Raw genomic sequence first — 119,503 nt, forward strand, 5'->3', positions numbered from 1 at the left:
TTCAACGGTGCAATCTCGCCTCACCGCAACCTCTCCCTCCTGGGTTCAAGCAATTCTCCTGCCTCAGCCTCCTGAGTAGCTGGGATTACAGGCATGCACCGCCATGCCTGGCTGATTTTGTATTTTTAGTAGAGATGGGTTTTCTCCATGTTGGTCAGGCTGGTCTCGAACTCCCAACCTCAGGTGGTCCGCCTGCCTCTGCCTCCCAAAGTGCTGGGATTACAGGCGTGAGCCACTGCACCTGGCCAACGAATCTCTATTGAGAGGCTGTTGGGAGTACAGCTGTGAACAGTCCCTGCCCTGGCTGGGTTTCTAGCTGATACTACAGGCGCCCACCACCACGCCTGGCTAATTTTTTTGTATTTTTAGTAGAGACAGGGTTTCACTGTGTTAGCCAGGATGGTCTCGATCTCCTGACCTCGTGATCTGCCCACGTTGGCCTCCCAAAGTGCTAGGATTACAGGCATAAGCCACCGCGCCCAGCCTGTCTGCCTTTTGGTTGTTGTTGTTTTTTGAGACGAAGTCTTTCTGTGTTGCCAGGCAGGAGTGCAGTGGCACGATCTCGGCTCACCGCAACCTCTGCCTCCCAGCTTCAAGCGATTCTCCTGCCTCAGCCTCCTGAGTACCTGGGACTACAGGCGCGTGCCACCACTCCCAGCTAATTTTTGTATTTTTAGTAGAGACGGGGTTTCACCATGTTGGCCAGGATGGTCTCAATCTCTTGACCTCGTGATCCACCTGCTTCGGCCTCCCAAAGTGCTGGGATTACAGGCGTGAGCCACCATGCCCAGCACTCTGTCTGCCTTTGTACCACTTGAACGTTCCTTGTGACTGTGAAACCCAGTCCAAATACACACATACATGCTTACATGAACACACAGATAGATGACAGCTGGGAGAAAGCTGCAGCAGTTGCCCTGGATGCGCTGCCTGCATCCCTCAGCTTTCTGCCCCACCTATGAAAGCTGTTTACTGAGCTCTTTGGCAACTCTCTGCCTGAAGGTCTTTTTTCTGGCTGTGGGAGATTGGCTGGTCATGGCCACAGGGCAGGCTGGAGGTGCCAGGGAGTTAAGGCCACAGGGCAGGCTGGAGGTGCCAGGGAGTTAAGGCCCCAGAAGCAGCCTTCAAGCAATGACCGACCAGCAGTTGATGAAAAACCCTGCTGGGCACGGTGGCACACGACTAATCCTAGTGACTCAGTAGGCTGAGGTGGGAGGATCACTTGTGCCCAGGAGTCCAAGGCTGCAGTGAGCTATAATCCTGCCACTGCACTGCACTCAGGCCTGAACAACAGAGCAAGATCTTTTTTTTTTTTTTTTTTTTTTTTGAGACTGAGTTTCACTCTTGTTGCCCAGGCTGGAGTGCAATGGCGTGATCTTGGCTCACCGCAACCTCTGCCTCCCAGGTTCAAGCGATTCTCCTGCCTCAGCCTCCCTAGTAGCTGGGATTACAGGCATGAGCCACCATGCCCGGCTAATTTTGTATTTTTAGTAGAGGTGGGGTTTCTCCATGTTGGTCAGGCTGGCCTCAAACTCCCGACCTCAGGTGATCCACTTGCCTTGGCCTCCCAAAGTGCTGGGATTACAGGCATGAGCCACCGCACCCAGCCAAGTCTCACTCTGTCGCCCAGGCTGGAGTGCAGTGGCGCGACTGGGCTCACTGCAACCTCCACCTTCCAGGTTCAAACGATTATCCTGCCTCAGCCTCGCAAGTAGCTGGGATTACAGGCGTGTGCCACCACACCCAGCTGATTTTTGTATTTGTTTAGTAGATACGGGGTTTCACCATGTTGGCCAGGCTGGTCTCGAACTCCTGACCTCAGGTGATCCACCTGCCTTGGCCTCCCAAAGTGCTGGGATTACAAGCATGAGTCACCGTGCCTGGCCAAAAGATATTGCTAAAAAAAAGAGGCCGGGTGCAGAGTGGCTCATTGCTATAATCCCAGCACTTTGGGAGGCTGAGGCAGGAGGATTGCTTATGGCCAAGAGTTTGAGACCAGCCTGAGAAACATGAGATCACATCTCTACAAAAAGTAAAAAATTATCTGGGCGTGGTGGCACGCACCTATAGTCCCAGCTACTTGGGAGGCTGAGGCAGGAGGATCATTTGAGCCCAGGAGGTTGAGACCACAGTGACCCTTGATATTGCCACTGCACTGCAGCCTGGATGACAGAGCAAGACGCTGTCTCAAAATAATTAATTAATTAATTAAACTAGAAACCCCCTGCTGCCGGGCAGCTTGCTTGGGTCAACTCTGAGGCATATTCTCGCCTGGCTCCCTGAGCTCCCCAGAGGTAACTGGTTCGATGACACCTCCATTCTTGGCATCCTTCCCTCCCCTGCCTCACTTCTTCACTCCTCTGCTGGTGTTTGCCGTGGCCACCTCCATTCATGTGTGTGTCCTCTGACCTTTGTCTCAGGGTCTGCATTTTGGGGACCCCAAACCAAGACAGAGATACCAAGATGAGTCTTCAACAAACTTATAATCAGACTGAGAGGTGAAATCCACAGAGTTAGGATAATGAAGTACTATTAATAATAAGAGAGCATATATAATAAATTTAGCCACGATGACCTGCCTCTTTTAAGCACTGGCTCTGTGCCAGGAACGGATCACTGGGCTCAATGTCTGTTATCTTATTGAGTACTCACCAGAGTCCTTGTGTCACTCCATTTGCATTGCTATAAAGAAATACCTGAGACTGGGTAATTTATAAAGAAAAGAAGTTTCATTGGCTCATGGTTCTGCAGGCTGTATAGGAAGTATGACACCAGCATCTGTTCCTGGTGAGGGCCTCAAGAAGCTTCCAATCATGGTAGAAGGCAAAGGGGGAGCAGGTGTCTCACATGGTAAGAGAGACAGTGAGGGAGAGAAATAGGTGGTAGGTGCCACACACTTTTTTTTTTTTTTTTTGAGATGGAGTCTCGCTCTTGTCGCCCAGGCTGAAGTGTGATGGCACAATCTCAGCTCACTGCAACCTCCACCTCCCAGGTTCAAGCGATTCTCCTGTCTCAGCCTCCCAAGTACCTGGGATTACAGGCACCCACCACCACACCTGGCTAATTTTTTGTATTTTTAGTAGAAACGGGGTTTCACCGTGTTAGCTAGGGTGGCCTCAAACTCCTGACCTCAGGTGATCTGCCTGTCTCGGCCTCCCAAAGTGCTGGGATTACAGGCATGAGCCACCGTGTGCGGCCGGTGCCACACTCTTTTTAAACAACCAGATCTCACGTGAACTCAGAGCAAGAACTCACTTATCACTGCTAGGAGGGCACCAAGCCATTCATAAGGGATTCACCCCCATGACCCAAGCACCTCCCACCAGTCCCCACTTCCAACATTTGGGATTACATTTCAACATGAGATTTGGAGGGGACACATATCCAAACCATATCACATTGCCCCATGACCCCCCAAATCTCATATCCTTCTCACATTGCAAAACACAATCATTCCTTTCCAGTAGTCCCCAAAAGTCTTAACTTGTTCCACCATCAATCAATCAAAAGTCCCAAGTCCCAAGTCCAAGATCTCACCCGGAGATGAGTTTCTTCCACCTATGAGCCTGTGAAATCAAAGACAAGTTATTTATTTCCCAGATACAACGGTAATACAGGCATTGGGTAAACATTCTTATTCCCAAAGAGAGAAATGTACCAAAAGAAAGGGTCAAGACATCTCACACAAGCCCTAAATCCAGCAGGGCAGTCATTAAATTTTTTTTTTTTTTTTTTTTTTTTTTTGAGACAGAGTCTCACTCTGTCCCCCAGGCTGGAGTGCAATGGTGCGATCTTGGCTCACTGCAAACTCCGCCTCCCAGGTTCCAGCCATTCTCCTGCCTCAGGCTCCCAGGTAGCTGGGACTACAGGTGCCTGCCACCACGGCCACTAATTTTTGTATTTTTAATAGAGACGGAGTTTCACCTTGTTGGTCAGGCTGGTCTGGAACTCCTGACCTCAGGTGATCCACCACCCTCAGCCTCCCAAAGTGCTGGGATTATAGGCATGAGCTACGGAACCCAGCCCAGTCATTAAATCTTAAAGCTCCGAAATAATCTCCTTTGACTCCATGTCCTACATCCGGGGTAGCTCTGCCCTTGTGGCTTTGGAGGGTGCAGCCCCTGTGGGTGCTCTTCATTGAAGCTGAGTGCCTGCAGCTTTTCCAGGCTCAGTATGCAAGCTGCCGGTGGCTCTACCATTCTGAGGTCTGGAGCATGGCAGCCTCCTTCCCACAGCTCCACTAGGCAGTGCCCTGATAGGGACTCTGTGGGGATTCCATTTCCACATCTTTCCTCCCCTGTGGCAGGCTGTACCTCTGTGGCAGGCTTCTGCCTGGGCACCCAGCCATTCTCATACATTCTCTGACATCTAGGGGGAAGCTGTCAAGCCTCCTTCATGCTTGCACTCTGTTCACATGCAGACTTAACACCACATGGAAGCTGCCAAGGCTTACGGCTTGCACCCTCCAGAATGGCAGCCCAAGCCATACCTGGTGCCCTTTGAGCCACAGCTGGACATGGAGCAGCTGGGATGTGTGCAGCACTGTCTCAAAGCTGGGCAGGGCAGCAGGACCCTGGGCCTGGCCCAGAAAACCAGTCTTTCTTCCTAGGCCTCTGGGTCTGTGATGGGAGGGGCTGCCTCTAATGATTTCTGAAATGCCTTCGAGGCCTTTTTTTTTCCATTGTCTTGGATATTAGCACTTGGCTCCCTTTTAGTCTTGAAATTTTCTCTAGCAAGTGATTGCTCCACAGCCTGCATGTATTCCTCTTCTGAAAATGCTTTTTTCATGAGCCGGGCACAGTGGCTCACGCCTGTAAATCCAGCACTTTGGGAGGCTGAGGTGGGTGGATTGCCTGAGGTTAGGAGTTCAAGACCAGCCTGGCCAAAATAGTGAAACCTTGAGTCTACTAAAAATACAAAAAGTTAGCTGCCATGGTGGTGGGCGTCTGCAATCCCAGCTACTAGGGAGGCTGAAGCAGGAGAATCGCTTGAACCCAGGAGGCGGAGGTTGCAGTGAGCCAGGATCATGCCATTGCACTCCAGCCTGGGCAACAAGAGCAAAACTCCATCTCAAGAAAAGAAAATGCTTTTTTCTTTCTCTGCCACATGGTCAGGCTGCAAAGTTTCCAAACTTTTAAGCTCTGCTTCCCTTTTAAATATAAGTTCCAACTTTAAGTCATTTATTTGCTCCCATATCTGATTATAGGTTGTTAGAAGCAGTCAGGCCACATCTTGAATGCTTTACTGCTTAAAAATTTATTCCACCAGATGCCCCAGTCATCACTCTTAAGTTGAAACTTCCACAAATCCCTACAGCATGGAGACAATGCAACCAAGTTCTTTGCGAGGGCATAACACGGGTGACCTTTGCTCCAGTTCCCAATAAGTTCCTCATTTCCATCTGACATCTCATCAGCTTGGCATTCACTATCCATCTCACTATCAGCATTTTGGTCACAACCATTTGACCAGTCTCTAAGAAGTTCCAAACTTTCCCTCAACTTCCTGTCTTCCTCTTAGCCCTCCAAACTCTTCCAACCTCTACCCCATTATTCAGTTCCAAAGCCACTTTCACATCTTCAGGTATCTTTATAGCAATGCCCCACTCTTGGTGCCAGTTTTCTTCCCCTGTTGGTCCATTCTTGCATTGCTCTAAAAAAATACCTAAGACCATGTAATTTATAAAGAAAAGAGGTTTAATCGGCTCACAGTTCTGCAGGCTGTACAGGAAGCATGGCACCAGCATCTGCTCCTGGTGAGGGCCTCAGGAAACTTCCAATCATGGTGGAAGGCAGAGGGGGAGCAGGCATACCACATGGTGAAAGAGGAAGCAAGAGAGAGAGCAAGGAGAGAGGTGCCACATTTTTTTTAACAACCAGATATTGTACAAACCCAGAGTAAGAACTCACTCATTACCATGAGGGCACCAGTCATTCAAGAGGGATACACCCCCTTAACCCAAACACCTCCTACCAGGCCCCACCTCCAACATTGGAGATTACATTTCTTTTTTTTTTTTTTTTTTTTTGAGATGGAGTCTAGCTCTGTTACCCAGGCTGGAGTGCAGTGGCGCGATCTCAGCTCACTGCAACCTCTGCCTCCCAGGTTCAAGCGATTCTCCTGCCTCAGCCTCCCAAGTAGCTGGGACTACAGGTGGGTGCCATCATGCTCGGCTAATTTTTGTATTTTTAGTAGAGACAGGGTTTCACCATGTTGGCCAGGCTGGTCTCGAACTCCTGACCTCGTGATCTGCCCACCTCGACCTCCCAAAGTGCTGGGATTACAGGCGTGAGCCACTGCCCCTGGTGAGGATTACATTTCAACATGAGATATCCAAACAGTATCAGTCCTCTACAGTTGTTACTTCATAATCCCCATTTGACAGATAAGAAAGGTGAGGTTTAGAGAAGGCTTTTGTTCAAGGTTAAGAGCTATACTGGCCGGGCGTGGTGGCTCACACCTGTAATCCCAGCACTGTGGGAGGCTGAGACAGGTGTATCACAAGGTCAGGAGTTCAAGACCAGCCTGGCCAACATGGTGAAACCCCGTCTCTACTAAAAATACAAAAATTAGCCAGGCACAGAGGCAGGCGCCTGTATTCCCAGCTACTCGGGAGGCTGAGGCAGGAGAATCGCTTGAACCTGGGAGGCGGAGGTTGCAGTGAGCCAAGATCACGCCACTGCACTCCAGCTTGGGCGACAGAGCAAGACTCTGTCTCAAAAAAAAAAAAAAAAAAAGCTAGGCAGTGGCAGGTTGGCCTGGAGAGCCTAGGCCCCAAACAGGGGTGGTCCCTAAGCACTGACTGCATTGTGGAGAGCAGAAAAGAGAGAGGCTAGAGGTCCCTGGCGTGACCTTTCAGGAAGGGAGACATTTAAGCTGAGCCTTGAGGGATGGGCAGACGTTGGGAAGATGAAGAGTCCTGTGGAGGGCCTTCGGCCTCAGTTTTCTCATCTGTCAAGTAGGCCTAATAATAGTACCCCTCCCATAGGGCCATTTGGGGATTAAGTGAGTTGATATAGACATAAAGAGCCTGTAGTAAGTGTTCACTAAATGCTAATTATTATTGACTATGAATGGGAACAATGTGAGCTGTCGGGTGTGGTCCTGGTTGGAGGTCTGAACAGGTTCCAGAGGCAACCTTCCAGTTCCCAATCCCAGCACCCAGGCCCTGAAGGGAGAGAGCTGGAAAGGCCAAAAAAATAAATAAATAAATAAATAAAAAGGTTAATCAGTCTGGAGAGTCTGGAGCCCCTGAACTTGGGATTTTAGTCAGGCAGGCTGCATTCCTGCATTTTCCTTTTTCAAAGAACATCACAACCTCTGTCACCCAATCTTCACATCTCCGTTCCCGACAGCCTGGAAGTCCTCCCTGCTGTCTAACTTCTTGGCTTCCTCCTGTGCCTTTTGTGTGTGGGACAAAGGGAGAGCTAATGAATCTCAGTGATTGGCACTGGAGTTGGCTGGAAGCAGGACAGGTGGAGCCTGTGTGTGGTCCACAGACTGTGGTGCCAGAGAAAACTCACCCTGGGTTCAAAGGCCTGTCTGGCTCAGGATGGAGGGAGTGGGCCAGGGGCCCCCACTGGAAGGTGGAATCAGAGATCTTGGAGGCAGCTGCAGTTGGAGGCTGGAGACAGGCCTTGGTGAAGTCCCTGTCCCAGCTTCGAGGCTCCTCCCAGCCACTGCTGGGGAAGTGTTCGGGGCAGGGTCTGTGAGGGGTCCTCTGCCGGGCCGCTCTACCTTTGTCTGGGCATAGCTCCTGAGTGAAAAGACAATTCTCCTCCCAGATTCCCCAGCTGTGACCCTTCTGCAGCATGGAGGTGACGCCTCCGGGCTCTGGCGACAAGCAGACCCAAGTTTAAGTCACAGCTCTGTCACTTATTAGCTTGTGACGTTGAGCAAACCCCTTCACCTCCCTGAGCTTTCCGTATGTGAAAAATGAGGATGCCTTGCTGGCTGTACAGCCTTCACCAACCTGTTAAACAGCTGAGTTTCCATTCCCCATCTGGAGCATGGGAATGATCCATTAGCTGTTTGATCAGCAGCAAGTCCCAACAGCTTGGTAAGCCTCAGTTTCCTCATCTGTAAAATGGGGACTAGAATGAGTTAAGACTAAGCACCAACACACCCAAGCACCATGGCACCACCTAGGGGTGGGCATCAGGTGTTGGTGATGGTTGGTCATTTGTTCCTTCCTTCTGAATCCTCCCTATGTGCCTCACCCTGGGTAGCTTTTCTCTCTGCTCTCCCAGCCAACTCTGGACAAACACAGAGAGCTGCTGGTACACTGGGGTCACTCCTGGGAGTGGCTACATTTTGAAATAGAGCATAGAATGACAGCAGTGCCAACCACAGGAAGGAGCTGCTGATGTTCAGCTTGGCCCAATCCATGTCTATCACGGGCTTGCAGGGGGTCAGGAGCTGGATTGCAACTGGGGGTCATGGCAACCAGGGGCACCAAGGCCCTTGGGGAGTCCTCCCCCTCATGCCCCTGCTTTGGCTGGGAGGGGAGAGGAGACTGCCGGCGCAATGGTTCTTCAGGGTTGGTTCACCCGGGGACTCAGGCTGAGTGGGGGCAGTGCTTGGCAGGAATCCATCTCTGTCTTCTGGGAACCACACTTTGGAGCTCAAGGAGACTAATCACAGGCCCTTCTATCCCTGGGTACCCCCTTCCAGGGACCCTGAGATTCCACACTTTGCTGCTTCCTGCAGCAAAGTGACAGGGATCCCAATGTTTCCTGTGAAATGAGCCCCGCACAGGGCTGGCACACAGCAGGCCCCCACTGAGGGTCTATGGGATGAATGAGTGATTGGAGATGCCGAGGAAAAAGCAGAGGACCTAGCTTGGCCCTCAGCGCCCCTCCGAGTCCTTCCATGGACTCTACTAGGCTGCTCCTCTGTCCTGGGCTTCCTCCCTCTCCACAGGAACATGGGAATGCTGGGATTAACGTCCCCAGTACTACCCTCAACCAAAAAGCACAGGAGTTAGTGGTTAAACAACCTGCTCCCCACCTTGGCTCTCCCGCCCCTTGGTGGGACAACCTGAAGCTGTAGGGCATAGCCCCTGAGAATGTCGCCAGCAGGGTAGAGCCTCTGTGCCAACCAGGCTTGTGCTTCCCGGGATCTTCTCCCAAATAAACCGCTATCCCCAGGTCCTGGCCTCAGCGTCCACTTTAGAGGAACGCAAATGAACCCAGGGTCCCAAGCTTTGCTACTACCAGCTATGTGATGATGAACAAATGAAATAACATCTCTGAGCCTCAATTTCCTCACTCATCTGGTGTCTCCATGATGGCTGCTCTCCACCGTGGTGAGGGTAGTGGGGTAGCATTGCCTGGGAGGGTGGGGTGCAGTCTATGGACTGAGAGCACCTGGCTGGTTTCCTCTGGAATTGCTCTCCTGGGGTGGTGAAGCTGTCTGCGTACTGTAAAAATGGATGCATGACACTGCACATTTTTCAGAAGCCATGGAACTGCACAAAAAGAAAAATGAGCCCTCATGCAAACTGTGGTGTTTCATTAATGATAATGTATCAATATTGTTTCCACAGTTGTAACACACATATCACACCAGAGCACCACGGTAATCATAGGGGAATCTGTGAGAGGGTGAGGGGGGTATATGACAACTCTACATTATCTGCTCAATTTTTCTGTAAACCTAAAACTGTTCTGCAAAAATAAAGTCTCTTAATTAAAAAGAAAAAGAGCAATCTGTGGGCAGCCAGCGCAGGGCTTTCTTCGGAGTTGCTCTCCCAGGAGTCCCACCCACCCTGGATGAGGGTCAGAAGGGAGGAGGACGTTGGCTGGCCTGCCACATGCATGAGTTAATCAGCAGGATGATTAAGCCACTGGACTCCTTCCCTGCCCGGGATTCCAGGAGGGACTGGCGTGGTCACAATGTGGACTCAGGAGGTTAGAATTTTCCTGTGAACCAGGCGGATGCCCTGCCCGTCCCAAGGCCCTTGGGAGGCTGGGGAGGGGAAGCAGGTGTGGAGAGAGAATGAAAGCCACCTCCCCAAGCATGACAGCCTGTCTGGTTCTGTCAGCTCCTACACTGTGACATGCCCCATCACCCCCTCAGTCTAGGGGCCCCAGAGGGCAGAAAAGTCACCCTCACACCCCATATCCTGTTATCTCCAAGGACCGCTGTAATTTGCTCTTGACTCCCTTGAATCTGCCCACTTCTCTCCTTTCCTGTTTCCCTCCCCCACACCCAGCCCCAGCACCTGCTGCCTGGACCCTGTGGCAGCCCCTCCCAGCAGTGCTGCACTCAGAGACAGGGAGTGGGCTTCAAAACCCAGCTACCAGCCAGTCCTCCCAGGCAAAAGCCCTCCATGGCTTCTCATTGCTTAAGACAAAGACCAATCCCTTCCTGTGGCCCCAAGTCCTGCCTGGCCTTGGCCCCATCTCTTGCTGGGGCCCTTCCTGCTCCATTACAGCTGCGCTGCTTGCTCCTTCCTGGAGCATGTTCACTGTGTTCCTTCCTGCCTCTGGGCCTTTGCACTTTCCATTGCCCAATGCTTGGAATGTCAGTTCAAGTGTCACTTCCTCAGGGAATCCCTCCTGCCTCTCCCTACCTCCCCACCCATCCCCTACTGCTCTAGCCTCCCTTGGGAGAGCTCCAGTCTTGTATCATCACACCCTACTCTCCCACAGCACATGGCAAAGTTGCAATATAATTTAGGTAAGTGATTCAGACCTGCACCCAAACTTGAATTCCAAGAGGGCAGGGCTGCGTCTGCTTGGGGTCACTATAGTACCCCAGCATCCTGTACAGCACTTGGCACACAGCGCAGACTCAATAAATATTTGTCAAGTGGCAGAATGCAGCCCTCCACCCCAGATTGCTTGCCTCAAAAGTTAGAGGCTGGGTTTGGTCAACCACAGACTGGAGAGCCCCTTCCAGAGAAAACCTGCCCAACTTTGAAGGCCAGACTCTTGAGGATATTTGCAGCGCCAGGGCCTCAGCGCCTGGGGATGCTTCTGAGTGCCCTGGTTGCCTCGGCATTCTGGTGCCTGGCTGGGGGTTGGGGGTTGCACTCCTGCAGACCTCAGTCAGGTCTCCTCTGTTCTTAGGCTGGCCCAGCGGCCGGTGGGGCTGTGGGAGGAAGAGGCCGACTGCTCAGGCCAGGCCTGCTCTACATCTGGCCAGCAGCCTCCCCCGCTGCCCCAGAACAAGGGCCCCAGTGTCTGCTCAGCTTTTACAAACAGCAGGCCTTTCTCTCCCTCTCCACTCTGGAGCCTCAGCTGTGACCCCTCCCTGCCCCCTCGGAAGGCACAGCCCTGGATGCATGACCTTTTCCTTCTGAATGATTCGGAAACAGAGGCTGACAAACCCGGCGCAGGAGCAGGTCCTGTATAGTGGGTGAACCCCTCTATTTCATCCATTCCCAGCTTTGGCCGGGCAGCCAGGGCAAGGACTGGCTGGGAGGGCCTTAGTCCTGCCAAGGTGGGGTGGGGTGCAGCTAGAGGCCAGGCCCAGCCCAGGTGGACTTGACGTCATGCTTTTCACCTCTGTCTCTGTCAGACAAAGCCTGCTCCTTCCTGCCTGGCCCTGCCCCCGGGGAAGTTTTCCATGCTGCTCTCCTTTCTCAACAGGATCACAGGGCTGATGCTTCCCCTCCCAACCCACCTTTCTTGTTGGCAGGTGAAGTGCCAAGGCCTGGGCACACTCACAGAGACCTGCGCCGCTTCCCTCCTCATGCAGGGTCCCCCTTCGGAGTCTGGAGAAAGGAAGAATGGCCAGAGGCCACTCCCTCTCCTTGGGAGCTCCTGCCAGGATGCCAACCTGGGCTTCAGGATGGATGACCTCAGAGGGCAACTCGGAACTGTAATTAGCCTCCACTGTAATCCCCGCCACTCCCAACTCAGACTCAGAACTCAGGGGGCTTGGCAGCTCAGCCCAGACCCCCAGCTTCCTCCTCCTATCCAGCGGATGTAACAGGCACTCAAAAACTGATTACTAAACAGGGAAGGGGACTTGGAGGCCTGATTTGTGGAGATCTTGATAAAATCTTGCCTTATACATGTCCTATTCTTGGTCATCCATACAAAACAAAATTCCACCGTTAGATGGTCATTCCTTTAGATCTACACGCACTTGTCTTTTTTTTTTTTTTTAGAATCCTCAGATGTAGGCAAATAATGACAATTACAGACAATATTTGTTGACTGAGCTAGGTGTTTTACAAAGTAGTTACTTATGCTAGGTATTTCTATCTGCCCCTCCAGCTCCTCTGCCCACTCTTCTGCCCTGGCTCTGTGCCCCAAAAGGCTGACTTTTGTGGCCTGAATCACCCAGCTCCCCTGCCCTCTGGTTTCCCATTAAGCTCTGCCAATGGGAGGCACTGGTAAGAGACTGGAGGGCGGAGGAGAGAGAGAGGTGGGGGTATCTGTTCCATCAGGTCCCTGCTTCCAAGACCAGGCTGCCAGTGTCTGGTCCTTGCCCTCTGGAAGGCTGTATTCCCCTCCTTGGCCTTTTCAGGCCTGAGTGGTAACAGCTTCCTGCAGTTGCCAGCTCCAGGGTGCTGCACTACCCTTGGTGCCCACACCTCTGCAAATCCATCCATTCACTAACCTCTTTTTTTTTTTTTTTTTTTGAGACAGAGTCTCACTCTGTCACCCAGGCTGCAGTGCAGTGGTACGATCTTGGCTCACTGCAACCTCCGCCTCCCGGGTTCACATGATTCTTGTGCCTCAGCATCCCTAGTAGCTGGGACTACAGGCATGCACCACCACGCCTGGCTAATTTGTGTATTTTTAGTTAGAGACAGGTTTTCACTATGTTGGTCAGGCTGGTCTCGAACTCCTGACCTCAAGTGATCCACCTGCCTCGGCCTCCCAAAGTGCTGGGATTACAGGTATGAGCCACCATGCCAATCCACTAACCTCTCTTTAATCACCTGTTGGGGGTGTGTTGCCAACTTCCTGCCAGGACCTGGCAGATACAGGTCTATATTTTTATTTTACGTAGAAGGAAATGGAGACCCAGAGAGACTGGGAGCTTCTCTACCCAGTTAGTGGCTGGAGCTAGGACTCCAGTAATTTTGCTCCAGGACTTGTTTTTCTTTTTCTTTCTTTCTTTCCTTCCTTCCTGCCTACCTGCCTTCCTTCCTTCCTTCCTCCCTCCCTCCCTCCCTCCCTCCCTCCCTCTCTTTCTTTCTTTCTTTTTTTTTTTTTTTTTGACAGAGTCTTGCTCTGTCACCCAGGCTGGAGTGCAGTGGAGCAATCTCGGCTCACTGCAACCTCTGCCTCCTGGGTTCAAGCAATTCTCTGCCTCAGCCTCCTGAGTAGCTGGGATACAGGCTCCCACCACCACACCTGGCTAATTTTTGTATTTTTAGTAGAGATGGGGCTGTTGGCCATGGCTGGTCTTGAACTCCTGACCTTGTGATCCACCCACCTCATTCTCCCAGAGTGCTGGGATTACAGGTGTGAGCCACCGCACCCAGCCCAGGACTTGTTTTTCACTGTGACTGTGAAGGTGCCCCGGGAGATGTCATACCTACCCTATCACCTATCCTCTCAGGGGAGAGGAGGAGGGGGCACCTAGTAATGGAGTGACAACCTGGGGAAGACCTGGAGTAGCGGCCCCTTGGTTTCAGGACTCCAGCACCAGGGGGCTTATTCCAAGGCCAACACCAGAAGAGGGCAAGGGGCAGGCTTTCTTCTGTGGCTGGTGGGAATCTCGGCAGCGGCTGGCTTTCATCTTTTGCTTCATCAGGCTAGGACCACGTGTTGGAGTTAGCTGGCTGCATTCCTCCAGTCCCTTGCATGTGGTAGGTGGTTAGCAAATATCTGAAAGAAATAGATGTGGCATTGATGACTGGGGCATGGGGGTGGGGGTGAGGAAAACAGAACAAGTTCTGTCTCCTTTCTAGCCTTCCCAAGAAATCGGGTGTGCCAGTGTGTCTGAGTATGTGGATGAGAGTATGTGAGTGAAAGTGTTGGTGTATGAGTGTGAAAGTGTATAAGGGTGTGTGTGTGTGTGTGCGTGTAGGCTCCTGGGGCAGGAAGCCCTGTACACTCTCCCTGGCTGTGGCTAAATGGTTACTGTGGGCTGGGGTGCTTGCCCAGGGCAGCTTATGGCATGGGGAAGGAATTCTCTGGGAACCCCAGCGGGCCTGGATTGGCACCCCACCCACGGCGGGTGACCCAGCCGGATGGCTGCTACACTGAGTCAGGCCTTCTGGCCCGGCCTCGCCCTGCCCTGCTTGGCCCTGCTGTCAAATCAGGACTGAGGGTCAGAGGAGCCCTTGAGAACTCCCGATTATCTGCCCCCAACCACGAGACTATCTGTCTGCACAGCCAGCTGCCATAAAGAGGGTGTTATCCTACGCCTCCCTATCACAGTCAGAGAGGGCCAGTCAGAGCTTAAAGAACAGTCAGAGCCAAGGGTGGAATCTGGGAAGGTGATGTGAACCCTGTTTACAACAAGGTGGACACTGAGACTTAGAGAGGTCTGATCCTTGTGCAAAGCCACACAGCAGAGCTGAGAGCAAGTCTCTAGAAGATGGAGGGGAAAGAAGGACATTGGTGGAGGACACCTAGGTTCAGAGCTGCTTGCCCCTCCCCAGATCCCAGTCCCCTTCCCCGGCCCCAGTGTCCTCTCCTGAGTCAGGGAGAAGGTCTGGGCACTGCCTGCCTTCCTTTCCTTGCCTTCTCAGGCCCAGGGTGGATGCAGAGTGTAGGAGGAGGGTTTCCTGGGGGCGTTCTGCTGGCACTTGGAGCTTGGGGGTAATGCTTTGAACATCTTTATTTGTATCTATTTTTGGTATAGGTTATACAGCCACATAGTTTGAAATGTAAAAGTTTTAAAGCCAGGCGCAGTGGCTCACACCTGTAATCCCAGCACTTTGGGAGGCTGAGGCAGGTGGATCACCTAAGGACAGGAGTTTGAGACCAGCCTGCCAACATGATGAAACCCCATCTCTACTAAAAATACAAAAAATTAGCTGGGCTTGGTGGTGCATGCCTGTAATCCCAGCTACTCGGGAGGCTGAGGTAGGAGAATTGCTTGAACCCAGGAAGCGAGGTTGCAGTGAGCCGAAATTGTGCCATTGCCCTCCAACCTGGGCAACAAGAGCAAAACTCCGTCTCAAAAAAAAAAAGTTTTAAAAAGAGATAGGGTAAAAAGTGATCCTTTCACCAGTCTCTGGCCCCCAGACCTCCCACGCAGAGACCCCTAAAATCACTGGCTTCCTGGGAATCCTAATCAGAGCTTCTTCCCTTTGGGAGGTGGGGCTAGTGGGTGCTGGGAGATACCCAGCCATTGAGGTTGGGGCCTGGGCCGGGCAGATTGGTCATGAAGGGGATGATGGTGACCTCCTTCCTGGGCCTGAACTTGGCCCCAGCTTAACAGCATTCCACTCAAGCCACTCAGAAGAGGTGCAGCCCATCAGCTCTTCCCAATTCCTTCGAGCATCTCTGGGAGCTCTGTACTCCCCACCCAGGGGACCCAGGCACGTGACACCCCAAGCTGGGGCTCCCACAGTCTCCTTGTGTATGTATCTCCTGGTGTAGTTTATATACTTTCCCCACCTCTTTCTCCCTGACAGTTCAATTCCACACAGATTTATTGAGCACTTACTATTTTCTTTCTCTTTTTTTTTTTGAGAGGGAATTTTGCTCTTGTTACCCAGGCTGGAGTGCAATGGCACGATCTCGGCTCACTGCAACCTCTGCTTCCCAGGTTCAAGTGATTCTCCTGCCTCAGCCTCCCGAGAAGCTGGGACTACATGCGCCTGCCACCACATCTGGCTAACTTTTGTATTTTTAGTAGAGACAGGGTTTCACCATGTTGGCCAGGTTGATCTCGAACTCCTGACCTCAAGTGATCCACCTGCCTCGGCCTCCCAAAGTGCTGGGATTACAGGCGTGAGCCACCGCACCCGGCCTAATTTTTGTATTTTTATTATTTATTTATTTATTTATTTATTTATTTGAGATGGAGTCTCACTCTGTCGCCCAGGCTGGAGTGCAGTGGCACGATCTCGGCTCACTGCAAGCTCCACCTCCTGGGTTCACACCATTCTCCTGCCTCAGCCTCCCAAGTAGCTGGGACTACAGGCACCTGCCACCATGCCCAGCTAATTTTTTGTATTTTTAGTAGAGATGGGGTTTCACCATGTTAGCCAGGATGGTCTCGATCTCCTGACCTCAGGTGATCCACCTGCCTCGGCCTCCCAAAGTGCTGGGATTACAGGCATGAGCCACCCCGCTAGCCAATTTTTGTATTTTTAATAGAGATGGGGTTTCACCACGTTTGCCAGGCTGGTCTTGAGCTCTTGACCTCAAGTGATCTGTCCGCCTTGGCCTCCCAAAGTGCTGGGATTACAGGTGTGAGCCACTGCACCCTGCCAAGCAAGCACTTACTATTTTCCTGACTTGGTCTGGAGACACAAAGTGAAGTGAAGTGTTCCTTCATCTAGCTAACAGTTGGCTGAGGGAGCCCAGAAAGAACTGAGTGTTTCAATCCAAGATGGCTCATGATATGTTCTCTGATAGTGGGGGAATAAAGAAATCTCATGTTAAAAAGTCTGTGTTGGTGAGGATATGGTTCACTGGGCACATTCCCATGTAGCTGGCAAGAGGGTAAATTAGAACATCCAAGTTGGACAATAATTTGGCAACTCCTCGGAGGTTGACAGTGCACCTTCTCTATAATCCAGCAATTGTACTTTCTAAGTTTTTACTCTAGAGCAGGGCTTTTCCGTCTTTTTGACAAGTATCCTCAATAAGAAATATATTGTGACCCACAGCACACATACCACACAACAGACAACTTTCACCCTACTAGTTACACTGATGATGTGTTACAAACATTGATATTTCCTAGTCGATTTTGAGTTTTAAAAATGCTGATCTTGGCCGGGCACGGTGGCTCATGCCTGTAATCCTAGCACTTTGGGAGGCCAAGGCAGGCGGATCACGAGGGCAGGAGATCGAGACCATCCTGGCTAACATGGTGAAACTCCGTCTCTACTAAAAATATAAAAAATTAGCCGGGCATGGTGGCGGGCGCGTGTAATCCCAGCTACCTGGGAGGCTGAGGCAGGAGAATGGTGTGAACCAGGGAGGTGGAGCTTGCAGTGAGCCGAGATCGTGCCACTGCACTCCAGCCTGGGCGACAGAGCGAGACTCCATCTAAAAAAAAATAATAAAAAAAAAAAGCTGATCTTCACCCACTAAGTTGATTTCCTAACACATTAATGGGCCTCAATCCATAGTTTGAACAACATTGCCCTAGAGACACGCATGTCTGTGCATAAGGAGACAAGAATGTTTATTGCAAAATTGTTGCAATAGCAAAACTTTGATAAGTCTTTATCTGAGAACTGTCACCAGCAAAATGGATAAAGCAATTGTGATGTGGTCAGGAAGTAGACTATCACACAGTAGCTATGTGTCAAAGGATGCACACAGGGTGATAACATTTATACAAAATATAAGACCCTGCAAAGTGATATCATACATTGTTTATGGATACATTGAAATGCGATACAAACATAAAAAGCTGCATGAAATGAAACCCACCCAAATCAGGATAGTGGCTGTCTCTGGAGGGAGAGAATGTAGTTGGAGAAGGGTGCATAAGGAATTTCAACTGATCTTTTTTCTTTTTAAGACAGGATCTCACTCTGTCGCCCAGACTGGAGTGCGGTGGCATAATCATGGCTCACTGCAGCCTCCTTGATCTCCCTGGGCTCAGGTGATTCTCCCACCTCAGCTTCCCAAGTAGCTGGGACTACAGGTGCACACCACCATGCCTGGCTAATTTTTTTTTTTTTTTTTTTTTTTTTTTTTTTAGAGACAGTGTTTTGCCATGTTGCCCAGGCTGGTCTTGAACTCCTGGGCAAAAGTGATCCTCCAGACTCGGCCTCCCAAAGTGCTGGGATTAGATGTGAGCCACCTTGCCTGGACACAACTGAAATTTTTTAAGTTTTAATTCTTTTTTTTTTTTTTTTTTTGAGATTGAATTGCACTCTGTCGCCCAGGCTGCAGTGCAATGGCATGATCTCGGCTCACTGCAACCTCCACTTCCTGGGTTCAAGTGATTCTCTTACCTCAGCCTCCCGAGTAGCTGGGACTACAGGCATGTGCCACCATGCCTGGCTAATTTTTGTATTTTTGGTAGAGATGGGGTTTCACTATGTTGGCCAGGCTGGCCGTGAACTACTGACCTCAGGTGATCTGCCTGCCTTGGCTTCCCAAAGTGCTGGGATTACAGGCATGAGCCACCGTGCCCGGCCTAAGTTTTAATTCTTTAAAAAAAAAAAAAAAAGAACCAAATTTGGCAAAATACAAAGATTTGACAAAGCTAGAGGAAAGATACAGGCTGTATTTTTATCTATTACTTCTTAAAATATTTCATAATAGTACTTAAAAGATTGGTGCTCCAGTACTTTAGGGAAGAAGACTTTATTCTGACCACGGGAAATTGAAAAGGTTAAGTGCTAGAGAGAGCCACAGGAGCCCAGGCACAGGGGTATGAGTGGATGAGGTACTGGGGAAATGAGAAGGGACACACTGAGTCCTTCCTGCCTGGGATGCTGTGCTGATGGCTCACACTTCCTTCACATGTTGGTATGGTACTCTCTCCATTTAACAGATGAGCAAACAGGCTGAGAGAATGCCTGCTAGAAAGTGGCAGAGCTGGGACTCTAATCCAGGCCTGTAAGAGTCACAGTCCGGGCCAGGCGTGGTGGCTCACACCTGTAATCCCAGCACTTTGGGAGGCCGCAGTAGGCGGATCATGAGGTCAAGAGATTGAGACCATCCTGGCCAACATGGTGAAAACTTGTCTCTACTAAAAATAGAAAAATTAGCCGGGTGTGGTGGTGGGCACCTGTAATCCCAGCTACTCGGGAGGCCGAAGCAGGAGAATCGCTTGAACCTGGGAGGCGGAGGTTGCAGTGGGCTGAGATTGCACCACTGTACTCCAGCCTGGGCGACAGAGTGACACTCCGTCTAAAAAAAAAAAAAAAAAAAAAAGGGAGCCAGAGTCTGCACTCTTGGCCAGTCCACAGCATGGATCCTCCTTGAGGAGCAATTGTGTTTTCTGCAGAGGGTGGGAGGACAGCAAGACTTGAGGGTCCGGTGTGCTGGGCTCAGGTCTGTAGACTTCTGTGGGCAGTGAGGAGGCATAGGAAGGCTTCAAGCAGGAAGCAGGGGAGGGAACTCACTGGAGCTGTACCATCTGTTTCTTAAACTTTGGTCTTTGTTGTTGTTGTTTAACCAACAGAACCTTTCTTGAAACAAATTCTAACTCAGAACGCAGGTATATAAAATAGCTTACAGTGGAGCTGATTTGGAAGAAGCAGGTGACAGGGGCCCAGAGCCCTCACCTCTGAGACCTCCTGGTTGGTGGAGAGACAGAGGCTCTAAGTATTCCTAGGATGGGGAGGGGTGGGGAGAAACAAGCCCATGTGCTTTAGTCCAGAGAGACCCAAAGTGGAGTGACCTCCATTCCTGGCTGCTACACCTCGGCTGAGTTATGGAACCATCTATACGGATGTCAGGGGAGGAAGGAGGTGGATTCCTGGGTGTGGCTGTGGCACAAGTTCTGAGTGTGGCCACTGGAGGCAAGTTTTCAACTTGTCCCTCTTCATCCTCATGGTCTGGGGAAGGGAAAAAGGCAATTGGGCCCAGGCTGACAGCTTGATCAGAGCCTGGTGCCCAGCAGAGGCCTGACATAACAGGCCTTCAATAAATGCTTATGGAATGAAGGCATATTTTTCCCTTCTAACTTTTGGGGAAGATACAGGAGGCCTGACTCCTGGGAGCAAGTGAAACTGTCCCAGGGGCTGCCCCTTCTCAGTGAGGTTCCAGTGACCCATCGCTGTGGCTCAGTTGGTGTGGGGTAATAGGAGAATACCCGGCTAAAAATCAGAGGCTTGGTTGGCTTCTGCCTCCAGTTGCCAGGAACCTGCCGTGTGCCCTTGATGGGTGGTGTTCCTTCTCTGGGCTTTGGTCATCTCTTTTTGGCACAGTGGACTGGATGAGGTTTTTTAAACTGCAGTTTGCAACCCATTTGGGACATTAAAAAAACCAGTTCAGTGGGTTACAATCAGCATTAAAGCAACAACAAGAACACAACTGAAATAGAATAGAAAATATCAGCGTGCATCAAAGGTCATAAGAGTAAGTATTGTTTGGTGAACTATTGTTTTGCTTATATATAGACGAAGGTGTGGACTGGTCTGCTGTAAAACTTGTTACTGTTTGCCATGGTGAAAAAACAAAACAAAACTGTAAAACACGGTACTTAGCGATCCTGGAGGTGTCCTTCCCTCCCACATCGTTCCTGGGGATCTTCGTAAAACAAACAAACAAACAAACAAACAAACAACAACAACAACAAAAAACCCACTGCCTGGGGCTCTTCTCCTCCCAGGGTCAGCAGCTGTCTCTTTGCTTTTAGCTGTCTCCACCCCTCCCCTAGCCTCTCTTCTTCCTGCTTCAGTCACCGAGTCCCCTCCTCCCTTTCTCCCAGGGACAAACGCCCCCCCACAACTCAGGAAGTGGGGTTGGGGGGTCCGAAGGGAGCAAAAGTGATCGAATGGCGGTGGCAATGGGCACCCTATCTTAGGCGTTCAAATAAAGGACTAGGAAGCAAACACCCAAGCACCGGGGAACAGAACAGAAAGTAAGCGAGCCGGGGACGCGAATTGGAGGGCAGGACTTCGGGAGCCAGAGCCTGGCGGCGCTGCCGCAGCGGGTCACTCCCAGGGGGCCGGCACCCAGACTTGGCATCGTTAGCGCTTGGGTGCTCTGTCAACTAGCGAAGGTAATTTTCATCCCTGCTTTTTTTTTTTTTTTTTGAAAGGAAAGACGGAAGGAGCCAAGAGTTTTGGAGCCAACTCCTGGAGAGGGATCGGCTGAACTGATTCGGAAGTTGGATCTCTTTGTACACAGGAATGCGGAGAGAAAAAAAACAAAACCCACCCATTGCTTCATTTCCCCTCCAAGCCTGAGCACTTTCTATTGTGCAATGAAAAGGCTTTTCACGTTGAGAAAAATGAATCCCGAATTTGCTCTGCAAAGGGATGAGCACGCCTCTGGGCGCCAGCCTGCTCTCAGCTGGGCGCGGAGACCGCGCGGTGGCCGCAGGGCGGCCGCGGCCAGGGCGCTCCAGGGCGCGTCTTCCGCGAGCGGCTCCGGGGTGACGCCCGCCGGAGAGCTGGACTCCCCCTTCCGCGGGCGCCTGCACTGGCTCTTAGCCAGCCGAGGGCCCGGGTGCAGATAGTCCGGGAACCCCGAGGGCGGAGAGCTCCCCACTACGCCTGGGCCTCCCAGGGATGGCAGCTCCGAGAGACCCCTAGACCCGGTGCCTTGCAGGACGCCTCTGGGGATCAGGAGAGCTGGCGGCGCATTCGGCGTCCGGGAGGCCGGGCCCCGGACGCACGAGGAGCGCGGGGCGCGGGAAGGCGGGCGGGTGCACATGGGTGCCGGCGGGCGAGCTGCGGGGGAGGGGGGGCGGGGTGTGGCCTCCCCGCCTCCCGGGCGGGATTTGCATGTGTGTGGTGGCCCCAGACTTCCTGCTCCTTCTACGCTGCAGGTACGCGCGGGCCGGGCGGGGCGGGGCGGGGCGGGCGGGCGGCGGGCGCGCCAAGACGTGGGCACCTCCTCACCCGGACCCCGGGCCCCGCCGAGCCGCCTCCTGGCTCCCGTGGCAGCCAGCCCGCCCCGGCCGCACCGAGCGTCGGGCTCCGAGGTGGGAGCGTACCCCTCCCCGCTCCCCGGACGCCTCAGTCCTCCGCACTGAGCTTGGCCACGCGCCCCTAGGCGCCCCCCACGCCCTGGGCCCCGGAGGGCCGCAGCCATGAGTGAAATGTCCAGCTTTCTTCACATCGGGGACATCGTCTCCCTGTACGCCGAGGGCTCCGTCAATGGCTTCATCAGCACTTTGGGGTGAGTGAGCCGAGCTCGAGAGGGGCGCGGGTAAAGAGGGGGCGCCGCGGGCCCTGGTGCCAGCTGCGTGCGCCCAGCCGCCGCCCCCCGATAGAGGCCTGGACGTCCCCCTAGTCTCAAGGAGCGGGAACGGCTCGCCTCCTTCTTTTACAGAAAGGAAGTGAAGTGTTTGCTCAGGTAGGACTCGGGCTCCCTACTGGAGTTGGCAGGAGGAGCCTCCCTCGGCGGCGCAGCCTCTACCCTCCCGCGCACGCCTTTGGAGGGGGCGGAGGGACCGAGGCTTCCTTTGCAGGTGGTCCCGGGGGCGGGCAGGTGGGTGGCTGGAGGCTGAGTTGGGGAAGGGCAGCCGGGCCGAGACGTGCCCGGCTCTGAGGGTAGGGCGGAGCTGTCGGGAGTGGGCAGGCTCAGCTTGGAGCCCGTAATCCTCTATTACCGATCCCGTGGTGCCTTCGAGGGGTCGCACCTTCTCCTCACAGCTCTCTCCCTGTTCTTCCCAGCTTCAGTAGGAGTGTCTTCTCAGCCCTCCCCTTCCAGGCTTCAAGGTCCTGGCCAGCTGCCCCTTCTCCCCGCCTCTCCCATTCAATTTCCTGCGCCGGTCATCTGGCGCCCTTGGGTCCTTGGTTCTAGCTTCTCTCCAGCACTTCACAAACATTAATTAATTCTGGCCGCCACCTCCCAGGGTCTGGGCTGGATGAACAGGGAATCAGTTCACGTCCCTGGAGAGGGCCAGGCCTGTAGCAGGGAGAGGGCAGGAGAGAAATTAGGTAGAGAGGATGGGTTCATCTTCAGAGGAGCAGCTGGGTGTGATTCGCTGGATGGGAGCGTAGGTGGTTTCTCCAGCCAGACCCCAGGGCAGGGTCGGCTACCTTTGTCCCGTTTTCAGTCTGGGGGCCTGGGTTAAATTGTCTCATCCTCCCAACCACACATGGCTGTCCTCTAGGGTACACCCACCCTCCTCTGCTGATCCACTGAGTGGGACCAGCCAGCCGCGTGGTGCCTTCTCTCTGATGGCCTTGGAGGACAACCTGGCACCCTCAGCTCAGGACTGATGCTGGACAGGGCCCAGCTCACCCCAAGCCTGGGAGGTGAGGGGTCACTGGTCTCTCCCAGGGTTGCTGGGAGTTTAGCTTTCATCTTGGTGTAAAGGGAATGGATTGTGGGATTGGAGGGCTGGCTCTGCCAAGCAGGGAGTTCTCACCTGGCATTCCAGCGTGCCCTGCTCGCCTTCTCGCAGAACCATCCAGGTCCCTCCTGGTGCCCTCCCCTTCACACGTGGAATCCCTGCCTATTTGTCCCCACTTCCACTAGATCTAACTTCTTCCCAGCTCCCTAGAGGATGGGGGTGGAGCCACATCTGGGCCAGCATCTGTGCAGGCCTCCTCCAGAGAGCAGTGACTAGGCCCTGGCTGCCCTGAGGCCAGGGCTGCCCACAGTAGGTACAGAGTAAACACCTCTGATAAAGCTGAGGGAAGGAGGAGAGGGTGTGGGGACTGGGAGGGACATAGGGATCTATCGTGGAAGTCCCCTCCTAGTGTCTGAAGACCACCAGGGACTTTTGGGAAATGACCACCTCTGTTGCTTAGTGCCTGGCTTGGGGCTGAACACATGATGATTTTCAAGCGCCTGCGAGTTTTTGTTTTTGTTTTTTTTTTTAAGACAAGGTCTCACTTTCTCACTCAGGCTAGAATGCAGTGATGCAATCTCGGCTTACTGCAGCCTCGACCTCCGGGGTTCAAGCAATCCTCCTGCCTCAGCTCCCAAAACTAGCTGGGACTACAGGCACATCACCACACCCGGCTAATTTTTGTATTTTTTTTGTAGAGACTGGGTTTCACCATGTTGCCCAGGCTGGTCTCTAACTCCTGAGCTCAAGCAATCCGCCCACCCCAGCCTTCCAAAGTGCGTGAACCACCGTGCCCTGCCTAGCACCTGTGAGATTTAACAAGATCAGGGAAAACATCTTATTGCTTCTTCCCCTGCCCTCGTGCAGGCCTCACTCCCTCACAAAGGATTCCCTCTGTTGCCTCCAAAACTTCCTCCCACCTTGGCCCTTCCTGCCCCAGGAACTGCTTCCTCCAGTCCACCTTGATCCTGGGGCAGATCCTGGTGACCTCTAGAAAGCCCTTCTATGCCGGGATGCCCCCTCCCTCTGCAAACACCTCCAACATCTCCTGATGTTCCACCAGCGGATGCCTACCCTCCTAGCATGGCTTTCCAGCATCAGCCTGTGCAGGTCTGCATCGTAATTTTCTGGGCCTTTTTCACCTTCCCATACCTGGAACTCCAGGTGCACCACACGACTGCAACCTGTCCCGCGCTCTCAGTCTCTTTACCTTTGCTCTTGGGTTGTTCCCACCCTTTAGCAAGCAAGTCTCCACCTGGGTAAATCTGTCCCACCCTCTAAGGCTTAATGCAAAGTGGCCTCTTTTGAGAAATCCAGCTTCCCCAACCCCTAGGGCAGAATTAACCCTTCGTCCTCTATGCTTTTGAACTGCTTTGTACAAACGACTCTCTGGTGTTCCTCACATTGGAGGCTTCCCTGTAGGCCCATCTAATGCTGGGCACCTTGCCAGGATTAACACCATTCATATATTTAGCAGGTCTACAGGCACTGTACTGGGTGCTGGGGACTTGGTGGTGATTAAGGGAGCTGTGCTTCCTGCTTCCTTGGAAGTTAAGAGTCAAAGAAGGAATGATTTGTAAGTGCTGTAAGTAAGTAATCAGTCCAGCAGCTTCAGCGTCACCAGGAAGCTTGTCAGAAATGCAGAATCTCAGACCCCGTGCCCGTCCTACTGAATGAGAATCTGCATTTTATTAAGATCCCCAGGGGACTGGTGCATTAAAGTGTGAGGAGCGTTGCTCTTAGTGATTTTCTCTCTGCCCCATCCTCCTCAGAATCCTTCTGCCTCCTTTCTGAACTCTGGTCCCGTCTGCTTTTCCCGAGGCTGTTGGTGCCCATGTCTGTGAACCCATAGGCTGATTTGACTGAATTCCTGGGCTAACCCAGTGCCCAGTGTGTGGGCCCCAGGAGGTACCCAGTAAGGGCTGGATAAAAATGAATGTGTTGAAGGCAGGGGTGGCCTTGGTGGGCAGATGGGCCAGGTCACCTGGGAGATGGGAAGGGGGCATTGGTTGGGGAGGGCGGCAGAGGCAGCATTCAGATTCTGGCTAGAGCTCTTCAGTGCAAAGTGGAGGAGGCCAATTAGAGCCTCCTGGAGAATCAGAGGTCCTAGTGAAGATTGTACATTAACTCTAGGTGGGAAGGATGGGAGGGATCTGGGGAGTGGATCCAGGAGTGGTTGAGACTGCCGGCCGGCCAGCAAGGGAAAGCAGGCCCACGCCTGTTCTTGGCAGGAGAGCAAGGCCAATGCCACTGCTTTATCCCTTACCCTAGGTGGGAGCAGCAGAGGCCAGGGCTGGAGTAGCTGATTAGGGCCAACAAAAAGTGGAGGATTGAATGTGGCCTCAGGCCAGTGGCTAGGGAGAACTGGCCTTGGGTACACAGGGTGGACCCATCAGGATCTCAAGTCATCTCTTGAAGATCTCTTTTTTTATTTTGAGACAGAGTTTCACTCTTGTTGCCCAGGCTGGAGTACAATGGGGTGATCTTAGTTCACTGCAACCTCAGCCTCCTGGGTTCAAGCGATTCTTCTGCCTCAGCCTCCTGAGTAGCTGGGATTACAGGCATGTGCCTCCACACCCAACTAATTTTGTATTTTTAGTAGAGACTTGGTTTCTCCATGTTGGTCAGGCTGGTCTCAAACTCCCGACCTCAGGTGATCTGCCCGCCTCGGCCTCCCAAAGTGTTGGGATTACAGCCGTGAGCCACTGTGCCTGGTGAAGATCTCTTCTGAGTACCCAGAGAGGTGGCCCCAGACCCACAGAAAGTAAACTGGGGGAGTGCAGGTGAACTGGGTCTTGGAGCTGAGCTTTCAACATTTGTCAAAGTGCCTCTGCCCACCCATGGCTCAGCCTTGGAGCCTCACTTGGAGCTCTCAGGGCCTCTGGACCTGGATCACCCAGGGCTGGGTAATCATAGTGAGTAGGAGATGCTGCCTCTTACCCATGGGATTCTCTGTCTACCTGTCAGCCTGACCTGCTTCCCTGGAGGTCAGGACCCAAGAAGTATGGGGGTGAATATAGAGGAAGCCCCAGGTCTCCAGGCTCAGGATCCCTAGGTCGGAAACCTCAGAGGCATAGCTCTCAGGAAGGGTGTCTGTCTCATGTTCCATCACCAACTTGTTGGGTGGTTTCCGTTTTATTTTGTTTGAAATGGGGTCTTTGTCACCCAGGCTGGAATGCAGTAGTGTGATCTGGGTTCACTGCAGCCTTAATCTCCCAGGCTCAAGCAATCCTTACACCTCAGCCGCCCGAGTAGCTGGGACTACAGGCGTGTGCTACCGCATCTGGCTAGTTTTTGTATTTTTTATAGAGATGGGGTCTCCCCTTGCTGCCCAAGCTAATCTAAAACTCCTGGGCTCAAGTGATCCTCCCTCCTCTGCCTCCCAAAGTGCTGGGATTACAGGCATGAGCCGCCGTGCCTGGCCGTTGCTGGATGCTTTGAACAAGGCCCTGCCTTCTCAGAGTGAGTTTCCGTCAGCCTGCATTATCCTCTATGGTGCTCTGGCTGTACCTGAGAATCACCTGGGGATTAAAAAAAAAATTTCAGCTCCCAAGTCCCATGCCAGACCAATTGAATCACCATCTCTAGGGCTAAGGTCTGGGTGTTAGATTTTTAAAAAGTTCTCCAGGTGGTTTTAATGAGTACCTGGGGCCTGGATCCCTGATCTGGGGGCCCTCCCAGGCTGACAGGCTGTGAGGAAGCCTGCCTGCTAGGTCTACCTGCCCCTCAGCCCAGAAGGCCCATCTCTTTGCCCTCATCAGACTTCATAATGTCATTCAACAAACATTTATTAGGCATCTACCATGTGCTAGGCAAGGCACTGTTTTAGGCACTGCAGAATCAGTGGTAATCAAGGCACAGGTCCAGCTTGTTCCGTTCTGTACAGTGGGGCCCTTTGAGCCTTAAGTCTGAGACACATGTAATTCCAGGAGCAGGGGACTGCCTTTCCCTTGCTGATAGCATTCCCTGGGTGGATTTCAGACCTGTCTTGGCTTTCTTTCTTTTATTTTTTTGGAGAGAGTTTTGCTCTTGTTTTCCAGGCTGGAGTGCAATGGCACAATCTCAGCTCACCACAACCTCCGCCTCCCAGGTTCAAGCGATTCTCCTGCCTCAGCCTCCCGAGTAGCTGGGATTACAGGCATGTGCCACCACGCCCGGCTAATTTTTTTGTATTTTTAGTAGAGATGGGGTTTCTCCATGTTGGTCAAGCTGGTCTTGAACTGCTGACCTCAGGTGATCTGCCTGCCTCGGCTTCCCAAAGTGCTGGGATTACAGGCATGAGCCACTGTGCCCGGCTTGGCTTTCATTTAATTGTGATTTCATTGGAAGAAGATGTTAGACTTCTGTTCTGTACCTCAAGGCAGATTCTTGGTCTTAGCCTAATCCATGCAACTCATTTTTTGAAAATATATATATTTTTTCAGATTAAAAAAATATATACATTCCATGGAGAAAATGTGAAAAACTCAAAAAAATGATCTGTAATACCACTATGGCTTACATGAACATTCCCTATGACCTTCTAGCCTTTTATATTCATAAATGAACATTTACAAACAATATCAAACTGCACGTATGGCTTTGTACCCTGTCCTTTTTTGCATATATATAGTGAGCTGTATTTTCCCATGCCAACACACCATTGTTATGGCTGCACAGCCATGGTATGCTGTACCTTAATTTATTTAAGCAACTCTAGTATTCAACATTCAGGCTCTTTGTAAATTTTTGCTGTTAAGAACAATTTGCCCTGAACATCCTAGTGCATGCATGCCTGAACACTTGTCTAGTTATAGTTATCCTCTCAGGTAATACGTTCCCAGAAATGGAGATCAAAGACAAGATACACCTTTAACTCTTAGGCTGTCTAACTTTTTGTGTTTCTGTGGTGGTGGAGGGGTATAGGAACAGAACTTGGTGCCACAGAGGGTCAGACACGATTCATGTCATGTGTGAGTGTTGCACTAGCATGTGGGGAGTAAGACCAGCCTCTGCCCTCAAGGTTAGGTACCAGGCACTTCCCAGGCAGTGCGAGGATGTGATGGAGAAGGGATGAAGTGGAGAGGGGGTGGCGCAGGGTTGGCTCAGCCTAGAACCAGTGCCACACATCCACCTTGAGACTCCAGGGTCTCAGACTGCATCCAAATGCTCGGCCTGAATCCTGCCGGCCTGAAAGAATCCTGCTGGAGCCACTTGATTACACTCTGCCCTGCCCTACATTCCTGACCCCATATCCCCTCCCTAGCTTGGCCCACTGGGGCGGTGGCTTGGGTTGGGGGTGGGGACACATGCTGAGTTTTAGGGTGGGGCCACACCAGCTTTCTGTTTTCAGCTTAGGGGGAGGTTTCTGGGTTTGGATGACCTCTACACACATGCCTGGAGTCCCTGCATGTCCACCCCCAGCCCTGCTCTCTAGACTTCACCCCATGTGGGGCTGGGACACCCCTCTCTGGGAGTGAGGGCTGTGTGAGTGGAAGGGAAGAAACCTGGGGTGGGGGAAGGAGGAAAGCAGAACGCAGATCTCTACTAAGTTCATCACAGGCCTCTGAATGTGAGCTCTGAGCCCCCTGGGTATGTCAGGCTGGTCATGCGAAAGGTGCCAGTGACACCCAGCATTTGTACCTGCAGTCACAATTCCCTGCAGTCAGGACACCTGGCTTGGAGAGCTCGGGGTCACGCAGCAGGGGACTGAGGAGAGAAGGTTGTAGGGCCTTTCAGGCTAGGGACTGTGAGAGAAATCGTGGGTGCAGAAATGAGGCTGGGCGTTCACAACACAGTGAGTCCAGGGTGTGGGCTGGGGATGGAACTGGGTGGAGCCACATGCCACATTACAGAGGGATTTCCACTTGGGGAGACAGTCAGGAGAGACTCATTGCAGAGGCTTCAGCGAGGGAGTAAAATGACCAGAGTGGTATGTTTTTTTGGTCAGCAGGTGGGCAGAGCCGGAAGGGGCTGTCAACACAAATCTCAGTCCAGGAGCAGCTGCAGGTGCTTGAGGCAGACACCTGTGCATATTTGGTTAGCAAATTGCTCTCCCCATCGCTCAGCCAGCCAGCCCGCCAGCCAGGCAGCCATTAGCCCTTCCTGCACAGTGCAGGAGAGCCCTCTTCTCCAGTACGAGTCTAGAAATAGATGATGGGGGTGATATAGGTAATGGGAGGGAAAATTAAGTCTGTGTCTCAAAGATGATGATGATGATGGCAGTGGGTAGACTTTACAGATCACTTACATTGGGTGGCCCTGGCCTTTACCTATGCTCTCACAGCCTGAGGCATACATATAATTCAGGAAAAGTAGTGGGAAGCATTTAGAACACCAATTTGCTTACCACCTAGACTTAATCATTGTTTACAGTGGTCACATTTGATATTTGTATCTTTTGCTGAAGTATTTTATGATAAATTACATACATTGCATCTTTTTCACCTCTAAATATTTTATTATACATCCCTATGTAACTACAGTGTTGTGATCACACCAATTAATAGTTTCCTAATAGCATTCAGGGCCCAATCCATAGTCAGATGTGCCCATTGTCCTCAGTGGTGTGATCAGAGTTCACTGTAACCTCGAACTCCTGAGCTCAAGCGAGCCTCCTGTCTTGGCCTCCCAAAGTGCTGGGATTACAGCCACTGGGCCCAGGTTCAGTCTGTGTTTGACCGACCATTGGTTTCTTTTTTTTTTTTTTTTTTTTTTTTGAGATGGAGTTTCCCTCTTGTAGCCCAGGCTAGAGTGCAATGGTGCAATCTCGGCTCACTGCAGCCTCTGCCTCCCGGGTTTGAGTGATTCTCCTGCCTCAGCCTCCAGAGTAGCTGGGATTACCAGTGCCAGCCACCACGCCCAGCTAATTTTTGTATTTTTAGTAGAGACGGGTTTCACCATGTTGGGCAGGCTGGTCTTGAACTCCTAACCTCAGGTGATCTGCCCACCTCAGCCTCCCAAAGTGTTGGGATTACAGGCGTGAGCCACCACGCCAGGCCTGACCATTGGTTTCTTTAAATCAGGATCCTAGGCCGGGCGCAGTGACTCATGCCTGTAATCCCAGCTCTTTGGGAGGCTGAGGCAGGCGGATCACGAGGTCAAGAGATCAAGACCATCCTGGCCAACGTGGTGAAACTCCATCTCTACTAAAAATACAAGAATTAGCTGGGCATGGTGGCGCATGCCTGTGGTCCCAGCTACTCGGGAGGCTGAGGCAGGAGAATCACTTAAACCCGGGAGGTGGAGGTTGCAGTGAGCTGAGATCGCGCCACTGCACTCCAGCCTGGCAACAGAGTGAGACTCCGTCAAAAAAAAAAAAAAAAACCATCGAGATCCTGTCAAGGTACTCGTGTTACATTTTCTTATGCTTCTTCAGTTTCCTTTAATCTAAAACAGCGCCCCGCCCTCATCTCCTTTTCCACCATGAACACTGAGTTTCTGGCAAGGCGGGGTTGTGGTGTAGGCTGCTTCACTTTCTGGATTGATTTGTCAGGGCTGCCTTTGTTGCTTTGTTTCCCAGAGAGCTCTGCGGAGGTTTGGAGCCAGGGCGAGTTGGCCTGAGGGTCTGCCCTGCTGAGGGTCCTACAGCCTCAGTTACTCTGTCAAGTGAGAAAGACTGAGAGTCCAGTTCTGGGTTATGGAGAGTGGGAGACAAGCCTGGGGCTGGCAGGCCAAATATATGAGGCAAGGGCTGGCTGGCAGCCCATGGTTGCACCTTTTCTCCCTCTCTTCCCAGCTTTCCCTTTGGTCTCCTGCTCCCTGTCTTTCTTCTCCTTGGCCTTACAGATATGTCCTCCCATGCACCCAGCACCGCTGTAGAGACCCCAGGACTTGTCAGACAGCCCGCCTGACCCTGACAGCCAGAAACCCAGGCCTGTGGCAGAGGCAGGGTGGCACACTGGCCCCGACCTTTATTTCTACTGGGCCAAGTTTAGTTGTTCTTGCTATCTCCATTCTTCCTGGAGAGACTATTTGGGTTCTCTGCGTGTGCGGCTTATTGTCCTTTCTAGACTTTAAGCTTTCTGAAGGCTTTAGCTGTACTTGTTTTAAAATTCCATATATTCCATATACTGTCTGGCCCCCCGTTGGTTGGCACAGGGTGGATTCTTGGTAAAGATATGTAGAGGTAAAGGAAATGGTTGCTTTTGCAGGGATGCAGGAGTTAATTTCTTTTCTCTGATGAGCCAGGAGCCCCAACCAGTGAATCTGGGTTTCTCTCTTAACATTCCGCCTAGTAGGTGTGACTTTGGCTATCTGGAGAAAGGGCCCCCCAGGCTTCCCACCCACCACCAGCCCATCCCAGTGTTTTGACAGTGCCTGCTGTTGGAGTGGCCTCCTTGGGGCTGGCCTGCATAGGTCTAGCCCTACGGGGCTTAGTGGGTGTTCTCCCCATGTGCGGAGATGAGAGATTGTAATAAATAAAAGCACAAGACAAAGACATAAAGAAAAAACACCTGGGCCGGGGTGACCACTACCATCAAGACGCGGAGACCGGTAGTGGCCCCGAACGGCTGGGCTCACTGATATTTATTGCATACAAGACAAGGGGGCAGGGTAAGGAGGGTGAATCGTCTAAGTGATTGACAAGGTGAAGCAAGTCATGTGATTACAGGATAGGCGGCCCTTCCCTTTTAGGTAGCCGAAGCAGAGAGGGAAGGCAGCATATGTCAGCGTTTTCTTCTCTGCACTTGTAAGAAAGATCGAAGACTTTAAGACTTTCACTATTTCTTCTACCGCTATCTACTGCGCTCTTCAAAGAGGAACCAGGAGTACGGGAGGAGCATGAAAGTGGACAAGGAGTGGGATCATTGAAGCACAGCACCACAGGGAGGGGTTTAAGCCTCCGGATGACTGCACGCAGGCCTGGATAATATCCAGCCTTCCACAAGAAGTTGGTGGAGCAAAGTGTTCCCTGACTCTTCCAAGGAAAGGAGACTCCCTTTCGCGGTCTGCTAAGTAACGGGTGCCTTCCCAGACACTGGCGTTACCACTTGACCAAGGAGCCCTCAAGCGGCCCTTATGTGGGCGTGACAGAGGGCTCACCTCTTGCCTTCCAGGTCACTTCTCACAATGTCCCTTCAGCACCTGACCCTATACCCACTGGTTATTCCTAGGTTATATCAGTAATGCAACAAAGAGTAATATTAAAAGCTAAAGATTAATAGTGATTGCTAATTGTCCACGATCATCTCTATATCTAATTTGTATTATGACTATTCTTATTCTATTTTTTTTATTATACTGAAACAGTTTGTGCCTTCAGTCTCTTGCCTCGGCACCTGGGTAATCCTCCACCCACAGCCAGTGTCTGGGACTGGGAGCCAGAAGACCTGGGATCTGGAACTTGCTGTTCCATTAACTTGTGTGACCTGGGCGGGTCAGTTTCTCCTCCATGCCCCAGGGACAGTTTTCTCATCCACAGCTGAATGGGGGCGGGGGGGGGGTTGTTCAGGGTCCCTCGGGGATTTCCCCAGTCTGTCATTCCCCCAGTCTGTCATTCCCCCTCCCATGGTGCTCTGATGGTGGCCAAGCTGGTAGGTTTTGAGTCAGGCTCCTTGATAGTCACCTGCCCCACTTCTATCTAGCTCCTTTCCTCCTCCTTATCTAATCTTTCCAGACGGCACTGACCCGCCCTGCTACCTTTCCCATGGCGCCCACCTGGATCTCAAAGTCCACGCAGGGTGGAATGGGGTAGAATAGGATGCAGCTGTCTTCCTCTCCTACCTCAGATCAAGGTCTTGGGGTGTAGACCCCGTGGGCATTTCAGGGACTGTGCCCTCCTGCAACCCTAGAACAAGCTGTCAACCAGCTCCTCTCCAGAGGGCCCAGAACAGCCCTGCCTGCCCACAGGCCTCCAGCCAGGACCCTTTCCCTGTAGCCCCATCCTCCTGCTCCCTCTGCTGTTCAGACTGGTCTTGTGCCTCCCAGTGGATGGAAGGCGCACTGCAGGCACTGTCCTCTGGGCTCCTGAGCCTCTGCTGGGCTGGTCCTGGAGGGGAGAAGGGGACACACAGGTGTAGACAGGGCGCCTGTCCTCGGCACTCAGCGTGGTCGCAGGAGATCCCAGAGGGTGGGGACCACACCCAGCACATAGTAGGCTCGTGGTGAGGTCTGTCGAGTAGATGGAGGCCTGGGTTGTGTCTGTGCCATTCTCTGACCAGCTGTGTGGCTCAGGGGTTCCATCCACTCTGTGGGCCTCACTCTGGACTGTGGTAAGAACACAGTAAGATACTGGATGTAAAAACGATTGATAAACTATAGAGTCGCGCGATGGAGGGGCAGTTTTTGTGTGATCTTGGCTGGGGTACCACCGGCCTCTAGGTGAGGGGCGATGCCGGTGGTGGGCGTAGCGGGGCGTGGGCAGGGAACCACGCGGGAGCCTCAGCTTGGCCTTGAGATGGCAGGAGTGGGATGGGGCGTCATCCTAGTAGAGGCTGGACAGTGAGAGATCGGTGGGCTGGTAAAGGGTGGGAACAGGTCTTTTCTGGGGCCCGTGGGTGGAGGGACCTTGTGGGGAGGGGTTGGGGAGAGGGGGGTGAAGCGAAGCGGCCACTTACCCCTGTAGAGCGCGGCTCTGGTGTCAGCGCCAGGTGCGCACTCAGCAGGGCACCTGTGGTCCGGCTAGTTTGACAAACACAGGTGCCCGCCATGAGGAAGAGTCGGGGTGGGGCGCTAAGGCCAGGGACGTCGGTGCCAGCAGGTGGGGAGGGGTACCCCGGGGCCGCCCTCCGCGGGCAGACGAGCGGGGGAGAGCAGGAAAGCGCGGGCGCAGCGGCACATCACCCGCCCCGCCCCCGGGCGCGTCTGGCGGAGGCGCGGCGTCCTGGCAGCGGCCGGCAGTCGGAGGCAGGCCGGGGCGAGGCCGCGCTGGCCCTCCCTTGGCGGCGGCGGCGCGTCGGGGGAGACGGCTGCACGTGGGACGGCGAGTTTCGCTTCGCCGCGGGGGCGGGGGCGGGGCCGGGGCCGGACGCCCGGAGCTCGCGGGCCGCGCCAGGCTGGGGGCGGGGCGGGCGCGGGGCGGGGCCGGGCCGGACCGGGGCGGGGCCAGGGAGGCCAGACCTACGCTCTCCGGAGCCACGCGGACCCAGAACCGCTCCCACCACGCAGCGATGGGGAGGTCGCGGCCTCGCCCAGTGAGGCTCCCTCTCCATGCAAACTTGCCTAACTTGTGTCCCGGCCCTCGGACCTCCCTCTGGCCCCAGGTCTCCCGACAGGCCATCTGATAAGAGCTTTCTTGCTTATCTATTAATGACTTCACGCGACGCTCCCTCCCGTCCCCTCCTGCTCCCCTGTCGCCGGAGATCACCTTCATGGGATCCCGTAGGCCTAATGAGTATGCACAGAGACACAGGTGAGGGGAGCTTGGGGGCACGGTGGGACCCTGCAAACATCTGCCCAGGGCCACCTTCTTTATCTCACACACCAGGTGGGGGCTGCGCTCAACTTCTGGAGAATAAAACAAGGAAGGCAAGGTGGCAAGGTGCCACCTCTTGGAGGTTCTTGGGGGACACAGAATGGAGCCTAGCATTCCCAGATGATGCCTGTTTTGCTGGTCCTGGCGGACCCGGGAGAAAATGCCCAAGGTCCCATCTCCTGCCTCCCAAGTCCTCACTCCTGGCCGACCCTCCCTGCTTTCCGTAGCCCTGCCCAGGGCTTGCTTCTCTGCTCCAGTCCCTTCCACAGACCGTTGTCGTCTGCTCAGCTGCACATCTGGGATGTTTTCCTTCCCAACCTTGTTTGAATTCCCCTCCGGAATCCGTGCTCCCCTTCTGACCGGTCCCTCCCTTCTCTAAGTGGCTTCTGTTTGCACTCCTTGCTTTGTGGACTGCTGGGCACTGGCATGGGGAGGGGCTGAGCTGGAGAGGCGGGGCTTCAGAAGCTGTGCCAGCGTGGGCTCGGACAAATGGACATCCACCTAATGACCAGGTGGGCTTGTCCAGAGGGGTGAGGAAAAACACTTTGGCCCCCAAATTTGCATGTCTTTCCTGCATGTGTGACCCAGACAAGGAGTTCCCAGGAGAGGCGTGGAGGGGTCAGGGATGAGGATGAGTTTTTTCCTCAGACAGGGACCCTCTGAGGAGGGGGACTCTGCGGCCTCTTCCTCTTTCCCCCGCTACAAGGCCCTGTGTACCGGTCAAGATGGGGGCTGTGGGGACTGCCGCCAGCCTCTCTTCAGCTGCACAACCTCCATGCTGCCCTGCGGCTCCATCACCCCAGTCAATGCTTTCTTTCTCTCACCATCAAAATTCATCCATCCTGTGTCCCCTCCCTTCAGGGCTTTGCTAAGAGACAACCAGCTAATCTGATTCACTAATATCTTACAGAAAATTCTATGAATTATTCAAGGCTCTGAGCAGTTCCTGCTTCTCCCACACCTTCTCTGATTGGTCAAGCAGTGACCTCTCCCTTCCCTGAATTCGGACGAAACCCACGGCTGGTACCACCAGTCGGCTCTGATACATATTCTTTATATTATTTATCTTCTGAGTATGTGATTTGTCTTCCCAATGAGATTTTAAACTACCTGAGGCGGGGACCTTGTCTTTTGCTTCTTGTGTACTTTACTGCACAGCTAGTAAAACGAATTAATTAACTCAGTATGTATTTTGTGTGTCCCCTCTCTGCACCAGGCAGTGGTTTGGGTGCTGAGGATACGGCAGGGAGCAAAACAGACACGTCTGTGCCCTCACGGCACTTAACATTCCATGGGGTCAGGCTAAGGGATAGTAAACAAAATAAGTAAACTAGCTAGCCAACCAGGTGGTGATAAAGGCTGTGGATAACAATTACACAGGGAGGTGCATACTGAGTGTGGCAGGAAGCAGTTTGCAATTTTTAATAAAAATGGGAGAGAGGGTCTCCAGTCTCCATGGGAACAGGCTTGTTTGAGCCCAGATCTGAAGGAGGTGAGGATCCTGGAGGTAGAGGGTTCTGGGCAGAGGAAGGAGCCAGTGCCCACTCCCCTGGGGGATTGAGGAGCCTGGAGGGGGCTCCAGGGCTGGAGCAGAGGGGTGAGGGGAAGGGGGATGGGGAGGAGATGAGATCAGAGAGGTGAGGGGGTGGACCACGTGGGTCTTTCAGGCCATATCAGTTCTTTGGTTTTATTCTGAGATGGGTGGTTCTGGCGAGTTCTGAGTGGAGTGCTGGCCTGATTTGACTTACCTTTTAAAGGGATCCCCTGGCCGGGTTCGGTGGCTCACGCCTGGAATCCCAGCACTTTGGGAGGCCGATGCAGGTGGATCACCTGAGGTCAGGAGATAGAGACCAGCCTGGCCAACGTGGTGAAACCCTGTCTCTACAAAAAAAAAAAAAAAAAAAAAAAAAAAAAATTAGCTGGGCATGGTGGCAGGCACCTGTAATCCCAGCTACTTGGGAGGCTGAGGCAGGAGAATTGCTTGAACCTTGGAGGCAGAGGTTGCAGTGAGCCAAGATCATGCCACTGCACTCCAGCCCGGGTGACAGAGTAAGACTCTGTCTCAAAAAAATAAAAAATTAAAGGGATCCCCCTGCTTCTGTGTGGGAAATAGGCTGAAGGGAGTGAAGGGGGAACCCAGGAGACCAGTGAGGAGGTAGTTACTGAAATCCAGGTGAGAGCTGGTGGGAGCCTGGACAATGTGGTGGTGAGAGTGACAAGAAGAGGTCCAATTCTGTACCTGATTGTGTATTTTGAAGATGCAGCCCACAGGATTTCCTGACAGGTTAGGTGTGAGGTGTGAGTGGAAGGGAGGAGCCAAGGATAGGTCCAAGGTTTTTGGACCAAGCAGTTGGAAGGATGGAGTTGCCATCGACTGAGATGGGGAGGACCTCTGGAGGAGCATGTTCCGGTGGGAGGCCAGGAGCTCAGCTTGCACAGGCTGAGTTTGCAATGCCTGTGGACACCCAAGCAGAGATGCCAAGTAGGCAGTTAGATCTCCGAGGCTGGAGTTCATGGGAGGTGAATGTGGGAGTTCTCAGTGAAGGTATTGGAGGTGCTTTTAAGTTCATGAGTGTGGTCAAGATGCCCAACGACGTGAGTGCAGATGGAGAAGGGAAGAGGGCCAGGGACTAAGCAGGTGCTGGAGGCCGGGAGAGAAAAGGAGACAGAGGACCCTCTGCCGTCCCGTCATTCTGCAGTCCTGCATAGCGCCTGCTCTGACGCCGGGCTGCCTGGCTTCAAAACCTGGTTCTGTGGATTGTTTAACATCTCTATACCCTGGTTTCTCTGCCTGCAAAATGGAAATAACAAAGTAGAATTAGAAACTTAAATAACAATATATGAAAACATGAGGCAGTTCTCCAGTACTCTGGGGACACCACCTGGATGTCCTGCAGTTCAATTCAATTCTGACACTATCTGCCTGGAGTCAGTGTCAGATCCCACAGGTGGAAAGCTCAGTCCCCCAAGACTAACATCACCTCAGATGCCAGTTGCAAGTCCGGGCTTCTGGTGCTTCTGACCAAACAGCCATAAATCTGGGGTTCCCACAACTCCCTCTTTATGTTTAATAATTTGCTAGAATGGCTCACAGAACTCAGAAAAACAGCCAGATGGAAGAGATTAATATGGAGCAGGAGATACAGAGCTTCCAGGCCCTCTCCAGGGGTGACCCCCTCCCAGTACCCACATGTGTTCACCAGCCCAGCTCTCTGAACCTGGTTTTTTGTTTGCTTGTTTGTTTGTTTTTTTTAACGGAGTCCCGCTCTTTTGCCCAGGCTGGAGTGCAATGGCTCGATCTCAGCACACTGCAACCTCTGGCTCTAGGGTTCAAGCGATTCTCCTGCCTCAGCCTCCTGAGTAGCTGGGGTTAGAGGCGTGTGCCACTACACCCAGCGATTTTTTTTTTTTTAGACGGAGTTTTGCTCTGTTGCCCAGGCTGGAGTGCAGTGACTCGATCTCGGCTCACTGCAACTCTGCCTCCCGGGTTCAAGCGATTCTCTTGCCTCAGCCTCCCGAGTAGCTGGGGTTACAAGAGTGCATGTGCCACCACACCTGGCTAATTTTTTCTTTCTTTCTTTCTTTTTTTTTTTTTTTTAGTAGAGATGGAGTTTCGCCATGTTGGCCAGGTTGGTCTCAAACTCCTGACCTCAGGTGATTAGCCTGCCTCGGCCTCCCAAAGTGCTAGGATTACAGGTGTGAGCCACTGGCGCCTGGCCCCTTTTGGGTTTTTACAGAGGCTGCCTTACCTAGGCACGTTTTTTGTTTTGTTTTGTTTTGTTTTTGTTGAGACGAAGTCTTGCTCTTTCGCCCAGGCTGAAGTGCAGTGGCGTGATCTCGGCTCACCACAACCTCTGCCTCCTGGGTTCAAGCGATTCTTCTGCCTCAGCTTCCTGTGTAGTTGGGATTACAGGCGTGCACCGCCACGCCCAGCTAATTTTTGTATTTTTAGTAGAGATGAGGTTTCACCATGTTGGTCAGGCGGGTCTCGAACTCCTGACTTAATGATCCACCCGCCTCAGCCTCCCAAAGTGCAGGGATTACAGGCATGAGCCACCGCGTCCATCCACATAGGCATGATTGATTAAACCATTGGCCATTGGTGGTCAACCTAACCTTCAGCGGCTCTCTCCTTCCAGGAGGAGGTCGTGACGGGGGTGGGGCTGAAAATGGGAACCCTCAAATTACACGGTTATTTCCCGGCAGCCCCATCCTCAGGGGCTTTCCAAAAGTCACCTCATTAACATAAAACCAGGTGTGGTTGAAAGAGGCTTGGAATGAACAAAATTCATGCCATTTCATCTTTATTGCTTCCGATCTATTTCAGGAACTGCATACAAAAATCTAAACATTGTAACTCGTCTTGCCTTTATCACTTAGGAAGTTACAAGGGCTTTAAGAGCTCTGGCCAGGAGCCGGGGTGAAGACCAAATATATATTTCTTATTATATCATTAACACTTTGCATTGTGCAAGGTGTTAATCATTACAAAGAAAACACACAGGGGCTCCGTTCTCAAGGAACTCACAGTGTAGACACAGCAAGTCAAGAAGTGGGGAGAGACACTGCCAGGACCAGGCGCCGGAACATGAAGGAGGGAGGCCCGTAGGGGCTGGCCAAGGAAGGCTTTGTAGAGTAGGAAAGCAGAGCTGAGGGTGGAAGGATGGAGTTTTGCTAGGCCTGTGGCTTCATGGGGCCAGAGTGGAGTGAGTATTAAGGCACTGCAGGCTGCCAGGACTGCCTCTGGAGAGATGAGAGCTCCAGGGACCTTGGGATCAACTGGAGGTTTAGTAGAGTTGGGGCAAGGAATGAGGCTAGCTAGGGAGTAGGTAGAGGTCAGATCACAAAAGACCTTGTTAGACTGGGCGTGGTGACTCACACCTGTAATCCCAGCACTTTGGGAGGCTGAGGCAGGTGGATCATGAGGTCAGGAGTTTGAGACCAGCCTGGCCAAGATGGTGAAACCCAGTCTTTACTAAAAATACAAAAATTAGCCAGGCGTGGTGGTGGGTGCCTGTAATCCAAGCTACTCAGGAGGCTGAGGCAGGAGAATTGCTTGAACCCGGGGGGCGGAGGTTGCAGTGAGTCGAGATTGCGCCACTGCACTCCAGTCTGGTCGACAGAGTGAGACTCTGTCTCAAAAAAAAAAAAACAGAGAAGACCTTGTTAACCAACCCAGGGAGAGGAGGTACAGAAGGAGCATGGGCTTTGAAATCAGCTCTGTGGGTTTAGGCAAGTTATTTAATATTCAGATTCGGTTTTCTCCTCAGTAAAATGGCACTAAAAACAAGCCCCTTGCTGGCAAGTTGGTGAGAATTCAGAGGTAACAGGCATGGGAGTGTTGAGATAGAGTTGGCCTTTGACACGGTGGGTGATCAGCATCACTTTATCTTAGAGGCTGGAGTGGCATTGACAAATTTTAAATGCAGGAAGGGTGGCTGGATGGGTAGATGGGTGGATGGGTGGATGGATGGGTGCATGGGTGGGTGGATGAATAGATGCATGATTGGGGGCTGGGTAGATGGATGGGTGGAGGGATGAGTGGATGGGTGGATAGATGGATGGGTAAATGAATGCCCTCAAGAGATGCAAGATTAATGCCAGCATGGCTATAAGAGGGAAATTGTCCTAGGGTGAACCAAAGAGGAGAATATGAAATGAGGCCTGACTGAGACTGGGAAGGCGTGAGAATCATCGTCCTTCCTTGGAGACCTAAAGACTCATGCTGCTAGTTTGGTGTCTCCTGTGCTTCTCTCATCTGTCTGTCTCTGGTCTCTCTCTGCTTCTGTTTCTTACGCTTTTTGTCTTTCTGACTCTCTGTCTCCCTCCCTTCCGCTCCTCTACGCTTTTGTTTTTCTCCTTCTCTCCTGCCCCCTTCACCCACTGCCCATCCCATCAGGGCAGCAGGGTCTCAGGGCTGGGACAGGAGATACACCTGCAGCATGTGACAGGCCCGACTGGTGGCAGAGTCCCCCCAGGACAGCTGCAGCTCCAGTCAGGGGGCTGGGGTGGGCTGGGTGTGCTTCTGTGTTCTTCCTGGGGTTCTCCCCGCCCCCAAGAGACACCTTGCCTTTCAACGGTGGTGCCAGGAAAGAATGACTTGATGGTGGGGAGCTTGTTAGAGGTGGAGGAATTATCTTAGGGGCTCACTGGTACCCTGGCATCCCCTGCTCTAAGGGAGGGATGCTGTGGGAGATAGGTCTCTTCTCTCCTGCTGACCGAGCTGCTTTGTTCCCCAGGCTGGTGGATGACCGCTGTGTGGTGGAGCCCGCGGCCGGGGACCTGGACAACCCCCCTAAGAAGTTCCGAGGTAAGACCTCCGCTTCCTCTGCCCCCGCCCCTCCCAGGCTGCAGGGTCCTGGACCTGCGACTGAATTTATTCAACTGCATTCAGCCCCAGTGGCTGGATTCGATGTGGCGCTGCCCTGCAGACCTCACTCTGCTGTCAGCGGAATCCCCCTTGGCTTGCACTGCTGCCATCTTGGCACAGACGTGCCATTCCCTTCATTTTCCGGGGCCACACCCCACTTCTCAGGGGCACACCCACTTCTGGCCGGGGGCCCATTCTCCCCCAAAAATCCCCACAGCCACAGGGCTTTCTTTGTCTGTGTGACTGGATGTTTTCTGAGGGAACGGGTGGAAAAGAGAATTGTCTTAGACTTTAGGAGGCCCTGGTGACAGCCCTTCCCTGTGCCTCAGTTCCTCATCTGCATGGTAAGAGATTTGGACCCCATGGTTTCCAGAACTCTTCTGACCCTGGCTGTGTCCTCAGCCCCCTCCTGTGTGTGAGTCCTGCCCTGCAGGAGGCTCTAATAACAAAGCCCCTTGGTGGGAAGTTGGTGAGAATTCACCTTGGGCAAGTGACTTCGTTCACGGGACCTTGTCCTGAGTGGTCAGTGGGCTCCTCGGGCCGCCCAACAGGCTGAGGGCTTTTGTGGGGATTAAACAATATCCTGGCTGTCATTATGCCAAGCCAGGGTGAGGTGCTATTGTTGTGCTTACCTGTGAGGGCTGAGACCGACTGACAGTCAGACAGTCAGGTCCTGGGTGTGTTGGGCAGGGTGGGAGCAGGCAGCAACACGCTGGGCCTGCTGCCACCAAGTCTGCCCGCATGGCTGCTCCTCTGGGGAGAGCTTAGCTGGGATTGTCCTCGCGGGGGATGCTGGAAGGGGAGCGGGATTTAAGACAATCCGACGGCATCCTTGGCTGGCTGGCTGGCGGGCGGCCGGGGTCCTTGCCCATCACTTGGAACCTGCAGAGGGGCCCCCTGTCTGCAATTCTGTTCCTGCTTCCATCACGGGGCTCTGAGTGAGGGTTTTGGCTGGTGGAGGTCTTAGGTGGGAACTGCCCTGGCCCTGGACGAACCGCACCACCATAAGGCCCCTTCACCCTACACCGTTGGCCCCTGCTGCCTCTCCACCTCATCCTCTCCCCCTTGCCCCCTCCCACTTCCCTGCAACCACACCAGCCTCCCTGCCATTCCTCACAGTCACCAGCCACACTCCCGCCTCCACATCTTTGCTGTTCCCTCTGCCCTGAACGTTCTTTCTCCAAATATCCACGCAGCCCAGATGCTCAGCAGCTTTAGGTCTCACATCTTCAGCGAGGCCTTCCCTGACCACTCAATACAAAATCGCACTGCTGGCCCCACCTCCCTTCCCTGCTTTCTTTTTCTCTGTAGCATGAATCTGCTGTGCTCAGTGTATTTTATTTATTTGTGTTTGCCATTTTTATGCCCCACTAGAATGTCAGTTCCACCAGGGGAGGGATTTCTGTGTTTTTGTTGTTGTTGTTTGCTGTTTTACCTGCAGTGTCTGCCACACGGCAGATCCCCGAGCACATTTGAGTAATCAATGCATGCACAGGGCCCCTCCCCAGCGTCCTCTTGCCCTGCCCCTCACTGAGGCCTGGCTGCTCCATGTCCTGTTGTTGTGACCCACCCAGAATTTCCCCAGTGGAGCCCAGCCTCTGTGGGTTTAATGTGCTCACTTGGAGGCACAGGTCTGACCTCGCCTGTCCCAGTTCCCTGAAGGATGGATGGGTAGAGAAAGGAGGCCTGGGCCTCTCCTGGAGTCAGAAATGGGAGGGCGTTGAGGCTGCAGATGGAGGGTAGATTGCCGTCTAGTAGGAGGATTTAGTCTAGTTCTTGGAAAGAACTTAGAGACAGAGAGAAAGAGAGAGAGAGGTGAGGGTCCCAAGGGTGGGCTCTGCCAGGACCGGAAGGGGAAGCTTTGCATGTGTGTCGAGGTGTGTGTGGGCAGCTGTGTGGTGTGACAGGCTGGTGACAGGGAGGTGGGTGTGACCAAGGAAGACTTGCCCTAAGCTTCTAGTGGACAGTTTGGGGCCAATTTTTGACAACAACAAAGCCACTTAGCAGAACAAATGCGCCTTTGACTTCTTGCCCTCCTCTGTCCTCATTGCGCCTTCCCTCTCCCTCCTCCCGCAGGCCCCTCATCTCATCTCCATTTTCCCAAAGCCTGTGAATGAGGCCCACCCCAGGATACCTGGGCCACCCCGTGGTCCCATATCCTCGCTGGGTCCATCCAGCAAAGTGATGTGGAAGAGAAAGGTTCAGACTCCATCTCCTTCCCCCTCTTCTCTGCCCCAGCTCCTGGTTCCTTGATGTCTTGGTGAGGTGGGTAGAGGCCCCTCTGGACTCCCTATGGCCCTGTTGGGACCTGAGCGGAGCCAACCTTCTGGAACAGAGCCAGGCCTCCGTACACCCTTTGGCTGGCGAGTACAAGTTGGGGCATTAGAATGTGGGATGAGAGACATGGACTATAGCCTCTTCAGTTTTGACACTGGAGCCCAGAAAAGACAAAGATGGAGCTTGGCCTCAAGCCAGGAGTCCTGGCTTTCACTGTTTCCACTGGCCCTGGAGGGTGGGACCCAGCAAGGGGGTGGGGTTATGGCAGGCGTTTTAGAAGTTGGCTGGTGGTCATCAGAAATGGCCTTGTCCTGAAGACTCCCAGAAGTTCTGCCCCCCACCATCTTGGGATGAGCCTGGCCATTGCTGGGACTCCCAGCTCCCTGCCCGGCTCCCTGCCAGCCCCCCTTTCACTTGCTGACCCTGGAGGCTGGACTCGCAAAGCCCCCACCACCCCCACCTCGGGAAGGAATCCCTGCATGGCTCCTTGCTTGTGGCTTCAGCTCCAGCCACCTTCGAAGCCACCCTAAGCCCCAACATGTTCAGGGAATTATTTCCAGAGCTGGCAAGGCCCTGGGAAGCCCAGGCTGCTGATGCCCTGGTATGTGTGGCACCCACGCTAGGCCAGCCCTTGAACTCTGCCTGGCTGAGTTTCGGGCTGTGGCTGCCGTGAGTCCCAAGCTGCTGACTGGGCTGAGCCTGGGGCACATTCCCTCTCCTAGCCCTTTTTCCTTCTTTTCCTCCTCCTGTTGGGGCAAGGGACTTGGGTAGCCCTTGTCTCCAGGTCTACCTCAGGGAAGCTCAGAGCCTGCACCCCCAGCCCCAGTGCCCCCAAGACATGTGTGTGGGGGCAGGTGCCAGGGAGGAGAGTGATGAGGTGACTGCCCTCCGTTTGCATGACTGGATGCCCCCTTCCCTAGCCTACACCTCCTCTACCTGTCCATGCTCCAAGCCCGGCTTATTGTTGTTGTGATTAAGATATATTTCAAATCTACACGATAGTAAAGAGAAAAATAGGGCTGGGCACGGTGGCTCATGCCTGTAACTGCAGCACTTGGGAGGCCGAGGCAGTCAGGTCACGAGGTCCAGAGTTTGAGACCAGCCTAGCCAACATGGTGAAACCCTGTCTCTACTAAGAACACAAAAATTAGCCAGGCATGGTGGCATGTGCCTGTAATCCCAGCTACTTGGTAAGCAGAGGCAGAAGAATTGCTTGAACCCAAGAAGCAGAGTTTGCAGTGAGCTGAGATTGTGCCACCGCACTCCAAGCTGGGTGACAGAGCAAGACTCTGTCTCAGGGGAAAAAAAGAAAGAGAAAAGTGACACACACCCCATGCACCCACTGCTGAGCTTTGTCAAATCCTTTTTGCTACGTTTATTTCAGATCTTTTTACTTTTTTTTTTTTTTAAGTAGAGATGGGGTTTCACCTTGTTGTCCAGGCTGGTCTGGAACTCCTGACCTCAGGCAATCCGCCCATCTCAGCCTTCCAAAGTGCTGGGATTACAGGCGTGAGCCACTGCGCCTGGCCCAGATCTTTTTACTTTTAAAGAATATAGCTGTAGCCGAAGCCCCCTACATCTTCCTCCCTTCCCCTTCCTCTCCTGCCTTCTCCAGAGGTAAACACTTGTCAGAAATTGGTGTGCATCATTCAAGGGCCTGTTTTATTTTTATTTTTTACTCATGCCTAACACAAAGCTTTGACCAGGGGTCTGTTTTAATGCTTTTGCTATTAATGCATAGGGATGTAACTGTGCACAATATAGGTTTTTTTTTTTTTTTTGAGACAGAGTCTCGCTCTGTTGCCCAGGCTGGAGCACAGTGGTGCAATCAAGGCTCACTGCAACATCTCCCTCCTGGGTTCAAGTGTTTCTCCCACCTCAGCCTCCCAAGTATCTGGGATTACAGGTGCGTGCCACCACGCCCAGCTAATTTTTGTATTTTTAGTACAGATGGGGTTTCATCATGTTGGCCAGGCTGGTCTTAAACTCCTGACCTCAGGTGATCCACCCGCCTTGGCCTCCCAAAGTGTTGGGATTACAGGTATGAGCCACTGCACCTGGCTAAGTTTTTATATTTTTTAAATCCCATATATTAAAGGTAGCCTCCTGGACAAATCCTTTTGCACTTTTAAAATTCTATACTGGTTCCTGGCCAGGCATAGTGGCTCACGCCTATAATCCCAGCACTTTGGGAGGCCAAGGCAGGTGGATCACCTGAGGTCAGGAGTTTGAGACCAGCCAGGCCAACATGGTGAAACCCCCGTCTCTACTAAAAATACAAATATTGGCCGGGTGTGGTGGTGGGCACCTGTACTCCCAGCTACTCAGGAGGCTAAGGCAGGAGAATCGCTTGAACCCGGGAGGCGGAGGTTGCAGTGAGCCAAGATCACGCCACTGCACTCCAGCCTGGGTGACACAGGGAGACGCTGTCTCAAACAAACAAACAAAAAATTAATAAAATAAAAATAAATTCAGTACTGTTTTCAAGATTTATCTGAGTTGATACACATGGCTGTAGTTCATGTGTTTAATTGCAATGTTGCATTCCATTGGGCGATAAACTGAATCCCTTCATTGGCACTCCTGTTGATGGACTTTCAGCTCATTTCCAGCTTTTGGCAATTGCCTGCGATGCTGCAGTGAGCCTCCTTAGGCTCGTGTGCTCGGGTTCCTCTGGTATGTTCTGAGTGGGGGGATTACTAGGTGAGAGGGATGCGCCTCCATGGCATGAGAAGTGACCCTGTGGCGACTGTGGGGGCAGCTCCCTTCGCTCTGCCCACATCCTTGCCACCCTTGGTCTTGTCCCACTTAAATTTCTTCCAGCCTGCTGGGTGTGAAATGGCATCTTACTGTGGTTTTAATTTACATTTCTCTGACTACTAGTGAGGTTGGGCACCTTTTCATAAGTTTTTTGGTCACTAAAAATGTACTCTTTTTTTTTTCTTTCGTTTTTTGAGATGGAGTCTCACTCTGTCACCCAGGCTGGAGTGCAATGGCATGATCTCAGCTCACCGCAACCTCTGCCTCCTGGATTCAAGCGATTCTTCAGCCTCAGCCTCCTGAGTAGCTGGGATTACAGGCATGTGCCACCACACCTGGCTAATTTTTGTATTTTTAGTAGAGACAGAGTTTCACTATGTTGGTCAGGCTGGTGTCGAACTCCTGACCCCGTGATCCACCCGCCTCGGTCTCCCAAAGTGTTAGGATTACAGGCGTGAGCCACCACGCCTGGCCGAAAATGTACTCTTATTCCTTTTTTTCCTTTTTATAAAAGTAAGACAAATACATGATCTAGGATCCCCCACTCTACCCTGGTCCTCCACTCTGCCCTCCTCACTCAACCTCCTTTCCCCTTCTCCAGGGGCAACCATATAAGAAAATCTAACTAGGTAATTTATTCATTCTGTTAAAACATCAAAACACCATACAAACACAGACTGAGAGTCTGCTCCCACCCTCTTCCCACCCCCCACCCCCTCCACCACTGCCTCTTTAGGTCATCACTGTCTTTAATTGCTTATGTCTCTTCCAGTGTTCCATTCTGCAAATACAAACGTATATCCAGATTTTCCCTTTTCTTATAGAAAGATAGCATTCTATATACACTATTCTGTTTTTTTGCTGGTTTCGCTTTATAAATCTTGCTGTAGACAGACCCTTCTGGAGATCTTTCTCTCTGAATATGTAGAAGCTCAAACTTCCTCTCTCTCTCTTTCATTAATTATATTCACTTTAGCCAGGTGTGGTGGCTCATGCCTGTAATCCCAGCAGTTTGGGACACCCAGGTAGGTGGATTGCTTGAGCCTAGGAGTTTGAGACCAGCCTGGGCAACATGGCGAAACCCCGTCCCTACAAAAATACAAAAATTAGCTGGATGTGGTGGCACACCCCTGTAGTCTCAGCTACACAGGAGACTGAGGTGGGAGGATCGCATGAGGCCAGGAGGTCAAGTCTGCAGTGAGCCGTGATTGCACCACTGCTTTCCAACCTGGGTGACATAGTGAGATCCTGTCTCAAAAAAAAAGATGAAAAAAAGTATATTCATTTTAGTTGCATATCGTGGACAACCACGAGAAAATAGTCTCCTACAAGTTACATAGTAATTTGTCTTAAACATTAAAAAAGGTTATTTATTTATTTATTAAGACAGGGTCTTGCTTTGTTGCCCAGGTCAGAGTGCAGTGACACCATGGCTCACTGCAACCCTGACCTCCTGGACTCAAGCAATCCTGCCTCACCTTCCAGAGCAGCTGGGACTACAGGTACGTGCCACCATGCTTGGCTAATTTATTTATTTTTTGTAGAGACAGGGTTTCACTGTGTTGCCTAGGCTGGAAAATAAGCAAACTCTTGGACTCAAGCAATCTGCCCGCTTCAACCTCCCAAAATATTGGGATTACAGGTGTGAGCCACTGTGCCTGGCAAAAGTCACTTATTTTTAATTGTGGTAAGATTCACATAACAAGGAGTTTCCCATCTTAACCATCGTTAAGCATACAGTTGAGCAGCATTCCGTACATTTTCATTTCTGTGCAACTATTACCACCATCCATCCACAGACCTTTTTTCATCTTGCAAAACTGAAACTCAGTACCCATTAAACAATAACTCCCCATTTCCTCCTCCCCCCAGCCCTTGCAACTACCATTCTACTCTCTGTTTCTATGAATTTGATTACTCTTGGTACCTTATACAAGTGGAATCATGCAGTGTTTGCCCTTTTGTGACTGGCTTATTTCACTTAGCATAATGGGTTCATCCATGTTGCAGCATCTGTCAGAATTTCTCTCTTTCTTATGGCTACATAGCATTCCACACATAGAGTTATGTGGCTCTATTGTAATTTGTTTCAGCAGTCCCCCTGATGGACTCTTGGGCTGTTTCAAGTCTTTTATTATTCCTGTTGGTGCTGCAGCAAAGACCCTCTTCTGTGGTCATTTTATGTAAGAGCAGGTGCGCTCCGACAATGCAAGCCCAGCACTGAGGTTGCTGAGGCAGAGGGCGGGAGCTCAGTGATTGCCACTTGCCCCCCACTGCCGTTGTATCATTTTGCACCCTCACCAGCAATGTAATAAGAGAAAGCAACCCCTTTTAACTCTTTTCATGGTTTCTTCTGCTAGCTACCCCTGTGTCTCCAAATGTTATGATTATTCTATTTCTTTTTCTTTTTCTTTTTTTTTGAGACAGAGTCTTGCTCTGTCATCCAGGCTGGAGTGCAGTGGCGCAATCATGGCTCGCTGCAGCCTTGACCTCCCAGGCTCAAGCCATCCTCCCACCTCAGCCTCCTGAGCAGCTGGGATTACAGGTGTGCGTCACCACGCCTGGCTAATTTTTTAATTTTTTGTAGAGATGAGGTCTCACTGTGTTGCCCAGGCTCGTCTCAAATTCCTGCGCTCAAGCAATCCTCTTGCCTTGGTCTCCCAGAGTGTTAGGATTACAGGCATGAGCCACAGTGCCCGGCCACTACTGCTTGATTTACCAATTTTAGAGTATCTGTTGGTGCCCTTCTAAGATAGATGATAATTTAGCTTTCATGACCTGCTTTTCCATTGCCCCCCTCATCCTCCCAACAGCATCCTGTGGCCTGTAGATTCTCTAGGGTCACATTTATAAACCTGAGAGTCTCAGTTACCCTTTTTTTTTCTTCCTCATTCTGTCAATTCCTCCAAGCACTCTGTCCATGTCTCCCTCCCACTACTGCCATGTGTATTTTTCTTCTTTTCTGAGACAGGGTCTGGAGTGCAGTGGCACAATCATGGCTCACTGCAGCCTGGACCTCCAGGGCTCAAGCAATCCTCCCGCCTCAAGCCTCCCAAGTAGCTGGATCACAGGTGCGTGTCAACAGGCCCGGCTAGTTTTTAAATTTTTTTGTAGAAATTGGGGGTCTCACCAAGTTGCCCAGGCTGGTCTTGAACTCCTAGGCTCAGTGATCCTCTTGCCTTGGACTTCCAAAGTACTGGGATTACAGGTGTGAGCCACCACGCCCAGGCTGCCATGTGTATTTTTTTTTTTTTTTCCAAGACGGAGTCTCGCTCTGTTTCCCAGGCTGGAGTGCAGTGGCGCAATCTCAGCTCACTGCAACCTCTGCCTCCCAGGCAGGTTCAAGCAATTTTCTGCCTCAGCCTCCTGAGTAGCTGAGATTATAGGCTTGCGCCACCATGTCTGGCTAATTTTTTTGTATTTTCAGTAGAGACCGGGTTTCACCATCTTGGCCAGGCTGGTCTTGAACTCCTGACCCCGTGATCCACCTGCCTCAGCCTCCCAAAGTGCTGGGACTACAGGTGTGAGCCATTGCGCCTGGCCTATGCCACATGTATTTTTATTTTTATTTTGTTTTTGTTTTGAGATGGAGTTTCACTCTTGTTGCCCAGGCTGGAATGCAATGGTGCGATCTCGGCTCACTGCAACCTCTGCCTCCCAGGTTCAAGCGATTCTCCTGTCTCAGTCTCCCAAGTAGCTGGGCTTGCAGGTGCCTGCCACCACGGCCAACTAATTTTGTATTTTTGGTAGAGACTGAGTTTCTCCATGTTGGTCAGGCTAGTCTCAAACTCTTGACCTCAGGTGATCCGCCTGCCTTGGCCTCCCAAAGTGCTGGGATTATAGGCGTGAGCCACCGCGCCCAACCTATTTTTATTTTTAAGTCATCAGGACTGAATGACCTTTCCATCCTCTTCCGTAACCACAATGATATCTTGGGTGTTTTGTTCTATAGGTTGAGTCTAAACATTGAAGATGATTGGAAGCAGATGCAGGCATTATTTCTTGCAGAGCTTGTACATTACTGCAATCGTATAACTTGCTTTGCTCTCTGTCCTTGACTTGGATCCTCTACTCTGGTGCTTGGTTGAGCAGCAGAACCATGTGGGGTAGAAAGGGAGTGGGGGAGAGGTGCCTTTAAAAATGCATATTCCTAGACCTCACCCCAGACCTGCCAAGATCTGTGGAGGACCTGGGAGTTTGTGTATTTTAAAGCTATCCCCCTTGCCCTGGAATGATGGTATGCAGTGGCAGTGGGCATTTGGAGTGGTAGGCACCTTAGTCAGTATTGGATGAATGTTGACTGACCTTATTTAATAAATGAATAGCCTCTTGCCTGCAGCCTCACCAGCCCTGTGCCCCTTCATCCACAGGTACACACCCCGGGACACACAATCCTTACTTTAGGAAACCTCCCTGGACCCTCCACCTTTTCTCATGGTCTTTGATGCTGCAACTCCTGTGTGGGCCCAGTCTCCTGGCTACCCATCCACCCTCCTTCTCTCTGCCCTTCAGCCCTGTGGTTTAGTGACAGGGAAGGCTCAGGCCCCTTCTGGGGTTCTGACAGGGCTGCCTTTGGGCAAGGAGCACAGCGCAGTAGAAGCATGGGATGTGTATGGCGACGGGCCCCGAGTCTACCCACTTGTTTATTCATTCACTCAGCATCTTCTGGCATGTGTATGTGTGGGCAAGGCTCTGAGGGAGGATCTATGTGAGAGAAAAAGTTGAATCTTACAAGTTCCAGGTATTAAGTTTCCAAGAAAGATACGGAGGAGTCAGGAGGAGCAGGGAGGGCTCTTTTCTGACTTCACTGCTCTCCCGGGGATGCTTCAGGGCAGTGTGTCTCATGCAGGCACAGGCTCTGACCCGCTAGTGGGCTGTGAAGTCACTTGAATGGGCTCAGCCATCATCGACAGAAATGGATAGGATAGAATTGGAATGCATCCACCCTATAAGGGCTGTTATGGTTTCATTAATTCTTTCTTCAGCTCTGGCTATTCTCTGGTTAAATATGTCCAGTGAGTTTTAAATTTTGGTTATTGAAGCTTTTTTTATTTCTAGAAGTTCTACTTGGTTCTTTTTTCAGTCTGCTATGTCATTTTTTTTATCGTTTTCTGTTCTCTGCAGGGATCTTCAAGCTTTTTTTTTTTTTAATTGATTGAAGCAGAGAAGACATATCTGTTTTACAGGTGATGTCTGCGTCTGAAGTCTCTGCCTGTGTCTGTTTTTAGTGTCTATTTTGTGGGCTTGTTCTCCCTCGCGGTGTCTGGTTCCCAAGGATCCCTGCTTTTCTTTGAGCATATACTGGTTATTGCATTTGAAAAGTCTGGTTTGAGTTGCCGGGCGGGGTGGCTCATGCCTGTAATCCCAGCACTTTGGGAGGCCGAGGCGGGTGGATCACGAGGTCAGGAGATCGAGACCATCCTGGCTAACATGGTGAAACCCCGTCTCTACTGAAAAATACAAAAAATTAGCCGGGCGTGGTGGCACGCGCCTGTAATCCCAGCTACTCAGGAGGCTGAGGCAGGAGAATGGTGTGAACCCGGGAGGCGGAGCTTGCAGTGAGCCGAGATCGCGCCACTGCACTCCAGCCTGGGCGACAGAGTGAGACTCCGTCTCAAAAAAAAAAAAAAAAAAAAAAAAAAAAAGAAAAGTCTGGTTTGAGTCTAGGATGAAGGTACCTTCCTCCAGGAAGGCCCTGGTGTTCCTTCTGCCAGACTCCTGAGGGTCTCACCAGTTCAAGCCCACTTGAAGCCCAGCTCGTTTGGGGTTACTTGAACCATCTGGGGGATTCCAACTAGTATCTTTAGCTCCTGACATGAGCTGTTCTACTGTAGGCTCAGCCCTTGTCTGAGACTGTATCCCTATAGGGTCCCGGTCTCCTGTTCACCCCTCACCTTCTGTGGGCCTCGGCATGGACCTCTGATCCTTCCATCTGAAGAAGCTGTCAAAATAAAAGTCCATGCTTCCGGGAATCAGGAAGTCGCCTCAAGGCAAAAGTAGCTGAGTGTTTCTATATCTGTTTTGTTTTCCTTTCTATCTTCTCTTTTTGGTGGGTAAGTCTTCACCATCTTGTTGATTCTTTAAGTCTTAGCATAACACACATTTTAAAAATCCCGTTGTTTTAGTTGCTTTCTGTCACCATAGAAGGTCACCATGGTTCTCAGCCCTGTCAGACCTGGAGCCTGGTACCATGACCAGGGACAGGGAGTCCTCATGCCGTTTTAAGCAGTGGTGATCTAAGTTTTATTTCTTAGGTGAGTCAAGGTCGGAAAAGCTTGAGACCCCTGCTCTAGGGGCTGTACCTGTCCCTTTCTGCCTTTTCTCCTGTCTGGACTAGGGTTCGAAGGGGCTGGTGGGCCATGTGGAGACCAAGTAGCTGACAATCCCCAGGACCTGTGGGCTCAGACACAGGGCCCTGCACCTCTCAGCCCTTCCGGTCTCAGCTCAGCACCTCCCTTGCCTGGCCCCTCTTTCCTGCATGAGCTCCCTGCCCCTGCCAGGAGGAACCTCTGTCCTGTTTCTAGATGTGCCATATCCTCTCCCACCTCCTGCTCTTTCCTCCAGTTGTGTGTCTCGTAACCTCTTCCTACCTCCAAGGCTAAATCAAACCCTACCTCCTTATACAGGAGGAAGTAATTTCTGGGTTGATGTATGCATCCGGCAGATTCATGCTGAGCCAACAGGTTAGGGGCTGGAGAAACAGTGATGAGCTTAACCAGGCCCTGCCAGCCTGCCCACCCTGAGTCTGGTGAGGGTAGCAAAAACCATAAAGTGGAATTGATAAATAATATAATCTATCCATATCCATATTTTTATTTTTTATTTTTTGGGACGAAGTCTTGCTCTGTCACCCAGGCTGGAGTGCAGTGGTGTGATCTCAGCTCACTGCAGCCTCCGCCCCCGACCCCCGGTTCAAGTGATTCTCCTGCCTCAGCCTCCTGAGTAGCTGGGATTACAGGTGCGTGCCACCATGCCCGACTAATTTTTGTATTTTTAGTAGAGATGGGGTTTCACCATGTTGGTCAGGCTGGTCTCGAACTCCTGACCTCGTGATCTGCCCGCCTTGGCCTCCCAAAGTGCTGGGATTACAGGCATGAGCCACCGTGCCTGGCCTATATATCCATATTTATATAATGCAAAATGGTGGCGGTCTAGAGCCAGGGTCTGAGTGAGCCTGGAGCCAGGGGGAGGGAATGAGGTAGTTTAATGTCCTCAGTGTGACAAAAAAGAGAAAAGAAAGGAAAGTAACTTTAAAAATATATATATTTTAGTTTTTAGACAGGGTCTTGCTCTGTCACCCAGGCTGGAGTGCAGTGGCATGATCAGGGCTCACTGCAGCCTTGACTTCCTGGTTTCAAGTGATTCTTCTGCCTCAGTCCTCCAAGTAGCTGGGACTACAGGCATGTACCACCATGCCCAGCTAATTTTTTTGAATTTTAGTAGAGACAATGTCTCGCTATGTTGCCAAGGCTGGTCTTGAAATCTTGGCTCAAGCGAACCTCCTGCCTCAACCTCTTGAGCAGCTGGGATTACAGATGCACACCACCATGCCTGGCTAATTTTTTATTTTTTTTAATTATTTTTATTTTTTCCCACCACTTGCTGCCTGTTGATAATTTTTTATTAAAATTTTTTTTTTTTTTTTTGTAAAGACAGGATTTCGTCATGTTGCCCAGGCCAGTCTCGAACTCCTGGCCTCAAGTGATCCTCCTGCCTCAGCTTCCCATAGTGCTGGAATTACAGGCGTGAGCCACTGCGCCCAGCCCACTTACCTTTAAATCATGAATGTGGCAGCCACACATGCACCCATTTGGTGTGGCCATGAGTGATGTATTTTCTGAAATAGCAGAAAACTCCTGGGAAAATTCGAACAACACAAAGGACAGCTTTCCCTCAGTTTATATTGGAGTTGCATTCCTGGAAAATTCAGTGTTTGCTAAATCCATGCAAAAAAATTTGTGCCTCTGTGTATAGCTCTAGGCCCAGAACACTGCTCATAGATGTCCACCTATGCGTGTGGGCAGGACATTTGCCATCAGGCATCACCCAGGATAATCTCTGTGGTGCAGGCGTCCAGCAACCCTGTTCTGCTCACTAAGTGCCACTGTGACAATTGATGGTACAACCCAAATCACTCCCTGCCCACTGAATTTCCGGAACATTCCCTGGTGTGTCCCATTCCCCACCACTCTGTTGGGAATTGCCTGCCTCTAACAAGGCACTGAGATCCACAAAATGATGTGGGGAAACCCTGGGAGTGCCAACCCAGCCTGAAGAGGCAGGAGGACCCCAGCTGCCTCCTGAGGGCCGAGCCGAACCCATAAAGATGCACTCTCTGCGGGGCGTGGTGGCTCACGCCTGTAATCCCAGCACTTTTGTAGGCCGAAGTGGGTGGATCACTTGAGGTCAGGAGTTTGAGACCAGCTTGGGCAATATGGCAAAACCCCGTCTCTACTAAAAATACAAAAATTAGCCAGGCATGGTGGTGCATGCCTGTAATCCCAGCTACTTGGGAGGCTGGGACAGGAGAATTGCTTGAGCCTGGGAGGTGGAGGTTGCAGTGAGCCGAGATTGCATCACTGCACTCCAGCCTGAGCTACAGAGTGAGACCGTGTCTCAAAAAAAAAAAGACACACTCTCTCCAACGAACTGAGTGCTCTTTCGGAAGTGATGTCCACTCATGCTGGCAATGCTGAGGGGCCTGGGTGGGGCAGCCCTTGGTGGCTCCATCTGCTTGTGGAATTGCCATTTTTCCCTTTTCTTTCTAGGAAGTTCTGTCTTCCTTGATCTTTGGTTCACTCTGTTTCTACTCCCGATGGTCCCATGGAGCTTTTGCCTCCTTATGAACTGGATGGAAAATCTAATTTTTCTTTGGTCCCTTGGGACTGGATGACCAGCTTTGACCAGAGAAAAGACACAGCTTTCTTAGAGGGAACAGGAAAGGACCTGAAGAAGGGGTTTTGTTTCTGGGACCCTCAAGTGGCTCTCTCCTCTCCAGTCTCCCCACACAGCCATCTCCTTTCTGTTCCACACTGCCAGAGCATTGTACAATCAGGGACTCACACAGCTGCAGCATGAGACGGATCTCAGGGCCACTGAGTCCTGCTCCGTGCCCAGGCTGTGGATCCCTCCTGTGATGGGGAGCTCACTGCTTCCCAGCCCAGCCCAGGCTATTGTCACACAGGCCCAGTCACCCACACCAGCCCCTCACCAGCACCCAGAATCCTCCCTCCCCTCCTACCAAGCTTTCGAACAGGCTTTTCCAACTCCTGCCTCCTTTGGATAAGCAGAAAAATTGGACACCCTTCCTGCAGCTTAGGCTTATGGGAATGACACTTGTTTTATCTACTTGCCAAAATAAAAATTGTACTAGAGAACATGTTTCTGGAATTTGGATTTGCCTTGTCTTAGGTCAGATTCCTAGAAGCAGAGCCTAAGATGGGTGAATTCTTGAGGAAGTTCTCAGGAGAACACAGTGAGGGAGACTCTTCCTCTTTGTATAGGGCAGGAGAAGAAGCTGAGCAAGGGTGTGGTTTCAGGGGAAGATGCGCCTCAGCCTGACCCCTCGGGGAGCTCAGGATTGTGAGCTGCTCCTCGGACTGTCCCCTCCAGAGGCTGGGCTGTTCTATGCCTGTGTCAGTCACTGGATAGGGGCTGCCCCTGGGAAGAGGGGTATGTCATTTCCCAGGCATCTGTGTGCAAGATAGTTTCCATCAGCCAAGGCAATTAGCTAAAGAGGATGCAGATGTGAGCTGTTAGCTGCCAATACTCACAAAAGCTGGGCACAGACATGGCATAAGGGTGAGGCCCCAGCAGCCTCTGGTAAATCTCCTAGGGGAAGAGGGCACGTGTCCACCCCACCAAGTGAGATGCACTGCTCTCAAACCTGCCTCTGAGCCTCCCCATTCTACTCAGCATATTCCAGGATGCTCCAAATTCTGTGAGGTTCTTCCAACCGCTTCCTCTCTACCTGCAGCGGGGAACGGGGGTGGGGAAGGGTTGGGAGAGAAGAGCTGCAGGCTGGGGTTTTCTCCAGGGAGGGCCCTGAGCCCCAGATGAACCATTCCCCTCACCCCCAACCTGCCCCACCACAGACTGCCTCTTCAAGGTGTGCCCCATGAACCGCTACTCAGCTCAGAAGCAGTACTGGAAGGCCAAGCAGACTAAGCAGGACAAGGAGAAGATCGCTGACGTGGTGTTGCTGCAGAAGCTGCAGGTATGTGTGTGTGTGCAGGCGTGCATCTGTGCACATGTACCAGGAACCTGGGTACACAAGCAGCGGTGCTGCTTATCGGAGCCAGTAGGGGCTCTGTGGCTGAGCTGAGTGGTTTCTAAAACTCGTATGGGCGTGACGGTTCACACCTGTAATTCCAGCACTTTGGGAGGCCAAGGCAGGAGGATTGCTTGAGGCCAGGAGTTTGAGAGCAGCTTGGGCAACATAGCAAGACCCTATCTCTACAAAAAATTAATAAAAATAAATAAATAAATAAATTCCAATATGCAAGAGATTGGTGTGAATTGCTGTGAAGGAGGGGATGTGGGGGGAGTAGGATCCCTTCCCAGTGACCCACCAGTCTGTATAACTCTGTTGTGTCAATGAGAAGAAAGTGCCCCTTCCTCCAGGCTGGCACAGCCCTGTGCCAGGGTGCATGGCTCAGAGAGTGGAATGTCGACACCATAGAGCAGTGAACAACCTGTACAGCTGTCCATGGAGTTCCCAGTGGCTCCTGGAGACAGTGGCTCTGGGGAACCCAATTTGGGAGCCCTGGATCTAGTCTTAACCTCTCCCCTTGTTTTATAGAGTTGGAGCCTGGGGCCCTTAGATGGGACTGGTCTGTCCATGGTCTGTCCATCCTGTAAGTCTGCAGTAGAGCCTAGATGGCCCCCAGGTCTCTGACTCACCCTGGCTTCCTCAGACATGTGGATCGTGCCATGATGCTGGAATGTGGTGGTCGCTCATGAGCCGCTTGTGGGCAGTGGCTCAGTTCACATCCTGGGCAGATCTCGGGGTCCCAACCCCGTTCCCCAAACCACAAAGAGAGTGGGAGGCTTTGGCCGTGATCAAGAACTTTGTAGCCTGGGCCCTGGGCCCTGTTGCCCCACCCCTTGTCATACAAACCTTGCTTCTCTCTGTCCCCTTCCTCTAAGCCCCATGCCTAGAGGAGGTGGGTCTAGAATGGGGACATTGGGCTGCGCCTTATAGCTGTGGACTGGGCTGGAGAGAGGGAGCTGCAGGTGGCCTGCCTGAGCTCTAGTATTAATACCTCAGCTCTCTTCCTGGGATGGGGGCTGCAACAGGCTTCCTTCCTGCTGCCAGCAGGTAGAGGCTGAGCTGGGGATCTGGCCTCGGGGGAGGGCATTCACCTATGCAGAGCCACATAATCAGAACCGCAAGCGGTCACACAGCCACATGCTGTTGCTTTGTGGAAAGTCACATGGTCCATGGCAAGGCTCTCCTGCTGCCACCTTCGCCTCGGTCTCAGTAAAGGACTGAGGAGGAGGAAAGGACAGAGACCACTGCTCTCAGAGAGTGCCAGTCTGATGGAGGGGACAGGGCTCCTGCCCTCCAGGAACCCCTAATCTGGTAAGGAGGCAGGGCACCTATCCTTAGGCAGCTTCCAGTCTAACAGAGGACAGAAGAGCCTAAAAAGCTGTCTCTAATGGGATGCAAACCAAATCCTCAAGGCCACCAGCAGTGGATCCATCAGACTGGGATGCGACCACTCAGGGAGGGCTGCCTGGAGGCAGGGGGCTGAATGCACACAGTTTTGGGAGGGAAGGTTGCAGAGGAGTGGGGGTGGTGGTGGGAGCCAGGAAATGGCACCAAGCAGCCCCTGCCAGCGTTTGGACTGGGACAGGGGTCCCGTGTCTGGGGCATTGGGAGTCTGGTGAGGTGGGGGTGGGTGGTGAGACACACACAGCTTTAGGTTCCTGGGGGGGTAAGGGGATTGCGGGGGATGCTCAAGGTCCTGCTGGCATGCCCTCTCCAGGGGAGGTGGCTGGGGAGGGTTAGGGATTTGGCTCCCTGGGCTGTGTGTGCTGTGAGACCTCAGGCTGCCTTCTGCACTCAGAGTGCAGCACCCTGGGTGCAGCACCAAGAGCTGGGGCAGGGGTCCAAGGGGTCCTGGAGTCCAGGGTGACTGTGTGTGTGTGTGTTTGTGTGCATGTGTGGGGCTGGGGTATGTCTCCCTCTAGGAGCAGCTTCTGAGCCCACCCTTCACTTCTGTGTGTGTCTGTGCAGCATGCGGCGCAGATGGAGCAGAAGCAAAACGACACGGAGAACAAGAAGGTGCATGGGGATGTCGTGAAGTATGGCAGTGTGATCCAGGTGAGGCTGGCCTGCCTCTCTCCCGCCTGCCCCTCTCCCTGCCTAAGAGGCTGGGCTGGTGCTGGGTGAGGGCTGCCAGCAGGCATTGCCCTCTGTGCATGTGTGTCCCCGGGTGAATGAGTGGCCCTGGGGCCACCTGTGTGGCTGTGCGTCTGACTGTGTGTGTGTCTGTTGCTGTGTGGCCTGAGTAGCTGTGCCATGGGTGTGTTTATAGCATGGTGGCCATCAGCATGGAGTCTGGAGCCACGTTGTCTGGATTCAAATCTTGGCTCTGCCACTCCTAATGGTGTAACTTGGGCAAGTTACCTAACGTCCCCTGGCGCCTTGGTTTCCCCATCTGTGAAATCAGGCAGTAATAGTACTTCCCTCTTGGATCGTTGTAGGTTACTTGAGCTAATCTGTGTAAAGTATTTAGAACAGCTTCTTCCTTGTGATCACCAGGGTGTCCATGGGGGTGTGCCTGTTGTGTGCACGTTTGTGTGTGATTGTGGTTGTGAATGTGGGTGTCAGCCTGTATGTTTGTGACAGGTGTCCGACACTATGTGTGCAGCCAGAATGTGACCAAGGGTCTAGGGGATCCCCCCATATCCCCTCCCTCATGGGCCAACTCCTGTGGCGCGGTGACCTTCCCGCACCCCACCTGACCCCCAGCTCCTGCACATGAAGAGCAACAAGTACCTGACAGTGAACAAGCGGCTTCCGGCCTTGCTGGAGAAGAACGCCATGCGGGTGACTCTGGATGCCACAGGCAACGAGGGTTCCTGGCTCTTCATCCAGCCCTTCTGGAAGCTGCGGAGCAACGGGGACAACGTGAGGGCAGGGCCGGGGTTGGAGGGGCCTGGTGGAACTCCCGAGGGGCTTCTGTAGGGTCTTCGGTGTGGGGACTGGATAAGGTCATGCCCATTTCTTAGAAGGGCAGACTGAGACCAAAGGGAGGCCTGGAGGCGTGGCGACAAGAGGGCCCTGCCCTTCCCACCTAACCTGTTCCGCCTGTCTGCTCAGGTGGTCGTGGGGGACAAGGTGATCCTGAATCCTGTCAATGCCGGGCAGCCTCTGCATGCCAGCAATTACGAGCTCAGCGACAACGCCGGCTGCAAGGAGGTGAGGGGGTGGGGGGTCAGCCATGCGGTGCAGGGATGTCCACACACCCCTGGTGGTGTAGACACCCCGCTCCCCGCCATGGTCTCTGCCTCCAGCCCCATCTGGCCTGCTGGACAAGCTGGGCCTCACGGCTTCTGCATCCATTTCCCAACGCTGCCCTCATTCTCCACCCCACAGGCTGGTGGCCCCAAGGTAGCCGGGCTGGGGTCTGGGGACCCTGGCTAGGAGAAGACACCCTGTCCTTGTGCTGTAATGGTGGCTGGGCTGCTTCTTCCCTTCAGCCCTGCTCTGGGCCCTCAGTGGCTGGGGTCCACCTGGCGTCACGGGTCTTGTCACCCTTCCGCAGGTCAACTCTGTGAACTGCAACACCAGCTGGAAGATCAACCTGTTTATGCAGTTTCGGGACCACCTGGAGGAGGTGTTGAAAGGGGTAAGGACTGGGAACCCCTGCCCTGCCCAGCTGACCACCTAGCCATCCCCACCAGGGCCCTCTTCCTGCCTTCTCCACCCGCCAGGCCTCAGGCCCTTACCCTCTCCCCAGCTTTGCACCCCCCAGCCTCCCTCCACCTCCACAGGGCCCCACCCACATGGCCCTACCAGGGCTGCCGCTTCTCTCGTCTCTGGCCACAGCTCCCTTCTCCATTCTCCCTGGGTCCTGCCTGGTCTTTGTTTTCTCTCTTGTTTAAGGGGGTGTCAGTGGACTGGGGGTCTCCATCCCCCCCCAACCCAGAGCCTTTGAGCACCTTCCTCTCCCCAACTCCTGCTGCCTGGATCCACGCCAGGCCCCCGCCCCTTGCCCTGTGCCCTCATTGGCAAGGGAGTGAGGCTGCCCTGTCTGCTGAGTTAGGGGTCACCGCCTGTCTCCTTCCTGGTCCCAGACATACTGGTGTGGGCTCTGGGAGAGAAGGGAGGCCTGGGAAATACTGCAGTGAAGACTTCAGGAGGATCCAGGACTGAGGGCAGAGGGAGCTGTCTGGGGCCACCGGAGAGACCATTCAAGAAACCCTGAACAGCAGATGTGGGCGAGAGAGGAGAGTTCAGATGTCTCTTGGGTGGGGCTGCAAGGGATGGAACCAGCAGACGGGGTGTAGACGGTCTTGAGGGAGGGCAGATTTGTAGAGTGTGAGGCTGTCCAGCTAGGGGAGCAGGCAGGAACATCGGCTGTGAAACCTGTTAGAGGGACAGGTGACAGGCCCGAGAGCAGCCACCTAAGGAGGCTTAGGTGCTCCTCCCTGCTCGGAAGCTGCAATGGCTCCCTTTGCCCTCCTCCCCGTGCTGAGCTGCTCTGTTAGACTCTCCTGCCCTGCTCAGGCTGCCTCAGTCCCCCACCCTCCTCATCCTTCTTACCTCCTGGGCTGCTTCCCGTCTACCCATGCCCTGCTCCAATGCCTTCTCCCTCCCTCCCTCCCTTAAATCTGCACATCATCCACACATTAATCAAGGTGCAGCCATGCACTACCCCTCCTGGAAGCCTTCCCTAATGTTCCAGCCCCGAATCTGTGCAGCACTTAGGAAATGAAGCATCTTGGCCGGGCGGGGTGGCTCATGCCTGTAATCCCAGCACTTTGGGAGGCCGAGGCCGGTGGATCACTTGAGGTCAGGAGCTCAAGACCAGCCTGGCCAACATGGAGAAAGCCCTTCTCTACTAAAAATACAAAAATTAGCCAGGCGTGGCAGTGGGCACCTGTAGTCCCAGCTACTCAGGAGGCTGAGGCAGGAGAATCGCTTGAGCCTGGGAGGTGGAGGTTGCAGTAAGCCAAGATTGCGCCACACTGCACTCCAGCCTGGGTGACAGAGCGAGACTCCTTCTCAGAAAAACAAACAAGCAAACAAACAAATAAATAAATAAAATGAAGCATCACTTGGGCCTCACTCTGTGGTCTACATAGAATTATTTCTGGGGAATCCGTCATGGCTCCGTGGTTCCAAGGCAGCTCAGAAGCAAGGCTTTCTGGTGCTAAGTCCACTCCTTTTTTGCCCCTGCCCAGCGCTGCTGGGGCACAGAAGTCACTAGTTTCTGCCATAGTAACTGACCCAATCTTTATATCGTCATTCATTCATGCATTCTTGCATTCACTGCTGCATTCACTCTGCAGGTATTCACTGAATGCTTTGTGTCTAGTGTGTGTTCAGTGGAGGGAAGACAGAAAGTGCCATTAGTGATGATAGCAAGAGTGGCAGCCATGCATTGTGTGCCTGCTGGGCGGCAGGCTCAGCGGGAGGAAGGTGATGGAATGATTAAGGTGTAGGCCCTGGAACTGGGCCAAAGATTCATGTCCCATTTGCCATTAGTTGCATGACCCTCGGCAGGATACTTACCTTCTCTATGCCTGAGTTTCTCCACCCATAAAATGGTGCTAATGATGTATTTACCCAGAGGGTTGATGTGAGGATCAGGTGAGAAAGCTTACAAGTGCTTGCACAGTGGCTGGCACATGGTAAGTGTGCAATGTGACTTCATCACGCATATTATAATCCTCACAATTTCTGCAAGGAGGTCATAGTATTCCCATTTTACAGAAGAGGCAACTGAGGCTCAGACATGTTAAGGAACTTATCCGAGGTCACACAGCTTTTAAGAGCAGAGACAGAGGCCGGGCACAGTGGCTTACGCCTGTAATCCTAGCACTTTGGGAAGCTGAGGTGGGTGAATTGCCTGAGCTCAGGAGTTTGAGGCCAGTCTGGGCAACATGGTGAAACCCCGTCTCTACTAAAAATAAAAAAATTAGCCGGGCGTGGTGGCAGGCACCTGTGGTCCCAGCTACACAGGAGGCAGAGGCATGAGAATCACTTGAACCCAGGAGGCGAAGGTTGCAGTGAGCCGAGATCGTGCCATGCACTCCATCCTGGGCGACAGAGTGACTGTCTCTGAAAAAAAAAAAAAAAAAAAAAAAGACAGGATCCGAACGTGGTATCTGTGTCCAAAGCTATGGAGATGCCCTCCATGCTGCCCCCATCCAACAGGGGAGCAAAAGAAGTGGGCATGAGCTACCAATATTTAGGCAGAAAGGACCCTGAGAGAGGGGCAGCCATGGCCCCAGGGACACTGAGGTGTTAAGGTCCCCCTCCTTCATGGAGGGGGTGACTGGAGATGGGCCGTTAGAGGTTAGGCAGGGTGTCTAGAGGTACAGATAGGGAGAGAGGTGGTCCAGGGTGGGTTTGAACATGGGAAGGCCTGGGAGAGCTCTGGATTTGGGGTCTGGGATGCGGGCTGAGGGCAGAGTGCCTGGGCTTTGGCTGTTCTCTAGGGGGCTCAGCTTGCATCCCCCTCTCTGTGTGCTGGCTCTGGAAGAGGGGCCCTGCCAGCAGCCAACCCTGTCTGAGGCAGGTGGGGCTGGGCCCTGGGTGGGTCCTTGAGCCTGGAGGGGCCGCAGCCATCCTGAGCCACACCCCGCTGCCTGCAGGGAGACGTGGTGCGGCTGTTCCATGCGGAGCAGGAGAAGTTCCTGACGTGTGACGAGTACAAGGGCAAGCTGCAGGTGTTCCTGCGAACCACACTGCGCCAGTCTGCCACCTCGGCCACCAGCTCCAATGCTCTCTGGGAGGTGGAGGTCAGAAGAGCCCTGCTTCTGGCACCCTGGACTCAGCCTTGGATGCCACCCCTCCCTCTTCCCCACCATCCTGGAGGGTGGGATATTGACCCCTACCTCCCTCTGAGTCCCTCCAGAGTCAAAAGGCCAGGGAGGGTCCAGAACCCACCCACCCAGAGATCTCCAGGCCTCCCTGGGGTCTGACTCCCCATGCCTGTCCAGTCTCTCCTTCCTGCCTCACACCTGTGTGCCCCTAGGTGGTCCACCACGACCCCTGCCGTGGAGGAGCTGGGCACTGGAATGGCCTATACCGCTTCAAGCACCTGGCTACAGGCAACTACCTGGCTGCTGAGGTGAGCGGGAGGTAGAGGGCATCCTGGGGCTCGTGTGCATGTACACGTGGGTGTGCGGGAGCATGTGTGCACATACTTGCATATGTGGCACATGTGCCTATGGACCCTGACTTCTCTGCACTCATGCATTTATCCAATATTATCAAATAAAGGCATGACTGTAAAGAAGCCTAATAAATATCACTGTGCTCCTACTATGTGCCAGGCACTATTCTAGGCACAGGGGATACAGAGTGAGCAAAATTTCCCATCTGTCTGTAATGCGCACACTTGTGTGTGTTGGAGCATTGGTGTGTATGTGTGTATGTTCATTTGTGGTTCTATGGAGAGGGGCCATGAAGGGCTCCCCTGGAATGATATGGGCACCCCTGGGAGGGTGCAGCCTGCCTGCCCAAACCCAGGGCCCTATGTAGGTGACCATGTTTTGCAGTGGGTCGTGTGGGTATAGTTTGGTGTCCAGTAGCTCCCCCACATCTTGTATCTCTGTCCAGGAGAACCCCAGTTACAAAGGTGATACCTCAGATCCCAAGGCAGCAGGAATGGTGAGGAGCAAAGCAGGTCTCCAGCAAGACCGTGGGCCTGCCCTGGGGGTAGGCGGGGGCAGGGGAGGCCGTGAAAATCTGGGAGGTGGGCTGGAGGGAGACAGATGGGATCCCAGGGGGGATCCCAGGTGCTTCATGGGCTTGAGAGGAGGGAGGGCCTTCTACCTGATTTGGGGTCCTCATCCAGGGGGCACAGGGCCGCGCAGGCCGCAGGAATGCTGGGGAGAAGATCAAGTACCGCCTGGTGGCTGTGCCTCATGGCAATGACATCGCCTCTCTCTTTGAGCTGGACCCCACCACCTTGCAGAAAACCGACTCTTTCGTGCCCCGGTGGGTATGCGCCATGTGCCTGGGGGTTGGCTGGTGGTGCTCAGGGTGGGCCCTCCTGTCTCTGGGACTCTCTGGATCCCCCACTCCTCCACCCTCCTGAGGTCCTTTAGCCTCTGGGGTCTCTGTAGGTCCCATCCCTCTGGGGATCTAGCTCTGAGTCTGTTGGCGGCTGACCACCATTGCATGCCTGCCTGGTGCCTGGCGCCTGCCCCAGTTGGTCTGGGTGCTCAAGCACAGGCTGCATGGCAGTTTGTCTAGGACACCAGCAGCACAGGGAACCCAAACACTGGATGGGGAGGCCAGACTCTCTGGCCTTTGAGGTCCCGCCAACTCCGAGATTCTAGGACGGAACATCAAGAAACTTCTCAAGTGTCAGTCCAGGCTTTGGCGTGTCCTTAGCTGTATGACCTCAGGCCTTTACTCCCTCTGCCTCCGTCATTTTAGTGGGAACGTCAAGTTTCCCAGTCAACAGGGCTAATGGGAGAGTTAGTTGAGTCACTACATAGGCCCACAGTCCCTTCCCTGAAACTCTTGGGGGTAGATGGATTTGGTATTCAGATTGTTTTTCATTTTAGAAAGGTAAACTTGCATTTTGTAATCATAGACATTGAGTATTTTTGTGTAATGCATGTGTTTCTATGAAATGTGTGCATCTTGACATTCAATGGGATAAATAGTTAAATAGCCTCATTTGTCCAAATGAATTTTGGTCCCAAGTGTACAAACAAGCTTTGGTTTTGGAAGCGCGGACAAGGCTGCCCGTGTCAGTGCAATGGTCAGGACGGGGCCTGGGCGCAGGGCTAGCTCTGGCTGTTCTTATCTGGCTTCAGCCTCCTCATCTGGAGGGGCACCAGTGGCTCCTGTCCCACAGCTGTTGAGGGTGTGCAGTAGGGTGGCAGCTGTGGCAGTGTTGGGGAGGTAGGCCGGCAGGCAGCATGACGTGCTCTGTGGTGCACTCCCCGAGTCCTTTCCCTCCCACCCACCTGCAGGAACTCGTACGTCCGGCTGCGGCACCTCTGCACCAACACGTGGATTCAGAGCACCAATGTGCCCATTGACATCGAGGAGGAGCGGCCCATCCGGCTCATGGTGCCTGTCCCTAGGGGTGGGGGTGGGGCTGGGGCCAGGGCCAGAGCTTGTTCCCAGGTGCCCTGCTGACCTCTGTCTCTGCAGCTGGGCACCTGCCCCACCAAGGAGGACAAGGAGGCCTTTGCCATCGTGTCAGTGCCCGTGTCTGAGATCCGAGACCTGGACTTTGCCAATGACGCCAGCTTCATGCTGGCCAGTGCCGTGGAGAAACTCAACGAGGGCTTCATCAGCCAGAATGACCGCAGGTGGGCTGCAGTGGCACAGGGGTTTTCTGAGTGATCTTGCCCTCCCAGGGCCTGCATTTCATGAAGAAAGGAGTCATGAAGCAGAAGCTGGGCAAACTGGGGAGAGAGTAGGGGACTGGCCCCTGTGGGGCCCTGGCTGAGCCTGGGACCCTGGAGTTGGGTGCCTCACGGCTTAGGTACTCCCAGAACTAACCCTATGATGGAGCTGGTTACTGTGTTGAGCCTGGTCTCAAGGCCAGTTATGATGGGTCTGAGGCTCAGAGAGGTTACGAGACTTGCTCGGGGTCACAGTTAGTAAGTGGCAGAGTCAGGATGCAAATGCAGCCCCCTTCACACCAGACTCCCCGCCTTGTGCCCTGTACTTCCTTTCCAGGTTGGGATATTCTGAGATTCTGTGTCTTGGGGCCACTTTGGAATCCAGGGTGGGTGGGGCTGGGCGTGTTTGGAGAGCATTTCAGGGGAAAGCCGGGAAGAGGAATTGTAGGCTGAGGATGGGTTTTGTGCTTTGGGGGCCGCTGAGTGAACTCACAAAAGCCATGTTTTGGGAGGGACTGGCTCCCCAAGAGGGACACCTGCTGGGTGGGCATCTCACACTCGTCATCCCCGGGTCCCCTCACCCAGGTTTGTCATCCAGCTGCTGGAAGACCTGGTGTTCTTTGTCAGCGATGTCCCCAACAATGGGCAGAATGTCCTGGACATCATGGTCAGTAAGCCCAACCGGGAACGGCAGAAGCTCATGAGGGAGCAGAACATCCTCAAACAGGTGCGTATGCACCCATGAGGGGACGCGGAGGGGCCGGGTGCCCGGGAGAGGGATGCCTTCAACTGCAGGCTCATCCCCCGCTTTAACAAAAATCAGTATATATGGGGCACGACCACGTGCCAGGGACTTCCCTAAGTACCCCACGTGTGTTGACGAATTTGATCCTCACTGCCTGGAGGAGGCGCCGTGATTCTTACCCCGTTTTACTAGTGAGGAAGCTGAAACACAGGCCAGAGTCGCTGTCCCAGGGCTCACAGCTAGGAAGCGGCAGCCAGGATTTGAGCTTGTGATGTCGGGTCCAGAGCTGTGCTTCAAAAAATTTTTAAAAAATTTTTTTATTATGAGAATCATCAAATATTGAGAAAGTATTGGAAGAATAGTACAGGGAACAAGGTGCCTCACTGTTTTGCTGCCTTGGCTTTATGTAGCTCGGTTCACACATCCGTCTTTCCATCCACACATTGCAAAATAGGCAGCATTTTACACCCAAAAGTTTCAGCAGGCATCCCTAACAATAGGGACATTGCCTTACATAACCATAGTACATGATCACACCTAAGAAAATTACAATACCAAGTCCATATCACATTTCTCTAATGTTTCCAGAATGTCTTTGTAAAGCTTGTTTTTTTTTTTTTTTTTTTTTAGAAATGAGGATCCAATTAAAGTTTTTTCATTCCATTCTGTTGCTCTGTCACTTTGGTCTCTGTTTCAGAACAATTTTTCACCTCTCCACCCAGCCCCAGCCTTTAAAACATTTTTGTAATTATGTAACATTTTACTTTGACAAGGCAGGCCTGTGTCTCATCTCTTAAGCTCTGGCCACAGCGGTCTGGCCTGCCTTTTCTCTTAGCCTTAGACCCTGAGCTGCCGAGACCCTCTGCTCTTCCCCCAGGCCCCAGATCTGAGCTGGGATTAGAATCCGCATCAGGGAGGGATAGGCTGGGGTCAGCTTCGGGATTCCAACAAGGAGTAGGGAGAGCTGGGGCTGGAACTGGGGCTGAGGATGGCTGGGCTGGGGTTGTGGTCCAGCTTAGAATCAGCTCGAAGCTGATGTCCGGGCTGGCTTTAGGTCAGAGTCAGTTGGGGCTCAGGGATGACTCCTGGGATGACTTAGGGGTACAGACAGGTGTTGGGGAATCAGTCCTCACCCTCTGTATTCCCCCAGATCTTTGGCATTCTGAAGGCCCCGTTCCGTGAGAAGGGGGGTGAAGGTCCCCTGGTGCGGCTGGAGGAGCTGTCAGACCAGAAGAACGCCCCCTACCAGCACATGTTCCGCCTGTGCTACCGCGTGCTGCGGCATTCCCAGGAGGACTACCGCAAGAACCAGGTGCGCCGCTGCCCCGCTGGCCCACTCGCTGGATGCACGTTCCTTCCTCAGCAAGCGATTTCCTCAGGCGCATGTGCTGTGCCAGGCACTGTTTTGGGGCCTAGGGTCCGGTAGGGCACCAGACAGCACGGCCGGGTTCATGGGAATGGGACCTGGCCCGGTGCTCACAAGGGCCTTGCACTGGGTTAGATGCTCTGCTGCTGAGCAAGGGTCCTGCTCTTTCATTCTGCACTGGGCCCTACAAGTTATGTAGCCAATCCTTCCACACAAACAAGGTCCCTGCCCTCGTGGAGGTTTCGCTCTGGTGGGAAACAGCCCACAAGCTAAATAACTATGTAATGTAAGCCACTCTTCTGCCCAGCGATGCTTCCTTTCCTGGACCTCCGCCTTTCTAGGGTATTGGGTCCTTACCTCGGGGTTTGGGGGCAGCGTTCCAGAGCAGAGCTGGGCCCTTGGCCCACCTGTGACTCTCTGTGACCCCCAGCCTGTCTGCCCCCCAGGAGCACATTGCCAAGCAGTTTGGGATGATGCAGTCCCAGATTGGCTACGACATCCTGGCCGAGGACACCATCACTGCCCTGCTGCACAACAACCGCAAGCTCCTGGAAAAGCACATCACCAAGACCGAGGTGGAGACCTTCGTCAGCCTTGTGCGCAAGAACCGGGAGCCCAGGTGGGCCCGAACCCCCTCCCCGGCCGGCGCCTGCTCCTCCCTCCTCCCTTGCCTGGGTAGAAACTCTGCTGGTTGTGTGAACTATTCCTGCACCTGTTGGTAACTGCCACCCCGAATAGCACTGGGTGGCTCAGCACTGGGAGGCCCTAGCCTCCCTAGCCCTTCTCTGGGATCCCCTAAAATTTGGCCCACTCTGGCAACAATGGGAATGACTCCTTGTACCACTAGAGGCCCCCAAGACCTTCTCCAGTGACAAAGTCAGAACCTGTATTGAACCAGTTGTTAAATATTTTGAATATCACCTCGGCCCTTGCGCCTCCTCACCCTGTCCGCCTGAACCCCCATCTAGCCTTCCCGGACCCCAGGGTGATGCCCTGGGGCTTTCCCTCCTTGGGGAGCTGGGAGTCCATCCCACCCATCTCTAAGCCTTGGGAGGGAGCTAGTTCCAGGGTGGCGGTGCTGCCAGCTGGGGAAGGGGAAGGGTGGGCTCCGTCCTTAGAGGGACCAGCCTCTGAGACCCTCTTCCCACCGCTGGCTGTCACCACCCCAGGTTCCTGGACTACCTCTCTGACCTGTGTGTGTCCAACCACATCGCCATCCCCGTCACCCAAGAGCTCATCTGCAAGTGTGTGCTGGACCCCAAGAACAGTGACATTCTCATCCGGACCGAGTGAGCCCTGTGCCCCCTGCCCGCACTTGGGCTCCACACTGCTGACCCCCAGCTGTCTTAGAGCTTAGGCCCTGTCTGAGTTCAGGCTGGAACTGGCACCCTTGCTCTCTGCAGCTGTGAACTCTGTGCCTGTTATGTGCCCCGCTGTGTGCCTGGCACTGTGGGGGAGTGGGGAAGGGGCACAGAAAAGAATGAGCCACGGACCCTGCCCTTGAGATGCATATGGTGTCTCTGGGTCCCCATGGTGGCTGGCACTGTGTGGCCGGGTGTGCTCAGGGAGGGGTCCAGGCGTAGTGCCCTGGACCTGGCTCCCTGTGACAGGTTGCTGGTGGTCTGCAGGCTTCGGCCCGTGAAGGAGATGGCCCAATCCCACGAGTACCTGAGCATCGAGTACTCAGAAGAGGAAGTGTGGCTCACGTGGACTGACAAGAATAACGAGCATCATGAGAAGAGTGTGAGGCAGCTGGCCCAGGAGGCGCGGGCCGGCAACGCCCACGACGAGAATGTGCTCAGCTACTACAGGTGCCCCGCCCCAGCTCCTCCCCTCCCTCTTCCTGTGCCTTTGGGCCTTCTCAGTAGGCCGTCAGTCAATCCCTGCTGAGGATGAGCTCTGACAGCCTCAGGTGGGGCTCCTGCCTCCTCAGAAGCGGAGTCCCTGCTGTCACTCCCCTGCCACGCAGCCTCATTCCAGGAAGGTTGAGTGAAGAGGACTGTGTGCCCCGAATAGCACTGGGTGGCTCGGCACAGGAACCAGGCTTCAAAGAAACCCAGACTGTTTTCAAACATGTATATTATTAAAATAATCTCACCAAATTAGCTAGCCATGGTGGTGCACACCTGTAGTCCCAGCTACTTGGCAGGCTGAGGCATGGGAATCGCTTGAACCTGGGAGGCGGAAGTTGCAGTGAGCCAAGATCGCACTACTGCACTCCAGCCTGGGTTACAGAGAAAGACTCTGTCTCAAAAAAAAAATCATCATAATATTAATCTCTTTAGACGCCCTTCTTACAATGCTTGCCACGTAGTGGGCACTTTTTTAAGCACTTGTCCTGATCCTTCATTTGAGCCACATGACAACCCTTGTTGTAGCTACTATAGTTACTCCTGTTGTAAAGCTGGGGAAACAGTGGCAGAGAGAGGTAAAGGAACTTGCCCAAGGTTACACAGCCATCAGTAGAGAGCCAGGGCCCACACCCAGGCTATCTGGCTCCAGAGCCCCCAGGAAGTCATGTCTGTGAGGAGGAGGCAGAGGGCCTGGTATTGCCAGGGCAGCACAGAGCTTCCTACGTTCCTCATTTTGGTATCCCCTCTATCAAGGTTGCACCCCTTTCACCACCTACCCACCTCCCCCTCCTCTCTCTCCCATCTTGCCCTCACCCTCCCTGGCCAAGGCTGGCTCTTCTCATCTCACTGCCCTCCCCTGTCTCCCACCCTTTCCCTCATCTTTCAGACGTCCCTCTTCCCATGAAGACCTGTCCTGGCTGAGCCTTAGCCAGGAGGGGGAGAATTGCAAGTACTGGTTATCACAGACAGGTTTTCCGTTCACCTTTCTAACTCAGAATTGCAGCTGGCGCATCTTTAACCTAATCCCTTTGCCACTTTACTGAGTCCTCACCAAGTCTAGTGCCCAGTGCCAGCAGCCTCCCGGCTGCCATCTGCCGTGTCCTCACATTCCTCCCTGTCCTGCAGGTATCAGCTGAAACTCTTTGCCCGCATGTGCTTGGACCGCCAGTACTTGGCCATAGATGAGATCTCCCAGCAGCTGGGCGTGGACCTGATTTTCCTGTGCATGGCAGACGAGATGCTGCCCTTTGACCTGCGCGCCTCCTTCTGCCACCTGATGCTGCACGTGCACGTGGACCGTGACCCCCAGGAGCTGGTCACGCCGGTCAAGTTTGCCCGTCTCTGGACTGAGATCCCCACAGCCATCACCATCAAGGAGTGAGAGGGGTGGAGGCAGGGTGGGCGGGGCAGGGGCAGAGGCTGGAGTGGGTGTATCTCAGGGACCTTCATGCCTCATGGCCTCCACCCTCAGCTATGATTCCAACCTCAACGCGTCCCGAGATGACAAGAAGAACAAGTTTGCCAACACCATGGAGTTCGTGGAGGACTACCTCAACAACGTGGTCAGCGAGGCCGTGCCCTTTGCCAACGAGGAGAAGAACAAGCTCACTTTTGAGGTGGCTGGGGGAGTGCCCAGGGGCTGGGGGTCCGTGGAGCTCTTTTTGGCCCCACACTGGCCTCAGTCTTCACCCAGGAGTCGGCTGTGGGATCCATGACCCCACTTCCTTCTGTGTCCCCAGCCAGTGCAGGGGGACCGCATAGAAGGCTGGGATTCTCCAAGAGGCAGGCTCCTGTTCCAATGCCTGGGAAAGGGCTGCCTCTCCCTGCTCCGCTCTCCCTCCTGGGAACCCCGCCCTCATGACGCCCCTTTCGCCCTAGTTTCCCCAGTCCCGGCCTGCCCTCCACGAAGCCCCGCCCCTGCGCGCCGGCCCCTCCCACCTCACCTCGGCCACGCCCCCTTCGCAGGTGGTCAGCCTGGCGCACAATCTCATCTACTTCGGCTTCTACAGCTTCAGCGAGCTGCTGCGGCTCACTCGCACACTGCTGGGCATCATCGACTGTGTGCAGGGGCCCCCGGCCATGCTGCAGGCCTATGAGGACCCCGGTGGTGAGGCCTTTGCCCGGCTCGGGCCACCCTGGCGGTCCTCAGCCTCCTCCTAGCACAGGAAGTTCCCTCAGATCAACACCTTCCCCAGCCCCGCATTCCCCCGACCCAACCTGGCTCTGCCTCAAGGGGATATCTTGGGCCCAAGCCCCTCCCACCTCAGCAGGACCAGAGGGGTCCCTGCCCGGACTCCCTGGAGACCCCGGGTCTGTGGGAGTTGCCTTCCAACCCTGCTTGGTCTTGAGGGGAGATAGTGAGGGAGGAGCGAGACAGCTCTGTCATCGTGTGTGTGAGGAGGAGGGAGGCACAGCCTGTCTGAGGGTTGAGCGGCAGCCCTGCCCTCCCAGGCACTCCCAGGCTGCATAAAGTCATCTAAACAAAAGGTGCCTAGAGCCTGGCACTGGTTTTCGGGGCTGTCCTCCCCGCAGTGTCCTCTCAGCCCCCAGGCTGTGTAGCTGCTCTCATGGTTTCCTACAGATAATTCTCAGTCATCTCCCCACACAGCTCACCTTTGCCCTGACACGTCCTTCTTTTCCCAGATTTGCTTAAAGCTCATGTCCTCCAGGAAGCCTTCCTGGGTTAGCCCTGTCCCTTCCTTAGCAAGGCTTTGCCCTGCAGCTGACATAAACAGATTATGCATCCTCTGCCTCCCTCATCAGACCAGGGACCCCTGCGTACACCCTCTACAACCTCCTTGGCAACCTCCTCTGCTTCCCCCTCCACAGGCAAGAATGTGCGGCGGTCCATCCAGGGCGTGGGGCACATGATGTCCACCATGGTGCTGAGCCACAAGCAGTCCGTCTTCAGTGCCCCCAGCCTGTCTGCTGGGGCCAGTGCTGCTGAGCCGCTGGACAGAAGCAAGTTTGAGGAGAATGAGGACATTGTGGTGATGGAGACCAAGCTGAAGATCCTGGAAATCCTTCAGGTGCCTGGGCCAGGACCGTGTGGGAGGTGTTGGGTATAGGGGGAGGGTAATGGGGCGGGTACAGGGAGGCTGGGCAGGGCGAATCCCTTCAGATCTCAGTATTTAGTACTGGAAGTCTCCATCGTGATTGGCTGTCAGGCCCAGCGGTTCCCACAGTGTGGTTCTTGGGCCAGCCTCACCTGGGAGCTTGTTAGAAGTGCACATTCTTGGTTGTGCAGTGACTCACGCCTGTAATCCCAGTGCTTTGGGAGGCCAAGGTGGGAGGACTGCTTGAGCTCAGAGTTCAAGACCTGCGTGGGTGAGACCCCGTCTCCATTAAAAAAAATAGTAATAATGATAAATAAATAAAAAGAAAAACAGAAATGCACATTCTCCGGCCCCACCCTAGACCTACTGAGTCAGGAACACTGGAGAGGGGCCCTGTGGGCTGTGTTGTGACAAACCCTCCAGGTGATTCTGAGGTGCACTGAAGTCTAATTCAATTCTCCCATTTTACAGATGGGGAAAGTAAAAGCGGGGAGGTAAAAGCGGGGAGGGGACTTTCCCAAGGTCACAGGGATTTTGAAGCAGAGCTAGAGATTTAAGAACCTATTTCTTGGCAAGGTGGATGCAGTCATCCCTGTTGTGGTCTCATCTGAGACTCCCCAGCCACACCCCAGGAAGGGGCTCATCCCCGAGGAGGGATGAAGATGCTTGCTTTTGCCTTGCTGTCACCGGAGGGCAGGAAGGGTAGCGCAGTGACCTCCGTGGGGGACCTCTGGCGGTCAGAGTGGAGGGAGCTTCTGACTCATTCTGAGGGCTGGGCCTTCCATGTCTGCATCCTGGGGCTTGGCCAAAGGCTCAGTGCCCCATGAGACTGTGTGACTCACCCATGTCTGCAAGCCCTGCATCCTCACGTCTGCCCCACAGTAGCCTCTCCTCCTCCCTCACAGGCCTCAGTTTCCCCTCCCGTGAGTATCCAGGGTCTGTTTGGCTGAGCAGGATAGGAGGACAAGAGTCAGTTTTTGGACCTGGGGGCTTCATTCCCGTTCCTGTCAGTGTCTAGCCTGGGAAAGAGGGACTGAGTGGGCCGGGCGCAGGGGTGCTCGCTGCCTCATGCTGAGAGGAGGCCCTCATACTCTATCACTGGGGCAGGAGCTGGGGAGAGGGCACCCTGGGCCTGGGGAGAGGGGTCTTGTTTTTTTTGCTGTGACATCCTGGAGCATCCCAAATGACTGTGCTGAGGACTGCGCTGCCCCAAGTGCTAGAGCCTATTTGGGGGCCCCCTGCCCCCTGCCCCCTGCCCCCATAAAGTAGGAAGGGCCTTCTGACCTCAGATCAGTCCTCACCCCATCCTCACCTGACCTTTCCCCATTCTTTCCTCTCTTCTCCAGTTCATCCTCAATGTCCGCCTGGATTACCGCATATCCTACCTGCTGTCTGTCTTCAAGAAGGAGTTTGTGGAGGTGTTTCCCATGCAGGACAGTGGGGCTGATGGCACAGCCCCTGCCTTCGACTCTACCAGTAAGCCCCTGCCCTGCCTTCAGGCTGAGGCTGTGCGACTCTCCCAGGGATACACAGCAGTGGGGTGGAGCCAGCTCCTCAGCCCTGCTCCTTTTTCTAGTCTGCAAAGGCCTTTTCTTTCCATTGTCTCATTTAATTGCCTCAGTGAGGGGGAAGGGCAGGGATCCTTCCCTTCGTTTTCCAAATGGGGAAACTGAGGCTCACAGAACAGCAGGGACTTGCTCGAGGTGACAGCCAGTCAGAGGCTGAGCCAGACCGGGATCTGGTCTCCTGACTCCCAGCCTGGATCTCTGCCCCCTTTGTACTGCCCTGCAGGGGAGTAGGGGGCTGTGGCTCCTCCCCTACTTGGTTCCTTCCCAGAAAGGGGCAGGCAGAGCAGCTGCTGTGCAGCCAGTGCAGGGAAGAGGGTGGTTTGAGTGTCTCCCTGTGCTCCCCTCTTTCCCGGGCTGGGCCTACAACCTGCTTCCATCTGCCCCTCTCCCCACAGCTGCCAACATGAACCTGGATCGCATCGGGGAGCAGGCGGAGGCCATGTTTGGAGTAGGGTGAGGCCAGGGTTGAGCTGCAGGGGTGTGTGGGGTTGGGAGGCTCGACACCCCCTCTTGGGCTGGTCTGGGTTCCTGGGCTGGGGGCTGGCTCTTCCTCTCTTCCATTCCCTCTAAAGACCCTCACCGGGCTTTGTGCTCAGCCCCTCCCCTGCCTCTCCAGTCCCAGAGATCTGGGGGGCCCTTTGGTTCCCAGTCATCCCGCCATTCTTTCACCCCTACTCAGGGCAGGTGTGCCTGTCTTGTGCAGTGGACTTGAATCAGGTAGCTGGACAGCTGGAACAACGTCCCCGGTCCCACAGCAGGGCGGAAGTGTGGGGACATGCATCCCATCCACCCGAAGCCCTGAGGGGCTGGAGGCAGAGGCTCACTGGGGGCTCTTAGCATCTTGGGGCCAGGCTTGTGCCTGGGTCTAGCAGGGCTTATGGACTGCTTTTCAGAATGGTGATTGTAAACTCATAAAATAAAGCACATAACAAGACAAAGGGAACCAGTGGCTTGGAGCGACAGTTATCAAAATATTGGAGAAAACAAATTAGTAGTGACAGTTATATATGTGCCTCTTTACTAATACGTTAAGTAGCGAGCTGCACTGGTAGGTGTAATTAGTACCACTACTTCAAGGCAGCGATGAATATAAACGATATTTTGTGATTTAACAACTCTGAGGTGATGTGAAAACATCTGTTATATTTATTGGTGACAGACTTACAGGTGCCACAAATATTTCCTCATTGAAGGAAATGCTGTATTTTGGTTAGAGGTTGGGAAAAATAAAGATGTAACATTTTCTCCATCTCTGTTCATGGGCCCAGCTTCTATCCATGAATCCCCCGCATGGTGGCAGTGGGATCTGTGTTAAGAGTCCTTGCTTCTGGCTGGGTGTGGTCGCTCATGCTTGTAATCCCAGCACTTTGGGAGGCCGAGGTGGGCAGATCACTTGAGGTCAGGAGTTCGAGACCAGCCTGGCCAACATGGTGAAACCCTGTCTCTACTAAAAATACAAAAATTAGCCGGGTGTGTTGGCGCACACTGGTAATCCCAGCTACTCAGGAGGCTGAAGCAGGAGAATCATTTGAATCCGGGAGGTGGAGGTTGCAGTGAGCCAAGATCATGCCACTGGCTGCATTCCATCCTGGGTGACAGAGCAAGACTCTGTCTCAAAAAAAAAAAAAAAAGAGTCCTTGCTTCAGTTGCTTAATCAAGGGGAGTCCCGAGAGATCCCAGGAGACACGGGTCACTCCGGGGATTCAGGGGAGTGGCTGTTAAACTGCTGAGAAAGTGTCAATATTTTAAGCACATTTAGACTGGCCCTGCATCTGCTAATTGGGTGGTGGAGAGTGTGCTTGTGCCAGGGCCCCTTACCCGCCATGGACAGCAGGGAGTGTGCCAGTCTCACCCATGCGCCCTGCACCCTTGTGCCCGCAGGAAGACAAGCAGCATGCTGGAGGTGGACGACGAGGGCGGCCGCATGTTCCTGCGCGTGCTCATCCACCTCACCATGCACGACTATGCGCCGCTGGTCTCGGGTGCCCTGCAGCTGCTCTTCAAGCACTTCAGCCAGCGCCAGGAGGCCATGCACACCTTCAAGCAGGTGACGGGACTACCTGGCCCTGGCCCTGAGCATGAGGCCTGCACCGGGCACGGGGGGACAGTAAACGATGATTGAGGAGCTCACAGCTCAGGGGGTAACTTGGGATGCCCATTTGGGGTTTCCAGCCTTGCTGAGTTCCTAGGTGAAGACTGAGTCTCCTGGCCTGGCTCAGTGCCTGCCATTTCTTATGATGTGGACAGCACTTTACAGCTTGCAAACTATTATATGCACCTATGCTAAATGCTTTGAATCATGCCTAGCATGCAGACAACCCTCACTGACGTGACTGGCATTTGCTATTGTGATGTCACGCAGTCCCGACAGCTCCCTGTGAAATATCAATACCAGTCGGCGTTGGCCTTTAAAAAAATAAGTGCCTGCCATGTACCAGGCACTGAGCACTGGACTTGCATTATCGCATGGCATTCTCACAGCAGCCCTGACAGTGAGGTTACTACTCTCCCTCCCATTCCAGAGCGGGGAGAAATCCAGGCCCAGGGAGCTTTCCTCCATTGCCCACAGACCCAGAGCGAGGATGGTGGCAGTCAGACGCAGGCCTGGGTCTTTCGGGGTTCAGGGCTGCCAATATGTTTTGCCCTGCCTGTTTGGGGTCTCAGTGGATAAGTGACAGACCACAGCCACATGTGACACTAGTCAGTGAGTAACTGAAGCCAGGTTATGTGGCAGCTCAGGGCAGGCAGTGCAGGGAGGCCTGTGGCCAGCAGGGAAGGCTTCCTGGAGGTGGTGGGCTTATGGCAGAGCCAGAAACATTGAGTGGGAATCGGCTCGGTGGAGAGGGACAGGTGGTGGTCTACAAGAGGGGAACCCTAGAGTAAGGAAGGTGCTGGAGGTCTCTAAGTGGCATGGACCTGGAGCCCATCTCACCAGCCAGGCCCATCCTCCACCTTCAGGTTCAGCTGCTGATCTCAGCGCAGGACGTGGAGAACTACAAGGTGATCAAGTCGGAGCTGGACCGGCTGCGGACCATGGTGGAGAAGTCAGAGCTGTGGGTGGACAAGAAGGGCAGCGGCAAGGGTGAGGAGGTGGAGGCAGGCGCCACCAAGGACAAGAAAGAGGTAAGTGGGGCTCCAGGGGGCCAGGGCAGGCCTCCCTGTGAGGGCTGGGCCTGGCTGACCTCCATCCTCTCTCTGCTTTCAGCGTCCCACGGACGAGGAGGGCTTTCTGCACCCACCAGGGGAGAAAAGCAGTGAGAACTACCAGATCGTCAAGGGCGTGAGTGGCCAAGGGTCCTTGGGGTAGGGATCTGCAGCCCCAGTGGTCCTGGGGGCTCCCGTTGGCCCGGCCCCCCTGTGCCTCTCCCTGTGCTGGCCACTGGCCCTCACAAGAGACATCTTTCAGCCTTTGCTGCACATTAAAAACAGCCCTGCCAAGGTCCAGATGGAATTATTTTAAAGCCGAAGGAATTCCATGAAATTCCATTTCACAGTCATATTGTTCTATTTACTTTTATGGGTGGAATTGGTTTTTTTAGTGCTTCCCTGGCCTGTTGCAAGGGTCTGATTCAGCGCCTGTGACCTCCTTCCCCCTTCCTGTCCCGGGTGCCAGCTGGAACTTGGCTGTGGTGGGCTGGGCAGAGGGCAGCCTGAGAAGTAGGGAAGGGGCTCTGGCTCACCCGCCTCCCCTGCAGATCCTGGAAAGGCTGAACAAGATGTGCGGGGTTGGGGAGCAAATGAGGAAGAAGCAGCAACGGCTGCTGAAGAACATGGATGCCCACAAGGTCATGCTGGACCTGCTGCAGATCCCCTACGACAAGGTGGCTCTGACTTCTGACCTCTGACTCCCCAGGGTGGCTTCCCCCTGAACCCCGGCCTGACCTGTATGCTAGGCCCTAATGCAGGCAACCTCTCCCAGCCTCGCCTGGCCTCTTACACTGCCCTGTTTGTTTGCAGGCACACCTTGACCCCTGAACCCTGTCTTAGTATCGGTTCAACCTTTGACCCTCTACCCCTCATCCTAATTCCCTTTGACCTTGATTTGACCCCAGCCTTATGCTGATTCTTGACCTTGACTCCCTTTTCTTCCCCCTCTCCAGCCTAACCCTGATAATCTCAGCTTCATCTCAACCTTTGACCCTCAGCTTCCTTACCTTGACCCATGTTGACCCTAACTGAACCCAACCTCTCCTTGACCCATGACATCAATGCTGGCCTTGTCCTGACCCCTGGTTTTGATTCCTCATCCTGACATCTTATGCTGACCTGTCCCCAGGCCCACCCTGGCTCCTGACTCCAATCTTAGTCTCATCTCCCCTTTTGACCCTCAGCCCCTTGCCATGACTGATCTTGATCTCAGTATGTCCTGGGCCTCACCTTGACGCTGACCGTGACACTTCACCTTGCCCCAACTCCAGCCTCATCTTGGCCATTGAGCTCCCGCCCCTCACACATTTCCATCCTGACCTGGGGGCCCCACTTTCCCTTTATGCTGGCCTCTTCACGGTCCCAGTCCCAAGCCCGACCCACCCCTGCTCCTGTCAGAGCTCAGCCAGGGCCTCGCCTCCCTCCTTGGTGGGCCCAGCACCCTCTCCCTGACTCCTGTGTCCAGGGTGATGCCAAGATGATGGAGATCCTGCGCTACACGCACCAGTTCCTGCAGAAGTTCTGTGCAGGGAACCCCGGCAACCAGGCCCTGCTGCACAAGCACCTGCACCTCTTCCTCACGCCGGGGGTGAGGGCGCAGGGCTGGGAGCACCTGGACGAGGCGGGGGATGGGGGGTGGGGGCAGGGCCCAGATCTCTTTCTGACAGATGCCCCCCACTGCAGCTCCTGGAGGCAGAGACCATGCAGCACATCTTCCTGAACAACTATCAGCTCTGCTCCGAGATCAGCGAGCCTGTGTTGCAGCACTTCGTGCACCTGCTGGCCACGCACGGGCGCCATGTGCAGTACCTGGACTTCCTGCACACCGTCATTAAGGCCGAGGGCAAGTACGTCAAGAAGTGCCAGGACATGATCATGACTGAGGTGAGGGCGGGGCTGAGGGGTGCTCAGGCATCTTGGGGTGGGGGACCGGAGCAGAGGCTTGGTGGGAAGGCCACAGAGTTAGAGAAGTCAGACGGTGGGTCACAAAAGGAACACTCAGCTGCTGACCACAGAGGGGACGCAGAGGGAGAAGTGAGGCTGCAGATGTGGTAGAACTCAGCCTGTGGGCCTGATAGAACTCAAGCAGGGTCCCAGTAGCATCAGGCACCTAGCAGAACTCAGACAATAGGCTAGAAAGAAATCAAGCATGCATTCCTTGTCACTTGTCGTCGTTTATTTAAAATCAGGAAGCACCTGCTACGTGCCACGGACTGTACATGCATGGGGGACATCAGCTGAGTGTCAGCTCCTGGGGGGGCACGGGCAGGGACCCCATCCTTTGTGTGCATCGCCAGGGCCCCAGTGTGTGGCACATAGTAGGTTCTCAACAGACACCTGTTGAGTGAAGGCACGAAGGATACAGGGCTGAGTCTAAATCTGGAACAGACGTGGTCCCTGCCCCTGAGCATCTGACAGTGTAGGCGGCAGGGGGAGAAAGAAGCAAACACTGAAGGGAGATTAGGACATCATAAACAAGACATGATGTGCTGGAACTGCTGTACAGTGTTAGTTATTAATTTCTATTATTATATTACTGCGAATAATGCAGTCGCTGGCACGAGAGGTGTGTGCTCAGTGAGGAGGGTTTAAGTAACTGCTGCGGGAGCACAGGGGAGGGAGGGGGTGAGCAAGGCGGGATTAGCGAGGCTTCCTGGAAGAAGCTGCCTCTGAGATGACCCCTATGGGACTTCTTTCCAGTGGGGAGAAGCGGGGACTTTCTGGGTCATGGGGTCAATATCTCTGCTGGCAGAGGGCCTGAGACATCAGCTGGGGAACCCCCAAATCCCAGCCAGGGGAGGGTTTTCCTGATTTCAGGTAAGGGCTGTGGTCAGAGTCCCAGTTTCTCCCTGGTAAGCAAAGGAGAGGAGAGCCCAGGGCTTGCTGGACTGAGAGAGTGTGACACGTGCCCCCTCCCGCCCGCAGCTGACTAATGCAGGTGACGATGTGGTCGTGTTCTACAATGATAAGGCATCGCTGGCCCACCTGCTGGACATGATGAAGGCTGCCCGCGACGGCGTGGAGGACCACAGCCCCCTCATGTACCACATTTCCCTGGTGGACCTGCTGGCCGCCTGTGCCGAAGGCAAAAACGTCTACACTGAGATCAAGTGCACCTCTCTGCTGCCGCTGGAGGACGTGGTGTCTGTGGTGACGCATGAGGACTGCATCACTGAGGTGGGGATCGGGAGACTGGGCAAGACGGCTGGAGATGGGGCAAAGGGGTGGGTAAAGCCACGGGACAGGAAGAGTGGGTGAAGCAAAGCCAGGGAAGTGGGCAGGAACCAGAGGCCAGGGGACAGGAGCATTGTGGCAGGGAGAGCCTGGCCAGGCGGCCCTGCTTGCACCCCTGACCTCCCGCCCACTGCCCAGGTGAAAATGGCCTACGTGAACTTCGTGAACCACTGCTACGTGGACACGGAGGTGGAGATGAAGGAGATCTACACCAGCAACCACATCTGGACGCTCTTCGAGAACTTCACCCTGGACATGGCTCGGGTCTGTCCCTGTGAGGGGTGTGGGTGAAGCCCCCCAGGAGGTGTGGGAGTGGAGGGGCCCCATGTGAGGAGCCCCCAGCCATCCCTCTCTCCTGCCTCAGGTCTGCAGCAAGCGTGAGAAGCGCGTGGCTGACCCCACCTTGGAGAAGTACGTGCTGAGCGTTGTGCTGGACACCATCAACGCCTTCTTCAGCTCCCCATTCTCTGAGAACAGCACTTCCCTGCAGGTGAGCTTCTCCTCTCCCCCCACCCCAGGGCCGACTTGCCTAGCTTTTGTGAAGGGAAGCGGGGAAATAAGAATACATATTTATATTTGCTTATAGTACAGAAAGAAGTAACAAAAGGATACATAAGTGTATTGGTTATCTTTTTTTTTTTTTTTTTTGAGACGGAGTTTCACTCTGTCGCCCAGGCTGGAGTGCAGTGGCGCGATCTCTGCTTACTGCAAGCTCTGCCTCCTGGTTCACGCCATTCTCCTGCCTCAGCCTCCCAAGTAGCTGGGACTACAGGTGCCCGCCACCACGCCCAGCTAATTTTTGTATTTTTAGTAGAGACAGGGTTTCACCATGTTAGCCAGGATGGTCTCAATCTCCTGACCTCATGATCCGCCCACCTCGGCTTCCCAAAGTGCTGGGATTACACGTGTGAACCACCGCGCCCGGCCTAAGTATATTAGTTATCTATACCGTGTTAACAAATTATCCCCAAACCTAGCAGTTAAAACAACAAGCATTCGCTATCTCAGTTTCTATGGGCCAGAATGACAGTGGGAATGGTACCATCCAGCAGGAACTCCTAACTCCAGTGGGTGTGGCGGATCCCGGAGTGGCAGCACTTATTCACCAAAGATAAGGCAGATGTGCCATCCATGGGATGGTACAGCCAAAGCAGGGGTCACGACAGTCTCCCTGGCAGGATCCTTCGTGCTAGCTAGTTGATCATAGTGATCTTAGAACTGAAATAGGCAGGCAGCCTTCTGAAGGCCTAAGCAGAAGGGCTCCAGGCCAGTGTACAGAAGCCTGATTTGAATCTCGAAAGATTCATGGCTCCTTGGTCAATCCCCAGATTCCCAGACTCGAGCCAGTGCTCAGCCCAGAGCCCCCCTGAATGAAAGCGAGCCAGGTTCCCTTAAGGAAGGGCCCTGCTACATGACCGAAATCAAAGAAACACTGGAAGGATACAAAAGAAACCAACAAAAGGGGCTACCTAGGGGCATAGGGGCTGCGGTGGGGTGGGATCGTGCTTCTAAGACTGGGGGGAAAAATGCTGAGTTCTGCCTTCTCAGGAAGGGTGGTGTATTTTGACACACATTGTTTGGGCCCTGGGATTGCATTGGGACGATGGAACTCTGGTAATTGATAGCAGCTTTCCCCATCCTTGATCAGCTCCAGGGCAGTGAGGGTGACGGGGGAGAGACTTCTCAAAGTGTTATGTTTTTTTTTTTTTTGAGACGGAGTCTCACTCTGTGTCCCAGGCTAGAGTGCAGTAGCACAACCTTGGCTCACTTGCAACCCCTGCCTCCCAGGTTCAAGCAATTCTCCAGCCTCAGCCTCCCAAGTAGCTGGGATTATAGGCACCCGCCACCACGTCCGGCTAATTTTTGTATTTTTAGTAGAGACAGGGTTTCACCATGTTGGCCAGGCTGGTCTCGAACTCCTGACCTCAAGTCATCCACCCACCTTGGCCTCCCAAAGTGCTGACATTACAGGTGTGAGCCACTGCGCCCGGCCTCAAAGTGTTATCTTTTAAATAACCTTTTGGTTTTTGAACCATGTAAATCCATCACCTTTTTACGACATTAATTTTTTTAAACATTTTTTAAAAGGGTCAGCAACATGGCTATGAGCCCACGGCCTTGGTGAGTTACAGGGCTGCCGTGTACAGTTGGGCAGGTCGTGCACTGCTGAAGGGAATACAAGCACCTTTTTCCAACTGGCACAGAGGCACATGGTGGCTAGTGAAGGCTCCGTCTCTCCACCCATGCCCATTCTGATTGGGCCCTGGTTCCTGGACCTGGGGTTGCCCAGGGTGGGGGCCTGGGCTGCAGCAGTGGGCTCTGTGACTTCTTGCAGACACACCAGACGATTGTGGTGCAGCTGCTGCAGTCTACCACACGCCTCCTCGAGTGTCCGTGGCTACAGCAGCAGCACAAGGGCTCCGTGGAGGCCTGCATCCGGACCCTCGCCATGGTGGGTGAGTGTGCCGGGGCACTGGCCAGCCCCAAACCACTCCTCCTGCCGCTCGCAGTGGGGACGCCTGCCCTCCTAATAAACACTTTATCCCTAAGCTCGCCCATCTCCTGCTCCCAGGTGGTTGTCAGTAAGTTCTTCTTGGCGTCTGCCTCATCCTGGCAATTGAGAGAAGCTGTTTTCTCCCCTGGGTCAGTTCCCCAGAGAAGGATGCTCGCCGACATTCTCCAGCTAGTTTTTTATGGGTATTTGCAGATGGGCTCAGGCAGGAGCAGGCCTGTGGATTGTTAGGGACAGTTGGGGAAGAAGAGAGGACAGGTGAGAGAGAGGAAGGGGAAGTCAGGGTAGAGCGGGGGGGAATCAAAGAGGCAGAAACTCCTTTTACCCAACAAGGGGAAGAAAGCCTCTCAGTCCTTCAAGCATAGGCCGGGGTGGGGGGTCTCTGTCTCCCAGACCCTTGGTCTAGTTCACTCTGTCTCCTGGTGTGGCAGCCCTGAGCCTGGCCTCTGGCTGGCTGAACTGCCCCCGCACCAGCACTCCAGCACCCCCTCCCTTCCAACCCAGCCAAGGGCCGGGCCATCTTGTTGCCCTTGGACCTGGATGCCCACATCAGCTCGATGCTCAGCAGTGGAGCCAGCTGTGCAGCTGCCGCCCAGCGGAACGCCTCCAGCTACAAGGCAACCACGCGGGCCTTCCCCCGCGTCACCCCCACCGCCAACCAGTGGGACTACAAGAACATCATTGAGAAGCTGCAGGTGGGTGTGGGGCTGCCTGGCATCTGCCTCGGGAGCTGCTTGGTTGAGTCAGCAGCTCCCCTACTTTGGAGGGGCAAGTTCTCGGGGAGTGTTTCTTCCTGTCCTGCCCACACTTCCAGGAAGGGGCTGGTTGGCTTCTCTACACTCTGGGGCTGCTAAGGGCCGACCCAGCAGCAGGGGAGTGGGGAGCCTCCTTCCAGAGGAAGCCTGGAGAACCCAGAGGCCTGCTAGTGGGGTTGGAGCTCATGAGGGGGTCGGGACCACCCCTCACTCCTGCAGCGCCCTCTTGTCTATGCAGCACATTTCTGTGCGCTGTCTCGTTGGCCTGTAGAGGGGGTGTGGTGGATTATTTTCCCCATGTGGCAGGAGACTGAGGCTCAGAGAGGGTAAGGGGTTTGCCCAAGGTCACACAGAGCTGGGAGAGAAGCCAGGCTTGGCAGCTCCCAGCCAGGGCTCTGAGCAGACAGACATCACGCTGTGTTCAGGGTGTCTCTGTGGGTGTGGGCCCCTCAGACAGAGGCAGGGCAATCTGTGGGGCTGTTTGGCGTTTGGGTCGGGGGAATGGCAGTCACACCCGGGTCATTTCTTGGGCCTGGCAATGACTCTGCCCTGCCCACCCCAGGACATCATCACAGCCCTGGAGGAGCGGCTGAAGCCCCTGGTACAGGCTGAGCTGTCCGTGCTGGTGGATGTCCTGCACTGGCCTGAGCTGCTCTTCCTAGAGGGCAGTGAGGCCTACCAGCGCTGCGAGAGTGGGGGCTTCCTGTCCAAGTGAGCGAGACACTGGGGCACGGGGGCAGCAGGGGTGCAGCGGCAGGGGACAGAGAAGGGCCCGGTGGGGACTAGACAGGCTCACTGGGTCAGAGGGCCTGGGGGTGTTCCTGCCTGGGATGGGGTGGGGAAGTAGCTGGAGGCAGGCAGTGTGGGGCTGCCCTGAGCTGCCTCCTTGGCCGGCTCAGGCTGATCCAGCACACCAAGGACCTCATGGAGTCGGAGGAGAAGCTGTGCATCAAGGTGCTGCGGACCCTGCAGCAGATGCTGCTCAAGAAGACCAAGTACGGGGACCGGGTGAGTGCCCTGGTGGGGCAAGTGCTGGGTGGGCCAGTCAGGAGTACCCAGGGGCTCAGGGTCAAGCCCGTCAGGCCAGTGGTCAGTGGTGGGCTGTACCCACAATGGGGCCTCACTCCCATCCTCCCCCAGGGCAACCAGCTGCGCAAGATGCTGCTGCAAAACTACCTCCAGAACCGGAAGTCCACCTCGCGGGGGGACCTTCCCGACCCCATAGGCACTGGTCAGTATCACCTTCCCCTGCCCCCGGGCCCTCCCTTCCACTCTCCTGTCACACCAGCTCTCCCTCAACTGAGTCCCGCCTCCAGGCCTGGACCCAGACTGGTCGGCAATCGCGGCCACCCAGTGCCGGCTGGACAAGGAGGGGGCCACCAAGTTGGTATGCGACCTCATCACCAGCACCAAGAATGAGAAGATCTTCCAGGAGAGCATCGGCCTGGCCATCCACCTGCTGGATGGTGGCAACACAGAGATCCAGGTGTGGGGGGCCTGGGGCCTGGACATGCCCTCCTTTGCCTCCCTCCCTTTTTGGAGGAGGTGGGCCTTGAGTTGGGCACTGAAGGCCGAGGAGGGTGTGAAAGAGGAGAGGCCTGAGCAGTGGCTGAGAGGTGAGAAGAGTGGGCATGATGGGGGCAGGATGGTGAGGAGATGGGCTCAGGCCTGGCTGGGGCAGAGGGGTATGCGGGGGTGATGAAAGGACCACGTGACACAGGAGCAGATATGGGGCATGGAGCTGCCCATGGGTGGCCATGGATGCTAGCCGCCAGCACCCAGGCCTGCAGCCAGGCCCCTGCCGCCCCAGCGGCCCCAGCAGTGTGGTGTGCCTGCCCCACGCCCTGAGTAGGAGCAGGGCCCAGTGCTGAGGTTGCTCCCTGGCCACTGTCCACCTCCAGAAATCCTTCCACAACCTGATGATGAGTGACAAGAAGTCAGAGCGCTTCTTCAAGGTGCTGCACGACCGCATGAAGCGGGCCCAGCAGGAGACCAAGTCCACGGTGGCAGTCAACATGAATGACCTGGGCAGCCAGCCACATGAGGACCGCGAGCCAGTCGACCCCACCACAAAAGGTCAGGGGTCTGAGGCAGAGGCACGGCGTGACGGGGATCCCAGGATAAGATGTGCAGGGGGGTGGCCAAGGGGGTGGGCAGCTCCAGCCTCACCAGGTCTCGCCCACAGGCCGCGTGGCCTCCTTCTCGATACCTGGCTCCTCATCCCACTATTCGCTGGGCCCCAGCCTGCGCCGGGGGCACGAGGTGAGCGAACGTGTGCAGAGCAGTGAGATGGGCACATCCGTGCTCATCATGCAGCCCATCCTGCGCTTTCTGCAGCTGCTGTGTGAGAACCACAACCGGGACCTGCAGGTGAGTGCCTCGCCACACACCTGCCCCTTCCCCCGCTGGCCAGCCGGCATGCAGACCAGGCAGTGTGGCTGGTGTCCCTCTATGGCATGTGTGCCCTGCCCTGGGCACTGCTGCTTTGTGGCTGGTGGTTCCCCTACCCCTGCAGCACACAAGATCGTGCTTCCCAGGCCAGCCTCCCTCTCCGTGCTGCAGCTGTGCTGTGCCCAACCCTTCTGTGCCCTGCAGAACTTCCTGCGCTGTCAGAACAACAAAACCAACTACAACTTGGTGTGTGAGACGCTGCAGTTCCTGGACATCATGTGCGGCAGCACCACGGGCGGCCTGGGGCTGCTGGGGCTCTACATCAATGAGGACAACGTGGGCCTCGTCATCCAGACCTTGGAGACCCTCACTGAGTACTGCCAGGGCCCCTGCCATGAGAACCAGGTGAGCTGTCCTGGTGGCATAAGTGGCAGCCAGGGTGGCAGTGTGGACATGTGGGTAGATGGAGCCAGCTGGGGCAGGGAGAGAGGCTGAGGTCTCTGGAGCTGCCACTATTCTGAGAGGGCCTGGGCCCTGTGTCCCCCACTGCCTCCTGCCAGACTTGCATTGTGACTCATGAGTCCAATGGCATAGACATCATCACCGCACTGATCCTCAATGACATCAGCCCCCTGTGCAAGTACCGCATGGATCTGGTGCTGCAGCTCAAGGTGGGGCCCAGTGGCAGGTGTGTGAGTGCTGGGTGTGCATGTGATGTGCATGCATGTATGTGTGACTTGTGTGTCAAGTGTGCATAGTGGTGTGTAATGTGGGTGTTAGCATTGTGTGTGTGATGGGGCATCATCTGGATGCACAAGTGTGTGGTGTGTGCAGGGTGTGTAATATACGCATGTTTAAGCATGCTGGAACATACACTCACTCTGGATGCAAATATATTCTGGTTTAGCTGAGGACTTGCTATGTGTGTGTCTGCTGTCTGGGTACCTGAGTGTTTGCCACAGCGGGGGTGAAGGCAAGCCTATGGGTGGGCTGGCTGTGCAGGATGCTTCTCATTAAGCCGGGAGGAGGGAGGATGGGAAGGTCATGGCACCTGACCTTTTGTGGGATGGGAGAGCTGTTATGGAGAGGAATGAGGGAGAAGTTGTCAGGGGCATGGTGTCCTGAGACTGTGGCCTGCCTCCCTCTGCCCCTCCACCCAGGACAATGCCTCCAAGCTGCTCCTGGCTCTGATGGAGAGCCGGCATGACAGTGAAAATGCTGAGCGAATCCTCATCAGCCTGCGGCCCCAGGAGCTGGTGAGGCTGGGCAGGCGGGCAGGCGGGCGGAACCAGGTGGAGTGTGTTGGGATGGGGATGAGGGCCTGGCTGGCCCTACCGCCCTAGGAAGAGAGCATTGGAACAGGCACTGCCCCTCCAGGTGGACGTCATCAAGAAGGCCTACCTGCAGGAGGAAGAGCGTGAGAACTCGGAGGTGAGCCCACGTGAAGTGGGCCATAACATCTATATCCTGGCGCTGCAGGTACCAGTTCCACCCGTGGCAACGGCCATCACCCCCCTGGCCACCGTGCCCCGCCCCAGCTGCCATCACCCCCCAGTCGCCATTGTTGCCCCCCAGCCACCATGTCCCCCAGCCACCATGCCCCCCCAGCTGCCATCACTCCCCCAGTCGCCATTGTCGCCCCCCAGCCACCATGTCCCTCAGCCACCACGCCCTGGTGACTGTGCTGCCATTTCCCTCAGCTCTCCAGGCACAATAAACAGCTGCAGCACCTGCTGAAGCCGGTGAAGCGCATTCAAGACGAGGAGGCCGAGAGTATCTCTTCCATGGTGGGTGCTGGCCCCGAGACTGGGGTGGGGGTGGGGCCTGGAACCCAGGGAGGACACTTGACCCAAGGGCGTGGCCTGGAACAGAGTGAGGCCCTAGAATATGAGCCAGGCTAGAATTTGGGGGTACAGCTCAGGGGGCTGATTGGGACTGGCAGCCGGGGGTGAAACCCAGACAGAAATGGAAGCAAGGCTCAGGTGGGTCTAGGGTGGGTCTGGAAGCTTCAAGCAGGACCCGGGCTACACTTGGGCAGGACTGAGGAGGCCCCCGCTATCCTCTGGGATTCTCTGGTCATGGCTCTCCCACTCCCCTCGGCACCAGGTTCTCAAGGCTCAGTCCTAGTTGGGCTGGGCTTGGCCTGCTCTGGCTTGGCGGGGACACTCGCTGAAGTGTAGTTCAGAGCTAGGCGAAGGCCTGGGAGGGTGGGGGCTGAGTGCCAGCCTGGATGTGGAGGCTGGGGCCTGACCTCCGCGCCCTCCCCACCTCCAGCTCAGCCTCAACAACAAGCAGCTGTCACAGATGCTCAAGTCCTCAGTGCCAGCACAGGAGGAGGAGGAAGATCCCCTGGCCTACTACGAGAACCACACGTCCCAGATCGAGGTGGGCCTGTGGGCAGCAGGGGCGGGCGTGGGAGCCTGCGCCGGGTGTGACCGCCTGTGCCGGGCGTGACCATGTGCTGTGTGTGCTCAGATTGTGCGGCAGGACCGCAGCATGGAGCAGATCGTGTTCCCAGTGCCCGGCATCTGCCAGTTCCTGACAGAGGAAACCAAGCACCGGCTCTTCACCACTACTGAGCAGGACGAGCAGGGCAGCAAAGTGAGCGACTTCTTCGACCAGTCCTCCTTCCTGCACAACGAGATGGAGTGGCAGCGCAAGCTCCGCAGTGAGGACCCACGGGCGGGAGGGTGGGGCGGTCTGGAGCTGCTCACTGATGCCCTGTTATAACGGCCTCCTTTGCCTGCCTGTGGGTGCCCTGCGCCCACCCCCGCCTCACCCCAAGGAAGGGCTCTTCCATGTGTGGCTTCCTCCTGAGCGGTGCCCCACATGCAAGGGGCAGGGGGTGCTCACCAGGGCCCTCCAGCAGCTTACCGTTGCCCTCCTCTTCAGGCATGCCGCTGATCTACTGGTTCTCCCGCCGCATGACCCTGTGGGGCAGCATCTCCTTCAACCTGGCCGTGTTTATCAACATCATCATTGCCTTCTTCTACCCTTACATGGAGGGTGCGTCCACAGGTGAGAACACAGGGCTGGCCGGCAGGTTCCCCGGGCCCTGCCATGCTTCCTCCCTGGGTTGGGGCAGAGCCTTGAGGCCAGCTGGCCTCTGAGGGGACCAGATGCAGAGTGTGCAGAAGCACCCCCTGCGCCATCCTGTGGGCTCTCACCCCATCATGGAGACACAGGTGCGGTCAAAAGGGATGGTCAGGGTCTTTGACCTCATGGGAGATGGCGCATGCAGGCACGTGCACACGCACAGATGTGTCAGCCAGAAACAAGACCTGGTAGCTGCAGCCGGACAGGGCCTCCGGCTTAGGCCTGAGAGGCAGGTGTAATGGAGGAGGCTAAAACCAGGCACCAGGAACTTAACCGGGAAGGCGGCCAGGAGAAGGTGGCTTTTCGGCACCTGTTGGACCTGCTCTGGGGCCGTGGTGGGCTTGAGGGAGCCCTGCTCACCCTGCCCCTGGCCCCCAGGCGTGCTGGACTCCCCTCTCATCTCATTGCTCTTCTGGATCCTCATCTGCTTCTCCATCGCGGCCCTGTTCACCAAGCGCTACAGCATCCGCCCCCTCATCGTGGCGCTCATCCTGCGCTCCATCTACTATCTGGGCATCGGGCCCACACTCAACATCCTGGGTGCCCTCAATGTGAGTGCCAGAGGGAGCCCCCATTCCCAAACAAGCTCATGCTCACTGTGCATTCAGACGGCAAGCTGGCCTGCTGCTTCCAGGAGCCACTGCTCTGTCCCATCCCCTCCTCTCTGTTGGGCTCCCAAGTTCCTTATAGACCGGTGGCAGGGACTGTTCTGTACCTTCTTCCTTTCCCTCAACACCTGAGGGCAGCTGGCACTCAGAGACAGAAATTCAAGAGTCCCTTTGGAGCAACAGGGTCAGGGTGGCTGTGCACACTGTGCACTGCCCAGAGGCACTGCTACGCGGCAGATGTGAAGATTCATACATAATGACAATCTCCTGACAGATGGAAATAAGTGCTTTGAGCAAGGAATACCTTTCCCTGATAGACCCAGTCAGTGGTCTTCTCTGTCCCCATCCTCCTTTGCCTGTACCTCACTGTCTTCCTGGAACTGAGGACCCAAGGGGCTGCCTCTGTATTCTGAGTCCCAGGCGCCTAGATGCATTTCTGGAAGCAATTTCATTAATGCCATGCCTCCCAGGCTCTGAGCTGGGCACTGGGGGGCATGTGTGCAGATTCAGCATAGGTGGTAGGGTGCTGACTCTCATGCCTTGCACTCGCCCCCAGCTGACCAACAAGATCGTGTTTGTGGTGAGCTTCGTGGGCAACCGTGGCACCTTCATCCGGGGCTATAAGGCCATGGTCATGGACATGGAATTCCTCTACCACGTGGGCTACATCCTGACCAGTGTCCTGGGCCTCTTTGCTCATGAGCTGTTCTACAGCATCCTGGTGAGGCCTTCTGGGTGGGCTGGGGCTGGATGGGGGCATGGGGTGGTTGGGGCTTCCCATGAGTTGTTGGCAGTTCCCTGGCACCAGTCTCTCTGTCCAGTCCTTTTGCTGCTGGGCTGGGAGCAGTGAAATTTCAGAGTCTTCCTCTGCCTGACCCAAGCCTGGCCCTCAAGGCCCTGATGGCCACTCCTGGTGGCCATCTGACCCCTTTCTCCTGTACAGTGGTGGTTCAAGCCTGGACTCCGGAGCTGGACCAGGGGTTTGCATCTCAGCTGGGCTACTACTCGTTGTGTAACTGGGCAAGTTTCTTAACTGCCCCATGCCTCAGTTTCCTCACCTGTAAAATGGGGATAACAACAGCCCCTGCATTCTAAAATAATTGTGAGATGAAATGAGCTAATGCATGGAAAGCACTTACACTGTTTCCTGGCATGCAGCAAGTACATTTTAAGAGTTGGTTGGTATTCAGCCACCCGTTTCACCCCTCGTGCCTTCCCCTGGACCACTCCCTTTCTGTGACCTTAGAATTCCAGGTTTCTCGAGAAGCTCCCCTGACAGGCCCACCCAGCTTGGATACGACTAAGTGCAGACCTCCCTGGAGGAGCCTTGGGAAACTGTCTGGAGCCCAGGCAGCCCTCAGGGTTCCAGTGGCAGCCCCAGTGAGAGTGGCCGGCCCAGCCCCTCAAGGTGCCATCCCTATCTCAACCCCATCCTGCAGCTCTTTGACCTCATCTACCGCGAGGAGACGCTGTTCAACGTCATCAAGAGTGTGACCCGCAATGGCCGCTCCATCCTGCTGACAGCCCTGCTGGCCCTCATCCTGGTCTACCTCTTCTCCATCGTCGGCTTCCTCTTCCTCAAGGATGACTTCATTCTCGAGGTCGACCGGCTGCCCAACAACCACTCCACAGGTCTTGGAGGCTTCCTCTCCTGGGCAGGTTGTGGGGAATGAGGTTGGGTCTCACAAATGTCTGGCGTCAGGACCAGGACCTGCAGCGCTTACCTCACCAGGCTCCCGTCTGCTTCTCCTCTTGGCTTCTGGGGACGTCTAGCTAACACCAGTCTGCCTCGCTCTTTTCTGGAACACACTGAGTGGGTGGGAGAGCCTTGGGTCTCTGGCCCCTAAGGAACCCCTTGCTTGAGGGCTGGAGTCCCTTGAACTGTCATTCATGTTAAACCCAGTATTTGCAGAAACTGCCCGTGTGCCAGGCCTAGGGGTACAGAGACCCCTCCCTGCCCTTAGTGTGCAACCCAGTCGGGGGCAGAGGCGTGATGACCCTTCACTGTGGCTGGACAGTGGAGGGCTGGCAATCCAGGACCAGGGAAGGTTTCCTGGAGGATGTGACGCTGGGGACAGAGCCAGGGGATGATAAGGCCAGGCACTGGACCTCCTGATGATCTCATCCATATCCCCTCCAGCCAGCCCCCTGGGGATGCCACATGGAGCTGCTGCATTTGTGGACACCTGCAGTGGGGACAAGATGGACTGTGTCTCAGGGGTCTCGGTGCCTGAGGTCCTGGAAGGTGAGGGTGGTGTGTGTGCAGGAGTCTGTGTGGGGTAGGGGGAGCAGGCAGCCTGGGCCTCAGCACACTCTCCGCTTGCAGAGGACAGGGAGCTGGACAGCACAGAGCGGGCCTGTGACACTCTGTTGATGTGCATCGTCACTGTCATGAACCATGGGCTACGCAACGGTGGTGGCGTGGGCGACATTCTCCGCAAGCCCTCCAAAGATGTGAGCACTCCTGCCCACTCCCAAACCTGTGGGGCCCAAGCCACTGTCCAGATCAGCAACTGTGGAGAGTCCTGTCCTTGGCCTCGCATCAGATATTCAGGGTTGAACCCCCTCCCCCGAACTTGTATCCACTTTTCCCTGCTTTCCACACCTGGCCAATTCCATGATATTACTGCTTAGCTGCCCCCTCACCCTCCCATTCCATAAGGAAAGACTTTGGCAACCAAACTTTGCCCCAGGGCTAGGGATGGTGACCACTGGCTTTCCTAGCCCACAGCAGGCGGGCAGAGGGCGGAGCTGAGTCAGCTTTATCAGGAGGCCTCATGATTTGGCTTGGGCAGCCACATTCCCGAATGTCAGGCCTTCCCCTGTTGCTTGGGAGTGAGAGGCCGCCTCCCTGGCCAGACAGAGGGTTTCTGGAATGTGTGAGGCCAGGCGTCCTGAGGGTGGGCAGAGGTGTTCAGAGCTGCCTCTTTCCCTCACCAATGTTAGGGGCAGAGACACACCGAGACTCGTAGCCCTACCTCCCCGCCAGACTCCTTCTGCAGGCCTCCACCCCGGCATGTCCTGAGTCCACGCTTTCCTAACCCAAACTCAGGGCTTCTGCTTGCAATTCTTGCTCTGTGGAGCCAGGTTGGGTCCACTCTGCCATCCGATGGCCCCCAAGCCAGAGGCCCTCATTTCCTTCTGCTAGGGGTTGGGTCCCCAATATCACAGCCCTGGCCCCAACCTGAGTCCTATCTTGCCCCGGTGAATGTGGGGACCACTGGGCCCAGCCTCCCTGCCTCATCCCCTGCAGGAGTCTCTCTTCCCAGCCCGAGTGGTCTATGACCTCCTGTTCTTCTTCATCGTCATCATCATTGTGCTGAACCTCATCTTTGGGGTAATCATCGACACCTTCGCTGACCTGCGTAGTGAGAAGCAGAAGAAGGAGGAGATTCTTAAGACGACATGCTTCATCTGTGGTGAGGGTTGCTTCCTGCTCTGTGGAGGCCGCAGCGGGGCTGGAACATCATCTGATGCCAGTGGCAGTGGCGGTTTGGCCCTTCCTGCCCTGGGGAACCCTGGCCCGGGGCTGATGATTTGATGCATTTGCTCATCCCAGAACTGGGGAGAACATGACCCTGCCTGAACTTGGGAGTCAGAAAGGAGTGGGACAGGCCCATCCCTGTAAACCCTTGGGGTTTCTAGGTGAGGACATGAGCCCAGTCAGTGTCTGGAGCTTCTGGTCTCAGTCCAGTGCTTTTCCTACCCCTGAAATGAAGTGCTAGTCCCCTCACCAGCCACCTCGGGCTCAGGCAGGTGTCACCTGTATGGCCTGTAGGACCTCGCTCATTCAGCCATTCGGGCTTCCCCTGAGTTCGAGAAATTCTCGCGTTTACTCCTAGAGTCCTCGGTTGCCGCTGCGGGAGGGCTGCAGCTGCGGCAGGGCAGGATCTCCACTAAGTGGCTGCTGCTTTAAATAGAAGTGACCCAAATAGCCCAGAGCGAGCTGTTGGAAGCGCTCATCCCGAGAACAAATGCCTCCAACCCCCGGAAGCTGGGTCCCCTCCAGCAGGTGACCCTGCAGTGGCTCTTGAAGGCTGATGGTTTCATTCCCGCCCTCTGCACCCTCAGGTCTGGAGAGGGACAAGTTTGATAACAAGACAGTGTCATTTGAGGAACACATCAAGCTGGAGCACAACATGTGGAACTACTTGTACTTCATTGTGCTGGTCCGCGTGAAGAACAAGACCGACTACACGGGCCCTGAGAGCTACGTGGCCCAGATGATCAAGGTGTGAGCAGGGGCTGTGCTGGGCCTGTGGGCCCAAACCAGCCATTCTAGAGTCATCACTGTGCACCAGAGGCCTCATGGTTTTAGCTTCTGAGTACCCTGGGCCCTGGAGAGGAGTGGCCCTATCTGACTGTTGGCCCTAGGAGGCCAGGCGGAGGGGCTCGGACAGCTGCAGACACTTGTTGAAAGGTCAGCAGGGCGAGGAGCAGCAGCTGGAAGCAGCTCTGGGCTGCACGGAAGCCCGCTGCTGCAGAGGGGCCTCCTCACACTTTTGGGTGTCAGGAAAAATCCCACAGCAAACCCATCAGCCCCGAAGAACACGTGTGGTATCCCTGGGCCTGTCATGCAGTGATGCTGAGGAGGGGTGGAGTTGGGGAGACCCTGCCCGTGGCCAGTGATCTGTGGGCCGCTCTCAGGGAGTGTTTTCTAGCTCGGTGGGAAGGCAGGCTGCTTCCTAAAAAGTCTGAATTAGATGATCCTGGGCTGAAGGGGAGCCTGGAAAAACTTTAAAAATCACTTAGAGAAATCAAATGTCATCTGTCCAATTTCTGTAATAATGGAGTGAAGGCAATGAATCATAAAGAAGGAATTATTTATCATTTAGTCTGTATTTCAAACTGATCTTTGTGTACAGGTTTATCTGTTGGTCTGAGAATTCACAGCTTACTACAAGAAAGCTGAGAATTGCTTGGTGCCCCCTCCCCCCCGACTCCTCTGTCCTGGGAAACGTGGCTTTGCCTCCCAGACACGTGTCAGATGCCAGCTCTCCTCAGCGGAGCCTCCCGATCCCTCAATTTGCCATCTGTCTGACTTGCGTCTTCCCGGGGCGTGGGGCGTGCTTGTCAGGCAGGCGGGCGGGAGGAAGGAAGGAAGGAAGGAGATCCAGGGTCTGTCTGGGTGCAGAGGCCTTCCTCCACCTCTCAGGGGGTGTTATGAGAGTAAACAGATGGTGCTGATACCAGCAAAGGACTCAAACTCAGCTGCCGACGCTGCCTAACGGAAGTCAGCCTGTCTCGGTGGCAGAGGGTTGACAGAGGGTTGACTGCCAGCTCACTCTGGCCCCAGGGAGGACCAGGTCAATTCAGATTTTCCCATGACACATCCCTGACGAGTAATTTTGTTAAGGGTGTGGCAGAAGCCTCCCCCAACACTACTGTTTTTCTAAATGAGGCCTTTCTAGGCCGGGCCCACGCCTGCTTAACCCACTGGTGATGTTTTTCAGAACAAGAACCTGGACTGGTTCCCCCGGATGCGGGCCATGTCCCTTGTCAGCAACGAGGGCGAGGGGGAGCAGAATGAGATTCGGATTCTCCAGGACAAGCTCAACTCCACCATGAAGCTGGTGTCCCACCTCACTGCCCAGCTCAATGAGCTCAAGGAGCAGGTGTGCACCCCGCCTGATCCCAGGCCCACCCTGAGTTCTATCCCTGGGCAGTCCCTGCCTGCCTTCATCCTTCCTAACCCACCCTCTTCCCCACTGGCCTCTGGCCCTGGGCCTGGATGAGAAGGCAGGTGCCAAACCCACTCTCCCCTGCATGGCAAGTCAGACTGGGGTTGACAACCCCTGCCTTGGGCTGCTAAAGACAAGGCCAAGTGGAAACTTTAGTACAGGGTGGTGGGGCCCTCTGTCTCTCATCCCCTTCCTCTGACAGCTGCCAGGTAGGTCCTTTGAGGGGATCCCCATCACTGGAGATGGGGGAGTTTAAGGCCCTCTTGCCTAGACATCCTCTTCTGCATCTGGCAGTGCCTGCATGAAGATGAGGCAGCCTCTGTTAGTGGGCTGGTTTCCCAGCTGCATCAAATCCAGGGTTTGTGACACGCTAATTGAGAACAAGGGTTTGGTGCTGACATCAACATCCTTAAAGCACCCTGAGGGGCCCTGGCCCGCCGCCAGTGCTGAATAGCAGCTGGGCCCACAGGGGAAGATGGGTGCCAAGCTCTTCCACAGCACCCATGGAGGGAAGGTGCCAGGCGGCCTGACCAGGCCTGTTGGCATCTGCTTAACCCTAGATGACGGAGCAGCGGAAACGCAGGCAACGCCTAGGCTTTGTGGATGTCCAGAACTGCATTAGCCGCTGAGGAGAGCCACCGAAGGCCCCAACAGGGGATGCTCATCACTGGAGACTGCGACTGGGAAGAACACTGCCCCCTCCCTCGGGTTGGGTGGCCCAGCCAGCTGGCCAGCCTCCACTCCCACTCTGCCAGACACCCTGACACCCACCCGGGCTTTGAAGAGCATGGAGGGGGAGCCTCAGAGCTGACAGTCCTGCTTAGAGCCCTTAAAAAGACTTGAAAGTTCACTGGGACTCAGTTTACCTTAATGCCTTAGCAGAAGATAAATCCTACCTAGAGACCTTTGTTCCTTAAAGCAATAACTGACAACTCTTTGTAGTCCTCCTTGTGGGTAGTTAAGAGTGGGGTCACCCCTTTAACTCCAAGCACTACATTTTGGCAGCTGCCGGCCTCTGGGGGAGGTGGCAGTTATGCTGTTACTAGTGATTTTAGGGCTTTGTTATTTAACTTATTTCAAGGGTGCTGTGCTCAGCCCTGCCCATGGCTGTGCAGTTCCCTCTGTGCCTCAGATCTGCTGTAGCCAGTGCAGACCTCACTGTCGTGTCCATGCCACCCCCGGCATGGCTCCAGGTGGCCTGGTGACTCCATGATGGACGATCTTGCTCCCAGGACCTGCCTCTTCCCAGGCTTCCTGGGGAAGAGTTGTACGCCCAGGCAACAAGGGCTGAGCTGCGCTTGCGTGGCTGTTTCATGACCGCTTGTTTTTCTCCTTTTGGTGTAATGTTTTACAAATCCTTTGGCCTGAGAACTAATATGTTAATTGCCTTAAATAAATTAATAGAAATCTAGTCCGTTAAAAAGGGATGTGTTTCCTGCACTCCCCCGGGGGCTGTGGGGATTAACAGGACACACTGGCAGAAGACAGGAACAAGAGCCCCTCCCTGCTGGCCTGGCCTCTCCTCAGGCTCTCAGGAGATGCGCTGAGTGACATCCTGTCTCAGGGGTCCTCCCCTGAGATTTGCCTACCCAGAACTGCATTTCGGCATAACTGGTTTCTATGGCAGTCCTGTCGATTTTATTTTATGCATTTCAGAACATCCTGAGGAGTCTAGACACAGACGAGGTTAAGAACCCACTTCCACTTTGTACCCACCAGGGGCGCTGTGGGCCCAGCCCTGTCCCTCACGGTTCCAGACAGAAGGATGCTCAGTATCAGTAAGAGCCAAGGTTCCATGGAATAACGAGGTGACCCTGTGTGTGTCCTCAGCCAGCAGGGCCTCTGACTTGTGGCCACCTACAGAACCTGCCCACAGTGCTGAAGCCAACTGCAGCTGAGGCCCCGCCTGGCCAAGGCCTGTCTATAGCTTCCCTGTCCCTTAAGCCAACTGGGCAATGTGGGTTTTTGCAAGGTCAGGGACAGAGGCCTAAGGTCCATCCTTCTCTGAGTCAGTGGGGATGAGGGCCAAGCAGGCTTTTTGCCTCTCTCGGCCTCACACCTCTCTGCTGCTTTCTGTTTGCAACAGGATGCCCTTTTCAGTATTTACTGCTATTTTTGGCTTCCTCCCAGGAGCTCCTACAACAAAAGGGAGCCTGAGTATCTTGCCAGGAGACACCAGACCCCTGCCAGAGGGGCGGGGGCTCCCGTGGCAATGCAGGAAGCACCTTGTGCCGAGGCCCCATTACCCTCATCAGGTCCAGAGGGAAACCTGCATTTCCTCTCCCCAGGAGATTTCCCTACCCTGAGCAGCAGTCACAGCAGATAGCTCAATCACCATCCCTCCTCAGGCTGAAACTTTCTTTAGAGCAGCAAGGGCTTCCTTTCTGGGAAAGCTAGAGGAGATTCCCAAACCGTAAGGTCAAGGGGAAACTGGGGCAGTTTTATTGACGATGGCAATGTACAAGATTCCACACCTAGGTATGTGCACGAGGTAAGGCCTGAGCTCAGGCCTTATGATCCTCCTCAGGACCCTTGGGGGCAAACTTCTCCTGCAGTTTCTTCCACATGCCTTTATCTATTTCCTTAAGCTCTTCCAAGTTGTCTGCAAAAGGGGAAGACAAAAAGAGAGAGGGACTGAAGTCTAAAACTTGATGACATAGATTGGACCCACTGGGCTGTCCCGACACAAGCATGGCTTGCTTTTCACACAGCGTGTTCCTGAAAAAGGTGGAGACCCAGCTCCTGAAGAGCGGATCAAACAGGTTAACAGAAGTGGCCACTTGCGGTGACTGAGCACTGTGTGCCAGACTCTGTGCCCAGCACGCTCTCAGTGGTCTCCTGCCCTCTCCTCACCCTCGGCATCAAAGTGGGGTGTGCTGCTCGTTACCCTGCTCCGTATGAGGGCAAAGAAATCCTGCGCTGTCCGCTGTGCAACCCACAGACCCAGATGCTTCATCGCAAAATTTGGCCTGCTCCACACAGCCCTTCCTGTCCCCAATTTTCAGGTGTGGAAACTGAGGCAGGAGGCAGTGAAGTAACTTGCTCAGGTTGCACAGCTGGGAAGTGGAGCAGGGATTTGAATCCTGGTGTGTGGACTCAGCACATGCTGTGGAGTTGAGCAGGCACTGGGAGGGGGATGGCCTTGGGCCTGAATCCGAGCCCATCATCTCCCACTCTGGGTCCCCTCAAGCAAATTACTTAACGCTCTACACTTCGGGTTCCTCATCTGTAAAATGAAGATAAAAACACACATCTGCAGACAACTTGGGGAGAGGTGAAAAAGTAAGAAAAAGAAACCACACGTACCTCAAAAGTTGTAAGGATTAAAGAAAATCATGGAAGTAACTCGCTTGGCACACAGCCCGTACTCAATGAAAAGGCAGCCATCATCCACCACAATGCAGGCGGGAGGGGCTCTTGTTTAAGAAAATACACGTCCCTACACCCAGGAACCAAAGCAGGGTTTCTTGGCCTTGGCACTACCAACACTTTGGGCCAGATAATTTTTCGTCGTGGGCTGGCCTGTGCATCACTGAAGGCTGTTTCAAAGCATCCTGGCCTCTACCCACTAATGCCAGTAGCACCGCTGCCCACACCACCAGTTGTGACAACTAAAAATGTCTCCAGACATTGCCACATGTCCCCTGGGGGGCAAAACCATCCCCCCAGTACGGAACCATTTGTCTAAAGTCTCTAGGGCTAATGTTCCATGAAATCTAATTTTACGTGCATGTTAAATTTTAGATATTCTTATAATATTGTTTTGCTTTACCAGCCTAAATTTTCATGTTAACAAAACTACTGGAGAAAAAAAGAGTATCTTTTCTGACCAAAAAAGGTAACAGAAGAAAGCCCCTGCTCTGGAGCTTTTCCAGAAGTCCATGTTTCCAGTGTCCAGGTGGACACTGAGGCCTCCCTTAGGCGCTTTCCATGACCCCAATCCCAGGGTGGACACACACATAACCCAGAACACAGCACATTTCAGACTTGCCAGGCCCTCAAAGCCTCTCACTACAAGGTGCTGCAGGTCTTTTCTTGTCCTGTCAGAGGAAACATTTGGTAAGCTTACGCCACACAATTTGCAACAAAAATATGAGGCTTGCTGTGAAAACAAATTCTCAGCAAATTTCCTGAACTAAACTCGCAGCCAGAACAAGCTGCAGCGCGGACCAATGGCAGGACTATCTCCCAGCCTTCGTTGCTGCCTGTTTTCCACTTGCAGAGGCTGCCCTGAGGTGAACAAAACAGAGGGCAGAGGCAGGGCCTCTGGAACTTACTTCCGCCCTCACTTCAAGTTCAAACTTTGCTCAAACTGTCCAGGGCCCTCACAATAATGTGCATCAATGCTGCTAATTACACGGACCCAGGGATATAGGAGTAAATTTACACATTAAAAAAAATTGCCAATAAAGTGATTCTGCCTGGCCAAAATATCTTCACCACAGTTTCCCAGAGAGTACTGGAATAAAAATAGGGTTAGAGTTGACATGTAATAGCAGGTGACACCACCAGGTTTTAATCTCAGAAGAGAGTTTTCTAGAAGCCCAAATCCTCAAAACTTAAGTTGCTGAAGGCTGCCAGAAGAAGAGGAAAGACACATTTCTAGAATACCAGAAGGAAATGTGTCAGGGTCATGCCCTCCCAGAAAAGGTTAACCTATTTTTGTATATAATATACTTGGCAACAAAAATAGTAATTTTCCAGTACCTGCCTACTTCATCCCTGGCTCTCCGGCCCCCGTCCTTAGGGACAATGGAGATAGGGAAGTAAGGAAAGGACGGGCTTGGCAGGATGTTTCCTTTCTTGATAATCAGAGTCTATCAATGACTCTAAAACATACCTAGTTAAACTCATATCTAACCCACAGACCACGTCCCCTGGGTCACATAACTCTTAGGCGGATATCCCCAAACACGTTTATTGAATGGCTTTTTGTTTTAATTAAAACCTTCATTGTTTATAAAGCCCTCTTAAGACCATAAAAATAAAATTATTTTCCTTCCATCCTGATTTCAACTACTTCCATTTGGCAAATATGTATTCCTCTGTTCCCTGATGCCCAGCCTTGAATTTAAAAGCCCTAAAGATAGATTTTCTTTTTTAAATAATGCCTTTGACCTTCTCCACAGTATATGGTCAAAATGCATGAGCCCTGTAGCTTCAGAATTTCCTCTGGGCTGTTCTACAAGACTTTCCATCAAGCAAAGCTGTCTTCTTAGACAATTCCCCTTGGCCACTCAAACTCAGAATCATTTGCAAACCAATGAGAAAAGGCAGCTGTGCTTTCATTACCTGTGGACAGGATCAGCTTGTACTCTTCCAACGACAGGCCACTGAAGCTGGTGTCTCTGGGGCGAGGGTACTGGTCACCGGGGCAGAAAGGAAGTGAAGGGAGGGGAGAGATCAGCACACAAGCCCTGCTCTCTAACTGCATTTCACCTGGGCCCTGGGCAACCAGAGGCCAGGAGGCCTAGCAAGGAGAAGAGCAGCGCCACCTCGAGGTCAAGACTTGGCCTCGCAAGAACCAGTACAGTCTCCAGGAGGCAGCTCCAACTATAATGTACCCATGAGTCCTCCCTGGAAAACGCAGGTATGGGTGGGGCCCCTGATTCTGCATTTCTAACCAGTTCCCAGGTGATGCCCATGCTGCTGCTCATGGATCACATGTTAGCAGGGAGGATTTAGAAAAAATCAATTTTCCACATAGGCATATGGCCACAAATGTTTGTGGAGTTAATGAGCATATTTTTCAAGTATGGGAAAAACCACTCTAAATGGAATTTGACAGTAATCATGTTGGGCCCAGCTCCGTAAAAGGAGGGCACTTTCCCAATCATCCCATCTTTATCACCAGAATGTGGGGAGGTGTCAGTTCCGTCAGAGTGGATGGGAAAATAGGTATAAATCCAATGGCTGTCAGACATTCCCAGGAGCACACACTGGCATATCAAATACATGGCTTCTATTCATAATTGGTTTTGTTTCTTCCCTATATTCACAATTTTAAATAGCTTTTATTTAGGTGGCCTAAAAGCCTCTACCAGGCACCTCTGTTGGCTTGGTTGAAATTACTGGTTTCATTTGAACGCAGCAAAGCCAAGTCTTTACAAAACATTACCTAATCAGATTTTCACTCATTCTTATTAGTTGCCCCGTCAGAAAGCTGGGTATATAAAAGACTGTGGCCCACTCACCTTGTGTTTGTAGTAGTTTGAATGGAGTCGCGCTAAGCTCTCGTACATCTGATCACAGGCCTCAGGCTCTGCAACCTGAAAAGCAAAGAACCCCAAAGGAGGTGAGCAAAGGAGTCCTGCCTCCCACAGTGTCTGTACCTTGAGGAAAGACCATACTTAATAAAGCGTTCACATGAAGCAGGCCTGCAGCTAGCACTGGCTTCTCCACTCTGCGGGAAGCAAACCTGGACTACAGCTCTGCTATTAGAAACTACTTTTTGGAGGCATAGCTCTGCCTCATCAACTCCCCAACCTACAGAAAAATCAGATCAATTAATCAGCAAACAAGCATTTGTTGAGCATCTGTGACTTGTGAGCCACGACACCAGCTGCAGTGGGAGATGCCACAATAGAAATGTAAGGTTGGAAAGGCGTGCCTAACAAAGGGGGTGCTGGGCAGAGTGGGCTACAGGGACTCAGTGGGGGAGTCCCCGCATGCTCAAGTGGTCAGTGCATGATGGAAGTGAGACAATGCTAGGTTCTGAAGGAAGCACAGCAGAAGGTCAGCAAGCAGAAGGGAGAAGGGCAGGCCTTCCTGGGGGAGGAGATGCTGTCAGCAAGGAAGAGGAGGCAGGAATCCTGTGGGATGCTTCAGGCCAGACCAGTAGATTCTTTTCTTTTTTTTGAGACAGAGTCTCACTCTATTGCCCAGGCTGGAGTGCAGTGGCGCAATCTTGGCTCACTGCAACCTCCGCCTCCTGGGTTCAAGCAATTCTCCAGCCTCAGCCTCCTGAGTAACTGGGATTAAAGGCATGTGCCACCACACCCAGCTAATTTTTGTATTTTTTAGTAGAGACAAGGTTTCACCATGCTGGCCAGGCTGGTTTCGAACTCCTGACCTCAAGCGATCCACCTGCCTCAGCCTCCCAGAGTGTTGGGGTTACAGGCATGAGCCACCATGCCCGGCCTCAGACCAACAGATTCTTTTAGCAAAGGCAAAAAAAAAAATCATCTGAGTTCTCATCTATGATAAGTGGGGAGCTGCTGAAACTCTACAAGAAGGAAAGAAACATGAAGAAGGCAACATTTAAGATAAAATGTGTAAACTAAGGAGAACCAAGCCAGGACCACAGTTAGGTCCTGCTAGAAAGGAGATGGCCCAGAACACTGAGGCCTTGCCACAGAAAGGGTGATGTAAGTCAATTCTCTGGTGCCAGAGACAGCAGTGCCCCTGCTGGACCTTCTCAGGAAGACAGGCAGCATACAGAGGAGGTGTGGTCTTTTCCCTTGCACCTCTTCTAACTTTCCCTTTACTCTGTCCTTGCTATTATTTATGTATAGTTCTTTATATTTTTCTGCCAAGAATTTTGAAAAGCTCCCCAGAACAAAACTTTCTCTTTTATATTTTTTCCCCCAGAATTCAAATGATGGATTTTTTCCTAACTTAAATCCTTCCTTGGAGAAGGCAGAGCATAAATAAATCAGTAGTAAAGTGGTTTAATAGGCAGCTCCACTGCTGCCTCTCTGTGCATGTCAAATGAGGTCCCTACTTTACAGCAAACAAAAAAGACAATCCATCATTTAGTTCTACCTGACCCATTCCTGCGTTCAGGCTACTCATCATGAGAATGTACAGCCAGATACATCAGAAGAGGAAGGATTATGGCCTGAGGAGGTGGCCAGCGTTTGCTGAATAATAAAGTCATTATCTGAGTGGACAGAATGAATGGAAAATATGAGGCTGTGGTCTCCCTGCTGCTGGTCAGCTTGTCCAGGGAAAGTCCCGTTAGAATGGAATTCTGCACACATCTGGGCGAACACATCTGGAACATTTCTTCAGCAGGGCACGCACAGCCAAGAGCTAACGTTGGAGTGCAATGGCGTGATCTCGGCTCACTGCAAACTCCCCTCCTGGGTTCAAGTGATTCTCCTGAGTCAGCCTCCCAAGTAGCTGGGATTACAGGTACCCACCACTACGCCCAGCTAATTTTGTGTATTTTTAGCAGAGACAGGCTTTCACCATGTCGGCCAGGCTGGTCTCGAACTCCTGACCTTGTGATTTGCCCACCTCGGCCTCCCAAAGTGCGCTCACTTATAAATTTAACAGACATTCATCGAGACCCTATAGCATGATTGGCCCATCTATGAGCAGGGGACGCTTGGGTGAATGAGTATCTCCAAGGCTGTAGGGAGCAGGGGAGTCAAACTGCCTGGGTTGACTCCTGGCACCATCCCTTATCAGCTATGTGATGTCAGGCAAACCATTCACTCTTCCCCCATGAAATACACTTAAAAAAAAAAAAAAGTTGCCACAGTTTATCTTTCTCTGTATCTGTACATACATATCTTTCTTCTGATCCACTTGAAAGTAGGAGCATAATGCCCCTTCACCCCATAATATTTCAGTGTGCATTTCCTAAGAACAAGAACATTCTCTTATATAACCACAGTTCAATGATCAAATTCAGGCCACTTAACATCGATACAACACTATTATCTAATGCACAGTCCATATTCCAATTCTGTCAATTGTCTCAATAATAATCTATGGAAAAACAGGATGTCCTGCTGCATTTAACAGTCATTTATCTTTTAGTCTCCTTTAATCCGGGACCGTTCCTCGGCCTTTGTCTTTCATGCACTGAACATTTTTAAAGCATACTGGCCAACTTAACCTTTCTTTTAAAAGAAAATATAATAATAGCCCCTACTTCCCAGGGTGGTGTGAGGATAAATGAGGTAATGCTTGGGCTGCTCTGAATTCTGGGCCTGGAACACCGATAAATGTGAGTGATTAGTTTTTCTCACAGTTATTAGTAGTAAAGAGTTGTAGTAAACACAGGCCCCTGTCTCATAAAATAAGAGGGGAAAGGACAGAACAGTTCAGAACCACCCTGGTGGGAGTGGAACAAAGGGGCATGTACAAGGTGCTATGGGCCTACGGGGCCAGGCAGGAAGTGCTGGAGAATGAGTGGCTGAGGATGGGCGCTTGTACCGGCAAGGGAGTGGGGTGCTCCAGGCACAGGACCAGGTGGAGCCCGTGCCCAGGGAATGGGTCAGCATGTTACCAGTGGATCAGCATGGCTGGTGTGCACTGCCGAGGGTGGCGCTGGAAACGGAAGTGAGGAAGGATGAAAAACTGCTGAGGCTTCACTCCTGACTGACCCTGGTGGCTCTCAGCAGTCACTGAGCTCTCCATGGTCTGCCAAGAGAGCAGCTGTTTGCTGTACCCGGTCTTCACCTGATGGCCGCTTATCTGGACCTTCCCGTCCTGCCACCATCCCCACCACCTTCCCAACCAAGCTCTTAGGAAAGGAGTCCACACGCTGAACTGCCTTCCTCCCATAGCCTCTGCCTCTCTCCTGGGCTCCTAACACTGCTTCCTGATAAACCTGCATTCTGACCAGATCCCCACCCTCAAACACCTTGTCAACTCAAGTTCCCTTCCTGCTCCAACTTCTCTAGCAGTGAGAAGTCACCAGTAGGCTGCTCAGCAACCTTGTATCACACCCTCAAGCAGGTGTGGTATAAGGTGCTGTCCTTCCTTGCCACGTAGTCCCATCCCCGATGAGCAGCAGGACAGACAGGAGGGGCACGGGGGGCGGGTCACCCTTGCAGAGTGCTGCTCCTGTAAGAGCAAAGTGTACAAAGTCTAAGTGCAAAAAGCAAAGTGACCCTCAGGTACTCTCACTTCTTTTTTTTTTTTTTTAGATGGAGTCTCACTCTGTCGCCCAGGCTGGAGTGCAGTGGCACAATCTTGGCTCACTGCAAGCTCCGCCTCCCGGGTTCATGCCATTCTCCTGCCTCAGCCTCCCAAGTAGCTGGAACTATAGGCGCCCACTACCACGCCTGGCTAATTTTTTGTATTTTTACTAGAGATGGGGTTTCACCGTGTTAGCCAGGATGGTCTCGATCTCCTGACCTTGTGATCCGCCCACCTCGGCCTCCCAAGGTGCTGGGATTACAGGCTTGAGCCACCGCACCCGACCACTCTCACTTCTGAAACTTCCTCTGTGTGAAAGAGACAGTCTCCTAGAGAGTTCCCAGAATTCCTGGACTCAGTTGTAATCTGAGAAAGAAAACCAAACACCTGAGTCCTAAAACAGACTTGCCATCCAGTTTCCCGTCTGAGGTCAGAAGGTGTCTAACTGAGGCTGTAAAAGCAGCTCAGTGGAGGTGACAGGAGTTTGAGACATGCCCATTTCTAGCCAAGTTCTTACTGCTTGAGGAGTGATGAAGCCTTGGTCAATGCTGGGTTCCTAGCCACAGATAACTCAAGCTCAGCAATTAAAAAAGTCATGCTTACTACTTAAAAGGATGTCAGTGGAGACATCTGTCGAATTCCAGAAGCCTCACCACGTTCCTATAGCTTACACTTTATTCACAGACTCCAGCACTAACATTCCTGAGCTCTGAAATGCAGTTTTTCTGATGAAATGGATGGTGCATTTTTAGAAATATTCTTAATACATGCTTTAAATTACCTGATTTTGCATTCACACCTAATGAGATCACGGACGTTTTAGGACTAATAGCAGTGCTGGGTTTGAAAAGGCAGCAGTGGGGACATTATGAAAAATTCAGCACTGCTCCCCAAATGTGAATAAAATAGATGTTCATCTGACGAGTGTCCTTTATAGCTCTATTTTTGCTCCTTTTGCATTTCCCCCGCTCAGTCGTCAGTAAATTTCTCTTTACCATATTAAACTTTTATACATACAAATCTCCATCAGTGCTGCAGGCACTGATTTCGATTTTCCAAATTGAATTTTGGGTGGTGACAGCAATTGGTACAGCCGCCCCTATTCTAGTCACACAAAGGGACGCATAAGCACTTTTGGGAAAGGGTGTTGCAAATTGCTTTGCTAATTAAGGTAGAGCTGGATTCGGTCCAGGAGGATCTATAAAAAAAGGTTTTCAAGACTTGGTAACAAACTTCTGAAATGAGTTCATTCTGTTATGGGAGCCTATTCCCTTCAATTGAGTTGAAAATGTATTTCTTGAGCACCTACTATAGAAAGAGTGCTCCACTAGGGGACGGTGAGGGGCCACAAAGAAGACGACCCAGGCCGGCTGTGGAGAAGCTGGCAGGCACACTACAGAGACAAGATACACATGAATTAGAAACCAACCCTGCCCGGGGCAATGTGCAAGTGAGAGCCAGATCTGCGGAGCATGGGCCGCTGCACGAGACCCGAGGTGGGAGTTGGGCACCTGGCTGTGCTGATGGGGAGGTGTGGCAGGAAAGGGCTGAGTTTCACTGCAGCGACAGTGCACAGAGTGAGGAGTGCCAACCTGGGCATGAGTGACACAGGGACCAGAAATGACTGGGAGGATGAGGCATGAAGAGGCACAGGACAAGAGTGTTTTAGGCAGACAGGGCTTTTAAGGGGAACCCAGGGAGGGCTCCAAGAGCCTGGGAAGCCACCAAATTCTTGACAAACTCTGTGTTTGGGTTTTTTGCGGTTGTAGGGGTGCAGTGATCCACAGCACACTTAAGTCTCAAAGGATCAAAATTGCTTGTACCATGGCCAGTTTGGGAGACCATGAGAAGACACCCTTGCTGAGCCTGGGGCTCATGTTGGGGTGGTGCGAGGCAAGGTTGGAAACACAGGCTGGGACCAAGGATCAGAGGCACTGCAGGTCTCACACAGTTGCCTGCCACCTGTCCAGGAGGCAACGGGCAGACCCCAAACATCTTTGAATAAAGTAGTGACCCACCAGAAGTGGCCAAGAATTTATCCCTTCAGGTGGAGCACTGCAGCTTTACATATGCAGAGATAAACGCCACCCCCCGGTGTGAATACTACCCTAGCTCACACTGGCGCCATTCAGAATTGGGAGAGAAAAAAAGATGGAGATGTTTGCATTCCCTCTTAGAGATGATTCTCCTTACAACTCCAGGTTTTCAATGGGCTCAATACATAACTAAAAATAGGATAATCTGTTCTTAGGACACTCTTCAAAAGCATAACTTCAGGGGGCCCACAAGTGGGGGTGAGCAACGTTGAGATGGCTTCACCGTGGCCAGCATATGCCAGGTGGCTTGGGAGCTAGCTCCCTGCCACACTGAGGAATGCCAAGGACCAGGCCTCAAATGGATGACTGAGAAAACAGAATCAAAAAAACCTTTGAATTCTCCTCTGAGAAGGTGGAAATACCATTTACCTTATTAGAAACCCAAGAAAAAGTTTAACTTCTTTCAAACCGGGCCAATATTATTATACTTAAACTTGCATACAATACAGTTAGAACTCCCTGGTGGGCGAAGAGCAGCAGCTCTTCTAGGACGCCCCTCGGAGTTGCACCTTGTGCTACCTAAGTGGGTGCTGGTGTGCAGTCCGGGATGTTTTAGGAAGCACCTAATGAACTCATTAGAAAGATCTGCTCCTTTCTCTGTTGTTAGGTCAACAATTACAGTTGTTGTGCCACCTTCCCCCACGTTGCAATTCTTTTATTAAGCTCTCAGCGCTGTAGGAAACACGTGTTCTTAGACAAACTGTATTCAAAATTGGCAAAGCCCATAAACACTGACTTTTTAAAACTACACAATAGGATACGGGGTGTAAGAGGAGTTACGTGTGTTCCTGCTCCCACCACCACCTCCCCACTTGGTGGGTTTAGGGTGGACCACAAGACTCCCCAGAGGGCAATCTGAGGTGGAATAAATGGAGGCAGTGGTTTTTGTACTCTGGTTTTGTGTATGAATTATTGATTTGCCCTTTAGTTAACCCAGCTTTTCTCCGCCTGGTGTCCCACCCAGGACCATCTTTCTTCCCATCTGGACTGGTAGTGGCTGGGGCAAAGAATAGGTGGGTAAACGCAGGGAGTTCCATTTGCTGCCCAAACTATCTATGGCCCAAAAAGGTTTGAACAGGCAACCAGGGGAAGGAAGTGGTTTGACGTTCATGGAATAAGAGGTTGTTCTAACAATAACTTGGAACAGCAGCTGAGGAAAGGCCAGGCACCCAGGAGACGATGCACACTAGGGCCAGAGGGGCTGAGGCTGTTTCTCACTTGGCTTGTCTTTTATGGCTACGGAACCCCCAGTGCGTTGTCTTGTTTTTCTGATTTGTTTCCTCATCTGTAAAATGGGAACAGTAATGGCTACCACTCAGCTGTACTAAGGATTAAATGAGATCACGCCGGCAAAGGTGCGCTGTGCACCTTTCAGGGTGATCATTAGGACGAAGGAAGCCAAGAGGCTGAGAGGAGGACTGACTGCCTCTCTCCTCTACGGGAATGGAAAGACGGCATGAGGAGAGCTACTTTCCCCTCCAGTTCTGTCTTCTGGCAACCGGCTTAACCAAGGAGGAGCTCCATACTAGTCAGTCAACTGGATCTAAGCCCCACCTCCTGCTGCCAGTTTAATGAAGAGCCTACCAGAATCATCTTGCTTTCTCAAGGTCTTTATAAATGATCTGGGGGTGTCAGTAGGAGTGACTCACAATAGTGTTTTCAATTCCAGCAAGGAATTGCGCCCTTCAAAAATTACCACAAAGATTTACTAAGGCCAGGTGCATTCTCAGGTGACATTAGGATGAGGTACCGCAACAGTGGTCCTGAGTAATGGACCTGCTGCCATCGTGCACTTGTTCACTCTACCAGGAATGCATTCATCAGCTGCTACAGAATCACTAACACAGCCATGAGTTGCATCTGTAGCTGGGACTCAAACCTGTGTGGGCCTTTGACTGATCAGAAACGACTGCCCTAGGTGATGACAACTCCGAAAGAGAAAACTCTTTCCTCCTTTGCTGGCTCCTCTTACACTAACAATCAAGCAAGTGAACGTTACGCTCTCTCACCTCCCCAAGGATGGAGCCTCTGACTGCTCAACTGTAAGCTCCTTGGTGGTGAAGGCCAGGTTATGGCCTTCTTCCATAGATCCTGCAATTTCCCAAACATGGTAAGCTCTCAAATCAATTCTCACCACTCAGGACACACAAATATTCCTTTCTCACTCTTCACAACTTCTCTTCATCTAGTTCTGCTACATCTGAAACTATATTCAAATTATCTGTGTCTCATGAGCCACAACCAATTATTTACTTATCCATTCAGACATTTACTGAGTGTTTTTTATGGGCCAAGAACTATGCTAGACACTGGTAGGGGAGAGAGGGAAAGATAAAAATGGCATCATCTCTATTTTCAGGAAGCTCATACTAAAAATATGCAGGGAGTACAGCTTTAGAAAGTTCACGGGGTTTGTAGAATTGGGACTAGATAAGATTCTTGCCTTAAAGATCTTTACACTTTGGGCCAGTGAAGACCACCATGAATGATGTGAGGGCCCTGGGTATCGTATAACCTGGGGCAGACACTCCCCAGGCTGCCAGCCAATCAGCAGTACAGTCACAATGATGCCACTGGGCATGCTCCTGCTCCTTTAGGTAGGCTGGCTTGGCTCTGTTTTGGGCTAAGCTGAAAAAAAAAAAAAAAAAAAAAAAAAGACCATGTTCCTTCTGTAACAAGTCTTGGCCAAGTTTCACAAGTCATTTCTTCAGACTGTGTGTATATGCATCTCATTATCTCATTTCATTTCTGGTCTCTTGCCCGAGCCCCAGGCTCAAATATAGCACTGCCTACTTGACATTGCCACTTGGAAATCAGTGTACTTGGCATCTCAGGTTTAACCTGCTTAACACCGAACTCAAGATATTCTTCCTACACTTCACCTATTCCTACCTCAGTAAATGGCACCATCTTAGACCTAGATGCCCAGGCCAAAAAATATCTAGGTGCTATCTTTGGTTCCTCTCTTTTCCTTTATCCCACATCCCATATATCAGCAAGTCCTGCTGACTCAACCTGCGCATAACCTGAATCCAACCACTTCCTTCTTCTGTGCTGCCATCCTCATCCAACCCCCCACCATCTGTCGCTTATAGTACCATAATCGGCTTCTCTCCAGCCTCTTTTTTTGTTATTGCCCCCTATAGCCCACTCACCACATACAACCAGAATAGTCTTTTAAAAAGTAAATTAGGGCACATCAGTCCCCTCACTAAACATCCCCAGTGACTTCTCACTGGCCTTACAATGAGGTCTAAAGCTAATCAGAGCAGATAATATCCTACTGTGCCTGGCTCCCGACCTTCACCTTAGCAAACTCCACCTTACTTACTACCCTGCAGCCATTCTGGCTTGCTTTCTGTCCTCAAACATGTCAATCTGCCTCCTGCCTCTGGACATGTGCAGTGTCTGGAATGTCCTTCCCGCCAAGTGTACACGGCTGGCTCATCCTCTTGCCTTAGGTCTCACCTATGTGTCATCTCCTCAGAAAGGCCCGACTAATAACATTACCCTTTTATCACGCTACCCTATTTTCTATGGATCACAGTACTTATCTGTCTTACGTACACCTACCTGCTTATTGTGTCCTGAACTACAATGTAAAACTTCATGCGGGCAGGACTTCACCTGTTTAACACTGCTGTTTCCCTAGCACCGTTCCAGGCATATGGTAGGTGCTCAATAAATACGAGCTATATGAATGAATGAATCCCAGAGCTGCAGCGCCAACCTGGAGGAGAGCAAGAACATAGGCCTACTATTCACACACAGCTGCGTGAGCTGAGGACCCAAACCTGCTGCACAGGCTTACAGGGGCTCAGGAAGAACGCAAACGCTTAGCGGGGACCTGCAGAGTTAACTGGGGATTAGCTCAGTCAATACACAACACTGCGAAATAATGAGGTAATGGTACCGTGACACGGAAGCAAAAAGCTGAGGCTGTCACCAGCTGCCACTGGTGGTGTGGGTCTCAACTCTCTCTGCACCTTGAATCACCTGGAGCGCTTTTAAAACTCTGAGGTCAAGACCCCACCCCTAGAGATTCTGCATTTGAAGTTTTTGTTTGTTTTTTGATTTGTAGAGACGGAGTCCCACTATGTTGCCCAGGAGGTCATCCTGGGCTCAAGCGATCCTCCCGCCTCGGCCTCTCAGAGTGCTGGGATTATAGGTGTGAACCGCCGCACCCGGCCCATCTGGAGTTTTAAAAAAGCTTCTTCGGCAATTCCAAGGTGCAGCCGGGGGGGAGGGCTGAATACAACGGGCGTCGCTATCAGTAGCTCCCTGGGGGGAAAAGGGGGTCCGCGCTCACGTGCTGCCTGGAAAGAGGGCGCGCGCATGCGCAGATCCCCCTGCTAGCGCGCTCGTTGGCCCCGCCCCTGCCTCGTCCTTTCCTCCCCTCGTCCCAGCCGCCTCCCCGCCGGTCACCTGGGTATTCTCTCCCTCCCGAAAGGCCTGTGCTACCCGCTGTCGCAGGTAAGCGCCCAAGTCCCGGCCCCGTTTGGTCTCGTCCACTGGCCATTCCTCACAGAGCTTAAGAAAACGCCGGTACCGGCTGGCCGCCATCTTGGGCCCCGCGTGTTCCCGCCTTAGGGGGAGGAGTCGGCGCCGACGGATGGCGCTTGCGCACTAAGTCTCGCCGCCTGCCTTAGGAGTGGGGCGGGAGGCCGGAGTGGGCATGCGCGACTTTGTAGGCGCCCCGCTACTCTCCGTGTGGGGGCGCTGCTCGCCTTTCTCTGCAAGCCGAGCTACTTCAGTCTTCGTCCTCCTGGAACCGGCCCAGCTCCCAGGGGCAAGGCGGACGTGGAGTACCCCAGAGACAGCTTTGCGTCTCTTTTTCAATGACTGCACAAGCTTGAGACTAAAAAACCCTCCCCCGAGGCCTCCGCTGTTTTGCATAAACCAATACATTTGCATGTAAATACAGGTTACTGGATGAAGATATGTTTGAACGTTGTTCATGGGTGCCCCTGTACCTGTCACTATCCCTTGGTACTCTGCCTCAATTCCTTCTTTAGTGCTTCCTAGTTCTTGTTCTTCTCTGCCCAGTCCCTGTTAGTATCCCTTCTGTTCCCCGCTTCCTACCCCTCATAAGCCAGACATTTTTCTCTGGGAGGCCCAGGTTTTCTAGCATGAGCAATGCCAACTGGGTTGATTCAGCCTAGAAAAACTTTTTTTTTCTTTACCATTTATTATTTTGTATTGTGGTAAAATACACATAACAAAATTTACCATCTTAACCATGTTTTTTAGACAAGGTCTTGCTATGTGGCCCATGCTGGTCTCAAACTCCTGGGCTCAAGTGATCCTCCCACCTTGGCCTCCCAAAGTGCTGGGATTACGGGTGTGAGCCACCACACCTGGCCTTAACCTTTTATTTATTTATTTATTTTGAGATGGAGTCTTGCTCTGTGGCTCTGTCGCCCAGGCTGGTGTTCAGTGAATGGCGCAACCTCCGCCTCCCAGGTTCAAGTGATTCTCCTGCCTCAGCCTCCTGAGTAGCTGGGACCACAGGCGCCCGCCATCATGCCTGGCTATGTTTTGTCTTTTTAGTAGGGACAGGGTTTTACCATGTTGGCCAGGCTGATCTCGAACTCCTGACCTCAGGCGATCCACCTGCCTCGGCCTCCCAAAGTGCTGGGATTACAGGCGTGAGCCACGGTGCCCAGCCAGCCATTTTTAAGTGTACAGTTCATGGGTATGAAATAGCACTGAATAATGTTGTGCAGCCATCGCACCATCTCCGTAACTCTTGTAAAACTGAAACTCCATACTCATTAAACAATAAATCCCCATTCCCCCCTCTCCCCCCAGCCCCTGGCAACGACCATTCTATTTTGTCTGTATGATTTTGACTACTCTAGGTACCTCATGTAAGTGGAATCCTGCAGTATTTTTGCAACTGGCTTATTTTGCTTAGCATAATATTTTCACTTCAAGGTTCATTCATTTTGTAGCATATGTCAGAATTTCCTTTTTAAGGCTGAGTAATATTCCGTTGCATGTATATACCACATTTTGTTTACACATCCATTGATAGACACTTAGGTTGCCTCCATGTTTTAGCTCTTGTGAATAATGCTGCTATGAACATGGATGTACAGACATCTCAAGACCTTGCTTTCAATTCTTTTGGTATATACCCAGAAGCGGAATTGCTGGATCATATGGTAATTCTATTTTAAGTTTTTTGAGGAACTGCCATACTGTCTTCCACAGCAGCTGCACCATTTTGCACTCCCACCACCGGTGCACAAGGGTTCCAATTTCTCCACATCCTTACCAACATTTGTTATTTTCTGGTTTTTTGATAGTAACCATCATAATGGGTGAGGGCTGTATCTCAGTGTAGCTTTGACTTGCATTTGTCTAATGATTAGTGATATTGAGTATCTTTTTATGTGCTTATCAGCCATTTGTATATCTTCAGAGAAATATCTATTCAAGTCCTTTACCTGTTTTTAATCGGGTTTTTTGTTGTTGTTGTTATTGAGTTTTAGGAGTTCTCTGTATATTCCAGATATTACTCCCTTCACAGCTATGTGATTTCAGAATATTTTCTCCCATTAAAATGTGTTTGTTTTATCAAGTCTTCTCTTATATGTCTCTAGCTACATCACCATGTGGACTAATTTTTTTTCTCAAAAGACTGTCCCACCATCTGCATTTTTCATAAGAAAGCCTCAGCCCCCCGTATATCTCCACTATCCTGTATTTAGCCAAGACCATCCAATGTGTACAAAACTTTGCTTCCTCCAAACCTTTTCCTTCTTGCCTTACCTACATTTTAAAGGTGAATCTAGGAGAGTCCTGCCTTCAAGAAGTTGATGGCCAAGTCTGGGAATGTGTACATAACCAGGACACAAAGTTACAGATGATGAGAGCTTTAACTGAAGTGTTAGACAATGCTAGAGAGTTTGGAGAAACAGATGTCTGCTGTTCAGGGGAGAGTGGGAGAAGATCAGGGATGGCTCCAAGTACAGCCAGAGGCAGGCCTGGGGTGGCAATGGGAAAGAGAGGGAGGAGTTTAATTTGAGGAATGATCAATGGGTGATTTTAACTGGAATGGCTTTAACTGTTCCGAAGATGTTAGGAGTCAAGACCATTAAAGGAAAACCTCTGGGGACCAGAATGTGTGATGCCCGCCTGAGGTAAGGAGAGTTCAGGGGGAGTGGAAAATGAGGCGCCCAAGGGCACCTTCTCCAGAAAGCTCCCCTGATTAACCCCACCAGGTTCCCAGCCCAGCAGTCCCTCCTTGCTCCATCCTCACCTCATAGCCATGTAGTTTTGATGACACCCCTAAGGCACAAAGGGCAAGGATTGTGTCTATTTACTTACCAAGGTCCAGGCACCTAGGTCTGTGCTGGGTGCCCCGAGGCGCTGTCATAGCCGTGGCTTTGAAGAGCACCTGGCTGGTCCACATCTGTCCCAGGAGGCAGAGCCAAGGTCCCTCTGTCTTAGGCAACCAAAAAGTAACATTAGGTGGCAGCAAATGGTTTTCATGCCGCTTGAGGTACAAGGACAATGAGAGGTTGAGAAGAATGCTGGGCTCCAGAGGAAGCGCAAACAGATGCTTCCTCCTAAGGTGCTCCCTTCCCCTGTACCCTAGCTTCTCCGTCAGGCTGTGGTTGTCCCTGGTTCTGACTGCCCTGCCCACCTCTCTTCCTCCATATGGAGGTTGTTTGGCATGGTAGTTAAGTAGTAGGGTTATGGAGTCTGAGAGACCTGTTTGGAATGTAGGCTTGCTCATTCATTCATTCATTCATTCACTTACTCACTGATCTATAGCCCTGATCACTCTATCAGTATAATTTTCAGGGGCCCAGTGCAAAATGAAAATGTAAAGCCCTTTGTTAAAAAATTGTTAAGGCCGGGCGTGGTGGCTTGTGCCTATAATCACAGCTACTTGGAGGCGGGAGGATCACTTGAGCCCAGGAGTTCGAGACCAGCCTGGGCCACATAGCGAGACCCGCATCTCCCCAAAAATTTAAAAAATTAGCTGAATGTGGTGGTGCACACCTATAGTCTTAGCTGTGTGAGAGGATGGCTTGACTGCTTTGAACTTAGGAGTCAGAGGCTGTAGTGAGCTGTGATTACACTACTGCACTCTAGCCTGGGTGACAGAGTGAGACCTTGTCTCTAAAAAAATTGTTAAGAATTTCAAGACAATAACAGCAGAGCATTAAAGCAAATGTAGCCCCTTCTGAGTGCAGGGCCCTGGGCGACTGTGCAGGCCACACACCCATGAAGCTGGCCCTGAGTTCCTGTCATGTGGTGGACAAGACAGGTGAGGGCCCTGCCCCTATGAGGACAGACAGCAACCAAGCAAACATATAATAATAATAGTGCTCTATATGTATTAGCTCATTTGCTGAATGAACAAGATAATTTCAGATGTGATAAGTGCAAAGGAGAGATCAAGGCAGGGTGCTGGGTCCACAGTGATTGGGGCAGGGGAGGGGTCAGTGGTCTGGAGGCCATCCCTGAGCAGCTTGTGAGTCACCTGAGGGGGCAGCCACGGGAAGAAGGGCATGAGAGGCTTCCAGGCACAGGGCAGCAAAGGCAAAGGTCTTCAGAGCAGCCAACCCCAGGCGGGTTATTTAATTGCTGTAAGCTTCAGTTTCTTCATCTTAAAATGAGAACTATGATGATAAATGAACACTGAGTATTTACTATGTGCCAGCACAATTTTTTTATTTTAATTTTTTATTTAATTTTTTATTTTTTAGAGACAGGGTCTCACTCTGTCACCCAGGCTGGAGTGAGGAGCACAATCATAGCTCACTGCAGCCTCGAATTCCTGGGCTCAAGCGATCTTCCTGCTTCAGCCTCAGCCTCTTGAGTAGCTGGGACTGCAGGTGGGCACCACGATGCCCAGTTAATTGTTTTATTTTTTGTGGAGATGGGGTCTCGCTATGTTGCCCAGGCTGATCTCGAATCCTGGACTCAAGTGATCCTCTGGGCTTGGCCTCCCAAAGTGTTGGGATTATAGGCATGAGCCACTGTGCCCAGCCCAGGCACAATTCTAAATGCCTTACACATATGGACTCGTTTAGTCCTCACAATGGCTCTCAGATTTATGTACTACTGTATCCTGCCATTTTTACAGAAACTGAGGAAACTGAGGCACAGAGAGGATAAGCTCACCAGCTGGTAAGTGGCAGAGCCAGGACTTGAGCCCAGGCTGGGTGGCTCAGAGCCGTGCTCTTGGCCACTCCCCCAGGCGCCTCTTCAGGCCCCCTTGCAGCATTATCATCGTAAACCATGTGCATGGTGTGTTTATATACCTGGTGTAGCCTTGGCCAGTGCCGGCACAAAGTAAGCCAACACATTGCAGTGGCTCTTATTGATCATTTTCTAGGCCCCCTTTTCCTTTCCCTGTGCCTGAAGGTGGTTTCAGCCAGTCTGGACTGACCGGCTTGTCAATCACCCAGTGCCATTCCCAGCACATTAATAGGCACTGCCTGGAATGCAGCTGGGTGGTGCTAGCACCTTGGGGAGTTGATGACCATTTTAACACCTACCTGCCGGCTGTCACTCATTCCACACTGAATGCCTCATTGAAAACCCCCACCAGGGCCTCACCTCCCAAGTCATTTGGAATGGGTATTTGGGCTTTATGGAACACTGATTGCTCTTTATAGAAACTAGGCACCATCAGGGGGAGGAGAGAGGAGGGAAGGAGCACTTCTTCGGTTTTTCAAGTTATAATGATCCCAGTAATCGAGACACCGAATTGCACATTTAAATCGCTTGCAAGTAAAAAATATCGTTTTGTAATGCTGGTGTTAATAATGTAAACATTAAAAAGGAATTAAATACTTAGCTTCATTGTGGAGCACAACTGCCTGAGTTTTCTTCTTTCACCTTATTCAACTGGAGGAAACGATTGGCTGCAATACCCAGATATGTTACCCAAAAAGTGGGTCTGGACTTGCATCAGAATAGTGAGTCATTTCATGCCTCCTGTTGAAGGTAGCTGGAAGGGTCACTCTGGTAATAGACTGCTGCCTTATTCTGGAGGTGAGCTTTTTTTAAAGACATGTAAGTGTTTGAGGTGTGCTGGGATAGGCTCAGTGGGGACCTGAAGTGCAGCCGAATATATCCAAAGCCCCTCAGTTCTGCTGAGATGCCTGTCATCTGCCCCAGGGATCTGCTGCCTCTCTGCATCTGTTCCGTAGTAGATGTCACCTGAGAGCAGGTTTCCTGACCCTCATCTAAAGTAGCAGCCTCTTCTCTCTTGTTTGCTTTTGCCTCAAAGCACTGGTCACTGTTTGACAGCAGGGCCTGGTACCCACTCGTCTGTAAATATTTGTTGAGTAAAAGAATCTGAAGAGAATGAACGACCTGAGAATATAAGCCTAGGTCATCTGGCACCCCCACCCCCACCCTGTCCCCAGCCTCAGCCCTTCCCCTTTAAGTTGCCCATCTTCGAGGGCTGGGGGAGAAAGGCTAAGGGAAATTGGGAGCAGGTAGATTTCCAGATTTTGCTCTGGGATTTTTTTTTTTTTTTTTTTTTTTTTTTTTTTTTTTTAGACAGAGTCTCGCTCTTTCACCCAGGCTGGAGTGCAGTGGCATGATCTCAGCTCACTGCAATCTCCGTCTCCTGGGTTCAAGCTGTTCTCCTGCCTCAGCCTCCTGAGTAGCTGGGACTACAGGCGTGCATCACCATGCTGGCCAGTTTTTTTATTTTTAGTAGAGACGGGGTTTCACCATGTTGTCCAGGCTGGTCTGGAACTCCTGACCTCAAGTGATCCAGCCACCTCGGCCTCCCAAAGTGCGGGGATTACAGATGTGAGCCACCGCGCCTGTCTGCTCTGGGATTGACTCTCAAACTTTCTGTCCCATTTCAGGGCAGTCTAGTAGTGGAAGGGAGAAGTTCTGAGGATGCATAATAAAAATGGCCCGAGCCTGGCTGCAAGTCAGCCTGCCTGGCTGGCGCTCAACTCAGTGTTGTCCCAGGCTGCTTTTCCCCCTCCCTCCCTCCCCTCTAAATCTTGGCACCGCACACTTTCATTTTAGTTCTTTTCCTCATCTTCTGTTTTATGTTTTTGGCCACAGAGGATGCAGATTTAAATCAAAAGTCAGCTTAGATCATTTTGAAGAGCTGCCGATGAGTGGTCTTGCCTTGCCATTTGTTTTATTAGACTGCATCCTGCCCTTTCCTGCGTGGTTTAAAAGCTCCGTGCAGCTGGGAAGAATGATGGGGCTGCCAGGGTGCTGCCCAGAGGCCCAGGGCTTCCTGATGACATTGCATTATGGAAAAGCTGTAAAAACATTCCACTCTTTAGCCTCCTCTTTAATCACACAGGGGACGCTGGAGGGATGGGATGGTGGTGGGGGATGAATATCTCCCAGGCTGTGCTGAGCCCCTGCTCCACGGAGATGGGAAGGATCCATGTTTGCTCTTCCACATCTCCTATCTGGAGGACCAAGTTAGAGTTCCCGTAGGACAGAAGAGGAAACTGAGGTAGGGGGAGATGCTTAGGAGATCTACCAGCACTCGGAGCACACTAGCCATATGAGGACATGGGCAGAGGAAGGATCTAGGTCAGAACCTGCAGCCCTGGCACTGCCAGGCCCCTGCCATCCCCTCATGCTCTCCACTTGCTCTGTATGTCTTTGTTTCTCCTTAGGTCAGGTATCAACTTGACTTGAGGTTTATGGAGAAAGAGGTTCTCATCAAACCTATTTCCTCTTTTTAGGCGCACAGTTAATTATACGTCACATCAGACCCCCTGGCATCTGGGTGGGGCCACATGGCTAGTTCTTGCCCATGGGAGGTAGATGTGCCTTCTCCCTGCTGTCTGACTTTTACCCATCAACAGCAGCCTTGTAGATTGTGTTTGAAGAGGGTGGTGTCACATGATGGAAAGAGCCTGGGTTCCTGAATGACTGTGTGGAGCAGGGGGCTCTCCGCTAACCACATTGGATTGTAACGTTATGCTGCTGATACTTGGGGATTGTTTGTTAGCAGTTAGCCTAACTCCAACTAATACCTGTGTATTACTAATTCAGTTATTCAATTAGTAATTACTAATACCTGTGTACCTCGATTCAAAAAAGAAGAGGGCTCTTCCCTTACCCAGTTGGGTAAGGGAAGCCAGCCGAGAGGCTCTTACAGTCTTCCAG

General features: G+C 53.1%; 2 protein-coding genes and 2 long non-coding RNA genes across 6 annotated transcripts; 1 reads left to right on the plus strand and 3 right to left on the minus strand.

Moving 5' to 3' along the window:
• Positions 1–21,531: 21,531 nt before the first annotated feature.
• ITPR3 (inositol 1,4,5-trisphosphate receptor type 3) lies at positions 21,532–96,813 on the plus strand. Of its 3 annotated transcripts, none has more exons than XM_016955263.4 (58): positions 21,532–21,911; positions 40,669–40,739; positions 55,931–56,052; positions 58,078–58,164; positions 58,816–58,974; positions 59,167–59,265; positions 59,612–59,695; positions 62,670–62,816; positions 63,053–63,148; positions 63,640–63,690; positions 63,878–64,020; positions 65,010–65,109; positions 65,194–65,354; positions 65,976–66,117; positions 67,286–67,447; positions 67,948–68,120; positions 68,671–68,790; positions 69,130–69,312; positions 70,480–70,731; positions 70,826–70,970; positions 71,320–71,461; positions 72,184–72,383; positions 73,757–73,886; positions 74,374–74,431; positions 75,860–76,025; positions 76,937–77,101; positions 77,184–77,258; positions 77,674–77,799; positions 78,591–78,713; positions 78,809–79,009; positions 80,051–80,302; positions 80,498–80,623; positions 80,724–80,849; positions 82,695–82,815; positions 83,376–83,566; positions 84,189–84,337; positions 84,526–84,634; positions 84,767–84,857; positions 84,943–85,112; positions 85,528–85,702; positions 85,812–85,996; positions 86,222–86,422; positions 86,578–86,688; positions 87,178–87,273; positions 87,395–87,496; positions 87,718–87,804; positions 88,292–88,402; positions 88,493–88,685; positions 88,910–89,035; positions 89,492–89,664; positions 90,278–90,442; positions 91,161–91,353; positions 91,862–91,966; positions 92,048–92,175; positions 92,975–93,140; positions 93,793–93,953; positions 95,175–95,336; positions 95,963–96,813. In XM_016955263.4, exons 1-58 carry the CDS (start codon positions 21,823–21,825, stop codon positions 96,029–96,031), a joined length of 8,016 nt encoding a protein of 2,671 aa, XP_016810752.3. In that variant the 5' UTR covers positions 21,532–21,822; the 3' UTR covers positions 96,032–96,813. The 3 variants fall into 3 exon arrangements, with proteins under 3 accessions (XP_016810752.3, XP_016810751.3, XP_024212919.2); XM_016955262.4 differs by having other exon boundaries at positions 21,581–21,911; positions 63,640–63,738; XM_024357151.3 differs by lacking the exons at positions 21,532–21,911; positions 40,669–40,739 and adding an exon at positions 47,247–47,338 and having other exon boundaries at positions 63,640–63,738.
• On the minus strand, positions 31,456–33,954 carry LOC104006798 (uncharacterized). Its single transcript, XR_680749.5, has 2 exons — positions 33,573–33,954; positions 31,456–33,222 (listed from the first exon to the last, which is right to left on the minus strand). It is a non-coding gene; the product is annotated as an uncharacterized LOC104006798 (long non-coding RNA).
• Positions 96,814–97,821: 1,008 nt separating the features above from the next.
• Positions 97,822–111,997, minus strand: UQCC2 (ubiquinol-cytochrome c reductase complex assembly factor 2). Its single transcript, XM_003950803.5, has 4 exons — positions 111,800–111,997; positions 101,597–101,671; positions 100,695–100,764; positions 97,822–98,004 (listed from the first exon to the last, which is right to left on the minus strand). Exons 1-4 carry the CDS (start codon positions 111,935–111,937, stop codon positions 97,907–97,909), a joined length of 381 nt encoding a protein of 126 aa, XP_003950852.1. The 5' UTR covers positions 111,938–111,997; the 3' UTR covers positions 97,822–97,906.
• Positions 105,270–111,657, minus strand: LOC134810292 (uncharacterized). The gene is made up of 3 exons (XR_010157980.1): positions 111,288–111,657; positions 110,948–111,104; positions 105,270–110,002 (listed from the first exon to the last, which is right to left on the minus strand). It is a non-coding gene; the product is annotated as an uncharacterized LOC134810292 (long non-coding RNA).
• Positions 111,998–119,503: the final 7,506 nt, after the last annotated feature.

The sequence above is a fragment of the Pan troglodytes genome, chromosome 5 (genome assembly GCF_028858775.2).
Source record: "Pan troglodytes isolate AG18354 chromosome 5, NHGRI_mPanTro3-v2.0_pri, whole genome shotgun sequence".
NCBI lineage: Eukaryota > Metazoa > Chordata > Mammalia > Primates > Hominidae > Pan > Pan troglodytes.

Excerpts from the sequence above, each read along its gene's own strand:
- ITPR3 (XM_016955262.4), top strand. The coding sequence starts at position 21,823 with ATGAGTGAAATGTCCAGCTTTCTTCACATCGGGGACATCGTCTCCCTG. Across the intron at positions 65,355-65,975 it reads ATCAGCCAGAATGACCGCAG|GTTTGTCATCCAGCTGCTGG; the intron begins GTGGGCTGCAGT and ends CCCCTCACCCAG. Across the intron at positions 88,403-88,492 it reads ACCACACGTCCCAGATCGAG|ATTGTGCGGCAGGACCGCAG; the intron begins GTGGGCCTGTGG and ends GTGTGTGCTCAG.
- UQCC2 (XM_003950803.5), bottom strand. The coding sequence starts at position 111,937 with ATGGCGGCCAGCCGGTACCGGCGTTTTCTTAAGCTCTGTGAGGAATGG. Across the intron at positions 101,672-111,799 it reads GGGAGGGAGAGAATACCCAG|GTTGCAGAGCCTGAGGCCTG; the intron begins GTGACCGGCGGG and ends TTTGCTTTTCAG. Across the intron at positions 100,765-101,596 it reads CAAACTACTACAAACACAAG|TACCCTCGCCCCAGAGACAC; the intron begins GTGAGTGGGCCA and ends CCCGGTGACCAG.